General features: G+C 44.0%; 3 protein-coding genes and 1 pseudogene across 3 annotated transcripts; all 4 read left to right on the top strand.

Annotated features, from left to right (window-relative positions):
* The first annotated feature begins 6,419 nt into the window (after window positions 1-6,419).
* FNTA (farnesyltransferase, CAAX box, subunit alpha) lies at window positions 6,420-37,428 on the top strand. The gene is made up of 9 exons (XM_088448277.1): window positions 6,420-6,693; window positions 7,802-7,887; window positions 9,155-9,269; window positions 19,567-19,671; window positions 20,389-20,515; window positions 20,907-21,055; window positions 21,203-21,265; window positions 33,264-33,435; window positions 36,845-37,428. Exons 1-9 carry the CDS (start codon window positions 6,437-6,439, stop codon window positions 36,983-36,985), a joined length of 1,215 nt encoding a protein of 404 aa, XP_088304403.1. The 5' UTR covers window positions 6,420-6,436; the 3' UTR covers window positions 36,986-37,428.
* An 8,496-nt stretch (window positions 37,429-45,924) lies between these two features.
* POMK (protein O-mannose kinase) lies at window positions 45,925-58,664 on the top strand. Its single transcript, XM_088448276.1, has 3 exons — window positions 45,925-46,103; window positions 50,899-51,213; window positions 55,286-58,664. The coding sequence occupies exons 2-3, from the start codon at window positions 50,929-50,931 to the stop codon at window positions 56,057-56,059; spliced, it is 1,059 nt and encodes a 352-aa protein (XP_088304402.1). The 5' UTR covers window positions 45,925-46,103; window positions 50,899-50,928; the 3' UTR covers window positions 56,060-58,664.
* Window positions 58,665-63,140: 4,476 nt separating this feature from the next.
* On the top strand, window positions 63,141-143,856 carry HGSNAT (heparan-alpha-glucosaminide N-acetyltransferase). The gene is made up of 18 exons (XM_088448418.1): window positions 63,141-63,645; window positions 73,096-73,208; window positions 82,665-82,792; window positions 91,926-92,047; window positions 92,345-92,414; window positions 95,557-95,626; window positions 103,745-103,848; window positions 104,205-104,281; window positions 110,368-110,398; window positions 113,121-113,281; window positions 115,554-115,669; window positions 116,798-116,919; window positions 119,641-119,767; window positions 121,778-121,864; window positions 123,093-123,170; window positions 123,536-123,606; window positions 129,664-129,776; window positions 142,673-143,856. Exons 1-18 carry the CDS (start codon window positions 63,528-63,530, stop codon window positions 142,852-142,854), a joined length of 1,890 nt encoding a protein of 629 aa, XP_088304544.1. The 5' UTR covers window positions 63,141-63,527; the 3' UTR covers window positions 142,855-143,856.
* On the top strand, window positions 86,818-88,300 carry LOC148505471 (uncharacterized; annotated as a pseudogene).
* Window positions 143,857-144,179: the final 323 nt, after the last annotated feature.

Raw genomic sequence — 144,179 nt, 5'->3', positions numbered from 1 at the left:
GCAACAATAATCTGCATTCGATCGCCGTTGCAGGGGCGTGCATAAATTAGGCACACAGCTCGAGCACTCAGTGCGTGCGATGAGGTTAGCAATTCCTGAGCGAGGCTCCGATCGTACTCGATGTTACTGATGGTTTTGCAGTCTTGCTAAACACGTAGTGCTGCGATGGCATAGCGATTGCAATGGATTAGCATATCATCGCAGTCAGACTGCGTGCGTAATCACAGCCGCGATCGCAGTTGCGATCTGTAGTGAATCAGGCCCACAGTCTGTAAATCAGGACTGTTGAGAGGTATGGTAAACCCTAGCTTTATATTTTGACTTAAATAAGTCATAACAACATGGCCGTCACTTTTGACGACTTCCATGTTCAGTATTTTTGCTAATAAGGATAGATAGACACACTTTGGCATCCCTCCTAACTCTTCCGATTTCATAAAAAAATTATATCTCTAAGTGGACAAGGGCAGGGTTTGGACACATCAGGCAGAGTTTGGTCGGACATGGGGCTGGGCTTATTATGTCTCGATTTCACATGTCTAAGGGGCTTTTTTTATCATTATATATATATATATATATATATATATATATATATACACATTTGGGCGGTATTATCACATATTGCAATGCGAATGTGGGCGCTAATATCACACCCAGATGCACTGCAATGTGATTACTGATAAATGGATCCCTAAATGATGGTAGGTATGCACCTGGTAAACAGGAACTTAACTGTAGTCAGTGCACGCCAGATAAACCGGACATCATGACTTATCTGTAATGCGGGCCAAACATCTAACACCGATTTCCCGTTCTGCTGATGCCGATCTGATGATCAGCGATACAAACCGCCAATCAGCGGACACCAATGATAGGCAATTTGTCGGCGGATCAGCAAAAAACAACTTACCAAACCCCGACTCACCGATACTGACATTTTCATTTCGGAATTGGGGAATCGAGATTGTCCAACATGTTGGATTTTCACAATCCCCCGACTCAGGCAAAAAGGAGAATTGCCCTGATAGAGGCTAGACATTTTGGCCCCATCATACAAATAGACAATAGATATTTATGGGTATATTTACTAAATAATGAGTCCCCATACCCTTATATGCCAGCCCAAAGGCCTGTCATTTGCCTGAGCCCCTCATGCTGTTTTATATGCCAACCTTAGAGCCCCCCAGTCATGCACCTTTCTACACCTGCCTCAGAACCCTGTTATTCCCCTTTATATGCCAGCCTTACAGCCCCCTCAGTCATGTCCCTTTATATACTAGAATCATAGGCAAATGCAGGGGGGTTTCCAGTTGCCTGGAAACCCTCTTCCCTAGCCCACACCATGATGCCCACAATAGAAATAGCATATAATACTAAAATTGTTTTTTAAAGATCCCCTCAGTGTCACAAATGAAATAATTAGCACCGCCTGTTGAACTTTTAAAATGTGTCAGCCAGTAACATATATACTTGTGCACCAACTAGAAGATCTGGAAAACATGCACTGTTAGATGTGCACTGATATAGACCATCTATAGGGTCACTTATTAATACTGTGTGTATACACTATGCAGTATATAAGGAGACCAATATGTACATATACGTAAATGTCCAGGCCAGTGAAAGGTTCTTTTTCTGCCCACCAAATTCCCAAAACTTGCTCAAATTATCTGTAATGGAGCCCACATCTGAAATAAAAAAATTCAGCTCAGACAAGATGGCCCTACTTCTGTATATAATGGCATGTGATTGCTGGTCCTGTATATGTAAGAATTATTACATACTGTACACTACTGTATAATGTACTTCATATGACGTATATTATAGCTCTTCATAGACTGGCCACACTTGCTTTAAAATCAAGCATTTGTAAACAGCTCTCTAGAAATCCTGCGTTTGCCACCGAGTCCCCCAGTCATGCACAGAGCCGGATTTAGACCTCATGGGGGCTTAGGCAAGATACCAGTTTGGGACCCCCCTCCCTCAAACAATCCATAGCACTTTATTTGCATTCCTGATTTATGCAAAGCATCCCTACCCTAATGCTGACCCTAACTCAACCCTAAGCTCAAACCTGACCCTAACCATAACCGCTAAACCCTACACCATCCCTAATAATCCAACTGATACACCTAATCTGACCCTAATACCCTAACCCAAACTGATACACCAACCCTAATACCTTATCCCTAATACCATACCCTAAGGTTTTACTCCTCATTATCCATTAAATACAACACATAAACCAGAGGACTGCTAAGGATTAGAGGTGGCATCTGCAGTGGGGGTTGTGGTGTGGCCATGCCCAGTATTGTGTGTGACTGTGCTCAGCTCAGTACAATGATGGGGATGAGTCCTCAGCATTACACCCCCCCCTATTTTTAAATGTACACTATAGGATTTATTTTTTTAATGGTAGGTGGGGAGTGGCCAGGACTACATTATAGTATAGCATATTACAAGTATCTAACATGAAAATACCATCATCCTGGATTGATGTACTAATAATATCATGATCATCATAATGTATATTACTATATGCTTGTAATATAAGGCAGTCCTGTCCACCTCCCAGACCCCACCTACTATAAAAAATAAATCCTACATAATCAATCTATATTAGAGTAGTTGAGAATAGCACAGTACTTTACCCTACCTGTCTGGCTGCTGTTCTTCCCTGAGATCTGGATCCTCGGTCACTGTCTCACTCAACCAGACTCTGCCTTGGCCTGTTCCTCTGCTCCTCGCTGGGTGCCACCGATGCGTGCTGCTGGTGGCAAGCTGCAAGCCTGGCAGTCAGTAGCAGAGGCTGCTGTGCTGGGGATGGGCTGGATGGGGCTGGTTGGAGGACCCGGTGACCCTCCTCCTCCCTCTTATGCACAGTCACTCTGTGACAGTGCAGACAGGGGTGCCGCAGTGGGACTCTGGGAGTATAAGCGGGTGCTTGTGAACTCATGAAGTCATGCGATACTCGCATAGTGCACCTCTGGAAGCATTTTGACTGGTCAGATTTCTTGGAGAAAAGGGGCCTGTCTAGGTCCCAGCGAGCCAAAAGGGGCCCATCCACGGGCCCCTTGGGACTTGCAGGGCCCTAGGCGAGTGCCTAGGTTGCCTTGTGGGAAATCCGGGCCTGGTCATGCACCTTTATCTGACAGCCTCAGAGGCAGTCATGCACCTTTATATGCCAGCCCAAACTCACCTCATGTGCCTGAGCCCCCTCATGCTGCTTTATGTGCCAGCCTCAGAGCCCATTCAGTCATGCCCCTTTACATGCCAGCCTCAGTGTATCTCAATCATGCCCCTTTATATGCCTTGACTTACTTACCTTTATCACCGAAGGTTCAGTCCGATCCAAAGTTTGAATGAATAAACGTACTCCTCTCCGCCTGCCTCCATCTGCCATCTACATCACACTGACTGACTTGAGTCATGCCCACAGTCAGAAGGATTACTCAAAGAAAGTGGCCTGCAGGGTGGACTGTTGGTGGAAAAGTAGAGAGGGCAGACCCAGCCATGATGCACTGACCGGTGCCGCGGTCAGTCAGAATTTACGGATACTGCCCTTCCGGGTTGAGCAAGCTTCCAGGCAGAGCTTCTAATTTCTGGACTTTCCACAGGAATCCCGGAAGGGTGGTGACCCTACTGCAATTATACCAGTGAGTCACAGTAAATTTTAAGGGATCACATATAAATATATAAAACAAAAAATGTAAATATAAATAACCATGAGGCACGACGGGACCATAACAGTGTATAAAGGAAAGAGAGGGGCATCAATCTTGTTGGGTATGGGATGTCGGCACTTAGGATCAGAATCCTGACGCCAGCATCGCGACAGGGATAGCATACCGACACCAGTCAGTATATTAACCCTCCCCCTCTCCCCGCTGCCTAAACCTATCCTGTCACCTAGTGCCTAAACCTAACAATCCCCCATTTGTGCCTAACCCTAACCCTTCCTCTAGTGCCTAACCCTAACCCTTCCTCTAGTGCCAAACCCTAACGCCTAACCCCAGTATTTACCGTTAGGATGCCAGCGCCGGGATTCTGACAGGTGTCGGGATTCCGGCGCTGGCATTCTAAGTGCCGGCATCCTGACTGACGGTATTATGACCGCATCCCGTATCAATCTATAAGAGCATTTCTGCAATATTTACATAATTTGGCCAGATATTGGGTCTGATTCTGAGTTGGGAGTAAAGCAAGACAGACCAATCATCTCTGCATCTGTGCACTGCAAACCATGTTGCAATTCCAGGGTGCAAATACATTGCAGTACCTATGTCATCATTGCAAGCGTAATCTCCATGGCTTTCTATGGGTATTTTGAAAATGCCCAATTGTAAATAGCAGTAGCCATTGTAGCTTATTGGCCTCTAATGTCTAATATTATGGTGGAATTCCAAAACCAGCAAAACTGTTAGGTCTAGAAAGAGGTGCTGTACAGGACCTGACGTCACAACCACGTGACCTGCTGCAAAAAGGGGAGGAACAAGGTTAAGAACAGGGCCAAAAGTGGTCGCTCGCCGCGCTTCAGGCCATAGTTGCCAAGTCCGCTTATAACAAGCGGAATTGGGCTTGTTTTTTTTTGCAAGTTGCTTTTTTTTTTTTTTCAAGGTTGCTTGTTTTTGGGCTTATTTTTTTGTGTGCATTGCCGAGGAACCCCTAGAGGTAAGTAATTGTGTGTCTGTGTGTTTTGTACTGGTAGTGACTAAGGGAGGGGGGAAGGTGGAGTCTGGGGAATAGAGGACAGTGGACAGGGCGAAGTTGGAGGGGGCAGGCAAGAAGGAGAGGTAAACTAGATGATAGAAATGAGGCAGGTACATGGGGGCAAGGTAAAATGACTGAGGCTGTTAAAAAGAGGGGATAATGGAAGTAGACAGGTCACAGGAATGAAGGAGGTAAAGAAGAGGGGTGAGATAAATGCGGAGAAGAAGAGTCAGGTAATGAAAAGGTGGGTACACACTAGACGATATGTCACCTGATCCTGCTGATTGAGCTGACATATCGTCCAAATCGGCCAGTGTGTACCCACTATGCGTGACCCCACGCATTCCTGCGGGTCATCCATCGGGGTTGTTCTGTCGGCCTGCATGTATGGCCAACGGAATGACCCAGATGCCGACTCTGGCATAGCGGATGGAGCCGGTGCCCGACATATCGGATATTTGGTCACCACATCGTGCAGTATGTATCGACCGCCCAATATATATTGCGTGGTCGGGCGCCGCATTGCTGGGTACACACCGGCAAGTGTGTACCTAGCTGAATACTGGCAATGGAATGAGGTATGAAAAGAGGGAGGAGGTAAAACTATGGAGGCTGGTGTAGAGGGAGAAAAGCAATATAGGGGCCCATTTATCAAAGGGAATTTGAGGTAAATTCCCTGAAAACACCTGTTTTCGGGGGTTTACCTCAAATATTAAGTATCCCCCAGATGTATGAAGGAGGGACCGCTGCAGGTATCTCCTTTACTTGCTGTGATACCTCCATTGCCGCTGGCAGCCAACTCCCCCATAGGTTTCTATGGGGGATGCGATGCTGCCAAATGTATCAATATTGGGAATGCGGATCCCTCCGCCGGCAATGGGCGTGCAGTCCGCGGGACTGCGCATGCGCAGCAGCCTCCAGGCACATCACAGGAACGGGCTCCTTTCGGAGCCCGTCACCCTGCATGTGCCGGATCATACATTCGGTCGCTATGATCGCATTTTCCAATGCGATCATGGGCGCTACTGCATGCCCTGATCGCATTGCAAAATGCAATCATTAATAAATGGGCCCCATAGGCTGATAAGGCTGTGCATACACTAAAATATTTAGGTTAGAGAAGAGGGGGAATAAAGGAAGTTAAGCAGGTAGAAAGTGAGGAGAAAGAGACACCCCATAAATTGGGCTTTTTTATTGGGCTTTTTAGGATCGGTTTGGGCTAATTTTTTACTTATAGGTTGCTTGTTTTCCATTTCAGAGTTGGCAACTCTGCTTCAGGCAGGGAGGCTCGCTTCGTTCGCCCCAGATTTATATTCTCCCTGTCCCCACGTAGATAGTAACACTGGTAGCTGACCGGCCCTGCCATAGCAGTCTCGTGGTTGTGACTGCCTATGATGTAATAATATATGTTAATTCTTCCCCTGATGTAATATATATTAATTCTGGACACTTGGGTCTGCTCTACAATTTTTCCTATCAAGCTAAATATCTGCGATTTTAACATCTCTCCTCTTATATGGAAAAAAATTAAAATAAAATTTGGCATTCTGTTGTAATGTTGCACTACCTTCTTGCTAAAACATCGATGCCGAATACCCACTCTTATAACACCAGCAAAACAAAATAAGTCTCCGAGAAAATGGATGCCGTCAGAGACGCCAAGGTAAAACACAGTTCGACCTCTGATTGTTTAGCACAGTACACTTGCGCGTATACACTGGAAGCGATGGCATTGGCTGGTCCCGGGCTCAGGCTAATAACGCAGCTTCCTCTTCCAGGGTACTATCTATGCCACTTTCTTCCCGGTAGTTGGGTGAGAATGCAGCAGTCCCCGGGAGAGGCAGATCATGGGGAGATCGCAGGACAGGGGACAGGTGGGGATGCGGTGGTGCTGGACTTGGGCTATGAGGTCCTGGACATAGAAGGAGTTGGAGACTCCGAAATGGACTATGACAGCCTGTGTGATCGTTACATTCTCTACAGGTACCCATTCAATTTACAACCAAGTGCACTAAGTATATACTATTATTACATGGGGGTTATAGTAATATAAGTTTGGTACACACTATAAAATTTGTTACCCAGCCGATGGTACGATGCAATGTAATGAAATATTGCGCACGCGGTACACACTGCACGATCCTGTGTATGGTGGCGCAATGTGTTACATGCCTTATGTAACAGCACTGGGTCGTTCTTCGCCTCATCATCCCATCTGCGGTGCAGCTCAGCAGATAGGATGATGCGATGAACGACGCACTGCACGATCTGTACGATATATTGTATAGTGTGTATGTTACGATTATTTCTGGGCACTGTCCCGCCGTCCCAGCGCAGGCCGCAGTGTCCTGCAGGTGGTCGGTAGTTTAAGGACACTCTGGTACCACCGCAGTGCTGCCCTGCTAAGCAGAGAGAAGCGCTACCTATAAAGCTGAAAGGATGCCGTGCTCATGAGCGTGGCAACCATTTAGGGCAGGAAGGAGACTGGAGGCAGCCCAGCAGCTGGGGTCACCCCAAGCATGATGTAATACGGGAGACATGGCATGCAGTCACGCCCCCAAAATGCATCATACAGGGGGTGTGGCCTAGCGGGAGCGATGCAACGCCTTCTTTTAAGGTGCGCACAAGGGTTTCGACTTTGACATCCCAGATGTTGGGAGATGTGTGTACCCGGTTATAGGGACTTATGTAATAGGGTATGAGCTTGTACCACTGCGGTAATACATGTGAGTGTTGCCGTATTTTTAAAGTGCCAATCATTTTAAACCACCTTGGTTTTGCCTTTTAAAATGCTTGTCGGTTTAAAAATATGGGAACACTCGCATGTATTCCCGTAGCTCACACCCTATTACATAAACCCCATAATCTGTGTTGCTGTAATGTAATGTAACCAGTTCAATTTGATAGTTGTAATGATCAAGCATAGAATGGAAGTTGTGCTTTCTTCTAACACAGTGAGAAACATAATTTTTCTTATTCTGAATTAATTTTACATTGATGGTAGAATTACCTTTGAAAATTAGTGAAATAATGTCACTGATAAAGGTAAGCCGGCTTATTACTCATAATATTACACAACCTATATTCACAGAGATCGAAAAGAATGGGCAGATGTGACCCCTGTACCTCAAGATGATGGCCCAAACCCAGTTGTTCAAATTGTTTATAGTGAAAAATGTAAGTAGCAAAGTTTGTGTAGATAAATATATGGGTATTGTATCCTTTTTGTGTGTATATATAGGTTATGTATCTCATATCATCATTATAAGGATATTTGAAGTGACCGATTAATTCTATGACTACATAAAAGCTTTTATGCAAATCACCAAAATCTGAATTTATGTTTTATAACTTAGGGGTCTATTTACTAAGCAGTGTTAGGAGACAAAGTGATAAGGTGCCAGCCAATCAGCTCCCAACGGTCATCTCAAAGGCTGTGTTTGAAAAATGACAGTTGAGAGCTGATTGGCTGGCACCTTATCACTATCTTATCACTTTTCATTCTCTCCTAACACTGCTTAGTAAATAGACTCCATAATCCTTTTACAGTAGAGGGGTGTGCTACTTCACATAATACACAAGTTTACTTAATGAACGCCATGATCACTGTAGCGCTCACCAATTATAATAACCAGTGGGATCAGTTAAACTTCTCATTACACAATAGCACTCTGTGTGGCGCTGACAGGAGAAATTTGTGGCCCATCTTTCGCAGGCTGTTGCTGCACATGGCCCCATTGGTGGTATAATTGGGAGAGGATAGCTGTGGACAGGTCACTGTGAGACTGTGATATGAGACTGTAGCATATTGTATAGAGATTAATGTAGTATAATGTAATAGGTAGTTTAGTGATGTGCTTTGGGAAGTTTAGGCAACATATGGCTCTCATGTATTCTGGGACTATAAACCCAAGCACCCTTGTCTACGTCTGGTGTAAAATGTGGGTGGTTTTAAAATATTGTCCAGTATTGTTTTGTTTTATTTGTGATTTTGTAGTATAAATAAAATATGAATAAGAAGTATTATTGTCTCTAATTTTTAGGGTGCCACAAGGGTCCTATTTGACCGGTGCTATGGAACCTACAACCATGGAATTCATGGAATCAATGTTATCAATAATAAGTAGTTAGCTCAGTGTTCTGTGACCTCTATAAGGTCAGGAAACTCCTCAGTATCTTATATTAGGTTTTATATAACATATAGGACAGTATAAATGAACCTCTATAATTTGAGCTGTGATATCAGAACTGATAATGTAATATATATATATATAATATTTATATAGCCCAGGAATGAATTTGTTCATGTAATATTATATTGTTTATTGACTATTATTAGATTGTAGCACTTTTATATTTTGTTTACCTGAATTATACGTATGAAAAGTAATGTTGTACTCTGTCACAGTGCAGTCATAATGAGCTGTTTCCATTGTATTTCCAGTCAGAGATGTATATGATTATTTTCGTGCTGTTCTTCAGCGAGACGAGAGGAGTGAAAGAGCTTTTAATCTGACATCTGATGCAATTGAGCTGAATGCTGCAAACTACACAGTGTGGTGAGTAATACAGATTGTTATTTAATGGGATCAACCACTTTTGGACAAACCACTCCTCTTTATTCCCTTACCCAACTCTGTCTTGCAAATGTAAACTTATGTGGGAGTATGGCATCCAATAGTGGGCAACAACTATTAAAGGGACATTAAACATAAAATGTAACTGGCGTCATAAGAGCTATAACATTTCAGCGTGGCCACGGCAGCAATAGTGTAGGACACAGGGACTCTGAGCTCTCCGGCTGATAATCCTGCTTACCCCTCCTGAGACCCCTATATCAACGTTACTACCCTGCTGTCTCTCACATACCTTGCCAGGAACCGGCTGACTTGGTTGGAGCTGTGTGGAGTGAGGACAGTGGCTCTTGAGGGCCTCCATTGCATTCCCTGGGCCTGCCTATCTGTGATTCCAGAGCTGCACCCAGGCCTCTCCTCTCCTGTTGGCTTCTGTATTATGCAGCCTGTCTGTGCCTGACAAGGGGGCTTTGCTGGGAGCTTCTGGTCTGCTTCTCCTGCCTGGCTTGTGTTTAGAGTCAGGGTCAGGGAGGTTATCTCTGAGTCTGATACTGCCGGAGTTCTGCCAGACATCACTATTTCTCCCTGCTCTGTGTGAAGAACTGTCAGCTCTGCAACTGTGGAACTCAGCAACACTTCTTTCCTTGTAAGTGATTTCTAAGTTTGGAGGAATCTCTGCCTGTTGCTGCTGCTGTGTCACTACCTGTGCATTTATATATTATAACTAGTCTCCTACATTATTCTCCTACATTATATTAATACTATGGGGAAAACAGGTCATGCTGCTGCTGCTGCTGCAAAACTGGAACGCTTTGCCCGTTCCTCTACTCCTGTGCCCCCAGTGTGTTGTGATCCCCAGGGTACATCCAAGTCTGTGACCCCACCTCCCCCTGCTGCATCTGGGTCAGATTCATCACCAGAAGTTACGCTGCAACAAGTGCTGGAAGCAGTTACCTCCTGCGAGACTAAATTGGCAGATAAGATTGAGAAAGTTCAATCCGATATATCTTCTCTTCATCAAGGTCTCCAGCAGGTCCGCGAAAGAGTCGGGGAGGCAGAAACACGTCTATCTAATCTGGAAGATTCCCAGACCCCACTACGGGCTCAAGTGGCCTCCCTGACATCCCAAATGTCCGCAATGCAGCATAAAATTTCCGATATGGAGGGCAGACTGCGCCGCAATAACGTGCGGTTCGTTGGTCTCCCGGAAAGAGAGGAGGGGTCTTCACCTGAAACATTCCTTGAGAAGTGGTTGGGGGATACATATGGCAGAGACTCATTTACTAACCAATTTGCTGTGGAGAGAGCGCATCGGATCCCTACCCGTCCCCTGCCGCCTGGCGCTCCACCGCGCACATTTATAGCCAAATTTCTTCATTACCAGGATCGTGATACTGTGCTTCGATTGGCTCGAGTTAAAGGGCCACTGGAACGCAACGTTGTAAAAATTTCTATGTTTCCTGATTTTGCAATGGATGTCCAAAAAGACGGAGCTAAATTCCTTCCAATAAAGCGTCATCTCCGGGATTTAAATCTTCAGTACGCTATGATTTTTCCATCTAAGTTGCGAGTGGTTGCGGATGGAGAGTCAAAATTTTTCTCTACACCACGGGAGGCTGCGGCGTGGCTGGACCGGAGATCTCCTGGGAACAGGCAAATGGCACCGGAATGACTGTACTGATTGCATTTGCTGATTATATTTGTTTATGGCCAGAAATTGCTAGTGTCATTACGACATTAAATAGGCCTTTTTCTGATATTCCAATATTTATATTTCTATAATAATACTTATGTTGTGATATTGGTTGGATATTGTTCTATGTCCCGCTCCCCTTACTGGGTATATATATATATTTTTTTTCCTGGTAGGGTTTTTCTCTTTCTTTTGTTGTTTATGTTGATATTTCGGTCAAAATATGGCCGGAGAGTTCCGTTGCATTGGTGGTTATTTTTATTCCAGTGCCTTTTACGCCTATAAGGATCGAGTAGTTGTATCCTGTGTAGTTTAGTTTAGTTTTGGGTTTAAGTATGCCTAAGTTCGGGTGGGTATACAGGGTGGGGGGTGGTTTTGGATGGGTTGTCCAGTCTTTTTCTTACAAATGTTTTTTTTATTTTTTCTGTACCACACTATTTTTAAGGTAACTTCAATTATGCTTTATAGTTCAATGTATTACAATGGTGAAACTTTTAACATGGAATGTCCGGGGGGTTAATGATCGTTTAAAGCGCTCTTTGGTCTTTAAAATGATTAAGCAATATGGGCCTGATATTTCTTGTCTAATGGAGACGCATTTGGTCGGGAGTAAGGTACTAGCTCTAAAAAGACCATGGGTGGGATGGGCTTATCACTCCTCGCATACTTCATCATCCAGGGGTGTCTCCATTCTTATTAATAAATCTGTCCCTTTTTCTTTTACTGCGGTCCAAACTGACCCTTATGGCAGATATGTGTTTCTGGATTGTGTACTGTATTCTAAGCCCATTTTATTGTTAGCAGTGTACATCCCCCCTCCTTTTTCATATGACGTTTTAAAAAAAGCTGCTGAATTTGTGGCCCGTTCTCCAGATACGCCAGTGCTCTGTTTGGGAGACTTCAATAATATAATGGACCAGTCTATGGATAAGTGGCGTGAGTCTCCAAGTTCTCTTTCTAAAGGTGGTGAGGGCTTTGCTAAGTTTGTAACTGACTTGGGATGGGTTGATGCGTGGCGAGTTAAACATCCTGGAGTACAACAATTCTCCTGTTTTTCCTCCGCGCATCACTCTTTCTCTAGATTGGATTTGGCCCTGGTGTCCCCATCTATTGTACATAATATAACTAACATTGAATATAAAGCCAGAGGAATCTCAGATCACTCCCCACTTCTAGTAGAATTGAATATGTGTAGTCCTAGAGGTCTCCGTTTATGGAAACTACACCCCTCTTGGCTTCTTCAAATGGGTGCAGGTTCAGAGCTGGAAGTTATGTGGGATGGCTATTTCACTGACAATGTGGGATCTGCCTCTGTAGCTAATGTTTGGGACGCCTTCAAGGCCTATTTACGTGGGTCTCTGATCAAAAGGGTAGCAGAATTAAAAACATTTTATAGGGATAAAGAACGTGTTTTGGAGATGGCCTGTAGAAATCTTGAGTTGGATTACTTGGGGGACAGGTTGGAATCTTCACGTTTAAAATGGTTGACTGCACAGACAGAGTGGACTGATCATTTGACAGATAGAATGAACCGTAGACTGTTATTCCGTTCTCATTTATATTATATGCAGGCTGACATAACTGGTAGTTTTTTGGCACACTTGGTTCAAGCTGATCGTCCTTCTGCTGTTGTCTCGGAACTAATTGGGCCTGAGGGTTCTATGGTCACATCTACACAAGATATTGCAGAGGTTTTTAGTTTATTTTATAAAAACTTATATCAAACACAGTTGACTGAGTACGTGAATGCTTTGTCATTATATGTTGCTTCTGCTAGGCTTCCAAAATTGTCATCCGAGGCTAGGGCGTATTTAGATGCCCCGTTGACCCTGGAGGAGGTAGATGCTGCGATTAGTTCCTTTCCCGGTAACAAGGCACCCGGATCTGATGGGATTCCCATAGAGATATATAAAAAACATGCTCGTATCTTTGTTCCAAGACTTTTAGATCTGTTTAATGGGCTCTATGAAGATAATTTGTTCTCTCCATCTATGTCTGAAGCCATAATTGTTGTGCTCCCTAAACCCGGGAAGGACCCTAGATACCCTGATTCCTATAGGCCAATTTCTCTAATTCCCACAGATGCCAAAATTTTGGCTAAGATCCTTTCTGTTCGGCTAAACACTGTTATTACTTCGATTGTTCACCCAGACCAATCAGGATTTATGCCAGGCAAGTCGACGTCGGAGAACATTAGAAGGCTGCACACTCACAGGCCTCCCATGGCGAAGAATCGTCCTCTGTTATTGTGTCATTAGATGCTGCAAAAGCATTTGACTCTGTGGAGTGGCCCTTTCTGTGGGAGGTCATGTCATGTTTTGGGTTCGGGCCGGTGTTCTTGAAATGGGTAAAGCTTATGTATGCGAACCCTACTGCCAGGGTGTCAGTGAATGGGTTTATCTCCCCATCCTTCCCCCTGTCTCGGGGCACAAGACAGGGTTGCCCCTTGTCCCCAGCCCTGTTTGCATTGGCTATTGAGCCGTTAGCCTGTATTATACGTTCTCACCATGATATTATAGGTCTACAATTGGGTAATAGAATGGACAAAGTTTCCTTATATGCAGATGATTTATTACTTTTTTTGTCTGACTATGTAACAGCTATGCCTGTGGTTCTTCAAGTCATAGAACAATTTGGTATTTTTTCTGGTCTTAAGATAAACTGGGACAAATCATCTATCCTTCCTCTTAGGGGGTTGTATCCGACTGTTCCCATTGTCACTCTCCCTCTCTGTTGGGTAAATAAATGTAAATATTTAGGTATCTGGATAACTAATTCCCCAAAGGACTATATAGTATTGAATGTTGAGCCCCTGTTTGTCTACTTAAAGGGCAAACTTCAGTCCTGGCGCCGGCTCCCTCTTACCGTTACTGGTAGAATTAACTTAATAAAGATGGTGGTGCAGCCAAAATTTGTGTACGTTTTGCAGCATTCTCCTGTTTTTATTACAGATACATTGTTTAGGCGTTTGAATAGTCTTCTTTCTTCATTGGTCTGGGTGAATCGTCGACCACGTATTCAATTGGCAGCTCTGACCCGATCTAGGTCTGGGGGAGGTTTGGCTCTTCCAAATTTTAAATTTTATTATTATGCGGCGCAGATGGCACATATACGGTTATGGCTTCAAGATGACTCCCCTAATGCCCTGCACGTTTTGTTGGTTTCTCAGATTTTCCCTAACTTTACACCATTGCAGGCCTTGCTTGCGGGTAGAATTATACAGAAAGGCCCTCCCCTGTTGATGCAAGCTATTAAGATATGGAAATTGGTATCTAGTATTCTACAGTTTACGGGATTAGATCCAGACACTTCTCTATGTAGTTATCGTATATTACCTGAACTGGCCTCTAAACAGCTTGAGGTGACATGGGGTTCTAACGGTGTAACTACATTGGGTCATTTATATGACACTTCAATTCTTAAATCATTTGCACAACTCCAAGAAGCTCATCATCTCCCTCAATCATATTTCTATAGATATTTACAATTACGGCATGCTCTCTCGGCTCAATTTTCAGATGGCCCTCCTCTAATTCAAATATCCCCATTGAAGTCATTCCTTTTATCTTTAGGTCCCCGGAAGACGCTTTCTTACTTATACTCCTATATATTGTCGTCTTATCATAAGGATAGTTTACCACATCTTAGATCAAAGTGGGAGAGAGATATTGGCCTTATAAGTGATGCGGAATGGGATAATGCTCTAGAAGCTCCTCGTATTTCCACAACTTCTATAAGATTTCAACAGATTCAACTGTTTATTTTACACCGTACCTATTTAACTCCTGTTCGTTTGCTGAGATTTGGGGGGAGAGCATTTGACATATGCCCTAAGTGTAAAATTAGTAGCGGTACTTTCTGGCACCTTCTATGGGATTGTCCGGTGGTTAGCACTTTTTGGAATAAGGTTCTGAGAGTTTTGTCCAATACAGGTATTGCTCCCACTTTAGCTACGCCATTGACGTGCTGTTTAGGCTCTATGGACGATGAGGTAGTGGACAGATATCTTAAACAATACATTGTCAATATGTGTACACTAGCTAAGGTATGTGTGGCTCGGTCGTGGATGGCTCCTACAGGACCAGATTATAATGCTTGGCTGTCCTTGGTCCGTACCACTGTTGAACATGAAAAACATGTGTTTATTTGTCGCAAAGCTGAGAAGTATGAACGTATCTGGAGCAGTTGGCTTAAATCCTGTTATGCCCGTGCATTGCCTAATGATTGACCGGTATATTATTGTTAGGATAATTAGGTAGATTATTACTTTGTTGGAGGTAATGTGCTGTGTGATAAGTTGAGAATTTGTTGGGATCTAGTTGATTTTGCCAATTTTTCAGGTGTTATTTTTGACAATATTCCAATATTTGTATAGTGTGGTATTTTTTTTTTTTTTATTTATATATATATATATATATATATATATATATATATATATGTGTATATGTGTTTTATGTGTATATATATTTTGTTCGGTTATTTGTTAATGTATTTCTATAAACCAATAAAAATTTACTCAATTTAAAAAAGAGCTATAGGATTTCAGTTTGACGCCGGATAGAACTAGTAATTTGCTCTATTATGTAAATTAGAAGCACTCAGTTAGCTCCTTAGATTTGCATATCAAACACTGTACTCTGAAATTTATAGGTGTAAAGGGAAGAGAATTGTGTACTGTATCGCACTGGTTGGGGATTTCTGGTATTCCACCTTTAGTATTAACATAAAAAAAGTGGAGGCACCTCTGTCATTTATTTCTGCCATCCCAGCCGCGCAGGTAGTTCTGTATTGCTGCAACTGCTTTGAACCTCTTCCTCAGGAGCCTGTCAACCAAGCACAGAAATCAGTGTTTGTCTCCTCCACACTACACAGTAACAGCTGCAGGACAAAAATCACTTTCCCCAGGTTCCAAGTGCAATGTACAGGTGACAGAGAAACTTGGCTGCAACGCCACTGAATGCAGCACCTTGGTGATAGCAAAGTAATCTGTTTACTACAGGTTATTAAAAAAGTTTTGATTTTAATTAAAACAAAACTTTGTGTGAGTAGCTGGGTGTCTCAGATAAAGAAGTATAGCATCATTAAAATCACAATATTCAATCAGTTCCAGCAAGTTATGGAGCATACACACGGTCAGATGAACGATTGAACGATTTGACCAACGATTTGAACTACGAACGATTTTTGACTGCATTAAAATGACTGAAATCGTCCAAAACTGACTGCAAACACATCAGATGTCAGATATCGTTCTGACCATTATCGTTTATTGTTCAAACATGTCAGACATGTCAGATTTTCCTTCAGATATGAACGATTTTTGACATCGTTATCGTTCAGATCTGAAGAAAAATCTGAACGTGTGTATGCACCATTACAACTTGCACAGCTGCCTAATTTTTAGTGAAATAAGTTTTAAAGATTTTGCTTTTAGTAATTGTTTTCCGCAACTGCATAGGGGCATATCATTAAATCAAATTTCTTTATTCAAAGAATAAAGCTCTTTGTAATAATATTAATCTATTACTGCCATTCTGAGATGGAAATAACAGAACAGGTATTCCGGCAGTACTAGTAAATTTAGGAACCTCCTTTGGAATCCTGCATTTGACACTGGTGTACAATATATAAAATGGTTTGCTAACTATATTATTTATTTGTTGATATTCCTTATATACCTGGAGTTAGGATAACTTGTCCTATCCTTGCAATGAACACTGGAAACTTTTAAGAAATTAACAAAAACATGTTTGTTTGGAAATCACTTGAAATATATGGGGGTGGTTTAGTAAATAAGGTAACTAGACCTCTCATTGGCCGGGATGTACTAACCTTGTGGTGTATATCCTGCCAGTCACCGCAAAATGACTAATCGCATATGTACTAACATATGCGACTAGTATCGCAAAGGACAGCTCTTGCGTTAAGAGCTGCCCTTTGTGAAGCTGCCGACACTCCTATCCCCGGGAGCTTCCTGCTGGTGACCTCTGCAGTAAGTCCCGTAAGTAAGTGCTCCTCCTCCTCCTCCCTGCACCCAGAAGAAGTACAGGAGGAGAAGGAGGCAGGGGACCCAGGAGGAGCCCGCAGGAGGCTGAGGTGAGTGGGGCCGGCAGTGAGAGGTGCTGGGCGACTGCGAGGCAGCGCTAAAGTGTCGGGGAGCGGGATGCTGTAAGAAGCTCATAGGCTTCTATAGGCTAATGCCAGAAAAACCTGGCCTTAGCCTCCGCATCAAAAATCGGGTGGCCAGGGCTTAGTACATATGAAAATGCAGTAAAAACCCAGAAAACTGGGTTTCTACTGCATTCTTCCTTTAGTGCGCAGGTTCTCAAACTCGGTCCTCAGGAACCCAAACAGTGCATGTTTTCCAGGTCTCCTCACAGAATCACAAGTGAAATAATTAGCTCCATCTGTGTATCTTTAAAAATGTGTCAGTGAGTAATGATTACATCGGTACACCTGCTAGGTGACCTGCAAAATGTGACCTGTGTGGGGTCCTGAGGATCGAGTTTGAGAACCACTGCTTTAGTACATCCCGGCCATTGTGTAAACTTAATCAACTCGTACATATGCGTATAATCAATAGTATGGACTTGGTACAGATTATTTTTCCACATAGACATCATACTTGTCTAAGCAGTTGTTCCAAGGGAACACCAAGGCATCTATCCTGGCATAGAAGAAATCAGTGTCAAGTGCCTTAAGTCAGGACATGACTTATTGTTGTACCCCAGTTGCTTAAGAACGATGTTGTGCACAGTACACACTGAGATGTTCAGTTCGTCGGCAATATCACTAACTTGAATGCGTCTGTCCTCCTGAATCAGACCTTCTATGCGGCATAAAGTGTCATCTGTGGTGGACATGCTTGGCCAGCTGGATTGCTGCTCATCTTGAACGTCTGTCCTGCCGTTATCAAAGGCAGTGCACCAAACCTTCCTTGACATTATCACCTTACACCTCGACAAGTTGGCGATGAATTTCAGCTTCTTATGTGCCCTTTAGACGCAGAAATCTGATCACACTACGCACTGCAATGATTGACCATGTTTCCACCAGCCCCACCATCTTACAGCTGATGTTAGGACAGTATGACTGATATGAGGCGCAGTCTAGTGGCTGTGAGGGGATGTGGTGGTCTACCTACTCTGGCCTGGTAGGAAATTAAAATGAAATAGAGAACATTAAACACGAGAGGTCTTACTTATTTAACATCCCTTGTATGTGTAATTTCCCATGTAACTTGTTTCATTTTGTTTTCATTTAAATCCTAGTATTACACACTGTCTTGTGACATGAACATACTGGGGCTGATATTGAATTGGAAGCAAAGCAAGTAACTGTGCACCTGGACAAGCCATGTTGCAATATAAGGGGGGCAAATACATTTATTATTTATGCATACAGGGTAAATACTGGCTGCCTTTGCATGTAGCCCACAAATGCTGGACAGCTTTATCCTTACACTGCTATTTAGATCTGCATTTGAACACGTCTCTCCCAAATCTGAAACTCTGCACATATAAAATCTACAGTGCATCATGTTTTACTAAGGTGCAAACTTGTTTTTTTAAATGGATTAGCAATTGAGGTATAGGAAAGGATGTTAGCAGCGGCCTTGCCCTTAAATAGAGGGACCTAGAATGTCAATAGTGCCTGGCCCTGATGTATTACGAGAGCTGCTTATGGCTTCCTCAGCACCTGAAGCTACAATATGCAAGTTTCTTGTCCTGTCCCTAGGCAGTAATGATGGAGACAGTCTGATGAGACTGAGTGGTCTTGCACAGGAAAGGACGTCCCTTGCAGATGCAGAGTGATGGAGCCAAAGAAGAGTATGGCTAAAGCTGAAATCTGACCATGCACTGCCACAGTGATCTAGAATTGGTGACATACAAGGGAACTCAATTAGCTGCGTTGTTTGCCATGCGGGGAGAAAATCTCTGGGTTTCACTCCTGGAGGTATTCAGTTAATAAGCATTTGCCCCGTGTGGTAAACCATGTGTTACCACGGGCTAGCCCCTATATTCTGCTCAAAGTGCTGGAATCTATGGGTTTCCCCACATGTTAAATGCACAAGTCTGAGCTCCTGAGGCTGCGAGTAAAAATTCACCCTCTGGGGCTCAGTGCACTGAGCTCCTGTAGCTATTTGAATCGAGCAGTGTGTTCAGTTAGCTGTGGGGGAAACTCTGCAACTAATTGAATTCCCCCCATAGTGTACACCCTGATCTGAGGCTGAATAAAACATTGTTTTAATTAGAGCACACCATGGCACTGCATTATCACCAACTTTGAATGCAAAACCTATTACTGTAGATATTGTGTGATGAAATTAACACGTTTGTGGTGCTGTGAAGTATCATTACTGCCAAGGGTTCTGATGGGTTTTATCTTTCCCTTTAGGTATTTTAAAAATATATATAATTGTTGTTCTAGTGCTACACTGATTGCATGTTGTTTTTTACATCATAAACCACTTTAACATTCTATTTACTTACCAATGTTACTCTTTTTTACATGTAAAAGAGGAGCCCTTTTATTTAACATTTTAGTACAGCGGCTGAGTTTAGAGCTTTGATATCATTTGTTTTTCAGGCATTACAGGAGAGTCCTATTGCAGTCTCTAAAGAAAGATCTACGCAAGGAAATGAACTATATTACAGAAATCATTGAGGACCAGCCAAAAAACTACCAAGTCTGGTAAAAGATGTAAATCAAATTGTCATAGTAGTTGTGTAAGTTTTCACTGTTCACTCAAGTCCAGCTTTAGACAAAACTACGCCTGCTGTTATAAACGTTTCACAAAACTTTAGTATAATAGTAAAACTAGATTCTGAGTATTAAACCCAGCAAACCAATATGGAGAAGTTGGACTGCTATGGTCACAAATAGCCATTGTTTAGTATACAAATCAGTCTTCATGAAACTGACTGAATAGATTTTTGGTAGAATTTGCTTGGTAGGAAGTGCTCAATATCTGTAACACCTGGAAAATGTCCAGTGTGTTGTTGAACTATAAGTCCCAGCATATCCTGCCATCCAATACTGAGATTTGCAATTCTGTAACGGCTCGGAGACACAGTTTGCTTACTCTTGTCCTATACCGACAAGTGTATGTAACAGCTAGTCTAGTGCTCAAAGCCAGAGTTCTTATTGGTTAGACTGAGGATGGATTTACTGATTGTAGATGCTGCTGTGTAATCACTTTCGTACAAGCGATTGCAAACTTTATTCTGGTTCTTTATACTTCACCTTGAAGCATAGAGTGGAAGGCCTGGAAGGGAGATTGGAGGGCTTTAGGAGGGTTGTGCCCCTGTGCTCTGTTTATATCTGCCTAAGTTGGCCCACAATATGACTAATTCTCTATAAACCAATGGAGTTGAAAAAATCCACAAATGTTTTTCTTTTACCCATAAGGCACCACAGGAGAGTGCTTGTCGAGCTGCTAAAGGATCCTTCAGAAGAGCTTGAATTTATTGCAGATATCTTAAACCAAGATGCCAAAAACTATCATGCATGGCAGCACAGACAGTGGGTTATTCAGGTATCTTCTCAGTCACCATAGACCAAAATCCTATTTGTTACTCCTGGTATTCTAGAAAAGTTTATTTTAGACCACTTGAAGATCAATAACCTTGAGTTAATGATCAATTAATAGCTTTGTCATTAACCTATCAGAACTGTCAATTACCCCTCCTACAATGTTTTACTTTGTCAGTCTTGTCATGTACCTTACCATCATTTTAAGTTTCTTTCGTTTTATTACATTTTGATTCTACTGCCTCTGTTCCCTCTGTGCTCCCATTTTTTTTTATCTTCTCCACCACAGTGCCCAATACACATCTTTAAGTTTGTTTGCTTTTTGATTATTTTATGGAGTTTTTTATTTGCAGTTTCACTGTACTGCTAATATGGCTGCGTTTAATATTCTGTAGGAGTTCAACTTGTGGGATGGTGAATTGCAGTATGTTGACCTGTTATTAGCAAGAGACCTCCGAAACAACTCTGCTTGGAACCAAAGATACTTTATTATTTCTAATACGTCGGGGTACAGCAATCCTCAAATCCTAGAAAGCGAGGTCCAGTAAGTGAAATTATTCTATCTTGCACATAGCATTTGTGGTACCCCCAAGTTTGTTCCCAAATAGGGGTCCCCCATCTCTACCTTATTATATTAATAATAATCTTAAATTCTTTAACTATTGACCCTTGCTTAACCTCATTCCACCAGATATGCTCTAGAGATGATCAAGGTTGCACCACATAATGAGAGTGCATGGAACTACTTACGTGGGTAAGTCACATTTTTGCTCTTTATACTGGTCTGAATTTTGGACAGTTTTATATATGGAAGAATCAATTTGTCTTTGCAGTCTTTTTCTTTCCTCTTTGCACTCATGTACCTTTTTTTTTTTTTTATAATTTATTTTAAATGGTCAAATAGAATACAATATAAGACAAAGAGGAGAACAAATACAGGGTCACAAGAAACCCAATACAGACCATCTTTTCAACAATGATAGACAAATAAAACTATTCAAAAAAAATGCTTGGTAAGAAAGAGGGGGGGGGGGGGAAGAGGACAGGTGGAAGGGAGAAATGAGGTGGGGGGGGGGGGGGGGACACGACATAGCGTCTTTAAAATTAATATATCTCAGACATTTTCTCCTTCATCCACTAGGGGACACTGGAGTTCAAGACAGTGGGGGTATAGACGGTGGTAGAGCAGAGCCTGGCACTTTAAATAATTCTGAAGTATGACTGGCTACTCCCCCTCTATGCCCCATCAGCCCCAGTTTTTAGAATGTGCCCGAGAGAGCCGGTCACATAGGGCTGAGCTCCAGCCCACACTTAGTATTTTTTCTTTTATTTCAACTTCATTTTAATTTCTAGCTTTCACAAAGCATTGAGGACAGGCTGACAGAGTACTGCGTCTGTCAGCCTGCTACATGGAGGCATCAGGAGACCCGCCACCACTAAAAAAGAGTGCGTGTCGGAGTCCCAGGCACCCTGGCAGTAGCTCAGGGAGGACACGCCACAGCTTAATATAGAGGCTGTGTCCGTGCTTCCGAATGCCTAGCCGCAGCCCTGATGCCAGCAGTGGTAAGTATAGCTCTGTTCCCCTTATGGGGAACGGAGTTTAATCTGCGGCCCCTCTGCCCCCTCCCAGGCTCAGGTGGTATATACTGTAGTATAACCCCTCCTGCAATCCTGTTATAACGCCGCTAGCGTTATTACAAGGGGCGGAGCTACCGCGCATAGAGCGCGGATACATGTACAGGGAGACTGTTCAAACAGTCTGTAAGGTTGCTGCCTAGCAGCGAGCCCTGATATCCCTGCACTGAGCGCTGTCTGACTTAATAGAGCTGACAGCGCTCTGTTTGTCTGCTGCTCTCACGAGAGCCGAATCCTCCCTCTTCTCTATCTCCACGGGGAGGGAGCCTGCTGCGTCCCGCTACTCCCATAAGGGAGTCTACATTGCGCCGCAGCGCGGCTGTTCCCTGCCGCGCTGGCGCTTGAAGAAGCACTGGCGCTGGCTTCTGCAGGGGGGGAGCACAGCCGCCGGAGAGCGAGGCTGTTATTCACAGCGCTCTCGGCTGCTGGTTGCGGCGCCGGAGATTGCACCGGCGCTGGTTACAATTGGCCGCATGGCGGGGCTTAGGGAGCTGCTCAGCGCGGCTGTTCCCTGCCACGCTGGTGCTTGTAGAAGCGCTGGCTTCTGCACACAGCCGCCGGAGAGCGAGGCTGTTATTCACAGCGCTCTCGGCTGCTGGTTGCGGCGCCGGTGCTTGTATGAAGATGCACCAGCGCTGGCTATTACGTTCCCGCTCCCCCACTCGCATTATGCCTGCTATACCAGCCATTGTTTGCGCCCCGCCCGCTTATTGATAAGGGGCGGAGTCTAGTCCATGCTGGCGTGCACAGATGCCGCCATTACCTCCAGCGAGTATTCTAAAACAGCATATGCACCTGCCTTAAAAGGAGCCGGGGCTTATTGCCAGCATCTCCTGCATCCTCACTCTGGAGTTCTGTGGGGGGTGCAACCCTTAACAGGGTTGTGGGTTTTATTCCCAGTACGTCCCTAACTGTTTGGAGTTTGTATGTTCTCCCTGTGCTTGCATATGGCCTCTCCCGTTTTTTTTCTTTACTTTAAACCTACAGCACCTGGTCTTATTAGGTTTAACGGCACAACTGTGGAGTTTGTAATTTAACCTGCAGTCTTTATATAGATTCTGGCTCTGCCTCATCTCCTCTGTTATATTGCACGTCGGCAGTTCCCCTACGGAACTGGGCAGTGTACTGGTTTAATATTATATTTAAAAAAAAAAAGAATGAAGCACAGGGAGGAACATGCCACAGCCTAATATAGAGGTTGTGTCCATGCCACTTTGCCCACCACATATCTATCAGCGCCTACGGCCACACGCCCGATCTCGTCTGATCTTGGACGCTAAGCAGCGCCAGGCCTGGTTAGTACTTGGATGGGAGACCGCCTGGGTATACCAGGTGCGGCAGGCTTATTACATTGAACATCTGGGGCAAATATGCTTGATGTGTAACAGAATAATGCAGTGTGTTTCTTGCATCTATAGCTGCCAGAGATTACTCTGCCTAAATGTGTATAGTATGCATAGTCGGGCCACTGTTCTGGCTGCTGCCAGAAATTACGGTTATTGCATATCTTTAACTCAAGGTTACAAAAAGGGTGCGTCCCATCCTCAGGCTTATGCCTCACATTGGCTCACCTTAAGAATGAGCCGTACTCTTCTCATGCATATATGTGGCTGCACATATGTTAAATCTCAACAGCCTTCGGTGCTTACCTTAGAAGGTATGCATCTGTGCATCTATATGGATTTATATCTTATTTATTCCCTTCGGCAGCACACACAACACGAAGTAGTAACATATGGCCGTTGTGGTGGTTGGCATTGCTGTCTCGCATCACTGAGGTCATCTTTTGATTTCCATCATCTGGAGCCAGAAGGGCACACCTGATAAGGCGAGTACACCGGTAACGGAAGGGTCCCAGGATCGCAATCAGTCTGGGATAGTACGTTGCTAACATTTCCTGCCCCAACGCCGTAGCAGAATGACAGCCACGCGGGGCACATGAGCAGTCTCCCTGCGTGGAGGTAAGCCACATGTATGTATATACTTGTATTTTAAACTAAACCCGGCGTTAAGACCTGGGGCTCAGTTCCTTCCATGGCTCTAACTATTGCCCATGTTATATTTTTCAAATTATATCGTCACCTACTAATCTTGTATGTAGGTACGCGTAGGCATGTGGGGATTTGTGTGTGTGTATATATATATATATAATGTGTGTGTGTGTGTGTGTGTGTGTATGTATATATATATATATACATATATATATATTGCTTCTTATCCTTACCATTAAAGCAGGGGTAGGATATGTTCTTCTCAGTTTTATGTCTGATACCTAGCATATTTAAAGAGGATGCTGCGATGAGAGGCTGGACTCCTGATCCGGTAGTTTGTTCTATAACTCCGCTTACACCATCTCTCCCTAGGGATTGGGTGGTGTGTGTGTGTGTATATGTATATAATTATGGATATGTGTAGGTATGCCTATACTTCCACAATCATTAAGGTACATATTATTCCACGTCTGGAAAGCTGCCAGGGTTTACCAGAAGCTGTCTGTTATATCCATACATATTATATGGTGGCTCTATAGACTAGAGTCATGTTCTGCAGCTTACATAGGATAGTCACAGGCTCCTACGGCATTGCTTCTAGTATGGACTCTATACATGTCCTGGGGCCTTCCTGTATGTCCACACATGTATATAAGGATATGTACTTACACCCACCTCGGGTTATAGTCCTGTTTCCATCAGTCTATATCTACGGCGTCCACTTCGGGGGACCTATTAATTACAACTACACTCTAGGGCGCACTTAGTAACCAACTTGTAAGACACTAGGAATGCAGTGTGTGTATATATAGATATAGCATGCTGATCTCCTATTGCGGGATATATGTGTGTGTGTGTGTGTGTGCGCGCGTATATATGTATATGTATGTAGCGTGCTGATCTCCTGGTGCAGGAGTTTGACAACTGACTTACTATGTCGGTACTAACTCTTCCTTTCAAAGAGTTTGCCTTTTCATGCAGCTATGTTTATGTGTGTGTATGTGTATATATACTGATATATTCCCGTTCCTTGTTTGAATTTTCCTAATAATTGGAGAAATCTGTTTTTGGCCCTGACTGGCGTTATCACTACATATATATATATCTCTTCTTACTTGGGATAATTAACGCATTGTATGTCTATGTACAGGTACCTTTCCCAGTATCGATTCTGGTACTTTATATTATTGTCTTGTCGCATATCTCAATAAAATGGGTATCTGATGGTCCCTTGGGTACATTTCCTATCAGTACATAGAGAATCCAGGATCTATTCCATCCTCATGGCTTATTTAGTTAATTTACATGAGGCCTAGGGCCACCCGCCGATATAGGCAGGGTCTGGCCTGGGTTGTATCAGATTGTGGGCGTAATACACACTTCACCATTATAAGTGTTAATGTAAGGATACACTAGCAGACTGTTTTTGTGGTATGTGTAATCTCTATATGGATACATATCCCTAATGGAACAGGCTCAGGTATAGCGTCCTGTTGTACGGCCTTCTTGTCTCCACTAACAATTTGCTAGTTTCTACAGTATTTTCTTCTGCAGCATCTCCAGACTGAAGTCCGTGCTGTAGAGCATTGATCTTTGCCCACTGAGGCTACTCTCTGTACCTGTCGTGGTGGGTTGCTGTGAGATGAATAAGGTCAGTGACATTCTACATAGCGTCCAGAGGGCTTCTGGTCGCTCACAGGTAAGCGGGCTTACCCCACTAATACCTCGGAAGATGCTTCCTTTTCATGCATCCTGACATAGCTGTTATTCTCTCTTACGCACCCTAGCTGCTGTCCTAGCAGCCTTCAGTTCTTTTAAATCAGTTGGCTGTACACTTTAGAGCTTTCCTGGTGTGTAGGTGCATAGTTGTAACATTGAGATTTGTGACCCTATTCTACTGGAATCTGTTGGGTTTATGGACTGAAGCGCATCTATGGGCTAATGCACATCTTTACTATAAAGTGTGACAGTCTCTATGTTCCATACAGGGGGCCTGGTTTGTTTCCTGTTCAGTATCTGTTGATAAATTCAGCACACTGACAGGTACCTGAATGGTACCTTCATAGTTGTCCTAGTGCTTTAGCCTTGCGGATGGGATACTTCCCTATATTGGTAACTCTCCCTGGGTGGAGGTGGCATCTGCTAAGGGTATCCTGGGTGTTTTCATACTATGTTCAGGCCAGTAGTTGGTACTGATTACACTCTACCATCATGTAGGAAGTTGTCTGCTGTTTGACAGGAGGGGTGGTACTGCCGTCTGACCCACTGGAAGGAATTGTAGTCTCAATCCTCTCGTATCCGCCTCATGCCCAGTGGGATCGCCACTCGTTGACAACTTCTATGGTCTAAACCTTCCACTGGTTACCAACCCTTTAGTAGTTGGACATCGAGAATGGTTCAGGGCGACTGTTAGGTCGTGACTCTTGCCTCCTTGTTTGCTTGGTTAGGAATCTGTGGACGGGTTCAGCTCCGTCTCTGTATATTGGTATCATTATACTTTTATCTATATGATTGATGTCCCGCAGTGCTGGGATTCTGCTGTCTGAGACTGTTGCAGCTTCCTGTAGTTGTCGCTGGTACGGTTTTCTCGAGTTTTGTTCTCATGTTACTGCCATTCTATGGATTCTAGTTGGGGTTTTCTGCTCCCAGCGGTCTTGCTTGGTCTGTTTTTGGCTGAGCTTACGGTGTTCTGATGCTTCTCATCTGCGGCTACTCTCTAGCCGTATTCCATTGAATTTACGCTGTAAGTTGTGGAATGTCTGTGACTGTTCAGCAAGGAGCTCTGATTGTCTCCTGGCTCTACGACATGCCTCCAGTCTTGGGCTGTCCCTGTTTCGGTTGGCCGAAAGGTCGGCAAGTTCTCCGCGCTTCCCACCCGGGAGGTTGGCTTTGGGACGTCCCCACTGTCTTGAACTCCAGTGTCCCCTAGTGGATGAAGGAGAAAACAGGATTTTGGTACTTACCGATAAATCCCTTTCTCCGATTCCACAGGGGACACTGGACGCCCGCCCAGCGCTGCGTTCCTGCCGTTTTGTTGGGTCCTTATCTAGTTGTGTGACTGCATGTGTTCCCTGCAGTGGGTTCCTCTGTTCTCCTTCAGTCGGTATTGTTCCGTTCTGTGGTCTTCTCCTTCTCCTTACCGTCTCCTCTCGGGCTCAGTTCTTAAAACTGGGGCTGATGGGGCATAGAGGGGGAGGAGCCAGTCACACTTCAGAATTATTTAAAGTGCCAGGCTCTGCTCTACCACCGTCTATACCCCCACTGTCTTGAACTCCAGTGTCCCCTGTGGAATCGGAGAAAGGGATTTATCGGTAAGTACCAAAATCCTGTTTTCCGGAGGGTAAACCTCAATCGTTGCCCACGGGTCCATGCACCAAGTGTGCGGAAGGAGAAGGGGGACTGCGCTCAGCGAGCAGCCAGGGAGCCCAAACTTGAGAAAAAGCATGCCCTCGATCATGGAGGTAATAAGTTATCTCCTCCATGGTCGCAATATGCCAAATCTGACTCTTAAGTACAGAGAGGAGTGGGGGAGAGGTCTTTTTTAAATTTAGAGCAATAAGAGACTTTGCTGCTGCTAATATGTGTGCAACTAAGTTTTTGGAAAATTTATCAATATTCGGGGGTGGGTAACACAATAGAAATATCCAAGGATTTTTTGAGATCGGAGCTTCCAGAAGGGAATTTAGTAGATTATGGACAGAGTCCCAGAAGGGAACAATAATTGGACAGGTCCACCAGATATGGACCATAGTACCCCTACAGCCACAGCCCCGCCAACAATCGGGTGAGGAGGATGGGAACATTTTATTAAGTCTCTCAGGAGTATAGTACCATCTGTAATAAATTTTATATGCATTCTCTTTAATTTTGGTTGCAATAGAACTTTTGGCTATCCCCAGTCTCATGTCGTCCCAGGCTTCGGCATCTGGAGGAGAGCCAAGGTCTCGTTCCCAAGCATTTTCGTGAGGGCTAAGAGAGGGAAGGGTAGCGTGCAAGAGAAGAGCATAAATCTGGGAATTTAGACCTTTAGATAAGGTGTAATGTCTACAGAGATTTTCAAAAGGAGTAAGGGCACGGAAGACAAATAGTGGAGGTAATGATCGTAAAAAATGGCAAATTTGAAAAAATTCAAAAGGGTTAAGCGTCTGGGATGGAAGTTTTAGTTGTAACATTGGAAGGGATAACCATTGACCCTGGTCAGAAAAGTCAGTGGGGAATCTAAGGCCTGCATTAATCCACCTTTGGGACCTCAAAGTAGAGGAACCAGGAGGGAACAGGGGGTTATACCAGATAGGAGTTAGAGGAGATACCGGAGAAGAAAGATTCATTTTGTGTGAGTAGAGACCCCAGAGTCTAAGGTCAAATTTAATAGTAGGGAGTAATTTGGATGCGGAAGGTCGGTGTGCGGGTAGTGTGCCCCATAAAGAAGTTAAGTCTGGGAGAGTAATATAGGCAGATTCAATATCCAACCATGAAGTAGAACCTGGAGGAGAGTATGAGGCAACAATATGGGAAAAATGTGGAGGCGCGATAATAAAGTTTAATATTCGGAAGACCTCTCCCACCTCTTACAACCGACCTTTCCAAAATTTTAACCGCAATTCTCGGGGGTCTGTGATTCCAAACAAAACGACTCAGGGCTTTTTGAATATTACTTAGGAAAACAGCGGGAACAGTTACGGGGAGAGTCTGAAAAAGATAAAGCCATTTTGGTATAACATTCATTTTGACAGCTATGATCCTACCCAACCACGAGATAATAAGACGATTCCAGGAATTTAAATCGGCGTGCATTTTAGATAGGAGAGGTGAAAAATTTTCACGATAAAGAGAGTCATAGTGGGAAGTTAAGTATATCCCCAAGTACTTGATCTTTTTGGGTTGCCACTTAAAATTAAAATTAATTTGTAGGTTTTCAGCATCTCATGGGGAAACATGGCCTCTGATTTGGAGTAATTGATTTTATACCCAGAGACAGTGCTATAGAACCGAAGAACAGAAAAAAGGTTGGGGAGAGAGATTGCCGGTTGGGTCAGGGATAAAAGGATGTCGTCTGCAAAAAGAGAGATCTTAGGCTCCAAAGTGCCAACTTGAACCCCCCGAATATCAGGATGGGATCTAATATGGGAGGCCAGCGGTTCAATTATGAGGGCGAACACCAAGGGGGATAAAGGGCAGCCCTGCCTCGTACCGTTGCTAATATTGACTGGGCCTGAGGGAGTGCCATTAATCAGCACCGTAGCAGAGTGGGTAGAGTATAGTGCCAGAAGGCCAGTGAGAAAGTCACCAGACACGCCATAAGCTTCGAGAGCGGCTTTCATAAAATCCCAGGAGATCCTATCAAAAGCTTTTTCAGCATCTAGAGAGAGTAAAATAGTAGGGAATCTCCTGGAATTTGAAATATGAATAAGATCAATAGCGCGTCTGGTGTTATCCCTCGCCTGGCGCCCCGGTATAAAGCCCACTTGATCGTAGTGAATCAGGGAGGAGAGGGAAGGATTTAGGCGATTCGCAAGGATTTTAGCAAATATTTTCAAAACCAAATTAAGGAGGGAGATAGGCCTGTAGCTAGCACAGTTAAGTGGGTCTTTGCCTTCTTTGGGAATCACCACAATTCTGGCTTCCAGCATTTCAGATGGGAAAGGATCGCCCTGAAGAACCTTATTAAAGAGAGTATAAAGATGGGGAACGAGTAAATCTGAAATTTTTTTGTAATATGCCGCCTTAAATCCATCTGGGCCTGGGGATTTTCCATTTTTTTGAGATTTTATAGTATGTTCAATCTCCTCAGCTGATATCTCGGAGTTAAGGAGTCCTATAGCGGTAAAAGATAACTTGGGCAAATTGGAGCTAGCAAGAAAATCAGAAATCAAGTTAGACTGAGATAGAGGAGATGAAGTGGCTGGGGGAGGGAGATTATACAGATCAGAGTATAATCTCTGATCTGTATATTTCTAATGGCCGCAGGATCATAAACCAGTTGGTGGTGAGAGTCACGGATCGAAATAATATTTTTATGAGTCCTAGCAGATCGAAGACGAAATGCAAGAATTTTATCTGCTTTATCCCCTTTCTCATAAAAGGATTGGCGAAGCCATTTAAGATGTTTTGCCACCCGTTTGGAGAGAAGCAAATCCAATTTGGATTTAATCGTTTGGAGTTCCGACAGGATAGTAGGATCAGGAGATAGTTTATGTTGCGAATCTAGAGTTTGAAGTTTTATGGAAAGTTTATTAGTCTGGGTGAGAGATTCTTTTTTATTTTTGGAGGCCATGCTAATCAAATGTTCCCTCAAGACTGCTTTATGTGCCACCCATGGGGTAGATCTGGAGACGTCTGGAGTATCATTTAGAGCAAAATAATCAGAGATTTGTGCCCGTACTCTGGATATTATCTCAGGATTATGTAGTAGGGAGTCATTTAGACGCCATGTCATAGGGCGAGGACGAGAGAGTAATCCCGAAATATCACAGGATATAGGGGAATGATCAGACCAAATAAGCGGGTGGATAAGGGCCAAGTAGAGATTGAGAGCAAGCTCGTGGCTGAGCAGGATCATATCTATACGAGAGTATGAGTTGTGGGGTGAAGAATAAAACGTATAATCACGAGCGGAAGGTTCTTTCACTCTCCAAGAATCACACAGGAGCTGAGACTTCATGAGACGGAGGAGAGACTTAGAATGTTGGGAAGCCGATGAGGAAGAGGCTGAGGCAGCAGGAGCAGAAAGATCCAAAGTGGGGCTTAGAACAGCATTAAAGTCGCCAGCAACAATGAGTTCCCCTTGACGCACTCGAGTAAGAAGAGAGTCCAACTTGGCAAAAAATACATTTTGGTATTGATTGGGGGCATAAATATTTACTAGTGTATATAAAGTATTATTAAGCTTCCCAACCAATACGAGGAAACTGCCTTCTTTATCAACATGGGGCTACACCCCGTTTCTTAGCGTTATGATCACAGGCATGGTAAGTATCTGGATATGGCTTACAGCGTAATTCGGGGTGAGAATTATACAAAAAGTGGGTTTCTTGAAGAAAAAACAGCTCATGTACCTTTTTAAAGGTACTTACCGGTCAATCCAATGAGGTGTGAGTTTGCAAAAGTGAGTATGTTTGATGAAACATACATCATATGAATGTGCGCATCTGAGAAATGTGGGATCCAATTAGAAATGTCAACTCGTGCTATTCGTGTTGAGGGTGCTCCCCCTTTAATTTTTTTCTTTATAACGTGACCTGGCAGAAGTGCATCAAAGTGGGGGAACCATTCTGGATCCCCAAAAAAGGGACAACTGAGATAGCAGGACCATATAGAAGGCTGTTAGTGACCATAAGGAAAGTACTGGAGGTTTTTAAACTGTGTCAAATGGCTGATTTTTACACTTGGTGGAAAAATTATAGTAAGCAAGTTTTTTTTTATTTTTCATCATTTTGGGATACAGAAAAGAAAGTTTGCAAAAAGTTGAAGTAAACACTTTTACTTTGAATCTGCAAATTCTAAAACGCCTTTCCCATCAATACAACACCCCCACGTACCTGTCCCACATCATCAGAGCTTTTTAGAGAAATTGACCTGAAAGCAGACAAGTGTATTGGCCGAATTGTGCTATTTAAACCCTTCACATGCGTGATTATCCTTTTCATCTGCTCAGGGGAAGAGGGTGCACACAAATAAACATGTATTTCATCTGAAAAGTCAATACGGGTTTGGAATTGACTTGTAAATGTAAATTGCAGTGCGAGTTTGCCGTGAGAACAGTTCGCAGAACCCAACTCGCTCCTAATGGGATTGACCCATAAGTGTTAAGCGTTTAATATCCCCCCTAATCGAATACTGTTGAACATAAAAAGAAATAAGATCTGTAAAAGCCCAATATGACACTCTATAAATACAAACCATAAATCACATCGCTGATGATGCTTGTGAATAAATATCTTAAGTCAAAAATATTACATAAAATAATCACTTCTTAAAATAGCTAATATTCATGTAAGTATCACAGACCATTTGCTTATTATAAGAGGGAGACTATCCTTCTGGATATATAAATGTGAATTGTTGTTCATTTATTGCAGCTTAATACCTTGTGAGTGTTCGTACTAGCAATCTGTATAACTGTTGGAAAATACTGCCTGCTTTTGCATGTAGCCCACAAATGCTGGATAGCTGTCCTACCCATGGATTTACCATGATGCAAAGTTACTTGCTTTTTTTATTTTTTTTGCTTTGCTCCGAAATCAGATTAAAGCCACAAAGTGCACTTAGTTATAGAGGAAACACTTGGAAGCATTGTCTGTTGAAAAACATTATTTCGTGCTGGATTTCCATCATCCTAGAGCTTCCATTGACACTAAAATATCGTATAAAATAATGACTTCTTAAAATAACATACATAAACACCACATGCAAATATTATACAGAGCATTTGCTTACAATAAAAATTCAATTAATATAGAATTACTGATCATAAATCCACCATGCAAAAAAATAGCCATTTCCTGAAAGAATTAATTTTATTTTTTTTTTTTGCATTGTGGATTTATGGTCAGTAGTTCTATATTAATTGAATTTTTAATGTAAGCAAATGCTCTGTATAATATTTATATGTGGTGTTTATGTATATTTTAAGAAGTCATTATTTTATTATTATTTTTTTTTTAGGTTAATTTTATATATTTTCAGCTATCGGTGCTGTGACTTTAGGTTGTAATCAGTTTGTTGTCAAAGCCATCAGTGGATTTAAAACTGCAAGAGAAATAAATACTTAATTGGGGTTGTTAGTGTTTTAACATGAATGGGAATTGCACACTGTTATTACGTTGGCGGCTGTTCAGTAAATGCCTTTTGTCTGTGCAGTACCTCAGCTCCCAGTACAGTTTGTGACTGATTTGATTTTGTCAATTAAAGGGTTTGTAGCAGATGTGTGTTTAGCTTAGAATGGAAGAGTATACAGATGTGTGTGCTGAAGCCCTGTGCCATCTCTACATTATGTTAGTGTGTGTTATGCCTTCCCTTACATTTGTATTTGTCTTCTTCTTTTACATAAGTGATTTCCATTGTATCTAATCCACCTGCAATTCATATATAAGCAATACCTTTATACACTCCTTGTTGGTGTTTTAGAATATTACAAGACCGAGGCATGTCTGGTTACCCAAACCTGTTGGAGCAAATCCAGAGTTTGCATCAAACGCACAACTCTCCGTTTCTTGTGGCCTTTTTAGTGGATTTGTATGATGACATGTTAGAGAAGAAGTGTGAAAATGCTGAGGATATCCTGAACCAGGCACTACAGGTTTGTATTCACTTTATTTAGCCATAGATAGATCATTTGATGTTTTGGATCTATTTTTTTCCTAACATTGATCTCCAATTATAAGCAATATTCTAATTATCTTTAAAAAGCTGATCTTCTCCAGGTGTTCTTCAAATGGTAAAGCACAAGGGCCTTTTGCATTTGTGGAGAATTGCTGTTACAGGGATGATATATTCTCCTTAACTATAGAGCAGTTAATCGGACGAGAATACCTGCCAGCCATAATATACTGTATATCGGTGAAAACTGAATATAACCGAAGCGGCTTTAGTCATTTCTATTACATCCAGTTTACACTAACTCTATTAGTAGCAGCAACTGGTGAGACCCATAAAAAAAAAAAAAAAAAAAATCAGGATCTGGATAATCATATAAAACAAAATTAAAATCAAGAAACACATATTGCTTAACATATTAATGAAGTAGTTAAACAATATTTTGTTTAAAGAATAAAGCAAATAATTTATTTCAGTAAGCTTCATTCTCCTAGTCATCCTCTAGATCAATGGCTTTTCCAGTAGTTCTGTCATGGTAGGTTCATGTATATTTGGACACTGACCATTTTATTTTTATGGTTTTATGAAAATATATTCAAGTTACATTTATAAAATGAATATGATTTTAAAGTGCAGACTATCAGCTTTAAAGTGGAGGAATGGTTTAGGAAGTACAGCTGTTTTAATGTGTAACCCCTTTCTTTCAATGGAACAAAAGTAATTGGACAAGTGCCTAAAAAGCTGTTTCATGGACAAGTGTGGGCTATTCCTTCGTTCTTTATTTATCTATTAAGCAGGTAAAAGGTCTGGAGTTGATTCTCAGTGTGGCATGTTGCATTTGGAAGCTGTTGCTGTGAACCCACAACATGTGGTCAAAGGAGCTCTCAATGCAAGTGACACCGGCCATCCTCGGGCTACAAAAACATAAATCCATCAGAGAGATAGCGGGAAACTTATTAGTGGCCAAATCAACAGTTTGGTACATTCTGAGAGAAAAAAGAATGCACTTGTGAGCTCAGCAACACAAAAAGGCCTGGACGTCCACGAAAGACGACAGTGGTGGCCTGGACTTCTATGGAAGAAGTCACAGGATCCTTTCCATGTAAAGAAAATGGAACCACTTCACAAAATCCAGCCCAGTGAAAAGCACTCTCCAGGAGGTAGACCTATCATTATCCAAGTCTACCATAAAGAGAAGGCTTCACGAGAGCAAATACAGAGGATTCACCACAAGGTGCATATCTTTCATAAGCCTCAATAATAGGAGTAGAAAAACACCAAACAGATGCGCTTATACATTGATAAAACCCTATGATATTTAAAGCCGCTGACACTTATGAGGGATCCTGCTTACCCTCAAAATAAGAAAGGCAAAAAACATATGGAGTAGTGTCTGTGCTGATAAATGGCATATAAAAAAAGTTATTTAAATATCCCAAGAGCTGTGTTCTGTGTTAAATACTTTAATTCAATAATGAACCTACTGACTGCAATCAATCATGTTACTATAAAAGCAAACATAAAATGGATACATTGAATACCTCTGAGTAATATACAGATCGAAACAGTTAAAATATCACTGCTAGCACAGATGGAATGACTAGCAGAACTGAGTGCTAGGAAAGACCTGTGATAATTGAAGAACCATAAAATACTTATTGGGTATTCGGAATCGGTATGAATTACCGCTGGACCCCTGGCCGGCGGTTCAAATCCCGACAGCGCCTGCCCGACAGGAGGAAATCCCGATCGTCCCTAGGTAAGTATTCCCTAACCTAATCTACCCCCTAGTCCTCCTTTAGGGTGCCTAGTCCTAACCGCCCCCCCCGTGCCTAAACCTAACCCCCCCTTCCCCACCGCCTCAACCTAAGTCCCCACGGGGGTGCCTAACCCTCCCTCCCCCTAGCCTAACCCTAACCTCCCGGGGGGGGGGGTCTAACCCTAAGTCCCCCCCAGGAGCCCTAACCCTCCACACCCCGCGTCTGTCCGCTGCGGCGCCCGGCATCCGCTCGATCGGGATACCGGGCGCCTGTCTCCCGACGTCGGTCAAATGACAGGCGTCTAGATTTAGACGCCTGTCATTCGTCCCTAGTCGGGATAACAATGTCTGAAAGCCGGCGGTCGGCATTCCGTCTGCCGGCTTCCTGAACATATACCGGGTAGTCATATATAAAATCCAATCTCCTGTAGGAAATCTTTACAAGTTCTCCAGTACGAGTATTAATAATGGTTATATGTACTGTGCCATAAAGTCAAATGCTCGCTAGCATGAGTGCACTAAAGTATGTATGGGCCAACATGTGAGTGGTATTATAAATCCACCTTAGACCTGTCGTGTTCCCAGCTAGGTCTACTCTGTGTCTTAGCAATAGAGGATTTGTAGACCCCTGTGTTTCCTTTTGAACAGCATTCTCTGGACAGATTAAACTAAGACCAACCTGGGCCAGAATGGTGGGAAGAATAAAAAAGTATGGGAATGGCTCATGATCCAAAGCATACCACATCATCTGTAAAGCACGGTGAAGGCAGTATTATGGCATGGCTATACATGGCTTCCAATGGCACTGGGTCACTAGCGTTTATTGATGATGTGACAGAAGCAGCCGTATGAATTCCGAAGTGTATAGGGATATATTGTATGCCAAATTCAGTTGATTGCACGGCGCTTCACAGTACAGATGGACAAGGATCCAAAACATACTGAAAAAGCAAAGAAGTGGAACATTCTGCAATTGGCGAGTAAGTCACCTGATCTCAACCCGATTGAGCATGCATTTCACCTGTTGAAGACAAAGCTAAAGGTAGAAAAACCCAGGCACCAACAACAACTGAAGACATCTGCAGTAGCCTAGCTAAGCATAATAAAGGAGGAAACCCAGCATTTGGTAATGACCATGGGTTCCAGACTTCAGCAGTCATTACTTACAAAGGATTCTCGACAATGTATTAAAAATGAAAATTTTATTTATAATTGTTCATTTGTCCAATTATGTTTGAGCCCCTGAAAATAGGGGACTGTGTATAAAGATGATTGCAATTCCTAAAATGTTTCATATGATATTTTTGTTCAACCCCTTGTATTAAAGCTGAGAATTGCATCTCCATTGATCCATTGTGGTGGCCTACAGAGCCACAATTATGAAAATTGTGTCAGTGTCCAAATATATATACCTAACTGTATATAGCACTAGACAGGTTTAGTTCACTGTCAAATGAACCTTTCCCCATGAATGTATTGGCATCATGGTCACTCCACCTACAGAAACAATGCTCACAACACACGTTATTACTGTACCTTATATAGGCTATAACTAACCAACTATTTTATCTTTTCATAACACCATTGCAGTGTTTATATGAAAATGATTGCGCTCTTCGTTTCTGTTTCTTAGCTCTGTGATATTCTGGCAACGCAGAAAGATACCATTAGGAAAGAATATTGGCAATATATTGGGCGGTCACTGGAGATGAAGTATGGAGGAAAACATTCTGAGAAAGAGGACTCTAATCCTGTAGAAAATAATGAACAATGAGAGTTGCTTGGTTATTTTCATTTATGTATTTAACAAGATTTTTTTTTTTTTTTTTTATACAAGTACAATAAAGTCATTTAATTCTATAAATTCTAACACATAGCTGCCATCTTGCTATGACCCACAGCAGTATTGTTACCAATTAACCAATGGACTCCGTGTTAGCTAAACAAGCATTGTGACAGTAATATGCTGCAGATTAACTACTGCCATGTGTGCTTAGCAATGCATTGTGGGTTCAGCTTCTATTATAAGGATCTTTCTTACAGTTGGGAAAATAGAAGCCAACAGATTAACCACATGTATTTAGTACCTTTTACTATGCGGCAAACTAGTGCATGTCCATAATGAGTACTAAATATAACTTAAGGAACACTCATTTGTCAAAAATAAAACAGACTGATTGTAGACATTTTCTTGCAATAAACTAAAAGCAAAATTAATATTGTGTTTACTTTTATTTGTAAAATAAATGAGAATTGCTGGAGAATGGCCACTTCTGGGTGTGAGGGTTTCTCAATGGAACTGCAGGTTATTCAAAGCTGTATGGAAGTGTGCATAGTGCAAGTGTGCTTTGATAATGATCATCAAAGTAAGCGCGTGGGTAGGGACAGTCCTATTGCAAAGATGCATGCTACTCTGTATATAGGCAAATTTATTTAGTCCCGTGCACGCAAGTTAAGGGTAATTTAACGGCCATTAGTTAATAGACACCCATTTACACCGCACCCAATCAATTGCTGTCTCAGATTCAGACAATGAAGAATATCACCATAAAGTTAACATAAACCGATAAATTAGTCAAAATCTATAAGAACATATGATAAAAAGTTTACAAAAGATCTACTTTGTTTCTAAAAGATGTTAGTATCACAAGTAAAATTAAATATACGTGGTGATTGAGAAAAATTCTTATTTGGAAACCGTTTCTTTAATATGTTAAAAGAAAGAGAGAAACAAACTTTGTGTATTACCCGGTGATGGAAAAGATTATAAAAATAATATAAGTGCAGACACCAGATGATATTGTGGGGTAAAACCTTTACAGCAAACTATTTTTAGAAAACGCAAAGTTGTCTCCAGTGCTTTTAGTCGCCACCTTCTTTCTCAGGGCAGATAGTAGGTGCCATAAAATACAGGCTAGAAAAGAGTTTAGTGCATTACCTATTTAGCATAAAGGGATATCTTCATTTTGCACATAATTAAGAGTAACAAGATTCTGCGATCCATATTGGTGTAAAGCTGGGTACCTTACCAGAAATGGATGTTATTGACAAATACCCTGCAGTGTTGAAACACGTTGGAAGAGGCATCCCATTTGTGACTGTGGGCTACTTACAGTAGTTGCTTTCTGGTCTCTCGAGTCGCAGCGATTGTGCAGTGGAACACCTTTAATCTGTGACTAAATGCATAAGAAATCATTGTCATAGAAACTAGATAATCTGAATAAAACATCTTGGGCTAAATCAGAGTGCACTTTGGACCCTTTCCCAGATGGTCAGTTTATTCTGATCCACTTTTATAAATTCTGCTTGCTATTTTAATTTCTACTCCACAAATATATGTAACCTGGAGGACTTTGATGCCTTTTGGCTCAGTCCAACTTCCCATCTACTGTATTGCATGGTACACTGATTTCTCTGATTTTAACCCAACATACTGTACAAAAATCTCTGATTTATAATTAGGGAACTTCTCCCTTATTCACCAAGACTTTCATATCTGTGCAACTCCTGCCTTCCCATCTCTTTCTTAAACTGGCTAAATTGTTATCCATTCCGTTAAATAAAGTAATTACCGGGTGTGATTCATTACAGATTACGGCTGCAATTACACACGCAGGTCTGGTGTGAAAATATGCTAATGAACGCAATCGCAAAGCCGTCTCATGGCCAGCATAGACGCCCACTCCCGCTATCTCACATCCGTAATACCTTGCAGTCTGCGTATTCATCGGAAACATCGAGTAACATCGGCCCCTCACGCACAATTACTACAGGTCTGACCTTACTCAGAAATTGCTAACCTTTTTGCACACCGTAAGTACTCAAGATGCGTATGCCGTCGCAGTGGCTAATTTATGCATGCCCATGCAATGGTGTTCAAACGGACAGGAACACCTGCATTTCTCCAACCACTCCCCCGTCACCACCCCAAACCATGAAGTCCTGTCCCTTGATCTGTGATGGCTTTGTGGCTGCGAAATGATGAGCGATTGCAATGCTAACGCACACACTGCGGTGCATGCGCGGTACACACCATCGGACGATCTGCGTACGCTGTTGCGATCCGTGATGAATCCGGCCCACGGATCGAATTCAGACAGACCTGACTAGCTTCGTGCTGCCCAGTTCCACTGAAATATCCAAAGGCTCTATACAACTTTGTCACTGAGGCATGTTCATTCTGAAATGAGAATAGTTCCACTGGTGGACACCTGCAAGACATTGAGGCTTTGTGTAATGTGCTTAGTTATGAGCATTCCTCTGAAAGTTTGCTTTGTGGACCACTTTAGAAAATGGCTGTACAGAATATGCTCTAAAGCTACGGTCGTTGTTTAGCCTCAGTTGTTGCAGCCTATTCATTTACACTTGGCCATTGTATATACTCCTTTATTTATGTGTCAATGAGGAACTAGTGATCTTGATTCATAATTCTCCCTCTGGAGATGGTTTCAGGATTGTCAGTATAAACCATTGCAGCTAAGCAGATCTACAGTATGTAGTGTGCAGCCATACAGTACAAGCTGCAATGGTTTACACACAATTACAACTAGCTTCATATAGTTAGAATTATAAGGCTTCCTATGCAGGAGTAAATAGCTTATGTGTTTAGTGTCTAACTGTGGTATATGAGCTTGGGAGTTCAAGTCCTGTGTATGGTATGCTGAGAATTATAGTTTAAGTACAAGGGGGTTTAACTAAAGGTGCACATATCTCCTGTATGTACGGAAAAATAAACAATTTCGTATTTCTCGGGATGCACGCATTCTTGTGATTATAGTAATAATTGATATTGTAGGGACGCAAAGTTATATATACAGTCAGGTGCATAAATATTGGGACATTGACGGAATTTTCATATTTTGGCCTCTATTCACCACAACAATGGCTTTGAAATGAAACAAACAAGATGTGATTTAACTGCAGACTTTCAGATTTAATTTGAGGGTAATTACATCCAAATCAGGTGAACGATGTAGGAATTACAACGGTTTCTATATGTGCCTCCCACTTTTTAAGGGGCCAAAAGTAATGGGACTATCAACTCAAAAGCTATTTCATGGACTGGTGTGGGCTACTCCCTCGTTATTTCATTATCAATTAAGCAGGTAAAAGGTCTGGAGTTGATTCTAGGTGTGACATTTGCATTTGGAATCAGTTGCTGTCGACTCTCAATATGAGATCCAAAGAGCTGTCACTATCAGTGAAGCAAGCCATCATTAGGCTGAAAAATCAAAACAAACCCATCAGAGAGATAGCAAAAACATTAGGTGTGGCCAAATCAACTGTTTGGAACATTCTTAAAAAGAAAGAAAGAACCGGAGAGCTCAGCAACACCAAAAGACCCGGAAGACCACGGAAAACAACTGTGGTGGATGACAGAAGAATTATTTCCCTGGTGAAGAAAAACCCCATCACAACAGTTGGCCAAAAGAACACTCTCCAGGAGGTAGGTATATATGTGTCAAAGTCAACAATCAAGAGAAGACTTCACAAGAGTGAATATAGAGGGTTCACCACAAGATGTAAACCATTGGTGAGCCACAAAAACAAGAAGACCAGATTAGAGTTTGCCAAACAACATCTAAAAAAGCCATTACAGTTCTGGAACAACATCCTATGGACAGATGAGACAAAGATCAACTTGTACCAGAGTGATGGGAAGAGAAGAGTATGGAGAAGGAAAGGAACTGCTCATGATCCAAAACATACCACCTCATCAGCGAAGCATGGTGGTGGTAGTGTCATGGCACGGGCATGTATGACTGCCAATGGAACTGGTTCCATTGTATTTATTGATGATGTGACTGCTGACAAAAGCAGCAGAATGAATTCTGAAGTGTTTCGGGCAATATTATATGCTCATATTCAGTCAAATGCTTCAGAACGCATTGGATGGCGCTTCACAGTGCAGATGGACAATGACCTGAAGCATACTGCAAAAGCAACCAAAGAGTTTTTTAAGGCTAAAAAGTGGAATGATATGCAATGGCCAAGTCAATCCCCTGACCTGAATCCGATTGAGCATGCATTTCACTTGAGAACACAAAACTGAAGGGAAAATGCCCCAAGAACAAGCAGGAACTGAAGACATTTGCAGTAGAGGCCTGGCAGAGCATCACCAGGGATGAAACTCGGCGTTTGGTGATGTCTATGCGTTCCAGGCTTCAGGCTGTAATTGCCTGCAAAGGATTTGCAACAAAGTATTAAAAAGTGAAAGTTAGATTTAGGATAGTTTAGTTTGTCCCATTACTTTTGGCCCCTTAAAAAGTGGGGGGCACATATAGAAACCGTTGTAATTCCTACACCGTTCACCTGATTTGGATGTAATTACCCTCAAATTAAATCTGAAAGTCTGCAGTTAAAGCACATCTTGTTTGTTTCATTTCAAAGCCATTGTGGTGGTGAATAGAGGCCAAAATATGAAAATTCTGTCAATGTCCCAATATTTATGCACCTGACTGTAAATGTCAGCTCCAATCTATTATCCAATCTTGCCCAATATCAAGAAAATGTATACACAACAGTAAAAAATTTTTTGGAAAAAGGGCCTTGACAAAGATTTATTCGAAACGCGTTGGTGAGGGGTATGTACCATTCTGAAACAACTGAATCCTTTAGATCTCTGAAGCATTGGAGGTATATATTATTTTGGTTTATATATTGATCCGGACGATTAGTTTAAACCATTAGCGGTTCCATCATTACCCCCCATGCTTTGAAGAGACTGGGCTTTCTTTGTACTTCAGATTGGGACTTATTATACATATATTTTGGGACATTTACCGAATTTGTTTTATCATCCTGTTTTTATTGGACTTTTTGGAATAAATTACTTACTTTAAACGTGCTATGGAGTTTGAATCAACTCATATATGAATGGAAAAAATACCTGTATAGGAGGAATCCACAAAGTATTTGTGTGAGTATGGTACGCATCCTTTTGGGAAAGATACCTTGAGGTGTTTTTTTCAGCTATGTTTTAATGTGAGTGGGGTACGTCGACCTCTTAAAAGTATCACACATCTTCTGGTGTTCCCGTCGGATTAAATGTGCACGATATAAAGATACTGCTATAGGTTTAAACCTAACTACAATTGTGTAAGTTCTGGTACGTTCTGATTGAATGGTTTCCCTTTAAGCATTTTTTTAAGAGCCCCTCTTTTGTGTGTTACCTGGAACAACCTACACATTGTGTCCTTTTTATCTTTTTGTTTTCATACACTACACTACTGAGGAAAAAAGCATTGAATACATTGAAGACTCTGGTTGAGTGGATAACTGAAAATAATATTTTTGGACTATTAAGTGTGTATGGATATGCACACGTGTAAATGTATAACTATTTCTCTTAATTGCATTCTTGTGATGTCTACATGTTTCATGAAAAAAACTCCCTTATGCAAAATAGCACCTAATTGGCTTGAACAATAAAAAAAAACAGAAGTTCAGCGATATAGGTTTACAAATATAGAGCAGCTTGATGTTGAAAGCAATATCTCTATTGCTCCATATGTAATAGAAATCAGATGTTGCATTTGATTTGATTCAATAGACTATTTTAAATAAAATAAATTGTATGGACAAATATGATGGTACCCTTAACCTTATATTTTGTTGCACAACCTTTAGAGGCAATAACTGAGTGAATGCAGTTATTGCCTCTGTAGCTCTAAATGTGACTTCTGCACCCGTCAGCGGGTAGTTTGGCCTACTCTTCCTAAGCAAACTGCTCCAGCTCTTCCCAAAGATGTTAGCTAGGATTCAGATCAGGACTCATAGAAGGCAACTTCTGAATAGTCCAATGTTTTGTTCTTATCTATTTGTGGGAGCTATTAGCTGTATGTTTTGGGTCATTATCCTGTTAGAGACCTGCAACTGAGACAGAGCTGTGTGACACTGGGCAGTATGTTTCACTCCAGAATTCTTGAGATTACATTGTGACCTGCACAGTTTCAAGGCACCTGTGCTAGTGGCAGCCACAAAACAGAACCAAGTCTCCATGTTTCACAGTAATTGGTAGATTTACTAAAGTTACTAAAACTAAAAAGTGGTGATGTTGCCTTAGAAACCAACCAGATTTCTCTATTGCATTCTAGAAAATGATAGACAGAATCTGATTGGTTGCTATGGACATCACCACCACTTGTCTGTTTTTGAAGTATAGTATATTAACATTGATAATGTATGGTGTTGTCCGGGGGGGGTAAGCCCCCTTCGAGAGCATCTTTCCGTATTGTACTTTGTACCTATGTTCCCCTATACACTTATGTTGGGACAACTTCAAGGGTAATGTGGTTACCTGGCCTTTCAGTCAGCCCTTGTGATCGAGTCTGCTCCACCCTTTAGGGCGTCCTCACTATTGACTTGGTGGTCCTAGTACATGCAAGGATCAGGAACCCACAAGCCTATGGGGTTCTCCTGCAGACTCTATCACAAGGCTACCTGCACATCACAGAAAGCACAGAGGCCTGCTGGTCCTGTGACTTACCAGTAAGACTGAGCAGTGTGGATGCAGAAACTTTTCTTATTACCATAGACGCACAGCCGTCTAATTTATCCCTAATGCTGCAGCCACTGAGAGCCTGTGTTTCCACTTTCAAGCAACCTTTGGAAACGGGCATTGTGAGGAGAGACCACCAGGCAGGAAGAAGTGGCCCACAAGAGAGTAGGAAGGACTGTAGAACTAGTCTGCACAGCCCCTGCACTACACACAGGAGGAGTAATGTTCTTTCCTTCATCCAACAGTGGTCGCCCACCTGGTTATGCACCAGCCTCTCTTCCGTTCTTCCATCCTATCCCCCAAAAGGATACTAACTGCAGGCAAATAAGAAAATCTATTTGCCGTCCTTCTTGCGGGTTGCTACATTGACTGGTGCACCTCTGTAATGTTTGGGAGGGGTAAACTCTCCCCCTTCCCCTCATCGTTCCGATGCCCCTTGCATATGCACACTGTGATTTGTGTATATACAGTATGTTCAGTGCAAGCGAGGATCAGTGTATATACTGTCACATTTTGGATTTATATCAAACTCAAAATCCCTGAACATTTCTTGTCAAAAACACACAATTCATTATAAAAATACCGCTCATAATATGTACTTAAAACACTGGAGTATATAGATAAGATTGTAAAATTAACATATAAGCTAGCTAATCTCATTTCAATGTGTTCTTTGTTTTTGAGTGACGAATGAATGCTGCATGCACTGTTCATGATTCACAAGGTGATTTTTGGGTCCCTCCTCTTGGTTAGGTGGTAATGATTACATCATCATGGTAAAATTGTGCTGGAGGCTGCCAAGATTTTTCTCTTCCCATCAGGGGCAGAACTATGGGAGACAATAGAGGCGCCTGCTGCCTGGCTTCAGCACTGAAGGTGCACCTCCTCCATTGCCCCCAATACATTCACCCCACTTAGGGTTGTAGTGTACCGTTACGGCTGCCCAATACATGGCACCTCTTCCTGGCAACTGAGAAGCCACCATGCACTAGTGGAGAGCTCTGTGTCAGACCATCAGCTGCTGCCTCCGTCTATAACCTGTCCCTACTCATTGGTGTTGCTGCTTCTCAGCAGCTTCTTTGTCAGTGTAACAAGTCCAGCGCCCCCATCACCCACAACTCTCTGTCTCACTCCTCCATGCAGTGTCAGCTGCTGTGATTGAGGGGCACCAAAGAAGAACTTGCTTCCGGGTGTCTGGGATGAACTTATGCCACTGCTTCCCAGTGTATGTGCTGCCAAGCTTAGCTGAAGCACGATATCGATGGTCTTTTACCATAGACTGAAAACCATCAAGTGGACAGGACCCGCGTCCGCCGTGCATGCATGCAGAAGGAAAAATTAAACCATTGGGATACTGCCATATATTGTAAAAAAACAATTGATGCTCAATGGTCAACACTAGGTGGCGGTCATTGGACATCCTTAATTAGGACGAGGAACATTTGCCCAAAAAGTGGGTATGGAGGTCTTGGAGAGAGGTCGTACCCTCAAGGAATGTCCCGTTTTCATCACTCTGGGGGTGTACCCAGCACTCCTTGAGCGACTGAGCTGTCCACAGGCTTTCCCTCACACACTGTTTAGGGGCCGTGTGCATATGCACAAAATCTATTCAGTGTTCTTCCGCCTTCCTGCGGGTGGGACAGCGGGACAGTTTCCGAATATACATAAATATATACACACACGCATAAACATGGTGCCTGCGCTGTGTTCCTGGAGACATGTTTACTGTGCATGCGCAGGACGCCAAAGAGGTAAGCATAATAGTTATATGGTTGCAGGGTGTGCGGTCTGGGGCCCGTGTAAACCACACACCCTGCATCCATTATAGATACACCAATCACTTGATCTAATAATCAGAATGTCACCAAATTTTATATCAATCTATATCTAATACATGATGGTATTGTTCTTGGTGACGTTCTCCTTGGTAGCATCTAGGGCTTTCAGCACTCCAGTTAGTTACCCCTGTTGCCTGAGCGTGCCGACCTAACTTGTGTTGATCAGACCCTAGTGGGGATGTGGCTGAAGGTGCTGGCTGGGTAATTGGCAGCGATTTGCCCTGAGAGGGACGTGTCGCCGGGTTCCTTAGGTGCGCCAGTGCCTGCTCTACCTGTATACACTGTTATTTCCTGTGTGTGAAACTCATCTGCGTTCCAAGACAGAAAACATTCATAACTGCCTGGGCATCAGCCACCAGCAGGTGGCGCTGCCTATGGAGCCGCACACAGACGGCAATGTTATACCCAGCAGGAGCACAGGAAGCACATTGTGAATAAGGGGATCATCATCATAATTATGGCAGCAGGCACATCAGATAACAGTTCTGGTAACACTGGCGGATAATAAGCACTGATTATGGTTGCACAGTGCCTGTGATCGTCGTGAGGTGGATGTAAGTAACCTCTGCAACATGGTCAGGCTGCTCCCTGCAATAAGGTTATATTCTGTATAATAAAGGAGGGGGTGGTCGCTTATTTAGTATGGTTATTATGACCGGAGACACTGAATGCTGTATTTGGAAGTTTTCCTCCAACATGTGCTGTATGTAGCAGTGTATTGCAGCTACAGGATAGCTAGGTGCCCATTCTACTAGTTAAGAAATTAATAACGCTTATTTCAGATATACAATCTAACTCCACACGCCAGCATCTGTCTGCCAATCCTAAGGACGGTGCTAGAAATCCTATCACAGCTCAAATGAACTACTAAAAATGTGTTTAAAAACAATTGAAAGAAATACAACAAAGGAGGAGGCACCTGATGTACTAATTATAATAATACCAGCCAACTAATGGTGGGTACACACTGGGCGATATTACTGAGCGACTGCACGATTACGACATCGTAATCGTGCATTTTTATGTCGGAAACGACCAGCGATGCGCACTCCTGCTGGTCGTTTCCGACATTGTCCATCGCCTGAACATGCAGCACAATCTGACGATAACGACAGATTGGCATGTTCAGGAATGATGGACTGTGCCTGCACTGAACGACTGATCGTTCAGTGCAGACACTACAGGGGATCAGGAACGACGGTACGATTACGATGGCCTGATTCAGAGATGGATGCATATCACACAGCGGGTTGCGTCTTTATACACAGGGACTTTGTGATAATATGCTAAATAGACGCTTCCTGCTGGCTTCTCAGATTTGCTGCTGAACACTGGACATCTGAGTAACTCTTTGGTTACTCACAATGGCCGGGAAATTCATGCTGCCTAAGTCAGTGAAGCTGCGTCCAAGGACGCAGCCACTAGCTTCAGCACGCCCAGAAAACGGGGACGACATGCCCCCGTTTTCTGGTGTGCTGTCTGTTGCCGTCCCTAAACGTCAGCAGCATGTCAATCATTCTGTGGCGTTTGGGGCACTGGGAGCGACATCTCAGCCCCAGACCTGCCCACATGCAGTGCAGCTTCTGAAAGCATTGCAGATATACTTACAGATAAGGTTTGCGAACATCTCTGAATTAGAGTAATTCAGAATTGTACACTAATTGTATTGCTGCTGCATCTTTGGACACAACAGCAATGTTAAAATATGCTAATACTGCAGGAGGCGTCTTATGTAAATAGACTCCTTCCTGCATGCTTCTGTGATCCGCTGCTGCGTCCGAAAACACAGCCATGGGATCATCTGTAAAAACATTGGTCAACTGAGTAACCCTTAGGATATGCAGGATGGCCGGTGTTTTTGCTCTTTAGGTGCCAGTGAAGCCGCAGCCAGAGGCTTTCGGCACGCCTTGGAAACAGGGCCGGCCTTCCCACCCCCGTTTTCAAGAACGTCCTGCGACGACGCCCCCTCCCTGAAATGGCCGTAGCAATTCAATCATGAGGATGGTCACAGTCAGTCATCGGCACATGCGCAATAGAGATATAGAGATACTGTGCACACGCCGATCACTGAACATCAGATTTGTGCGCAAGCCATCGGGTTTGCGCACAAGTCTGAATCAGGCCCTAAAGCTGGGTACACACTATACGAAATATTGTTCCAATGCAGATCAGAACAATATATTGTAGGGATTGTGTAGTGTTTACGACTTATTGCCTGTGCATGATGGTCGTTCATCACATCGTCCCATTTGCTGTGCTGTACAGCAGATGGAACTACGTGGTGAACGACCTGGTGCTGTTACATGCAGCTTGTAACGATAAATTGCGCCATCGTACACCGGATCGTGCAGTGTGTACGGCGCACACAATGTATCGTTACATCGGATTGCAACATCAGCTGGGTCACACATCATATAGTGTGTACACAGCTATAGTAAATCTTCTGAACATCCTTGTGCTTAGTGAGGTGACCCTTCTCGGTTCTACCATGTCATTAGCCACTATCGTCACACGTTTTGATATATATACAGTCAGGTGCATAAATATTGGGACATTGACAGAATTTTCATATTTTGGCCTCTATTCACCACCACAATGGCTTTGAAATGAAACAAACAAGATGTGCTTTAACTGCAGACTTTCAGATTTAATTTGAGGGTAATTACATCCAAATCAGATGAACGGTGTAGGAATTACAACGGTTTCAATATGTGCCTCCCACTTTTTAAGGGGCCAAAAGTAATGGGACTATCAACTCAAAAGCTATTTCATGGACAGGTGTGGGCTATTCCCTCGTTATTTCATTATCAATTAAGCAGGTAAAAGGTCTGGAGTTGATTCTAGGTGTGACATTTGCATTTGGAATCAGTTGCTGTCGACTCTCAATATGAGATCCAAAGAGCTGTCACTATCAGTGAAGCAAGCCATCATTAGGCTGAAAAATCAAAATAAACCCATCAGAGAGATAGCAAAAACATTAGGTGTGACCAAATCAACTGTTTGGAACATTCTTAAAAAGAAAGAACGCACCGGAGAGCTCAGCAACACCAGAAGACCACAGAAAACAAATGTGGTGGATGACAGAAGAATTATTTCCCTGGTGAAGAAAAACCCCTTCACAACAGTTGGCCAAATCAAGAACACTCTCCAGGAGGTACATGTATATGTGTCAAAGTCAACAATCAAGAGAAGACTTCACAAGAGTGAATATAGAGGGTTCACCACAAGATGTAAACCATTGGTGAGCCACAAAAACAGGAAGACCTGATTAGAGTTTGCCAAACAACATCTAAAAAAGCCATTACAGTTCTGGAAAAACATCCTATGGACAGATGAGACAAAGATCAACTTGTACCAGAGTGATGGGAAGAGAAGAGTATGGAGAAGGAAAGGAACTGCTCATGATCCAAAACATACCACCTCATCAGTGAAGCATGGCGGTGGTATGGCATGGGCATGTATGGCTGCCAATGGAACTGGTTCCCTTGTATTTATTGATGATGTGACTACTGACAAAAGCAGGAGAATTAATTCTGAAGTGTTTTGGGCAATATTATATGCTCACATTCAGTCAACTGCTTCAAAACTCATTGGACAGCTCTTCACAGTGCAGATGGACAATGACCTGAAGCATACTGGAAAAGCAACCAAAGAGTTTTTTAAGGCTAAAAAGTGGAATGTGTTGCAATGGCCAAGTCAATCCCCTGACCTGAATCCGATTGAGCATGCATTTCACTTGATGACAAAACTGAAGGGAAAATGCCCCAAGAAAAAGCAGGAACTGAAGACATTTGCAGTAGAGGCCTGGCAGAGCATCACCAGGCATGAAACCCAACGTCTGGTGATGTCTATGTGTTCAAGACTTCAGGCTGTAATTGCCTGCAAAGGATTTCCAACAAAGTATTAAAAAGTGAAAGTTAGATTTAGGATTGTTTAGTTTGTCCCATTACTTTTGGCCCTTTAAAAAGTGGGAGGCACATATAGAAACCATTGTAATTCCTACACCGTTCACCTTATTTGGATGTAATTACCCTCAAATTAAATCTGAAAGTCTGCAGTTAAAGCACATCTTGTTTGTTTCATTTCAAAGCCATTGTGGTGGTGAATAGAGGCCAAAATATGAAAGTTCTGTCAATGTCCCAATATTTATGCACCTGACTGTATATGAAAGAAAGAGAGAGAGTGAGAAAAAGCACCTTATAGTGTAGTAAATTGGGGCATAAATGGCACACTCTGAATAGATAATGCGTACTGTATTAACCCAAGTAAATGAGTATTGGGTTTTTTATGTATATTCCTTTTCTTGTTCCACAAGGAGGATTCCTTTCATACTCCAATGCACATCACAGTTACTCCAGAACCATATAGAAAAGCAAAAGGAGGGGTACTCTCATAGTATAGTAGTTTTTGAAAAAATTTAATCACAAAATAATACATGCACATACAAATGAATAATTACATTTATAAAATAGATATTGGGCTTATCTGGTAATCGCTGGTCATAGAACAACGGGGTACACCCTGGTCCTCAATGCGTTTCATCCTTTATATAATGTCTGGACTTCGTCAGGAGGATATATATAAAATCATGTAGCTGTCTTATATACCTATGAGGGTAATTACAGGATCTCCATACACGACATTTCTGGTAATCCCCGCCATTTTTCATGCCACTACGCATGCGTGGGGTTCACTATTGACCCGCGAGAGTGCCGGCATCTATAATCCGGCGCCATCTTGTGTTTCCTCGCTTATGCGCAATAGCGCTATGCGCGGACATTTCTGCCATGTTGTGTCTGTATAGATAGATGATGCGGGAGGTATGACACAAGGCTGATCATCCACTTTCATGCCATGATACACACATAACATGTGCAATGGGGTGGTGGGATGTTAGTCATTTTATTGCCCAGATAATGTGGAAGCCTTATTCTGATAAGCCCTGGTCCTAGACCGTGACCTCCAGACTTGCACCCTCCTTACCCCTGGCAGCTCCCATAGACCTCTTTTGTATTTCTTATCAACTTTGTAAGAAACATTGAAATTTATGCACTTTTGAGTAAGTGTGTGTTTGTACATGTCCATTTACTTACATTGTTTGGACTGTGATATTCAGAGCACATTCAATAAGTGTGCTTAATATTCAGCTCTTGCGTTTAAAAGGCAAATTTGCCCAAAACAAAAATATATTTACTAACATGCAGAAGCTTGTGTATTTGTCAGTGTTACTGGTAGCATTGTAATTCAAGACATTTTTAATGGTAAATGACTCGTTTGAGACCTAGAACTGCATACCCAGCTACATATTTGCTCTTACTGTATGTGTATATATTATTTTTGTTTTCCTAGCATGTTACAGAACTTCCCAGACAGGGCAGAATGGAGAAAAGACTGCAAGTTGGTAGAAGGACTGGCAGCTGGAATTGCCTTATTCTGCTTATAATCCTGCTGCTTTTCACAGTGGTGTTCATTAACTTACTGCTCTATGTTTATCTGGAACACATCTATGTGTCCACTAGTTACAGTCCTGCAGATCCCAGTGCTTGCCCTCAAGGGTACTTCAAGATTGGAACCATGAAAAACTGCTCTGCTTGGCTATCTTGTGAGGCCATCAAAAGGGAGGTCCGCAAATTGAAGCTAGTGGGTGAGGGAGCAGTAAAAAAGGTAATTATTGTACTATTTTAACAACCTACATACTAACCTATGTTAGTATCAACCTACTGTATACATTTGATACTAGCATTGCTATGGAGCTTCCATTTTGTGATGTAAGAATCTGTCATAATGGGGGAGATGTATGAAGCCCAGAAGCAGTATCAGCGCACGTTAAGTGCCGCTATCATACATCTACCCCCCTGTGCGCTAGCTGAGCTGGTGGCCAGAATCCATGTGTTAAGTGGAATTAAATCCCAAATTGAATTTGCACTATGTTTCTCCCTCCCAATCCACTTATGAGGCTACTACTGTACCAGCTTTCTGTGCCGCCAGTAGATAGCTATAATCTGGTGATTGATGGGGTCTAGGTAAAATTCCCACTAGAATAGGTACATGTAGGACTTCCTAAATAGGAGGCACTGGGTCTCATTCAGACCCGCTCGCAAGCGGGTCGATGTTACCCCAATGCGCATGCGCACGACGGAGGGAGCTCCGTCGTGCGCATGCGCGAGACCCGGACAGCGACAGCCAAGCTGTCGCTCCGGGTCTCGCACCAAAGGGGGCGTGCTATCGATGGTGACTGACAGCATGCCCCCTTTGGTGGGCGTGCCGGGGGTGTGGCTGCCAGACGGAGGCGTTCCCATGGGAACGCCTACCGTCTGGGTTCGGCCCCACTGACATCACTAGTGATGTCAGTGGGAGTGATTTTGGCTCTGATAGAGCCAAAATCACTCCAGGGCTTGAGGCCACGAGACCCTACCGCAGGGTCTCGTCGCAAGCCCAATGGTCGCGATGGTCTTGACCATCGCGACTATCATCATGGACGCTCGCATAAGCTGTGGGTGGTAACCCACAGCTATGCGAGTGTCCAAAAGGCCGCTCCACATTTAAATAGGACGGCCCTGATTCAGAGCGAGCGCTCTGATCAGAGCGTCCGGCTCTGAATCAGGGCCACTGTCCATAAATAAACATCCTCTTTAACCACTTAACTGACAATTACAAATTCGAGATTTTTAAAAATGTTTATTTATTTTTTTATTTTATTACTTAATTGGCCTAAACATTGTTTTAAATGTGTTTTAAATGTTTTAGTATTTTTTTTTAGTGGATTTCTAACATCACACTGTGGGCATATCTATCAGATCATAGATTATTTTATAATTATTACCCAATCTCAAGCTCAGTGGCCATAGATCAGTATATTTATATTATATAAAATCTACTTCCCTAACCCCAGTATCCCTCCCCCCTTTCCCGTCCCCTATATACGGAGTGTGTATCAACTTGTAGCCCACTCTGCAGATCAGCAATTATATAGTGCATATCGGACAGGAACTTCAGTTCCCCTCCAAGTACTTTCAGTATTGTGCCCAGACAGAAATGCAAGGCATTCTGGGGCACACAAAGGGCACGTAATGTCCACAGTCATAGACTGCCAATGTCACAGACAATTCTCTGTGCTGGGAGAGTGGAAAACAAGATTACACCTACGGCGGACCCGGGAGACAGAGTAAAGCCTGCCTCTGGTCGCATCCCATGTGAGGACGCCAAGCATGTGGTTAAACAGTATCCCCGATATATAAGGCTGTAAGGCATGTGTCTAATAGCTCCGCCCCCTCACAGCTCTCACTGGCAGCTGCCTGCTAAACACAGCTTCACTCCTAGCCCTGTCCAGTGCTGTACCCCGAGTCTTGCCACTATGTGGAGCCAGCAAGCTCCTCTCACCTACTGGCGGGGAATGGGACTGAGATGAGAGATTGGAGGGAAAGACTGGAGGAGGTGGGAGAAATGCCTGTCATGGAGCTTCCCTGCAAGCACTCAGAGGGAGGTGGGGACAGAGATCAGATAGCAGGATATGGGGCAGGGGAGAGGGGGTGCCGCCTGGAAAAACCAAATGCACATATTGAGTATTATTTTACAGTACATTAGAAAAACCTATTTTCCTCTTTTCCTAAGAGATCTGTACACTAGATTAGAACTTTTGTTTTTGTAGCATATTACAAAGATTATTCATCCAAATATATTTCACATTTGTTCATACACTGCATTTGAACAATACTTACATTAAGTCTTGACAAACCCCAAGCACCATGGTGCCTTACAATTGGACCGTAACAAGTAACGTCTGGGTAGCTGTGTTCTGTGTGAATCGCGTTTGAGTTGCTCCATATGTTACAGTATACTCTGTGGAGAAGGCTCAGTAATGAGCTCTCTGATTGGATGGCCAATACCGTTTACTAATTGACCACTTGAATTGTGTTGGCATGGGCCAGCATTCAGGAGCACTAAAACTTGCTCAGTGTAAAATTGTTCCCAAATCAGCTCCACTCTGAAAGGCTCAGTGGTGGCGTGGTGGCATGGAAGCATTCAGAGGGGAACCCAATATTATCAGTTCCTCTCTAAGTAAATAGGTAGGAGCAATCCAATGGTGAGTGGCTGGGAGGTGTTAAATATGGCGGGGATAATAACGAACTATGATGGCGGGACTTAATAATATGATGGAGGGCAGTAATGATAGAGGGTTGGGGTTAATGATGACAGAGGATGAGGGTTAATTGGTTCTGAGAGCGGAAATCTAAGATTATGGTAGAGGTAGATGGGGATAGAGAAGTGATTTGAGGTGTACTGAAGGGATTTCATGTTTGTAATAAGCATATGGTTTACTGTTTATTAGCAAATACCATATAAATATGTTGTAAAATCACCTTGTTGAGCTTTCTGGTACCCCTTTTCCACTGACTTGAAAATATGGGGTTATTGCATATGAACGCGCAACAATCCTGGATTTCTGTCATTTGTAAATGTCTTCAGCTGGGTCCAGTGACCCGGGTATACCTAGCAGGGTTTTTCCCGGGAAGGACCTGGGTGAGCTGTAGTGGAAACGGGTGACCCGGGTCGGACAACCCAGGTCCCTTTTGTGCACGGGGAGAGCCGCATTTTGGTGCAAGGAGATGTCTTGTGCCCACTGAACGGCAGGCGCAGCAGTGGAAAAGGGCTCTGATCCGGTTTGGAACTGTGTTCCAAATCCTGGGTCAGACCTGGGACTTTGTTGGAAAAGCGGTATACCTTGTCCAAGCTTGCACTTAAGCTGGGTACACACCTTATGACGGTGCCATGTAACGATACATAGTGCCCAGAGTACACACTGTGCAATTTACCTTACAACTGTGAGATGTATCATTACATGCTGCATGTAACTACACCGCGTCATTCATTGAATCGCCCCATTGGACATGCAGCACATCCAGTGGGACGTTTCAGTGAACGATGGTTGGGAATGACTGACACTATATGATGTGAACAATATATATTGCTCCAATCCTTGTCGAGGTGATATATCAGACAATATATCGCATGGTGTGTACCCAGCTAAGAATCTCTATATTTGAATTGTAGCACACAGGTAGATTAAACCTGCAGGATATTTTTTCATTATTTTCAAATTTGTGTGGCTTGTAAAGCTTTAGGCTGACTTTTGGATTGTAAAACCATAAAATTTACCTCAGACAACTTTTAAACTGGTTGCAATACACAAAGCAACAGCTCCTCCCCCATGCTCCATCTTGTCATAGAGCCATGAGTCTGCTGTGTGACAAGATGAAGTCTTTCCTTTCTCTAATTAAAAACCTGAAACAAAATAAGTATACCAAAACAATTTAATTTGGTAATAAAACTGTTTTAATATATTTCAAAGAAAACTACCAATCATGTATTACAGGAATCATACAACCCCAATATAACCATGAGAAGTCGTCACAGAATTTCATGGCCTTTATAAAAGCATGGTAGCAGGATGTATTACTATTCCTTTAAAGTGGTATTAGAACTGAAAAGTTTAGTACCAATTTACAGGAATACTAATAATGCACCCAACACTCCAAAAGTCTGAACGGTCTTTGTACTTTAGCTGGTTTAGTTATGATCTAGCACTGTCCTCTTCCTATTGTGCACCTCTAGCCAGCAGGATCTAGGCTTTACGGCAGTCACTGCTGATATTAACCCTGCGTATTAACAAATAACAACATAGTTATATATTTTGTGCACTTTTACTATAAAATGATCTGCGCTGTTTGACTTCTAGGTATTCCTAGCCGAGTGGAAAGAGATGAAAGTGGCCCTGTCTCAGCTCACCGTACCAGCTCTACAGGATGACTTTGTTCATGGCTTGCGGATGCTACAATCCTTACAGAGCAGACATGTAGTTACCCTTGTGGGTTATTGCGAGGAGGATAACAGCATCCTAACGGAGTATCATCCTCTGGGCTCTTTGAAAAACTTGGATAAAACATTTAACCTCCCTAAATACCAATACTTAAATACTTGGGAAAATCGCCTTGGTCTTGCAATAGACTATGTGAGTATTATCAGTTATCTGCACAATAGCCCCCTTGGAGTGCTGGTTATGTGTGACTCCAATGATCTGGACAAGGTACTATCGCAATACCTTCTAACCAGCGACTTCCACGTAGTTGCCAATGATTTGGATGCGTTGCCTTTGGTGGACAGAGAGAAAGGTATTTTGATCAAATGTGGCCCAAGAGAAATTGCTGGGACTTTTGTTGCTCCTGAACAGTTGTGGCCCCATGGGCCAAATATAGAGTTTAGTGATGATCTCATGCCTCCATATGACGAGAAGATTGACATCTGGAAGATCCCTGCAGTAACTGATTATCTTTTGGGTCACGTGGAGGGGAGTGATATCGTCCGGTTCCACTTGTTTGACATCCACGCAGAGTGTGGGAATAGAAACCCGGCAGAGAGACCATCCGCTCAGACCATCCTGGACATATACAGGAGAGTTCTCACTTTGCTGATGAAGGAGATGGGTTTATCCAATACTAGAGAGATGCTATGAAATGACTGTGCACATAGTATACATGAAATCTGGCTATGTCACTCTTGTATACCAGTGTTGCTTCAATGCTGTGTCTCATCTACATACTGTCACATTATGCGGACATCCAGTCACCAATTATCTTGAAATAAGATTTCGCTTTTAGTGGGCATGTACAAGCCAATGAGATAAAGTGGTTTGACGGTGTAAAACACTGGTTGTTACATACAGATTCTTATACTTTATGTTTAGCACTAAATTAGAACAGATGAAGAGGAGAGAAGTATGGGCAAGGGGCAGTCATAGGACTATTCGGGAAAGGAGTGTGACACTTTTTCATCACACTTTTTCAATCAGGCTTGGCAAGAATGTAAAGATTAGTGTCCACAATATGGCAGCTGTGCACTTTCCCAAAGCGGGTTCTAAGCCACACGGTCACTGTGCAACGGGTATAGGTAAGTGCAGTCTGCAGCTATTTGCAGAAGTCTTCACATCTGGTGTAGTCTGATTGTCATTTTGTATCTATTACATCAAGTCCCCCAAAATGTTTTTATTTTTTTGTAAATAAAACAAACTGAACATATATATTTGGGATTTCTGAGTGGAGATTTAGCTGAGTCATTTTTAGTAATTATAAAATCATGGGATAATTGTGACGTTTTGACTTTCCTCTTAAATAACAACCCCTTTATATTGATCAAAAACAATGTGAAATATACAGGAAAACAATGTACGTTCAAAAATAAATATAATTGATAAACAGCAAAACTATACACAGTCTTGTCACAAAGGTATAACAAAAAAATGAAAGGGGTTGAGTATTGCCAGCTAGCATACTGCCCTGGAAAAACCTAAAGCTGATCAATGCGTCTATTAACAGTAATAAAAAAAAAAAAAAAACACCTTTTGTACTAAAAGATGCATGTAAATATTTTATGTGAAATACAATGAAACATCTGTATAAAGGAGAAAAAAAAAAGCATAGTTTTAATGGAATTGATGGTGTTACACAGGTTCTTTTTCAAAAATAGTAACGCTCAAGCGTTTTTATCAGTATTATTATATTGCAACTGGAATAGTGCAGTGGCTTTATAGCTCACAGCTAGTAATTAGTTCTGAAAATGGTATGTGTCGTGCTCCAGATAATATATTTCAATTGTAGAGCGGGTTAAGTAAAGTTCTCAGTACAATGACAACATGTCTAGTGCTTGATATTTTATGTCTTTGTTCTGTTTGTAACTTTTTTTATTATATCCCATTCTAGGCTCTGGCATTTACAGCTTTGGTACAAAACAGCTTTGACTGCAATAACTTCCTTGAGCTATTTGGATATTTGAAAACACAAATTAACATATGCTCTTTATGTTTTAATGCTATTTTATTTATTATTTTTTTGTCTTTTTATGCTTTGGTGTGAAAAGAAGCCCAGAGCACTTCCAAGTTCAATGCAAGGAGAATGAAGGGAAATACAGTGCTATTACTTTGACATTGAATTATATGGCTTCTGCCTCTAACGCTGTAAAATTCAATGTAATAAGTGCAAGCTGTCAATAGTAAATCTAATAACTGTAGTGTGCATGGGAGAGCCACCAGAGTCAAGCCATCCTTTCACTCTACTACTGCACCTGAAGTAAAAGAACAAAATAAGTTGTTAATTGGTAAACAAGTTAAAAAAAAAATTGTCTAAAGGTAGTACCTATGTCAGTGTCACCAGCTGCAAAATGTCGACGTCACTGTAATGTTGACATTTCCAAGAAGTGTTAGTTACCGTTAGGATGACAAGAAATACAGAATGTCGACATAAGTGTTGACGTGCTGACTGTCAACATTAAGAACATGTCGACATTGTGAATGTCTGACAAATATACCGAACCCTGGAGATCTAGCTAGTTTTTGCTGTCTTTTATTCATCCATTTTTTTCTTTCTAAAATAAAATTATACTCTAGTTCCAAAATAGTCATTACTGTAATGAAAAGAAAAAAAAAATAGTATAATATTTGTTTGTGCAGAGGTGGACAAAATACATCCCACCCACCTGTAGTAACCAGCCTGCCTCCTCCGTCCCCCCCACATCCTGCATTTGGCCCAATCCCGGCTACTGTACATCAAATTTCCATGTCTCATGTTTACCTGCCTAAACTGCAACTACACCGATACTGAGTCATCTGTATATATAGCAAGGAGGTTACAAGGATAACTGGCTACATACTTTACCACAGCTCACAGTCTTCTCTTTGTGATTGGTTCCCGGCTGATCAACCCCTCCTGACAGAGACCCTCCCTCGTATGTGGTTATTGCTGGTGGGGCCTAGAGTTTGGATTGAGGTTGATTAAAGAGAGCTGACTGAGCAGGTGACCTCATGAGGCGTTGTGCTGGGAAGGGGATACGGATGATGGCTGGCACTGGAAGGTAAGGCTTACCCCTGTGTCTGCTCAGTGCATCTTATGTCTGTGCTGTAGCATGGAGTCTCATTCCTGCATAAACAGTCCTGGTGCAGGAGTGTACAGCAGAGCTCTCCATGTACACTACATGTCATGGATACTGTGTACACTATCTATGGTCATTTGCACTATTTGCCCAAGAATGAACACCAATAAATAATACATAAAACAGCAAAATGTGTGTTTGTATATGTATATACAGTAATCTTTTAACAAATGCAAAAAAAACCTAAGGGGTCCATTCAAATAGACGTGACTCAGTCGCGCCTGCGATTAAGTACGACGACATGCCGCAGTTATGAGACCGCTGGACTCGTAGATTTTTATGTAGGGCAGCGTACAAAAATCCTCAAGTCTGGTTCAAGCTCGGGCCTTGAGGGTGGTGAGTTCAGGGCCATTGGTAGCATTTCCATGCCGTTACAACGGCAACTCTCATCTAATTGAATTGACCCCTCAATATTTTACAGAAGTGTTGTAAATTTATATGGAAACTACACAAATAAGTCTTAGAATAAATACCGTTACAATTTTATTGATAGGTACTGCAAATTCAAAATATTGCCCACCTGTGTTGTAGAGTAAGCTAACAAAACCATGTAATTGCCTGTGAAACTGACTTATCACAATTAAATAAAAGCCCTTTAGGTATGAGCTGGGTAAGAGCATACTGTCACAACAATGATTCACCACTGCACTACCCATTTTGAACATAAGCCAGAGGTTCCTAATTTCGGTCTTCAAGGCACCCTAACTGTCTAGGTTTTAGATTTATCCGTGGTTGAGTATAGATGGTTAAATCAAAAGACTGAGGTACTAATTTCATCATCTGTGCCTAAACATGGTTATACTTAAAACCTGGACCGTTAGAGGTTCCTAAACTCGTTCCTCAAGGCACCCTAACATAAGCACTGAATTACCCATATAGTGTCTAATGAATGCTTATATTTTCTAGCTGCCATCTGATAATGCACTAAACCAGAGGTTCCCAAACTCTGTCCTCAAGACACCCTAACGATCCAGGTTTTAAGGATATCCATGGTTGAGCACAAATGGTTAACTTAATGTTTTGATTTAACCATCTGTGCTCAACCATGGATATCCTTAAAACCTGGATTGTTAGGGTGTCTTGAGGACAGAGTTTGGGAACCTCTGACTCTAAACCAGAGGTTCCAAAACTGTTCTCAAGGCACCCTAACAGTCCAGGTTTTAAGGATATCCATGCTTGACCACAGGTGACTTAATTAGTACCTCAGTCAATTTGATTTAACCACCTGTGTTCAACCATGGCTATCTTTAAAACCTCAACTGTTGGAGTGCATTGAGGACCGTGTTTGGGAACATCTGCTCTAAACTATAAACTAAGGGAATAGGAAAAGGAAACTCTTGAGCACTGGTGCGAACACTAGAATATAAGGAAATGTAGATGGTCCACATGTGAAAAAATAGGCCCATATGAGTATGAAAAGATTGCTCTGTTGAGGTGCACCCATGATTGTAAAAACGAGTAATATAAAGAACAAAGGAAATTACACTCTCTTTTTAGGGACACTTAAACTTAAAGTTTATTGATATGTAATAAAAATGCAATATAGTCAATAAAATCTAAAAAAAACCCATCTAAGTAGACAACACATAATGGTACAAATAAAGCAGTTTAATGGTCATAAATGGCAACAATATAGATGTAAAATTATATATGATCAATGATTAATCCAAAACAATAATTGTGATACAATGATCACCAAGCTAAGGCGATACATATCTTTAATCTATACATACATACCAGTGGTTCCTAAACTTTTTTGAATCATGGCGCTCTAGAGCATCAGCATTTTTTCCACGGCACCCCTGGGGCAAAAGTTTCTTAATGAGAAATTCAGCAAAACTTAAATGAAGTAAATTGTGCTTATATATATATATGTCACCTTTAGGTTCAGTCACGTGGTGGGTGACAGGGCTCAGCTTTTTTTTGTCCACATATTTTTTGATTGGCAGAAGCCAGCACTGGTTTTGCCTATCACACTGACTAAAAATAATTTTATTTGTACTGGACTTCCAACCCAAGGCACCCCTGCAAGTGCCCTGAGGCACCCAGTTTAGGAACCACCGATATATGGGATAATCTCCCAAATGATTTGTTCCAACATACACTGAAGCAAATACCTTTTGCTTGAATAACAAGTCATACGGCAATATCTCAAAACATTGGGGAATATAACAGATCTATTAGTCAATGGTATCTGAAATAGAATAAATCACCACAACGGAGTGGTACTACAGATGGCATCTAATTGTTAGCAATAGCAAAACCAAAATGTGGGACCCTAGTCTAATATCTTGTCAGTCACTCAACTGGGGATATAGGGTCTCATTCAGACCCGCTCGCGAGCACTGGATGCTCGCGAGCGGGTCGATGGTACCCAAATGCGCATGCGCACGACGGAGGGAGCTCCGTCGTGCGCATGCGCGAGACCCGGATAGCGACAGCCAAGCTGTCGCTCCGGGTCTCGCACCAAAGGGGGCGTGCTGTCGATGGTGAGTGACAGCACACGCCCTTTGGTGGGCATGCCGGGGGTGTGCCCATGGGAATGCCTACCGTCTGGGTCCGGCCCCACTGACATCACTGGTGATGTCAGTGGGAGTGATTTTGGCTCTGATAGAGCCAAAATTACTCCAGGGCTTGCGGCAGCGAGACCCTACCGCAGGGTCTCGTCGCAAGCCCGATGGTCGCGATGGTCTTTACCATCGCAACCATCATCATGGACGCTCGCATAAGCTGTGGGTGGTAACCCACAGCTATGCGAGCGTCCAAAAGGCCGCTCCAAATTTAACTAGGACGGTCCTGATTCAGAGCGAGCGCTCTGTTCAGAGTGTCCGGCTCTGAATCAGGGCCTCAGTCAGGATGCCGGCGGATGGGATGCCTGGAGTCAATATACCAACGACGCCATCCTGAAGGGATCAAGATACTGTCGGCATCCCGATGGTTAGTTTGTGGGTTAGGCTGGGGATGGGGGGGTTAGGTTTAGGGACCTCCCTAGGTTGGCTAGGGTTAAGCGGCGGGGTGTGGGGGTTAGGTTTAGACACCACCGTGGGCTTACTGGCCCTTGTCGGGATCCTGAACATCGGGATGCTGCTGTCTGCCTTCTGACCGCCGGTCAATCGTATATATTCCCTCAAATGGTACCAAAGTATACATATGATGTGATACACACATTGTAAGAGACAGTTACAGTGCATCCGGAAAGTATTCACGGCAGAAGATCATTAAACCCTGTAGTACTGTTCTACATGTAACCTTGGTTTGTAACCTTGTCATCTCAGCTACTGCAACCAGGCCTCCATTAAAAGGTAGACTAGTAATTTACCTACTTGTGTTTATTGTAATGCTTTGTAACTGCATTATTACATTGTCCTGTAACAATTATTGCATTATTGGTGTAGATGCATTGGTGGGGAGCATAGGAGTAGCATGGTGATACGGAGTGCACTACATCCAGCCTGTATTCCTGTTGGCTGGGTGCTGATTTATGTATGAGTAGTCAGGTTGGTGAGTGTGGTACACGCTAAAGAAAGAAGTCAGTATAGTGAAACCGTGTGGGTGGCTGTTTTTTGGTGTTTATTTGCAGGTACCAAGATCGGGAACATTCGTCCGTTGCCCAAATCCTTGTTGATCAAGTCAAATGGCAAGTGGGTCATATGTACCTGACCACCCTCTGTGGGTTCCAAGTGTAAAATTTGTTGACCGAGGCTAGTTAACCCCTGCATAACTACAGCTTCTTTTTCAAAATGACAAAATCTGGGGCCTGTGCCCGCTTTACCGCCCAAATCCTTGTTGGTCAAGACAAATGGGTCCGATGTACCTAACCACCCTCTGTGGGTTTCATGTGTAAAATGTGTTGACTGCCGCTAGTTAACCCTTGTATAACTACAGCTTCTTATTCAAAATGACAGAACCTGGTACCTGTGCCCACTTTACTGCCCTATATATGCCAAAATCCTTGTTGGTCAAGGCAAATGGCAAGTGGATCATATGTATCTGACCACCCTCTGTGGGTTCCAAGTGTAAAATTTGTTGACTGAGGCTAGTTAACTGTTGCACAACTACAGCTTCTGATTCAAAATGACTAAAATCTGGTGCCTGTGCCTGCTTTACTGCCCTATTCATGCCAAATCCTTATTAGGCCAGGAAAAATACAATTGAAATTTATGTAATGGACACAATTCTTTGTTTACATAGTATTAGTATTAACTTAGTGATCTAACATTATATAAATATTTGAATATAACATTTTCTGAATAAGAAGTGAATAAGAGGCTGGAAAATGAATAAGTGAATAAGAAGCCAACTTCAGTCTCGTTATTTTTTTCGAGTATACTATTGTATAACGAGCAAAGAAATTGTATTTCTGTGTATTTCCAGTTATCATTTACACAGAAAGTGGGCACAGAGAAGCTAAACCCTGTGCACGGCGCTGTACTCCGGTATACCCAGTACTACTAAGTACATTCTGTGCCTCCACAGGCCGTGCTCTCAGGCTGATTGGTCGCTGTGGCACCCTCCCCTGCTCTGTTCGCTGCCTCACTGGCTGCCAGGCCGGCTACACGGGCGGTGTCCTTGCTGCAGCAGCTCATCATGTGACTAGTGAGGGAGAGGCGGGGGCCGGAGCTGTCACCCAACCCATACAGTATATACGGCGCTGGTGCACTGGAAAGGATCAGAAGTATTACACCTGAGAGCGCTGGTGGTAGCATTATATATATAGTATAGCATTAGACATAGTGACTATATACACATGGGGGAACGACGGTAAGGGACACTGAAATACACAGGAAAGTGAGCCTTTAACATGTGTGTACATGCAGCGTAAGGCGGAGAGTCACCCATGTAAAACATAGGGGGCGGGGACCTGCTGCTGATACTACTCCGAGCAAACCCTGGAAAACAGGGAGGAAGTAAGGAAACGGAGGAGGAGGAAGAGGTGGAAAAAGCTCAAAGGCAGCGGCGAGGAGGAGGAGGAAAGCAGCAGCCCCGGAGACGGACGAAGGATGAGGCTGGTTCGGCCCCCCGGCACCTCTGCCCCCTGCCTGCTCTCTGTGTCCGCCCTGAGCTTCATCCTGCTGCTGGCGGGATGCACAAGTTCCTCCATCAGCCAGCAGGCGGAGAGTAAGTGTCATACAGGGACTGGGGGTCTCCCACCATGGCCGTTACCCATCACCCAGACTGGTACCCTGCTCCTTACCTGTCACCCAGAGAATGGCATCCTCCCTCTTACCCCCAGACACTGCCAACCTGTCCCTTACATGTCACACAGACTGGCGTCGTGCCCCTTACCCATCTCCCAGACTGGCACCCTGCCCTTTACCTATCACCCAGACTGGCACCCTGCCCCTTACCTGTCCCCCAGAGACTGGCACCCTTCTGCTTTCCCCCAGAGACTGCCACCCTGTCCCTTACCTGTCACTCAGACTGGTGTCGTGCCCCTTACCTGTCACACAGACTGGCATCTTGTCCCTTACCCATTACCAAGAGACTGGCATGTGTCCCTTACATGTCACCTGAGACTGTGACCATCCCGTCACCCACAGGTTTACTCCCTACTCCTTAACCATCACCCAGAGACAGTCACACTGCTCCTTATCCATCACCAGTGTCTCCTTGCCCCTTTAATAATACCCAGAGATTGGCACTCTGTCTTTACCCATCCCCCAGAGAGTGTCACCTTGCACCTTACCCATAACCCAGTCTCTGGCACCCTGCCCCTTACCTGTCACCCAGAGACTGGCACACTGCATCATCATTACCAGCTCATAATGAAATGGACAATGCCCAGCCTGTCAGCTATCATACAGGGTGTTTCACTCGCTATTGGCCCCAAAGATTTTCCTATAACTTTTAAAATAATTGACGTAATTTAGTGAAATGTGACACAGACATACCTTTGTCTATGAGAAACATGAGGACGTCATAGCAAGTGTGGAAAGTGTTTGCCAATAGCATCCAGGCCAGCTGTTCACCTCCCTAGTCAGCAGTGCAAAATTCATATAAGGGAGCCAAACCAGCTGCCAGTGAGGATATAACCAGTGAGGATGGCAGTTGGTGCGGTTTCCCTATTTGAATTTTGGACTGTGCTGCAGCCCCACCTCTGAAGCCGTCACTGCTAGTGAGTAGCTATTTCTGCTTAAGACAGTGGTGTTGTGTACTGTGGCGTCCACATTCAGTGTGTCTGTGTGTTACGTGCCGATAGGAACCTGTACACGGCTGAACAATGCGTATTTATTGTCCAGACTACTGGAAAACAGAGTCGATAAAAGCATGCTAAAGGCAATTTATTGAATATATTTATGTTTGAATTATTATACACATCAGTTACTTAAAAAATTATAAGAAAAACTTTGGGGCCAATAGCGAGTGAAACACCCTGTATTATTTCGCTATACCCTGCTGTTAGCGTCTTCATCATTTGTTGGGTCAGTCAGTGTATAGACCAGCTCCCATCTGTATAAGGTGTTGTCACTGATTGCTGGCATTAGCACCTATTTAAACAGATCAATTGGGGGTATATTTACTAAAGTGAGAGTTTTTAGAAGTTGAGATATTGCCCATAGCTATCAAGCAGATTCTACTTAACCGTTTACTAGAACCTTCTAGAAGATAATAGTTAGAATCTGATTGGTTGCTATGGGCAACATCTCCACTTCTAAAAACTCTCCCTTTAGTAAATTTACCCCTAATGCTGGGTACACATGAAACGATCATCAGCGATAACGATATCGCTGAACGATCTCCCTTTAAAAATCCTGGAGTGATGGATGAATGATATTGTTCATCCACACACCCAAAAACCATCAACGATTGCAGATCCCTATGGAGAGATAACGATATCATCCAGGTTGGCCTGCATGCATGGACGATGGTCAATATCGTTATCGTCCTGCGGGAGCACACATCGTTGGTCGTTCATTGCATACACACGGAAGGATATGAACGCTATATTGTTGAACGATATCATTATCGTTCATATCGTTGAAATATATCGTTTCGAGTGTACGCACCTTTAGACTGGAAGCAGTGAATGGAATTTATCACTACTAAGAAACCAATGTACAGCGTGCATGAAGCAGCAGCATTATTCTAATCTAAATAAAAGTTGAAATGTTGGAGAAAGAGAGATCAATATGTGTAATTATCACGTGTACATATTATTATTATTGTTATTATTATTTTTTTAAGAAAGATGCCTGACCCCTTTTCCTGGCAGGCTGTGTTATGTCCATATGTGTGGTGGAACCTCAACCTGGTCTGTTTGTTTGTATGTATTAGTGTTACTGTTAATATCACATTATCTATCCTTTTTACATTAAATATTTACTTGTGAAAGTTAGTACAATGCAGGAAGTAACTATTGTCTTCAAAAAAAGCTGTCTTAAGTTACTTTAAACAAATGATAGAGAAACTAGATATTATGGGGCCCATACATCTGGCATCTATTGGGGCAATTCCCCGTTCTGACGATGCCTGGGGCGAGGGTTCTGCAAAATCCAACGTGCTGGACCATCTCAATTAGCCGATTCTGACCATAAAATGATCGGAATTGGCAAGTCGGGGATTGTTAAAGTAGTATTTTGCCGATCATCATAGTCGGTGGATTGGATCAGCTTCAGCAGAATGGGGAATCTCCGATTAGATAATGTCTGTGGAAACATTGTATAACAAGTTGTTGTCAGAAGCTGTTATTTAAATGACATTTTCTCAGAAAGTGAAATGACTATTCCCTTCTCTGTGGCCATTGGTGGGAAGAGAGAAGCAGTAAGCATACAACAGTGATGGCAATATTTATAAAGCTGTATAAGTGTGGTCGCTATTTAGTAGCAACATTAAGCAATGTAATATATAGGACGAGAGCCACACTTCTGCATCCATGTATAAATCCCACCGAGACATTGGCTTTTAAACAATAAATTCCTATGAGATTTATAAATGATGATAATAAAAGTATTGAATGAAGAAAGGATTGGAGATCAAATATCAACAATCTTTGGGTGGTGTTTAAGTAAAATAAAAGTGTAGAATATTACCTGTGTTGGGGTGAGCCTTGTGATCAGGTGGGTCCCCTAATTTCTGCCATCAGTAGGTGAGGTTATCCTCATTCCTGCAAGCACTATGGGCCTGATTCAGACCCACTCGCAAGCGGCTGTCTGCTCGCAAGTGGGTCGATGTTGTGCGCATGATCCAGACGCGACGAGCGAAGGAAAGTCCTTCGCTCGTTGTGTCTGATCAAAGGGGGCGTGCTGTCGATGTTGATTGACAGCACGCCCCCTTTGGTGGGCGTGCCGGGGGCGTGCCTCCCTGACGGGGGCGTTCCCAAGGGAACGCCTACCGTCAGAAGCCGGCCCACTGACATCACTAGTGATGTCAGTGGGAGTGATTTTGGCTCTGATAGAGCCAAAATCACTCCGGGCCTTGCTGTTGAAAAACTCAACCGCAGGCTCCGGCTCGCAGTTTCGATAGTCGCGATGGTCACGACCATCGCGGCCATCAAACTGCACGCTCGTATAGGCTGTGGGTGGTGACCCACAGCAATACAAGCGTCCAGGAGGACGCTCCAGAATTATGGAGGGCGGCCCTCATTCAGAGCGTGCGCTCTGCTCAGAGCGTACGGCTCTGAATGAGGGCCTATGTATGTTGTCAATGAAAAAACTGCCTCTATGGTATAGGATACACTGAATAGTCCCATGGGTCAGCCACCTTATTGCTACTAAAGCAGCTTGTTGTCAAAAACATGGTTCTAGCAGGTATGAGGATGTCGGGGAACTTGCTGGATGAATTATGGCAACATAGGTAAGTAATATTTTACATTGACTTTTCAGTTAAATTATGCTAAAATAAGTTTTGGGTAGAGGTTTATAATCCTTTAAGATGTATGCTGTTCGTTTCATGTAGAAGTGCATATGCCACCACAATTTTCCCGCATCATTTTGGCAAGAGCCAGCCATCACTGTTGCTGTGTGGATATGGACATTGTTAAATGTCGACTGGCAACACGTCAGCATGTGAAATTTCGAAATTGTCAGAATGTCATTACTGTGGACCCTGCTCCTTGTGCTATCACTAACCTATATTTTCCTTTGTTTATTTTGTGCAATAGTAAAACATTAATTTTGCCCCATCTGCTCGCTTTTTGATCCCACTCTTCTCCCCAATTAACAATTATCTGATAAGAAAGTAATCTACTTCTGCCCGTGTTTGAGGAGGAAGGAGGGGTAGAGTAGATAGAGGTGAGCAGAAGTTTTTAGCAATACATGAGAGTATTCTATATGCAAAACCAACAGAGTATTACAGGGGCTCTTCAAATAAGTTTACTAACTATTGGATGTAGCAGTCACTGTTACATATTGTGCAGAAAGCTTTTTTGTATGACTATGGGAGAGATGTACTAAGCTGATTAACTGCCAGACACTCAGCTCCTAACAGTCATGTTACAGGCTGTGTTTGACAGTTAGGAGCTGATTGTCTGGTAGTTTATCACTCCAATTATCACTTTCAAGAGCTAAGCACATCTGCCCCTAGGTCCCTGAAAGCTGCATTACCACTTACTGTATGAATTATCTGGATCTTCCCTTTCTCAGAACTCCCAGGATCCTGTATTTCACACTGTGGAGTGGGAAAGTTAGTGTGAGGATCAGACAGAATAGCATCACAGACATTGCAGCCTCTGATTTGTTACTATCTGTAGTAATTTAAAAGGACATATTTTTAAACTAATTTTGGGTGAAAATGGACGTTTCTGGGGGATATCCGCAAAAAGCCTCCCCTGGATGTATTATGGGGATTCTGCAGCAGATATTGGATGACTGTGCATTCTGGAGCTTGGACCAGGTTAGCTAACGTCATCTTAAGATGGTGTTAGCCATTGTAGCCTATAGACTACATATTGCAGATTTTATAGCCACTCGTGAATGCATGTCTGATAACCACGCATGTGCAGTAGGTAGCCGGGGTTCCCCATGTTCAAAGTAATGTGATCTGACACTTTATATCGCAGGGACGGGATCCTGTCAGAGCGCCTGTCCCAGAATGTGATCATAATACATCCGGACGGTACAGAATTTATTATTGCAGCAAATAGAGGTGATGATAAGTTGTAGTCATCGGATCTAGGACCCGATAATAAATGGACCCCTAAAGCAGCAAACCTAAAAGTTCTTACAGTTAGGTAGTAGTGTAGCTTTAAATTACTACAGATGTGTCCAAATACATCTATCCTTCGTGTGCTACAAGTCACGCCACACATAACGTGGGAGCTCCGTGTGACACAATAGCGCAGAGTATCTTTTCGTGCAACTTTTCACCTTCAAATGCATCTTATTCACATAGCGATGTGAATATTTAGCACAAGCAGCTTCTGCTGATTAAAATGATATGCAGCCTATGTTCTGTGTGCAACTGTGGGTGTATCTGCATGCTAAACACTACGTTACAGTGTTACAGACGCTGGCACTGTAATGTAGCGTTACACCCGCAGTTGCACACAGAACATTGGCATGCTGCATATAGAAGCTGCATGTGGCAACTATTCGCATCGCTATGCAAATGAAGACGCATTTGAAGGTAAAAAGTCACATAATAATACGCTCAGCACTACAGAGTCACGCCACGTCATGGCGCCACTGGAAGGGCTGTTTATCGCGCAAGGAGGCTAGATGTATATGGACACATCTGTAAATAGAGTACTTGTAAATTAAGCCCATTAAACCCATAATTTTAGCCTTTTATGTAAATAGAAATGGAAATTGAGTTTCCCCTGTTTTAACCCCATTGAAAGCAAGAGAGTTTAATAAAATGATCGCCTACTTCAAAACTGATATACGTTACATTACTGAGCAGCAACTTGAGGGGTAAAACCTGCAATTCATGATGCAATGTGTTCTTCTAAATCATATTGGAACAGAGATAATATTTTTCTAAAGCTCAACTGGATGTTGTATGTTCTGGATAACAATGTACAGCAGATCTATATTGTTATACTGAAAACGCATAGTATACTAGCTGAATAACTGAAGTTCTGTTTGTTTTTGGGGTTTTTTGCCTTTTTTAGTTTTTTCTTTTTACTTCTCTATTTCAAGAAAAAATTAAAACCATTGACTGGATTAGGCAAGTAATATAGATTGCATAGTTTTACTGTTCCTGTAACATGCTTAATTAATATTTAGTTTTTTACTGAAAGGAATAGTGTGTGATTATCTTTTTGAATTTTTTTTTACATTTTTTTGTTTTAACCTCAATGAATAATAAGTTTTACTTTTAGTAGTTCTTTCTTCCCACCACGCTATGCTTTGTGTAGATGATTGGTATTGTGTCTGCTTATGTCAGATCCAATTCCCCGACAATGCTGTGCTTTCTATAGTTGAAATATAGTGACTTTACACTTATGATTTTCTTAGGTCTGGAAGTTTTGACATACAGGAGCTGATGCAGTGTTGAACACCTGTATGCTGAGCGCATCTGGCATGATTCTGCACTGTGTATGCTCGGAGTGCGCACAAGTACAGGCGATGCAGAATTGCAGAGCCGTAACTAGACTTTTTAGTGCCCTGTGCCAGAAAGCATTGGCACCTCACCTATTTTTTAAATAGGGAAATAAAGCACTCGAAAAAGGACCATGGCCTCGTGGGGAAGGGCTAGTGAAGAGATAGGAGGCCAGGAGATGCTGGGGATAAAATAAGAGGAAGCTACAAGTGAGAATGATAATAAACAGAATATTTAATAAACAGAAAATTGACAGGCCCAAACAGCACCCCTTGTCCTGTGGCGCACTACCCTAGTTACGGCCCTGCAGAATTGCAAATTTTTCAGTTGCATCCACACTTATCACTGAAGAGGTGTAACTGACCTATACCGAGGCTTAATCATGTAGGCAAAGCTTAGTGATGGCATGTTGACGAAACTGCAAGATAAGCAGAATTGGATGAAGGTCACAGTATACCTATTTAAAGTTGTATTTTTGCCCATAGTACAGTGCATGCATACCTACTCTCCTGGAGACTCCCAATTTTGCGGGCTTCCCAAAGAGTATATGGCCTTCCTAGTGAAGTGGGCAGGATGGGGAGCATAGTGTCAGGAATTGCGGTGCGTGGAGAAAGGGCAGAGCCAATATAATGCAATTCTATGATCACATGATTTTTGCCCCACCTCGTCTTCTCAGATGCGCAATTCACAACATTTTTGTCACTGGAGGCTGGGTCTAATGAAACATATAGTCCTAGCCCAGCCCACCCAGAGAGGAGATTTACAAAGAAGGAGTTAGAGAGCCTGTGTTTGTTGTGGACCCGGGGTGGTAACAGGAGTAGACACCGGATCAGGTTTAAAGTACTGAAAGGTGGGTTGTTTAATGTGAAGGTTGGTAGACATGAACAATTAGATAAACTAAAGTCCAGTAATAAACTAATATATGTGGCAGGAGGGAACTGTAGTGAGTGGAAATAAACGAATGTCCAGATCAGTGACAGAGATGAATAAAGTGAAGGTCTGGTGGAAGGTGCAGGTCTGATCTCCAGTGGAGTGCAAGGCAGAGCGGTGCAGGCTATGCAGGGAGGCGGAGACCGACAAGGAGCTAGGGCTAGCACCGGAGCACAAGTCTAAGGTACAGGAGCGCAGAGAACTCTCTCTCTCAGCTGACGCTGTGAACACGTTGCACTGGCAGGGTGCTCCAAATACCCTTAAGTACCCAGTAACGGAACGTGATAGGCCAGAGAGAGCAGGTGACCCACAGCAGGTGACCCACAGACAATTGGCCTGCTATGTCACATGGCCAAAGACAACATGGTGGCGCCCATACAGCCGTGACGCGGAGACACCACTAGACTTACCCTTGCCAGGATGGCCCAACGCTGGCAGACCTCTGCGTACATGCAATGCCAGTCTCCACACGCCAACTCCCCCGCCAGAAGGACCGCACCACAGTGCCCTCACTGTTAAGGACATCAAACCTCCACGCCGCGAAACCCTGGTTGTGACAGCAGGCAAGTATGCTACAGTTTAGGGCAAGTGCACACTGATGATGACGACTAGTAGCAAACCAGACTTAAGGTGCCCATACACTGTGCGATAAAGCAGCCGATCCGACGGATCAATACGATTTAGCTGCTCTATCGTACCGTGTATGGGCCTAATATCTGACAGAGCGCGTGCACCCGTGGGATCATACATCGCACCCCCAGATCTTGCTGCTGGTTCTGGGGTTGCAATGTGCGATCCCATGCAGCGCTATGTGTGTGGGGGGAGCCGGCATATCGGGCGGTCAGCTACCTGATCGCACCGTGTGTGGGGACCGCCCGATATGTTGGATGTCCGATCCCCCATTACGTTGCATATCGCACCGTGTATGGCCAGCTCTACTCATAGGGCGGCAGTTGTATCACAAGATGCGCACAACTCTTATATGCATCGTTTGCTTCACACAGCTTAGCAGGAACATACAGGGGCGTAGAGAGCCCTGCCGGGCCCAGGTGAAGAGGGGCTGTGGCCTAATCGCGAGCGGCGTAGCGACGCCCCCTTGAGAAAAAAAACCCCAAAACACTTTTGCAGCGCAGCTGCTTGCTTGGGAGGGTGCTAAACCAGAGGGGGGTGTGATCGCTCCCCCCCAGAGGACATAGGAGACTGCTGTGGCTGCTGCTCAGCATCCATGAACAGTCTCCCACTGCAGCTCAGCATACGCTGTGTGCTGGGCTGCTTTTGAGGAAGGGAGGGGAGGGGGTAGCACCAGACCAGGGCCCCTCAGGAAGCCTGGGTAAATAGTACCCGCTCCCCCCTCTCGGCGCCCCTGGGAACATACACCTATTATACTCTGCATCAGCCCCAAAGTGTACATCTATTTCTTAATTCCTGGCAAACGACAAGGAAGCTTTATATGAAAATGTTTTGTCACAATTTCTAAAATCCTATTTTGTGATTTGTTAATGGGCATCAGGTCCTCCTCAGAAAGCCATGCATGTCACATACTTTCTTTCTTTTCTGAAGTGCAGATTGACATTATGACATGGAAATACACTAATGCAGTGGTTCACAAACTTTCTTGGATCACTGTGCCCCGGAGTATCAGCATTGCACCCCTAGGCCAAAAGTTGTTTTTTTTTGAGAAATTTATAACAAAGGATTAAATAAATTGTGCTTACCCATCATCCTTAAGTACAGTTATGTGGTGCGCTTCTGCTTGTCCACATATTTTATGATTGGCAGCCGCTAGCTCTGGTTTTCCTATCACATTGGACCCCCAACTCGTGGCACCCCTGCAAATGGCTTGCGGGCACACAGTTTGGGAACCACTGCACTAATGTGAAGTGTTGTGCACATATTCTGCAGGTTACTTGTATTGATCTTACATTGTAGGATGCCATGAAGGTTATATTATGTACTTACTGAACAAGACATAATACAGTATGAATCTGATATGTATTATGTATATGTAACATTGAAATTATTGATAATCAAGCACATGAATTACATACTGCCATTGTCATACTGTTTTGGATCTGTCACAAAATATATGAACAATAATCTGTATGCAAAATTACAGGATAAGTATCTCTAAATATTAATTTATTTTTCTTAATGAAGGTATTGCAAGAAGACCAGCCCTTCTAAAAATGGACCAAGCTATTCTACTAATTAACAATGAATTACACAATGAGAAGCTTACCATTTATTGGAGCTCTGACCAGTGCTACCAGGTATAGTCTGTTTTAAACTATTTCACCCATTATTTTAAAATACATAAAAGGAAAACTCTGGATGGGGACAGCATATCCCATGGTATGGTCCAAGGTGGATGGTGTTATTATAAAATTGCATCCTGTTCAAATTAGTCTTGTTTTATGTTATATCCTAATACAGCACTATTTTGGATATCATAGATGTAACTAGACAGCTTGGTACCCTGGGCGAAAAAGAAAAACTCCTTCCATATATTTTTTTCTCAACTATTGCAATCCCCCTAAACTTGAGAGTTCTTTAGAACTTTATTTTTTGTTTAACTCCTGCGCTTCTATGGCTGCTTCTCATCTGATTCTAGGATGAGATCAGGACGTCTCAATCCCCACTGAGTGTCCCTAGTGCAGCACCAACCGAGCACAGGAGGAGGGAAGCCAGGGACAGCTGGGTGTTTTACTTGCTTATTATCCATTGTAGCGAGCACCCTGGCAGTTCACTACAGGCTGGCACAGTGGCAAGAGCATCTTGGGTATCATTACACCCTTGACAATGGCCTCAATCTCACCACCTGCACTACGGCTCTGACTGACTAGGTGGTTTGTTGTAGAAATCCATTTTAGAGTTCACTGGCTTAAACCCATCACCTGACTTGCATTTTTAACATAAAACTTTAAAACACATTTGCCTATTAAATCGGAATCGGTATGTATCGAAATCCCGACACCGGCAGATGAAGATCCTGACTAAGGTAACTACGTACCGTTGTGTACATGTCCCCTAAGGGTTAACACAGTAATGTTGTGCCATGTTTTTCCCATTCATGTTAATGAGCTGTGCACTATATGCTCTATTGACATGAATGAAACTCTCTAGCATAGTTAAATTCATGGGTGTATATGTAATGGGTGCAGAGTGGGCCCACACCGCACATACTGCTTCCACTCAAAATATTTACATCTCCGTCGGTGGCGCAGGTTTCTCCAGGAACATGGTGCAAGAACCATGTTTCTGGGGGGCTGTGCAGCAGACATCAATGGAAACAAGCTACTGAAATCACTGGGAAAATGGCGTTGGCATCAATTTTTGCCGGAGATTGGCGCAAGCGCAGTAGACTTTGGCAAGTGTCAGAGTTTACTGCGAAAATCAGCTGCTGCTCATGGGCCCTCCCCTCTATTGACTCTGTCCTGGTTACATTTTATTTACAAAGCACTGACCTACAGTACCACACAGTGCTGTAAACTGAGGGAATACACATTACATATAAAAACATGTAACAGAAGGAGGAATGTCCCTGTCCAAATGAGCTTACAATCAGGTGTAAATATATTTTAATACATAAAAGTAACAGAATAATTGGGTTTGTGCTGCTTGTTTTTGTACATTAAGTACAGAGGGCCTGATTCAGACCCGGTCGCAAGCGCTGAGTGCTCGCAACTGGGTCGATGGTGGCCCAGAGCGCATGACAGAGCCGGCTCCATCGTGCGCATACGCGAGACCCGGATAGCGACGGGCAATCCGTCGCTCCGGTTCTCGCACCAAAGGGGACGTGCTGTCGATGTTGAGTGACAGCACGCCCCCTTTGGTGGGCGGACAGGGGGGGTGGTTGCCCGATGGAGGCGTTCTCATGAGAACGCCTACCGTCTGGGGGCGGCCCCACTGACATCACAAGTGATGTCAGTGGGAGAGCTTTCGGCTCTGTTTGAGCCGAAAGCTCACTGGGGCTTGCGGCCACGAGACCCTACCACAAGGGTCTCGTCGCAAGCCCGATGGTCGCGATGGTCTTGACCATCGCAACCATCATCCAGGCCGCTCGCATTAGCTGTGGGTGGCAACCCACAGCAATGTGAGCGGCCAGGAGGCCGCTCCATGAAATTAAAAAAATAAAAAAGACTCCCTGATTCAGAGCGAGCGCTCTGTCAGAGCATCTGGCTCTGAATCAGGGCCAGAGTTTGTTCAATTCCCTTCAGTGGGGATTCCACACGTAGCCAGTCAGCTATTGCAATGACTGGGAAAAGCTCTGTGCCACTTTCATTTTGGGTATTTGCAAATGCATGTGACTACATCCAGTGCAAATCATCTGTAGGACTACCACATGAAAAGCATAATCTATTCCTAAGCAGTTTACATATTTATTTAATTTTTCAAACATGTTCAGTGCCAGTGAGTAATGACTTTTCAATGCGCTAAAATACATGTAACCTATGTTTCTACTTCAGGGTCCATAGGGGGTCCACAGGGTTGACCTTGGGGATATAGCTGGATCAGGATCCATGGGCACCACACAGTTAAGCTTTTAGCTCCCAGGATGCACTTGGGTCCTCCTCTATACCCCGCCCCCGAGCCACAGGCACCTCAGTGTAAGCTGATGCCCGGCCGGACTCGGTCACCGCGCAGGGGGGCTGCAGGAGCAGCCCCCAGAAGCTTTTTATTTTCTAATAGATTTTATTTATTTTAGTTTCTCTTTTTACTACAGACGGCAGCGAAGGGCTGTCTGTACAGACGCCCACGCTGCCGCTCTGATCCCCGACTGGCGCCGCGACGCCAGTACTGATCTGGGGATCGCGGCGGGAGGACTAGCCGGACTCTGTCTACCTCCCAGGACTGCTGCCGGAGTCGCCGGGGATTCAGGTAAGCCGCGCGTCGCTGGCTAGCAGCGGCGCGCGGAATACCTTAAATGCAGTCCTTTAGCCTCCGGTCCTGGGGACAGACCGGAGGCTGCTGGCAGTGGCGGCGGGCCCCCCCATAACCCGTGGGACCACTAGACCACCAGGGATAACCGGTCTCTGGCGGCCATTTTTTTCTACATGTGGCAGCGCAGATCCCTCAGGGAGCACGCGGACCGGTCCCCCTGTGTACCTCTCCCCTGTTAGGACGGCGTACACAGCACTATAGCCCTCCCAGACACTGAATCTGGGCGGTTGAGTGTAGTGTAAAGGTGCAGTGAGTATATCTTCCTGCATGGTATGTGACTTTTGCTAGTGCTGCTGTCTGTATTTTTCTCTTATTACTGTCAGCTTATATCTATCTCTTTCCTTCTTCCTTAGCCCTACAGGTGTGGAGGAGGGGCTTTTCTACTAACCTCACATATATAAATCAAGTATTTGTGAGGTCTGTCACATACAGTTGTGTGCTACACAGTGCCATATTCAGGACTGTTGTTCAGCACACAGGGAAGTGCAGTTCTTTTTTCCTCTATTGCCATATATATTTTGTCTGTACATTATATTTGGTTATGTCTGAGGGTGAAGTTGAGCACTCCGGGACTCCAGTGTTGTTTTCCTGCAGGCGCTGCTCTGCGGGATCACATAGGGAAGAGGCATCTCTGGATGGCCTTTATGAGCGGTGTCAGTTGACTCCTGGTCAATCCAGACCCCCTATGACACAGGAGCCACCATGGGCTATGTTTTCACAGGTGCTGGTGTCTCTGGCGGACCGCCTTGCGGCTCCGTCTGCTGTCCCTACGAGGACTCTGTCCCAGCCTACCATTTCCCATTACCAGTGTACCCCGCAATTATTGCAGAGTTCCATTGGGTCACAGACTGTGGACCCTTATTCAGGATTGCCTATCTATTTTCAGGCCTCTCCTGCTACACAACAGTCTGTGGTGCCTTTCCAGACCAATGTGGCAGCTCCTCCACCATGGGTGGACGTGCTCTCCAGTTCAGTCCAGAGTCTGGCAGCTGCATCTTCGACTTTTCAGTCGATGCTGCACAATGACAGGGCTGCAGGGGCGTCTAAGCGTGCACATAAGTTGCATGCGGCGCAGATTTCGGACACTGAGGGGTCCTCAGATGAGGGTGATGTCCAGGACGACTCCGATTCGTACACCTCGGCTCAGGAGTTGGAATCTCGGTCGTCTATTAATGTACGAGCTCTGGTTAGGGCGGTGCGTGCCATTCTCCTAATAGAGGATGAGGCACCTGATCCTAAGTAGAAATTCCCTAGTTTAAAAAAAAAAAAAAAAACTAAGGTGACTTCGGCGGTATTCCCCCTATCTGATCAATTAACGGATCATATGGCGGTGGCTTGGCAGACACCCAGTAAGAGATTTGTGCCTCAAAAGAGGTTGGCTTCCAATTATCCATTCCCGGAGGCGCATTGTAGGAAGTGGGTAGCTCCACCGGCGGTGGATTCCCATGTCACACGCCTTATTAAGAGTGCTACGCTGCCAATACCGTCAGTTTCCTCGTTAAAGGATCCCACGGACAGAAAGGTTGAGGCTTGCCTTAAGTCTATTTATTCCCTCTCGGGAGCAATTGCTCGCCCGTCCAGGGCCATTTCCTGGTGGCTAAGGCCATTAGGGTTGGGCCAATGCCTTAGGGGACACTTTTCCTGAGGATACTCAGGAAGTCCAGAGGGCATTACTAGGACAGATGAGTGATGCGGCTTCTTATATTAGAGAAGCTTCCTTGGACGCTAGTCTGCTAACCTCTAGGGTGTCGGCTGCGGCTGTGCATGCCCGCCGCTCCTTATGGCTGAGGTCCTGGAGAGCAGACGCTGATTCAAACAAGGGCCTGGAGGCCTTACCTTTTAATGGGGAATTACTTTTTGGTCGAGACTTGGATAGGATCGTGGATAGACTGGCTAGGTCCAAGAAACAAGCTTAGAGTGCCAGGCGTCCCTCTTCCAAACAGGAAGATAAGCCTTCCGCCTGATGGGACGGGCCTCCCTCTGGGGGATCCCAGAGGGGAGGCCGACTTCTTCATTTCGCCCAGAGCTGGTTCAATACCACCACCGATGCCTGGGTGCGAGAAGTGGTCTCCCAGGGGTACGCCCTGTCTTGTCGGCGCAGACCGCCTCACTAGTTTTTTCTGCACGAGTCCTTCTCAGGACATAGCCAAGGCTATGCTGATCAGGGAAGCTATAGACTCCTTGCTGACTGCAGGGGTCATTGTACCTGTTCCACAATCTCAGCATGGGATGGGGTACTATTCTGCTGTTTCTGGTACAGAAACCCAATGGCTCCCATCGACCCGTTCTAAATTTAAAGTCTTTGAACAGGTTTCTCAGGATTCCCAGGTTCAGAATGGAAACCTTGTGTTCCATAATTCTGGCTATGGAACCAGGGGATTACATGGTCTCCCTGGATATCCAGGACGCTTACCTCCATGTGCCGATAGCAACGTCACATCAGAGGTGTCTGCGGTTCGCTCTGTTGCACCGTCACTACCAGTTCCGGGCTCTCCACAGCGCCGAGGGTGTTCACCAAGGTGATGGCAGTTATGGCTGCCCACCTTCGGAACCAGGGGGTACGGTTGTTAGCGTATCTGGACGACCTCCTATTGCTGGCAAGCTCTCCGGAGGTTCTGCTGCAACATCTCCAACTGACGGTGGCTTGTCTGCAGATGCACGGGTGGTTAATAAATTGGAGGAAGTCATCCCTGATCCCATCTCAGCAGAGGGTCCATCTGGGGGCCCTCCTAGACTCTCATCAGCAGCGGATCTTTCTAACTCTAGAAAAGGTATCTTCCCTACAGTTGCGGATACGCAGTTGCCTGGATTGTGCCAGTCTTTCGGTACACTCGGCAATGAGAGTGCTGGGTTCCAGGGTGTCGGCATTCGACATGGTGGAATTTGCCCAGTTTCACTCCAGGCCTCTGCAGAGGCTGATTCTAGCAAACTGGAATGGGTTGCCTCACCGGATCCGGTCACAGACCCTGGTGCTATCTCCGGATGTACGACAGTCCCTGAATTGGTGGCTTTAAACAGCTCACCTTCTCGAGGTTCGCCCCTTTTGGATCCCGGACTGGGTTCGGCTCACGACAGATGCCAGTCTTCGGGGTTGGGGGGCGGTGACAGGCTCCTTGTCACTTCAGGGTCGTTGGACAGCGGAGGAAGCGGCTCTCCCCATTAATGTTCTGGAACTAAGAGCCGTGTACAGGGCTCTGCAGTCGGCCGGCACCACTCTTCACGGAAGGGCGGTGCAAGTGCAGTCAGACAACGCCACCACGGTGGCGTACATCAATCACCAGGGAGGAACTCGCAGCCGGGCTGCGATGGCAGAAGTGTCTCACATCCTAACCTGGGCGGAGTGCCACTTTCCAGCGATCTCTGCAGTCTTCATTCCCGGAATCCTCAATTGGGAGGCAGACTTCCTCAGCTGTTACGACGTGCATCCAGGGGAATGGTCGCTTCATCCAGTGGTATTCCAACTACTCATGGACAAGTAGGGACTGCCGGAGATGGACTTGATGGCCTCTCGTCACAGTCACAAGTTGCCCGTGTACAGGTCAAGGACAAGGGACGACGGCGCCAGTCTGGTGGACGCTCTGTAGGTCAGATGGACGTTTCAGCTGGCATATCTGTTTCCTCCGATATCCCTTCTGCCTTGGGTCCTGCGCAAGTTCTATCAGGACGGAGGCACTCTGGTACTGGTGGCCCCAGCGTGGCCAAGACGTCCGTGGTACTCCAACCTACAGAGTCTGTCCATCGATGTTCCGTACCTTCCTCCTCAGCGGCAGGACTTGTTGTCTCAGGGGCCCTACCTTTACCCGGATCTGGGTCGTCTGTCTTTGACGGCGTGGCTCTTGAGACGGCCGTCTTAAGGTCCCGGGGCTTTTCTAGTTCCGTTATTTCCACCATGCTGAGGGCACGCAAGCCTGCTTCTGCAAGGATTTACCATAGAGTGTGGCACACGTACTTTCAGTGGTGTGAGTCCAGAAACTTATGATCCTCAGGTATTCAGAGTTTCAAGGATTCTGGCTTTTCTTCAGTCGGGTTTGGACTTAGGTTTACGCCTTTCCTCTCTGAAGGTGCACGTGTCTGCTTTATCGGTTTGGTACCAACGTAGAATTGCTATGTTACCGGACGTACAGACTTTTTTTCCGGGGTGTTCTCAGGATTCTCCTGGCTATTGCTTCAGCAAGGAGGGTTTCCGAGTTGGGGGCACTTTCATGTAGTCCCCCCTTCTTAATTATTTTCTCCAGGACAGAGCAGTGCTTCACACTCGTCCTGAGTGTTTACCTAAGGTTGTCTCTACGTTCCATATCAATCAGGAACTGGTGGTCCCAGCCTTTCAGTCCCCTGATCTTACAGCAGGGGAGACTTCGTTGGACATTGTCCGTGCTCTCAGAGTTTATGTTGATCGGACTGCTTCTGTTCGAAAGTCCGACTCCTTGTTTGTACTCTTTGGTTTTCATAAGAGGGGTTGGCCTGCCAACAACCAGACTTTGCCACGTTGGTTTTGCTGGTTATTAGGGAGGCTTAGATACGAGAGCATTTACCTGTTCCAGCCTCTGTTAAGGCTCATTCCACTCGTTCTGTGGGCCCTTCTTGGGCTGCTAAACGTGGTGCCTCAGCTGTTCAGCTGTGTAAGGCAGCCACTTGGTCTTCGGTTCAAACGTTTCTAAGATTTTATGCGTTTGACACCTTTGCCTCTCAGGATGCATCCTTCGGGCGCAGGATTCTCCTTTCTGCACAGGAGCGTCCCCGCCCTTAGTTGAACTGCTTTGGGACATCCCCAAGGTCAACCCTGTGGACCCCCTATGGACCCTGAAGTAGAAAACAAGAGATATGGTAAGAACTTACCTTTGTTATCTCTGTTTCTACGAAGTCCATAGGGTCCACAGGGCGCCCGCCCTGACGCACCTGGCTTCTAATGGGCTGTGTTGCTGGTCACCGGTATTTCCGTCTCCTTTTTCTGTGAGTATGGTTTCTTGTGTGTTCCAGTCTTCCTTCTCTCTGTTCCATATTCTCCTCCGGCCTAGGCTGCTTACCAACTGAGGTGCCTGTGGCTCGGGGGCGGGGTATAGAGGAGGACCCAAGTGCATCCTGGGAGCTAAAAGCTTAACTGTGTGGTGCCCATGGATCCTGATCCAGCTATATCCCCAAGGTCAACCCTGTGGACCCTATGGACTTCGTAGAAACAGAGATAACAAAGGTAAGTTCTTACCATATCTCTTGTTATTATATTAAATATCTAAATTGTATATACAGCTGAGAATTAGGTAGGTAAGAGCTCATCCTAATGGCTGATGTTGGTGTGCACCAATTATATTACTATATGTAAGCTTATATATGTAAATATAATTTTGTATAGGCTTTATTAACATTAGGTGACAAGATGATGATAATAAATAATATTTGGGAGCTACCTGAGATTTTTTCATTTGAAAATTTGGACATTATTATCTAACCCAGTTTTTCTTTTGGTATTTGGAGTCAGGTGTTTATACACCTTTATTGGGGCACTCACGCAGGGTCAGTCAACCTATCAGACCATTTTCTTCAAAATTTGTATTTTGGAAATAATACTTTTTTATTCGTTTATATTTGTTCATAAGGAACTAACAATAATTACCCATTTTTAAGTCATATTTATTGTAATATAGCCCACTGAGGAGATGTCCATGACATGTATCATGCAGTTGTTGTGGTAAGTTGGCATACCCAGGTGCTCTTCACCCACCCTGTCCCCTTTTTTGTGGGTCTCCTTTATTCAAAGGGGCACAGCCATTTTCCCAGGCTCATTACTGATTTATTACAGGAGATTTTTGGGAGTTCCGGGTCCCTGGAGTTGTAGCATCGTCGTCGTGAGCAGCTTTTCTGGTCCTACCTTGACTCCACTCCCACAAACTAGACTGGGCATTTAGACCTGTTTGTAAGTTGCAGTAGCTTGTAATAAGATCTGAATGCTCAGTCTATCCATCAGCTTAGGTCAGTCTACTTATATGCAATTTATGACTGCATCCCCTTTATTTATTTGATCACATTTTGATAATAGATGATGGTTAATGTTCAAATTATGTGTTCATTCTCCAAAAACATTAAAGGGAATAAAAACATTAATATAATTCCTCCACTCATAAATTACCTATGTAGCCAACAAATATTAATATGATGAAACTGTTGTTGTTTGTCAATAAATGGGCTTGGTATAGAATGTTTACCATTGCAATGTCAACAGTGGCTATGTAGACATCAGAAAGGTGATATCTGGTTCCGGACATAGTTAAATTGCTAGTTACAGCGGATATTATAGCTTTATAAATGCTCCTAAAATGGCATGTTTGGATTTCTAATGTCCACACGGTTAAGATCCTGTAAGTAGCATTTTATCAATGCCGAGTGATGGCTTTCTGGTGTCTACAGAGTCGTTGACGACATTGTAACTGTAGCTATCCGGACTGCATCCCCTAGCATATGCACACCCCTGTGCTAGGTACGCATAGCTAAGCATAAAACTTATGAGAATAGTTTCTCTTCCATGAAACAAAAGGACAGATGCTTATCGAAGACACCGTAACAAGCCATACCATAGGCTTCCACCTAGGTTTTTTGGATAAGTAGTCCAGCCTAGATTGTGTTTATGCATTTTTGTTTCAGGCTGTTATGACCTCATCACTGTCCTTCCAGGACAATTGACAAATATTTCAATACTGTACTTAACCATGCTTATTGTGTATAACAAATATTTTTAAAAAATACTGTTTGTGATTCTTCTGACTACTTGATTTTCTTTCTCTATTTTTTGACAGTGCCTGTATCAAACTTTAGATATAACAGACCCAACAAAAGAGAGAGCTAGTGATATAGCTGTAGTAGATACTAGACACCCCATAACCCTACAAATTAATGACACCTTGGGGAAGAGAGAGCTCTGCCGGTAAGTTCTAAATAGAAGATTTTCCATTGATCTTTTTGCTTTGTTTGTGCAAGTATTGTTGGTTTTATCTCCACTCTCCAAATGTTATGATTCACAATGCCCTCTATCACCTACGTAGAAAAAATCGCCCGCAGCTTTAACCACAGTAAATTGATCTATTAAACATTTATTCAGCTTTCAAATACTAGAATGTAAACTTTTTGGGCAGCTTATATAAAAGGCAAACTAAATTGCAACGCCCAAATTCTAAAAAGGAAATGTAAGACATTAAATAATAGACTGTGATAATAATCCCAGTTTCTATTTCGTCTGGGCTGGGGGACATAGGACCATGGGTTGTAGGTGGGAAAGCGTGGATTTGGCACTAACACTGAAAGCTATTACTCCTCCCCTCTGCAACCCCTGACTTCAGTGTAAGTTTAGTGCCTGTGGAGAGAGTCACCTTTTTTCAGGGCTGCTCTGCAGCCCTGCTTTAGCTTAGGGATTTTCCTTTATTTGTAATGTTATCTTTATTTTTTACTATAGGTACTGTGCGCTGCTCATAGCAGCACACAGCTGGATTGTAAAGCAGCGGTGAGAGCCGCATCTAAGGGGGGATGGCGCTGAGCACTCCCCCTATTCCACACACTCCGGTTTCTGAAGACACCGTCTGGGCCCGGGGATAGCGCGCTGCTGTTACCTGGTAACAGGCAGTCAGCGTGGTCCTGGATGGCGTGCGCCATCTTGACGGGTTTCTTGTCGGCGGCTCCTTTGGGGAGAGCGCCGACTATAGACCGACCGCAGGTGAGACCTACAGCAACACCACACTGGACATGCTGTTCTTGGAAGCTATGCAGTGTTGGGCCTGGTTAGAACTTGGATGGGAAACCACCTGGGAATACCAGGTGCTGTAGGTAAATGCGGGTCAGTCCAAGTGCTTTCCCCACTGAGAGGGGTAACACTTGAAGGAAGGAGCAGTGAGGCTCGCTTCAGTATGACGGGGGGAGGAGCCATGGCTGCTGGTATTTTTTACATGTGCCCAGTGTCAGGCTAAATTGCTGTGTGGACAACTGGATGCATGGGCTTTGTATATGGACTGTCAGCTGGGGCCCACGTGTGCGCAGTCAGCTGGGGGAGCCAGTCCGCTTACGGAGGAGCCGGCATGTGCTCAGGCTATGAGCCGTTCACTCTCTGACTTGGTGACGTTGCTCCGCCGTAGCGCGAAATTAGACCGAGCAGCGCCAGTGCCTGTTTTGCCCTCACCCTCTGCTGTTGCAGGGGGTGGTTACCAGGGTCCTGATCCTCCTGGGGTCCGTACCATGGAGCGCTCGGCGGTAGGGGTCGAGAAAGTACCGGCCTTTATGGAACGCTTCTTTGAGGAGTCTAAACTACGCACTATGCATAAGCATCCTCCTCCATCCAGTGTCTTGTTGGAGTCAGATCCCGAGGGGGAGGAAGAAGAGGAAGAGGGGGAACTCCAAGAGGAGGTTCTGCCCGACGAGGAAGGTTCAGACTCTGTGTTAAGTCAGGGCGTAGAGGACTTTATTATGGCAGTATGACAGTCTTTGGACTGTCTGTACCTTGACGCCTCAGCTAGGGCTTAAGGGCCGTTTAAGCGGAGGCGTAAGAGGGTCGTTTGTTTCCCAGTGTCTCAGGATCTTTCAGATCTGGTAGAGGAAGCCTGGAAGGCTTAAGGGATACAAGAGGCTGCAAACTTAAGGGAGACAAGGGGCATTGTCTCCCGAGGTTATGTGATCGACCTAAGGGGGCAGCCGCCACAACGTTTCTTCGCTACAGCATTACCCAGGGAGCCCAGATAAAAAGTATGCTACTTCTCGTAAGTTTGCAGCCCTTAATCCCTTTCCACAGGAGCAGGTCGCTAAGTGGGAGCTGCCTCCAAGAGTGAATGCGGCTGTGGCTCGTTTAGCAAAGCACACGGCTCTGCTGGTCCAAGGGGCGACTTCCTTTAAGGATCCACTGGACAAAAAATTGGAGGGATGCCTTAGGAGTATTTTTATGGGCGCCGGAGTGATTATTCGCCCATTTTTGGCATCTGCATGGGTCTCGAGCCATGGAGAAGTGGGCTGACATATTAGTGGCAGGCCTTGCCGGTGACTCATCCAGAGAGGACTTGCTTGTACTGGCGGAACAGATACGTGCTGCTGCAGACTGTGTGCGAGGCCGCACAAAATGGAGAGCAGACTTCCTCTAGAGTCTCAGCCACGGCAGTCGCGGCAGTCTGGGCACTCTGGCTTTGCGCCTGGGAGGCGGACGCCGCATCTAAACGCGCTTTAGAGTCTCTGCCTTTTTGTGGAGGCATCCTGTTCGGCTCTGAGCTTGATACTATTATATCCCAGGCGAGAGGTGGAAAGAGCACTTTTCTGCCTGTGGCGCCCCAGAACCTAAGGGCTCACGTTTCCGAGTCTACCGTTCTTCCTTTCGAGGAGGGGGAACGATTAGAGGTCAGGGGGCCCGAGGATGCTCTTTTTCCCAGTAGGGGTTCTGCCCCCCCGGGGTAGATTCTCCAGCACAGTAAGGCGCCTGGGTGCTAGGGCATCTGAGAAGCCGAGTACCTGACAGGATCTTAGTCCATCCAGTCTCAGGGAAGGTAGGGGGCAGTCTCCTTCTTTTCTGAGACTGGTTGGTATCTTCGGGAGTAGATGCCTGGGTAAGGGGTATTGTCTCCCGAGGTTATGTGATCGACCTAAGGGGGCAGCCGCCACAACGTTTCTTCGCTACAGCATTACCCAGGGAGCCAGAGAAGAGACGGGCCTTAAACCAGGCTATCCGTTCCCTCTGTGCAGAAGGGGTTATAGTTTCTGTTCCACAGTCTCAACATGAACGGGGGTTTTACTCCAACTTGTTCCTAGTCCAGAAACCCATTGGCCGATTTTGAATCTACTAGCCTTGAATGCCAGCCTGTGGGTGGATCGGTTTTGTATGGAGTTGCTCCGATCAATGATCCAGGGTATGTCAGCAAACGAGTTTCTGGCATCTATCGACATCAGAGATGCATATCTCCACATACCGATTTGGGCGGGGCATCAGTCTCTACTCAGGTTCACGGTCGAAAGAGCCCATTACCAATTCTAGGCTCTGCCGTTTGGTTTGGCTACAGCTCCGCAGGTCTTCACAAAGATCATGGCAGCAATGGCAAGCTTACTGCATTCCAAGGGAATAACGGTGATTCCCTATTTGGACGATTTGCTAGTAAAGGCGGATTCCGCTGCCCAACTTCAGCTCCACCTGGATCACACAGTGCAGGTGTTACAGCATCATGGGTGGATACTGAATCTCGAGAAGAGTCACCTCAGGCCTTGCCAACGTCTGACGTTTTGGGGGTGATCGTCAATACAGCACTGGAAAGTGTTTTCTTGCCCGATGCCAATGCCCGGGCCCTTCAGGACTTAGGGCCTGATTCAGACCCGGACGCTATTTGCGGCCGCTCGCTGGCTAAAAGGGGCCGGCTATTTAAATCATGTGCTCGCACTGCGTCGTGTAAAGCCGCACTATGTGCTCGCACCTGTATAAAGACGCCCCTTTGCCACTCGCAACACACGTCATCTCCGGCAGTTGTAGGATTAATCTGGAACATCGAGAGCCATCGGAGCTGCTTGGAGCGCTTGTGGTAGCCTTTTCCCACCACAACATTGCGAGCAGTTCAGGCTAAAATACAACCCAGTGACGTGTGTAATGACGCTACTTAGCTAATTATGCACACACATTAAACGCCGTTCTGACGGTTGGGCACGCTTGCGTTCGCACATACACACCCCTGTTTACAAGCACCTTCCCCTGTTGCCACCCACAAATGGCACTGTCACTCAAAATAGCAGCCCGACTGCGGGCTACGGGTGAGCACTTTCCAATCGCAATGACTGGTTCGCGCAAGCACATTGCGACTCATACGCATGCGCAGATTGCGAAAATTCGCTCAATGCGTGCAAACGCAGCATAGCGTCCGGGCCTGAATAAGACCCTTAGTCAGGGAAGTGATGTCTGACCCTCGGCCATCCGTTTGGCTGTGCATGAGGTTACTAGGCACGATGGTCTCTACCTTCGAGACCATCCATTCACTGATTCTCCAGTGGGAGATTCTTTGGAATTGGACGGGCCGCTCAGACCACCTTTCTTCTCAGTTGCTGGTTTTGTCAGACAGCACTTGTCAGTCACTTCGCTGGTGGCTTATTACCGATCACCTTCTCCAGGGTCGGTCCCTGGTGACTCCCAACTTGATTATTGTCACCACAGACGCATGTCTCAGAGGTTGGGGAGCGGTGACGGAGAACCTCTGTCTCCAGGTGACCTGGTCGTCATCAGAGATAGGTTTCCCAATAAATATGCTGGAGCTCCGGGCCATTTATTGGGCACTGTGTGAGGCTCAGGCCCTCCTGACGGGCTGACCAGTGAGGATCCAATCAGACAATGCCACGGCAATGGCACATGTAAACCAACAGGGCGGAACCAAAAGCACACTTGCCATGGCAGAGGCAAGTCTCATTCTCTCTTGGGCGGAGACGTTCCTCCCGGCAATTTCAGCAGTCTTCATACCGGGAGTGGAGAATTGGGAGGCAGACTACCTCAGCAGGACTACGTTCCTGCCAGGGGAGTGGTCTCTCCACCTGGAGGTTTTCCAGCAGCTGGTCCAGAGTTGGGGGCTGCCGCAGGTGGACCTGATGGCGTCTCACTACAATTGAAAGGTCCCTCGATTTTGTGCAAGGTCCAGAGATCCTTTGGCATTTGCAGTGGATGCCATGACAGTTCCCTGGAACTTCGGTCTGGCCTACATTTTTGCTACAATTCCCATGTTACCAAGAGTACTCAGTCGAGTCAGGGAGCAGCAGGTTTCAGTTATCCTAGTGGCTCCAAACTGGCCGCGCCGGTCGTGGTTCGCCACGGTTCTCAGGCTAGCCGCAGGGCCGGGTTGGAATCTGCCTCTGCGTCCAGATCTTCTGCTACAGGGGCCATTCTGTGAAGAGGGCCTACCTCAGTTGGGTTTAATGGCCTGGTAGTTGAGACCGGGCTCTTGAAGGCCAGGAGTTTTTCCCCTTCAGTCATCAGGACCATGCTCCGGGCGCGGAAGCGGGTTTCCGCGCAGAACTACCACAGGGTTTGGAAAACCTATATTGTGTGGTGTGAGCAGCGGGGAGTACATACTGCCCAGTTCCGCCTGTCAAGGTTTTTAGCATTTTTGCAGGGCGGTCTGGAGGCCGGCTTGCGGCTTCAATCTTTGAAGGTACAGATTTCGGCTCTCTCCATTTACTTTCAGCAGCATGTGGCTCTCCTCCCAGAGGTGCAGACTTTTTTTTACAGGGGGTCTTGCGAATACAGCCTCCGGTTCAACCACCAGTAGCGCCATGGGATTTGCCCCTGGTTCTGTCGGGTCTTAAGCAGGCTCCGTTTGAACCTTTGGAATCCGTGGACCTTCGGTTCGTAACGTGGAAAGTGTTTTTTCTTATGTCCATTGCCTCGGCTCAGCTGGTCTCTGAGTTTGGGGGCCTGCAAACCACCTTTTCTTGTTTTCCATGACGATAGGGCTGTGCCCAGGACAGTTCCTTCTTTTCAACCGAAAGTGGTTTCATCTTTCCACTTAAACCAGGAGATTATTTTTCCTGTTTTCTCATCTTCAGAGTCCTCAGGGGACCAGGATGATCTATTACTGTTGGATGTTGTTCGGGCCCTACGCATCTATTTAGACAGAACTTCGATCTTACGTAAGACGGACTCTCTATTGGTTCTCTACGACGCCCTCAAACGGGGCTGGCCAGCCACAAAGCAGACCATTGCAAAATGGCTCCGCTTAGTGATTTCAAGGGCTTACTCAGAGGCGGGGCGCCCGGCACCAGCTAGGGTGTTGGCTCATTCCACTAGGGCCGTGGCGGCCTCCTGGGCGGCGCGTCACGGGGCCTCGGCTGAACAGGTTTGTCACGCAGCTACCTGGTCCTCTGTCCACACGTTTGTGCAGTTCTACAGGTTTCATGTTTCTGCCTCCGTGGACGCCCATTTTGGGTGTACAGGTCTCCGGTCGGGCAATCTGAGCATTCCCTCCCATGGGGGCGGCTTTTGAACATCCCATGGTCCAGTGTCCCCCAGCCCAAACGAAAGAGAAAATAGGATTTTTGGGTACTTACCGTTGAATACTTTTCTCTGAGTCAGGCTGGGGGACACTGCGTTCCCTCCCTCACTCTCAGCGGTATTGAGTGTGAGTTATGATTTTCCGTCAATTTCATTTTTATTTTTCGGAGTGACAATGTCACTGAGTATTGCTTCTCCTTACCAGGCACTTTTGAAGTTGTACTGAAGTCAGAGGTTGCAGAGGGGAGGAGTTATAGATTTCAGTGTTCGTGCCAAAACCACGCCTTCCCACCTACAACCCATGGTCCAGTGTCCCCCAGTCTGACTCAGAGAAAAGGATTCAACGGTAAGTAACCAAAAATGTACAATATCTTGCTTTATGACCTTCTTTGAGGTGGATTCAATTAGCAGCGAAAAACCGAGGTTGGCGAAAAGCGCAATTTTTTGCCTCATTCGCGTATTTCCAGGCAAAGTTTTTGTCTGCTTACTCAATGCGCGCACCCGCTTTTCGCCCTATTCAATTGTAAAACAGGCGAAAACGCATATGGGCGAATGCAGCGAATAGCGGAACCAGCTAAAAAGTTAGTTTTTTTATGGGGAAATCAGTCTGTACCCCCAATAAAGCCTAACTCACCCGGGGAATAATAATAGAAGTGTATTTTTAGCCATAATAAAAGTAATTAGGGATCTTATTTTGAGTCAAAGGGCTGTTATATGCATATTTGCACAAGTGTGGAAAAATTGTATTAAGCAATGTCTTATGAAAATAGTTGCTGTAGTAAAATTGGGGGTACATGTAAATGGATTCTATTATATTTTGGGGTTTGTAAAGTGCAGAATAACAAAATGATAAAAATACACCTGTTGCAGCCTCCTGCACCCCAAAATACCTATCCCAGTACTTTAGCCCAATTTTCAAACACTTTTTGCATGTGCACCCCAAAAATTACTTGGCTTTTTTTAGTGAGTATTTAGAATTTTTTGTAATTTTTTTTTGCTTTATTTGTCATTAGGGGGGGATCCAAATGGTTCTGAACCAATCCCCCCCATTTGTACCCCAAAATGTGGATTTTGCACTTCTTTTCTCCTGCCTTTTTGCTGGAGAAGCTTTTTTGCCTGTTTTTGCCGGAATCTGTATGAAATACAACCGGCCGCATGGCCGGCTGTTCGAATCCCAGCAGCGCCTGGCCGACCAAAGCAGAGTTCCCGGCAGCGGAAGCCCGACAGCGCTGGAAATCCCAATCGTCGATAGGTAAGTACTGACTAACCTAACCTAACACCCTAACCCTCCTTAGGGGTGCCTAACCCTAACCTCCCCCCCAAGTGCCTAACCCTAACCCCCCCTTCCCCGCAACCTAAACCTAAGTCCCCCGGGGGGGTGCCTCAGCCTAAGCTGGGCACCTGTCTCCCGGCGTCGGGGAAATCTAGACGCCCGGCATTTCACCCTCGGGAAGCAGCCGGCTTCCCGATTGTGTACCGTTTTTGCCTATGGAGTTTTCGTCTAGGCGAAAACGTCCTGAAATCGAATACGGCGATACCTTGAAAACAGGAAAAAAACGCGGCTTTTCGCCTCTAATTGAATAATTGCTTAAGATCATAAGAGCCTGATATGCCAGAACTGTGGGAACTTCATCACCCCCAATATTTGTAAGACCAAGCCACTAACCATATCTTTGCTGTTTTTTTTCAATGTTACTGGGGAATGGGGGGACATAGGTATCCCTAGTTTTTAATAGATGACTCTATGCTGACTGCAATGGTCTCTTGCTGTGGGGGCGAGACTGTAGAAATGCTAGAATTTGTTTCAAAGTATTCTCAACCGGTTTTGTCAAATCACCAAAAGTGTGCAATATATTCTCTAACTTTAGATGGACAAAGTAATTTGAATGTTGTCCTTTTTAAATGTCTTCTCAGGGAGATCTGGAGGGGACGTCAAGGTCAGAGTGGGTCGTGCAGGAAGCATTGTGTTGTGAATATCATCATTTCATTCCTGCTCCCTCCTGTACAGTGCCACAATTTGCAGGGGTGGGCAGGGCCACATTGATGCAATTCAACACGATGCCAGCCTCGGACACCCCACTTCACTGGGGAATTGGGCAGGATCCAAAAAGCTGATCTACTCTCCCCAGCATTAAGTCTCCTGGCCATATCAGCAGAGTAGTTAACTATAATGATATAGCTTAACTTGCTCCTTTTTTTTTTTTTTTTCATGTGTTCTCTCCATGCACACTAAAAAACTCGAACACTAAATGTTTGATTTTTAAATGGAAAAATGTTAGCTATATAAAATGTAGCCATTTAAGCTCAAACTGGCAATTTTTTTTAGTTTATTACAATGTCCTTTGATTTAATTCTAAGCTGTGAACTTCAAACCACAGCAATCTAAACAACAAACAAACTTAAGGCCTCCACACCGGTATGAAGTTGGGATGTTGACTGTGAAATCCCGACAAGGGACTAATGATAGGCATCAAAATACCGATGCTTATCATTATTCCTACGCCGGGAGGAGCCCGATGCCCAGCATACCGAATGAAGATAGGCCGGGCGGCGGGTGCAGACAGCCGCGGGGTCGGGGGAGGGTTATGTTTAGGGCTCACGGGGAGGGTTAGGGTAGGGGAAGGGGGGTTAGCGTTAGCCCCCCCCCCCCCGGGAGTCTTAGGTTTAGAGTGCGGGGTAGGGGTGCCTAACGCTAGGTTTAGGCACTTACAGGGGGGGTTAGGGTTAGGCACTAGGGGGGAGGTTAGGGTTAGGTGCCCCTAAAGGAGGGTTGGGGGGGAGAGGGTTAGCAATAGTTAGAATACTTACCATCTGGATTTTCGGGGCTGCCGGTCTTCCGCTGTCTGGATTTTAACCGTCGGACATAGGTCCAGCGGTCATTCATACCGATCCCTTCACACCAAACAGCACAAATTGAATAACACAAATTTGAGCATCTCTAGCAGACAGGGAAGAGTTGCACATGGGGCCCGGGGCTTATAGATGTCTCTATTTTCAGCTTTTTTTGTTTTTAAGAGAAATAACAGTACATATATTGTTTTAAAACAGTCCTGCTAATTATCTGTTTCTTTTTTAATAGGAAACATTACAGATTTAGAGAATTTGGAAATTACTCCTTGTGGGTAAAGGCCAACCATTCTAATACCAAAAATGTACTGTGTGAAATAATTATCAATCAAAACCCTGGCTACACCAACCTCCGTAAGTTCTAGATCTACTTTGTTATGCTGCTCATAAGAGGGATAGAGGGTAGTACAATAACCATCATATATAAATGAACAATAATGGGTGTGGTATATTTTGCCAACATTACAGAATGTTGATATTCACATAATGTCAACAGACAGAGTAAAAGTGAATGATAAATCAATGTCGGCATTCTAAGCCTAAGCCTAACCCCAAAATGGTGTGTCAACATTGTGAATGTAAAAAAAAACTGCATACTGCGATAATAATTAGATCATTTCAATTCTCTTTTGTGTTTCTCTTTTCCCATAGCCATCATCATAGCCTTTTTTATATATGTAGCAGTTTTTATTGTTCTGTCCCTGGGATCATTTTTGTTAAGGTAAGCTTCAAATACACAATGCAATTTAACATTTTCCTCAAAAGTGATGTATTTTCCTTTTATTAATTCACCAGGCCAGTACTGCAGCGCCGATCCCAACTGGCCTGGATGTTTGTATTGGCGCACCCCACAACCTGTTCTTGATTACATGGTTTTTTAGCTACTAGGGAGAGAGGAGCAAGCTTTGTTTTATTGGGCCTGTTCCCAAAGAAAACCTTTGCATCAACATTGAACAGTGTTTAGTTGATTTTTATCATCTTAAGTTAGTAAAAAAAAAATTAAGTTAGTTTTCAGTTAGAGTAATTGCGCAAAACTAACTTAGGTTACAATTCAGGAATAAGAAGTTATGATTTATGATCATTTTGTCCTAAACATTGGCCAATACAGATATGTAATCCAGTATGTTACCAAGTATAAGCCTGTTCTTGAAGAAAAGCAATGCTTAGATTTTGGTATAATTTCTGGCAAAGCCAACTGAAATGTCATCCATCCATCCATCATCCCTCCCTCCCATATTCCATTGCGCTTTACAATTGTGAACGAGACGGTAAAAAAAAAACAACAAACATGACTAGGTAATAATAGTAGAATAGGGACTATTGGGAGGTATGCTTTAAACAAAGTCTGTAAAAGACTATTAGTTTCACAGTATGTGGCATATTTATAAAAGTAATTCTGTCCTTAAAATATGCTGAAACTATATATTAGAAAGTACATTTAAGGTATTCTTAATATCTCCTGCTTTCAATCCACCACCCCTAGCAGAAACTATAACCTTTGTTTCTATGGGGTACAGTATTTAACAAAATCCAGGAAGTGCAGCTTTTCAGCTGGCATTAGCCTCTTCAATGGGGCAGTCTTGCCAGAGAAGGATCTTGCGATCCCGCTCCTGTGGGCTAGAGGAGATCCTGATACGCATCACGTCTTCACATTGCACATGTGTATGCACAGTAGCATGGCCATGTCTAAAACCTACAAGTCAAGTGATCATATATCCCCGTCTCCCAGCAATTTAAATGAGTAAATTCCCCCAATAAAAGTATCCTTAGTGCCGCGATAATGATTTTAGGGGGATTGCTACATTATTTAATAAATCTCCCCCTATGGGCTGTATTCAATTGTCGGTGAAAAGCCGTTTTCGGCGAAAAAGTTTCGCCGGTGACGTTATTTCACCAGGCGAGAACTTATCCCCCGTATTCAATTCCAATTCCGCCTTGTAACCAGCAGAAAAGATTCGCCTCTGAATGGAGGCTGAAAAAAGTACAGAATTGGGGATTTGGGGTGCAAAGTTGCGGGAACACACCTGCAGCCATGGGACAGTCCCCCAAAGGTAAACTACGTCAAAAAAAGTTAAAAAAATTCTTTAGATAACCCCAAAAAATTACTTTCGTTTTGAGGGCGAAACTTAAAAACTAGCTAAATAGACTCCAGGGGGTCCCGCAAGTATGCCCCAGGTGGTTTTTTTTGTTCGCAGGTGTTTGTTGAAGGTGCGTTTTTTAAAGTTTTTTAATACATAACTTTAGTGATTTTTAACCATGCTTGCACCCATTTTTATGTAGCTCAAATTTGCTGGGATTACTTATTTTTGCACAAAAAACTGCTAAATGCTATTCATCACCACTTGTGCAAAGATGCTAAATAGCAGCTGTTGAGAGCATTTAAGCACCCCAAATACCTTCAGCAGGGCTTTTCAGGAGTATCCATAGTGATTCCCCATGTCAGTGCATCTTTTGGGGGTGTCTGCCTGATTTCCCCAAATCTGACAGCACTTTGCGCCTGTTTGAGTTTTGCCGAGACACGTTTTTGCGTTCTTTGGAATTGAATAGGGCGAAAAGTGGTCGCGCTCACGGAAAGTGTTTTCTCCAAAAACACGCGATGTAGGTGGAAAGTCCGGCAGGCGAAATGTCCGGGACTTTACGTCGGCAATTGAATATGCCCCTATGTCTGAAGGCTTTCATTCCTAATATGGTGCACACAAAACATATCTAACCTTCCTACTCTTGTAGGTATTGATGCTAAGTTTTCAAGTAAATGTATTAAAAATGTAGATAGATTCTGGTTTATTAAGTAGTCCCATGTTTAAGTGGGAATTGTTATTATTATATGCATGTAAAAGACACACATCCTGTCATTTTACATTATTATATAGCTACAAAGGACAGTGCTCTTTTCTGGACTTTTTAGATTTCTTTGAGTTGGTTTTTTCTGTCCCAGCACTTACATTTTGCAATCATTACAGTCAGGATACAACAATTATTTCACATCAAGCATGCAACAATTAAGCCTATAAAACAGGAACAATTGTTTTTTGTTTTTTTATGTAAAGTGGTCAGCATTTTCGCTTCCTGTAATGTTGCTTTAATGGTGGCAGCTGTGACTGGTTACAAATGCGTAGAACATATGAAAACAAACATAATTTCTTGTAACTCCTGGCATGTCTAAATACATAAGTAGCATGCTAAAACAATCTGTTTAACCATACTGTCCAACATTTTGTAGTCAAGTGAGGGCCCGTTGCCTTGTGGTGAAGGGGTTTGGCCTTGTGGCATGCCCCCATTTCCTTCACTCTAGGGGTTGAAGCTGGCACTCCCAGAGATTGGGCTGCCCCTATGCTCTCTTACTCTGTAGATGCCGTGCGGGTGGGACAGCGCGACAATCCCTGAAAAGCAGGACTGGTTTGCCCCAAAGCGAGACAGTTGGGACTGGGAGGTATGGTTAAACATTGCTGAAGATTTCCTGTCAGTCACATACATTCCAAGATTTTCATTACAACCAGCCAATTAGTTTGCTGGTTGGAAAGATGATCTCTAGGTGTACAGCCGGCTTTACTCTTCATCAGCCATGTTATCTACTTGTGCAGTTTACCATTACAGAGAGTGGAGACATCCCTTTTGTGGACTGAGCTAATATACATGAAGTGCTGTTGGGACTAATGCCTCATTGATATGTCTCTGTGATTTTCATGGTTTCTTGGTGGGCTGCAGTCTTAGAAATATTGGACCAGCCTTCAGTGTGGGCTCTTAGCGCAAATTTAGTGTATTGATGGTATTATTGTCTTAATTTTTGTTTTGATCCATTATACAACATGTCTTCTCCGTAAATCAACTATGTGTTTGCAATTTTTTGTATTTTATCTGTTCAGACTGAGCAGTGTCCAGAACTGGCTGTGCAAACGAATGAATCCGGTTGAAACTGATCGTCTCATTAATTCTGTAAGTTAGTAACTAAACTTTTGCCATTGTCACTGTCTATTCCTAATGTTCCAAAGACTATAACTCTGGCCTCATTTTCTAGACTGCATTAGGGCAATGTCAGAATCTGGATCATACTTGCCAACTCTCCCTCATTGTCAGGGACACTCCCTGAAATAGCAGCAATCTCCCTGTCTCCCTGAAGAGTCTACCAATCTCCCTCATTTCACCTTTCCCCCATTATGACACTGTTATATAAAAGAAAAAACAGAGATATATACATTCAAATGGGATCATTAGTATAATATCCCTGCATTTGGTTATAAGGCACAATGATCCCAATGGTTACATGTATTTTCTGAGCAGTATCAGTGTGTTTTCATCAACAAGTAGATCTTACTAACTGCTTTGGGGCTCATTTACATGTGTATGTAAATCAATTTTATGACACGCCCCTCAGATGTAGCAGTACACGCCCACTTTACCGCCACACTCATAGCTGCTGCCTTCACAATCTCCCTGAAATGCTTTTTCAAAAGTAGGCAAGTGTGATCTGGATGCTCTAAGTAACAGCGCATTAGTACAGAATTTGCCATGGCCCTGATTTAGAGCCGGACGCTCTGACAGAGCGCTCGCTCTGAATCAGGGTCATCCTTCTTGATTTTTAGAGCGGCCTCCTGGCCGCTCGTATAGCTGTGGGTGACCGCCCACAGCTACAGCGAGCGGCCAGGAAGATGGTCGCGATGGTCAAGACCATCGCGACCATCGGGCTTGCGACGAGACCCTTGTGGTAGGGTCTCGTTGCCGCAAGCCCTGGAGTGCTTTCGGCTCAGACGGTAGGCGTTCCCATGGGAACACCTCTGTCTGGGCAGCCACACCCCCCACGGTACACCCACCAAAGGGGGCGTGCTGTCACTCAACATCGACAGCACGCCCCCTTTGGTATGAGACCCGGAGCGACGGATTGCACGTCGCTATCCGGGTCTCGCGCATGCGAATGACTGGGCCGGCTCCGTCGTGCCCATGCGCACTGGGCCACCATCGACCCGCTTGCGAGCGCTCAGCGCTCGCGAGCAGGTCTGAATCTGGCCCCATATTCTTATTGAGCCACTTCCGATTTGAAAACTTTCAGATGTTTAGAAAGAGTTGAGCTATAGTGTAAAATATTCCTCTGAAGAGTTAAATTTTTGTTCATTATTTAGTAGATGTGTAAGGAGATTAAATCTATTGTTGATAAGAACACTTACAGACATCATGAATATACTTTGTAGTATAAGGCAGACTATCAGTTGCATTGAGACTACTTTTCACATAATGGCAATTTGGGTCTGAGGAACAACTTTTATGTTGCATATAATGCTGTTTTTTTTAAAATAAATTCTTTATTTTCAAAAAAGCAAATATTACATCAATGCAATAGGTACACTATGTAGACAAAAGTGATTGGACACTGACGGCAAATAGATCAATGAGATTTTATTGACGTCAGTACTTTGTAGGTCCACACGTGCAGTGATTATTGCAGACACTCTTCTTGACAAACTGTTCACTAGTTCCTGGACAACAGCAGGTGGTATGTTTTGCCATTCCGCGTTAAGTACAGTGACCAACTGAAGAAGGTCGAGTCTGTATAGAATGCACCCGTCGCTCCAATTCGTCCCAGAGTGCCTCGATGGGATTAAGATCCGGACTCTGTGCTGGCCAGTCCATCCGGGTTACCGAATTTTCTGTATACCAATCCAGCGTCACCATGGAAACATGACAGGTGGCATAGTCGTCCAGATAAAAACATTTGTTTCCATAGAACTGCAAGTGCATGGGCCTCCTTACAAAGTGTTCTTGTGGAAACTGCCACTTTAGTAGCCATTTGGAACTCGTGTGCAATGGTATGTATTTCGCTTGCGCGGGGGTGTCCAATCTCTTTTGTCTATTTATTGTATTAAAAAGCATTGTGATTCCTCACAATCAAAACATTAGAACAAAATTGCATGTATATTGTACATTTAAGTGAAAAATAAAATAAAAGCGAGTAGGAAAAGAATAGAAAGTGGAGGAAGGGGAGGTTGATGGGGGAAGGTTATATACAATGTAGGTAATCAGCAGGTGGAACCAGGCACGTGTGTCTGCCAGAGAGATATAGGAAATTATGGGCCTGATTCAGAGCCGGTCGCTATTTGCGCTCGCTCGTCCAGAAAATAGAGGTGGCTATTCAAATGAACCGTTCGCTGTTTGCGGTCTGTTCACGCCTCTAGGTCTGAACGAGCGAACAAAACTTGCGGTCTTTTTTTGGGAAACTACGCCCCCTGGCCGCTCGCATCCTACGTCATGTCCGCTATTTATTAGATTAATCGAGTACATCGAACAGGGTATGAGCTGCTCGCTATTCTTGTGGTTGGTGTTTGCTATCACAATTTTGCGAGCAGTTCTGGCTATAAAATAACCCAGTGACGTGGTCAATGACGCTGCTGTTTTAATTATGCACACCCATAAAACGCCCGTTTTGACCTTTAAGCACGCCTGCGATCGGATCTCCACTCCCCGTTTTCAAGCACCTTCCCCTGTTACCACCCACATACGCCTCATCCTGTCACTCAAATTATCAGGCATTCGCTATTTTGCGAGCACATGAATTTCGGCCGCACTGACTGACTGGTTCGCGCATGCGTATAACGATCCGTACGCATGCGCAGTTGGGCAAACATCGCTCGGAGCGAACGAGCTGCCGCTTACGAGTGGCTCTGAATCAGGCCCTATCATCACTCAGAGATACCCACTTCAGCCATAAACTCAGTGTATTTATTGGATGTAGATTGGAAGATATTGTTTAAGACCGTGTAGAAGTCAAGACGCTGGCACCAATACCACTGCTCTGACTGCTTTATTGAAAACCATGAGTAGTGATTTTTTTTATAGCTGTTAATAGGGATTTCTGAGTAGGACAATAACCAAAATTCAGGGCCTGATGGAACAGAGGCACCCAAAAAGTCTGAAACACAAGGTATGATCTTCAGCAAATATGGCGCTAGAGTGCGTTCCCACCACATGTGAAGAATTTATGCAGAGTAGTTGGCAACAGTACCACCAGGTCAGCACCTTGTGATGGGTCTTCAGAACCTCCATACTGAAGGAGCAAATGTTGATGACTTGGAAATCTTTCTCCCAGTTAACCTGCACATCTCTAGGTGTGATATCACTATCCCACAATTCAGTAAAATGGGGGGCCGAAGGGAACAGACTGCTCAGCAGAATTGTATTCATTTTTTTTATAAATACTCAAGTTCGTTTTGAGTAGGAGCAATTTAGTGAGAGCACATATATTCTAAAGGTGTCAGTTTCCTAGCGAGTGTTAGAAGACAGCCTAAGAAAAATGGTGAATCCGTTGACAGACCCAACAATCTTTACCAGTAAGGGAGGTATTCACGCAGAATTCAGAGAGACTCTTAAACCTACTGTAAAACCTGAAATGAAATGACGTCCCATTTAACGTCAGGCTGGGGGCGACCCCAGCACTACGTCAGTAGCAGGGCTGCCCACAGCTCTCTCCATGCACTGATGGGATGCCACGAGCATGCGCGTGGCATCCATTCCTCTTCTCCGGGGCCGGCACCGCTGCACAGCTGCGGCGGTGGAGGTGCCCAACCTCCCGACTACCGGCAGGACACTTCGGCCCATGGATGGAACAGCGGGGCATTGCCCGAAAAATGTGTGCTAGCAAGATAGGTGGTTGGGAGGGGTGCGCCCTGTATGGGGTGGTGCCCCTGTTCGACAGCACTGGTCGAGCCTGCCTCAATCCTGCCCTGATTTACAGACTACGTTGCACACAGATATACAATGGATGGGTAATGCAAGCGATTTTGGAGCACCAAGGAAGAGGATAATGCTTCCAGTCTCCCCCACTGCTTTTCCTCATGATATTGGGTCCAATCCAAGACCTGATTCAGAATAATGGCCTGATAATATATTGAGATCATGGGCAACTGCTTTCCACCCTGGCGTTTCTGGCCAGACTACCGCATGCCTGAAGCTGAGAATCCTATTTCCACCTACAGAATTGCTGATAAGGTTGTGAGCCTCCGTCAAAAAATGGGTAGGGGGTTACACTGGAATAGTCTTTAGCAGATACAAAATACAGGAAATAACATTCATTTTAATAATGATATGGCCCGTCCATGAAAAACGTTTCAAAGACCACTGATCCAATTTGTTACAAAGTAAGGGAACATGGTTTAGGAGGAATAGTTGGCTGATATGTCTGGACAGAAGAATACTTAAGTAATATATGAAGGATGCCATGTAAAAGGAAAATAAGTACATAGGGCAGATACTATCTCTTCTGAAGTAGTGACATTCAGGGCAGTGGACTTAGCATTATTAATTTAATTGAAATTAGACAAGTGACCAAATTGCTTGAATTTTTATATCCGATTAGGAAGTGATGTAATGGGATTAGTTACCACAGCCAATAAGTCGCCTGCAAATATTGCAAGACGGTAGTTATTGAGCTGACCCGCAATCCAGTGATATTCGAATTTGCTCTTATTGCCCTCGCCAGGGCCTCCATACAGAGGAAGAAGACCAGTGGCGAGAGTGGACATCCCTGTCACGGCCATTAGTGATATGTATCTTATAAGACAAGATCCCATTTACCCTGACCTTTGTTGAAGGGGCCCAGTAAAGGGCGAGTGGCTTAAGGAGGAAGTTATTACTCAAACACCTCAGTACCTCCGTCATTAAACTTTAGTCCACACGGTCAAAACCCTTTCTGGCATCAGTAGATTGGAGTACGGGAGTTTTAGCTTGCTTGGCATGGTGCATTAGGTCGATGCTCTTTGTAGTGTGATCTTTACCCCTTGGACAAAACTAAATCGTACTTAATGAATGAGATCCGGAAGAAGTGGCTGGAGATGTGTCCACATACATCTAGCCTCTATGCACGTTAAACAGTCCTTCCAGTCGTGCAATGCTGTGGTGTGACTCGGTAGCGCCAAACGTTATTCTGTGCAACCTTTTACCTTCAGGGGCTGTGACACTCTAACGTAGCACTTCGCATGCAGATACACACAGAACATAGGCATTCTGCATATCATTTTAATCAGCAGAAGCTGCTTGTGCATTTTTTTGTGAACAAAGTTGTACGCCACTCACACATTGTGTAGTGCAACTTGAAGCGCACAGAGGATAGATATATGTGGGCACATCTGTATAGAGCTATAGGTCGATAGCTGGTACAAAGGGATGGGTCCTCTGCAGTAGCATTGGAAGAAGCTTATCCTGAAAAGACCTATAATAGAAAATTGTAAAGTTCTGAGTTCTAGCTCCGTGAAAGGAGAGTCCAAGGCCTGTGTCACTGCCTTGGTGAGAAATACTTGAAAATCCTATAGCATCCTAATTTCCTATTCACAATCTGCCAAATCTTGGGTTAAGCGAGTCGTGGCCAGGTTGTAGAGCTGAGAATAAAAGGCCTGAAAGGTGTCCGCTAGCCCTCTATCAATAAACCGAATATTACTGGTAGGATCCCAGATGCTATATATATATGTTAAAGATCTCTGGGCCCTAAGGGCTCTCTCTAGCATATTACTGGGTTTTATTACCCCCATTGTAAATACTTATGGCGGCATTGTTGGAACGCCCTCTTAACCCCATCATTCAAGAGTTTATTCAATTTGGTCCTAGCATGCTGGAGCTCCAGTAGGATATCTGATGCAAGGATGCATTTATGTGTAAGCTCTAGTGTCTGCATTCAATTCTCTGCTTCTTAAGGAATGTACCAAGCTGGGTACATTTACATTTGCAAGTTTCCCATACCGTGATGGGGATATATCACCTGTGTCATTATGAGAGATATAATCATCAATAGACTCCTCCAAATGAGCTTTAACAGTACATATCCCAAAGAATGGTCAGTTGAATTGTTAGTGGCAAGATGGAGGATGACGTAAGTGCAACATGGTCCAAACCTGTAAACTGCTCAATAAAGGTGTAAACAAATAGGTTTAGATGAGAATGGTTTACAAAAAATTAGTCAATGCGGGAATAAGATTTATGGAGGGGGGAAAAAAAATATGTAATCCCTCTCTGCTGGGTGTAGGAGCCTCCAGGTATCTCCTAACTGAAAGTCTTGTAGAATCATCTTAAACTTCTTCACCTCTTTGAGGGAGGGCCTAGGCACCGCTGAGGAAGTATCTAGAGCCCAAGTAAAGTTGCCCCCCAATCACAAGAATCCCTACCAATTGTACTCCAGGAATTTCTGCAAGAAATTGGATTGACCATGGTTGGGCATATACAGGTTTATAAAGGAGAATCTTTGATTAGCAATCGTTGTCTTGACCAATAAGCGCTTATTATCACCTATAGACCCTTCCAGTACATCATAACCATTTTGAAATCGGAGAGACCGAGTCTGCACCCAAAGGTTAATTAAGGGCCACATTCAATTAGAGGCGAAAAGTATCGGGGATGACGTCATTTCGCCAGGCTAAAACTTATCCCCGCATTCAATTCCAAAGGCTTTTCGTGTACGCGAAAAGTCAATGCAATGTAATTGGCGGAAAATTTTCGCCTATGAATACCAGGCGGAAAAAAGTGCAGAATTGCGGTTTTGGGGTGCAAACTTCGGGAAACCCCCCTGCACCCTTGGGACGGTCCACCAAAGATAAACTGTGTTAAAAAAAAAAAAAGACTTTAGAACACCCCCAAAAAGTACTTTACTTTAATTTTGGGGGCAAAAAAGTGCAAAGTTGAGGGACAAACTTAAAAAATAGCGAAATAGACATCTAGGGGGTCCCCAAGTATGGGGCAGGTGTTTTTTGTTTTGCAGGTGCTTGCAGCAGATGTATTTTCTTATGTGATTTCAAACTTCACTTTAGCAACTTAAAAATATGCTAGCACCCATTTTCAAGTACCCCAAATTTGCTGGGAGTAGTTATTTTCTCAAAAAAATACTGCTTAATGTTATTCTTCACCACTTGTGTTAATGCGCTAATTGGCACCAATTGTCACTACTTAAGTACTCCAAATACCTTCATTAGGGCTAATCGGGGGCATCTATAGTGATCCCCAATGTTAGTGCATCTTTTGGGGGGTGTCAGGCTGAGTCCCCCATTTTGACAGGACTTTTCGCCTGTTTCAGTTTTGCCGGTCGCCGTTTTCGCATCCTTTCTAATTGAATACGGGAGCTTGCCCTATACTTTTCCGCATGCAAAACACGCGATGTAGGCGAAAAGTACGGCATGCGAAAAAGTATTGCGTGTGCGAAACTAATTGAATACTGTCCTAAATATCTGAGTGAGCATGTACTAAATACATGGTTCCGAACAGTTTCCTGTTTTCCAACAATTGTAAATCCTGCTGGATATCTTGTCTAGAGGGAAGGGACCGCAGGTGGTGTAGGATTTCACTCATCCGAGCCCCCAACCTGAGGAATCTGAGAATGGGGTGACGAACGGGACTCTGGTACAATGGCCATCAAAGCTTCTTGTAAGCTTGTGCTTTGTTTATAAATGCAGTGGCCCACACAATGTGCACCTTATGTTTAAAGTATAGGCCAACATCCAATCTTCACCACCACAGGGAAAAAAGAAACTTCAGCCTCCCCAGAAATGTTCCCCAGGTAATCAGTGGTTGGTTCTTGGAACTAACCGAAATATCTTGTTCCATAACAGAAAATCTAATTTCTGCATGTACTGTATGTCTTAACGTGAGGCACATTACTGCACCAGGTCCATGCTTTGCATGGAACTCTCTTAGTTCATATATCTCCTCCAATGACAGGCACTAAATTTAGCAGAACTGTGTTTTCCAACAACTCGACATGCTAATCTTATACGTATCTGTATAAACAGCAGCAATTGCTAAAAATAGGTGCATGGCAAAATAGTGGAATTTTACTACTTTTGTAAATCACTTTTAAATGGGCTTTAGCATGGTGGTAAGATCGTCACATGAGTTGTCACATGACAGCCTCTTTGGCTACACACTATTGCAGAGCCTCTCAGAATGGTATTTGTGTTGGGGTTTTCCTTCCATCTAAGTTCAAGTGCGCAGATTTTCCAATGTTTCATGTGTGTGCCAGAAAAATGATCCACTTAGTGACACAACTTCCCACCTTTCACTTATATGTTTCTTTTTTTTTTTTTAAAGGAACTGGGATCACCAAGCAGGGCTGATCTCAGCAGCCAGGATGCACACCAGGTTACATGGAATAATGCTCCCCAAAGACTCCGCTCACTTGACACATTCAGAGGGTAACTGTCAACTTGATTTTTCAGAAAGTTTTGTTCTGTTCCACCAGAACCTCGTGGAAAAGAGAGACTGCTTTTTAATAACTTTTTTCACGCGACACAACTAAAGGTTTAATTTGGGTAGTGGATGCAACTTCTTTTTGAACCGCTGCCTGTATAAAAGTGATTTTTAAAATCAATTATTTGAATGACACATTCACATTTCCTTCTCTGCCTTTTTGACTTGATACAAATGGAATCTTTAGGGAATCTGCTGTAACATATTGTGAGTTATACAGTCCATTTCCACAAACTTAAATTGTTTTTGTTTTAAAATTGAAAAGTCATGATCCTTGTTTGTTTTTCACTTACGGGTTTAGGCTTGCTCTTATAATCATGGTGTTTGTCAATTACGGTGGAGGAGGTTATTGGTTCTTCAAACATCAAAGCTGGAATGGTAAATATCAGCATTTCTCAGTTCTATTTATCATCATATGGTAAACACTGTTTTATGAGAATTTAGTTTACCATAAATTTCCCCTCCATGCTTCCACACTCATCAGTGAAATATACATAATAATAAACATTTTCTGTAATAATGTTGAAAAATAACTAACCATGCACATCTGTCTCTGCCCCAGTGGAGCTCAGTCTGAATTCACTACCACATAAACACATTGACATAAGTGTTTTTTTTGGAGTGTGGAAGGAAACCCAAACACCTGGTTTCTTCCTTCAAACATGGGAAAAGCACAAACGCCACACAGATGGTATGTTGGTTGAGTAGAGCCTTCTAAATCATATAAAAACTCTCTAGTTTCTGAGGCATGTGACAATTAACTTTTAGCAGTTTTGTCGCCTGAAACCATCAGTTACCTGAATAGCCTCTACCCAGAGCATTGTACAGCAGGTAAAGAATGAAACTATGAACATTAGCCATCCAAAGGATCCTGGCTGCTAGGACAGGAGGCACATAGAGAAGACAGCACAATGATTGGATAGCCCTATATTATGTATAATAAAGTGCAAAACTGACTTCCAAGAAGGCCTGATTTACCCACCCAACTTGCTCTTAAACCTGTAACTTGCTGCTGCCGTCGCATGGCACAGTGTGACAACTCTCACCCTCTGACACCACTTCTCCTGCTGCTCTCTCCTCTGGGTGACTCACCTTTTCCCACACCCCACGACATGGGGGTCGCTATGGTGGTGGTGTTGGGGTCCTTCTTTCCCCTGGTTACTTATACCAACCCATTCCCTTTGAACCATCCCTTACATTCTCTACATTTGAAGTCCATGCTATACGCCTCTTCCACCCAGCACACCTCAGAGTAGTTGTCATTTACCGTCCCCCTGGCCCTCACTCCAAGTTCCTTGACAACTTTGCTTCCTGGCTCCCTCACTATCTCTCCTCAGACCTTCCCTTCATTATCCTCGGTGACTTCAATATTCCAATTGATATCCCCACAGAATCCTCTGCCTCAACTCCTCACCCTCACATCTTCACTTGGTCTCTCCCAATGGACCTCCTCACCCTCCCATGTGAGTGGCCATTTGCTTGATCTGCTCTTCACACACCGATGTGATATTTCTGATCACTCCAATTCCCCATTCCCACTTTCTGACCATCACCTTTTCTCTTTTAACCTGTCCCTCTCTCCTTCCCCTCCTCTACCTCCAAAAGCCACCATCACTAAGCGTAACATTGACGCTATCGACACAGTTTCCTTTTCTTCCCTGCTTGACTCCCTTCTCTCCCCTATCCTCTTTCTCTCCTGCCCTGATCAAGCCACTTCCCTGTGCAACGCCTCCCTTACTTCTGCTCTGGACTCTGTTGCTCCGGCGCTCACTACTCACATTTTGCAGATCTACTCCTCAACCCTGGCATTCCAAATGCACCAGATACCTGCATAAGTGTTCACGAACCGCCAAGCGACAGTGGAGAAGATCACGCTCTAAGGCAGATTTTCTCCATTTCAAATTTATGCTCTCATCCTATAGTGCTGCTCTCTCCCTCTCTAAACAGTCATATTTCAAGATCCTCAGTTCTCTAATCCCCAGCGTCTCTTCACCACTTTCAACTCCCTCCTTTGCCCACCCCCTCCTCGTCTGCCCTCTTTGCTCTCTGCCCTTGACTTTGCTACCTACTTTACATCTAAAATTTATTCCATATGTCAGGACATCATATCCAACCAGTCCCCCAGCTCTCCACCTCCTCCTTTCCCAGATCAACCCTCCCCATCACTTTACCAACTCTAACATCCTTCTCCCCTGTATCTGGAGAGGAAGTCATGGCCCTCATCTTGTCCTCCCCCCCCCTTCCACCTCCCCCTTGATCCTATCCCCTCCCACCTCCTCCGCTTCCTCTCTCTTTCTGCCTTATCCCATTTTGCCCACCTCATTAACCTCTCCCTCTAATCAGACACTGTTCCTTCTGCATTTAAGTATGCCCTTGTCTCCCCTATTCGTAAAACACCTACCCTTAATCCTAACCTTCTTTCTAACTACCGACCCATCTCTCTCCTCCCTTTGCCTCCAAACTCTTTGAGCGGATTGTCTTCAACCGCCTTACCGCTTTTCTTTCCTCCCACTCCCTCTTTGACCCTTTTCAGTCTGGCTTCCGTTCTCTCCACTCCACTGAAACTGCCCTCACGAAAGTCAGCAACAACCTCCTTGCTGCCAAATCCAAAGGCCACTACTCTCTTCTCATTCTCCTTGATCTCTCTGCTGCTTTTGACACTATGGACCATCCTCTACTGCTGCATATCCTTCACTCCCTTGGTCTATGTGACACTGCCCTCTCCTGGCTGTTGTCCTCCCTCTCTGACCAATCTTTCTCAGTTTACTCTATGACTCCTCTCCCCCCCCAGCCTCTCTTACAGTAGGTGTTCCCCAAGGTTTTGTTCTTGGACCTCTCCTATTCTCCCTCTATACTTCCTCTCTAGGTGAACTCATCAGCTCTTTTGATCTCCATTATCATACCTATGCTGATACTCAAATCTACCTTTCCTCCCCTTATATTTCCCCCTCTCTTCTGACTCGTATCTCCAACTGTTTCTCTGCTATCGCTACCTGGATGTCCCGGCAATTTCTTAAACTTAATATGTCTAAGACAGAGCTGATCGTCTTCCCACCCTCCCACATAACCTCACTTCCCACTATTTCTTTATCAATTGATGGAATAACTATCTCATCTAGTCCCAAGGTGTGCTGTCTTGGAGTTATCCTGGACTCATCCCTCTCCTTCAAACCACATATCCAGAACCTTTCACAATCCTGTAGTTTCCATCTCAAAAATATTTCTAAGATCAGACACCATCTCACCCAGGATGCTACTAAAACCTCCATACACTCACTGGTCATCTCCAGATTGGACTACTGTAACGTCCTCCTATCTGGCCCCTTCTTTCTCCTCTCCAGTCTATCCTTAATGCTGCTGCATGGCTTATCTTCCTCTCCAAACGCTCTACATCTGCCTCCCCTCTCCTACAAGTCCTCCACTGGCCCCCCTTCCCTTTTAGAACCCAATTTTAAGGTTTTCACGTTCGCTTACAAAAGCCCCCACCCAATCTTCTCCCATATACATCTCTGATCTCATCTCCCTTCACTCTCCTCTCCGCCATCTTCGTTCAACTAGTGCCCGCCACCTTTCATGCCAGCTGATTACTTCCTCCCACTCCCGCCTCCAAGATTTTGCCCGCACTGCTCCCCACCTCTGGAACTCTCCCCCACTCCCCATCAGACTCTCCACCTCTTTGCAATCCTTCAAACGGGCTCTGAAGACCCACTACTTCATCAAGGCCTTCCAGCTATCATTCTAACCCTGCTACATGCTCCTTCCTCCCCATCTACCCCATCCTGGTCAAACCGTTTTGTCTTCCCCTCCCCTTTTAGAATGTAAGCTCTTACGCGCAAGGCCCTCTACCCTCTTGTGCTTCTCCCTACTTTAGTTTCATCTACTTTTTACTCACCACTAGGGCACCTAACACTTGGTTGCTTATGCTCTGTTGCTTATCTGGGGTGTTATGGTCGCTAATGTAGCAATATATATTATCCATGTCTTGGTCCTGTATTGTACTGTTCTGTAAGTCGCTTGTCTACAACTTGTTTATGTACTTTGTAAGGGGCTGCGGAACACTTATTGCGCCATATAAATAAATGATGATAATAATAATAATGGTATGGGGTAACATTTCTTGTAACATAAAATATAGCTATTATACTCTGCAGAATTGACTTCAGTATCTAAACAGGTGGTATGTGTAATGGACCTCTCCGCGTATACACATTTTATGGGGGATTCTTATCTGCAAAGTTCTGTTGACAACTCTGTTTTTCATGTGCTGTGCAACTCCTTATCAATCCCTAACCATTTGCTCCCATTCTTTCTCTATCTTTACTTAATGTGATATAAATATGTGTGTTCACAATTGCAGTGATTATTAGTTAAACCCTGAACATGTAGACTTCAGTTGCCCTATAGAGTAAATACAGACTGTTTAACACTGCCCTGAACTTTATTCAGCGGAAGGTGAATGTTGCTTGATTACTTGTTAAAAAGGTGTCAACTGACCTCCTATACAGAAACAGGGCTGGTTTAGTAGTTCTTGAGCAGCCCATGCATACAGGCTGTTGCATTTCTGCTCAGTCAGGTACTTGGTCTAAATGCCTTTAGCATTATAATTGGAGGTGATTGGAGAGACTATTTAGACCAGTGGTCAGGGAACAGGGGTAAATTACCCCACATGGGGTAAAAATTAAATTCCTGGGGGTAATGGATGGACAGCCGGGCATGCACATGAATCATTCTATAATATAGAATGATTCACACGCATGCCCGGCTGTGCCGCAGGGAGGCTGTAAGCCGGACACCCACTGAGATGTTAATACCAGCGGGCGCCCAGCTCCTTCCCTCCAGCTTCTGCCTCTCTCCATGCGCACTATGGGAGAGACGTCATGACGTCTCTCCCATAGTTCCGATGAGCAGCCGGGCGGACAAGACGGCGGCGGATGCAGTAGCGGGGATTAAGGTGTTTTTTTGGGGGGGGTTTATTTTGTACAATTGGCACTACAGGGGCATTATATGGGGACACTACTACAGGGGCACTGTATGGGGGCACTACTACAGGGGCATTATATGGGGCACTACTACAGGGGCATTATATGGGGACACTACTACAGGGGCATAACTATGGGGGCACTACTATATGATTTCCTTCCTTTCAAATCAAGGTGGTAATGTTGGAGTATCTAAGTAGATTTTGGGGTAAAAGGTAAAAAAGTTCCCTGACCCCTGATCTAGACTAGTTGGCAAGCTGCCTGCAGCTATTAACTAGTTGTTGATTTCTGGTGAACACTGCTGTGGGCCAAACACTATGGGTTAAATGTGAAACCACCTGCAACCTATTGATCACTATTTAATAAGCAGGTTTTGGTAAATACTACACCGGACAAAGGCCCTCATTCAGAGCCGCTCGCTAGCGGCAGTACGCTCGTTCCGAGCGATGTTCGCACATCTGCGCATGCGTACGGTTTTTAGTCCAGTCCAGTCAGTGCGGCCGAAAATCGTTTGTACGCTATATAGCGAGTGCCTGCTATTTTGAGTGACAGAATGAGGCGTAAGTGGGTGGTAACGGGAAGGTGCTTGAAAACGGGGGAGTGGAATTCGAACGCAGGCGTGCTTAAAGGTCAAAACGGGCGTTTTAAGGGAGTGCATAATTAATACAGCAGCGTCATTGACCACGTCACTTGGTTTTTTTTAACTCAGAACTGCTCGCAAAATAGCGGTTGAAAAAACCAACCACAAGAATAGCGAGCAGTTCATACGCTGTACGATGTACTCGATTAATCTAATAAATAGCGGACATGACGTATGGTGCGAGCGGCCAAGGGGCGTTTTTATAAAATAAACGAGCGTATGTTTTGTTCGCTCGTTCAGACTTAGAGGTGTGAACAGACTGCAATGTGCGAACGGATCATTTGCATAGCCACCCCTTGTTTTTGAACGAACGACCGCAAATAGCGAACGGCTCTGAATGAGGGCCAAAGAGTAATAGGTGAATATTTAAACCTACCCAATAAGTATGTACCAATAATTAGATCAGGAAATCTGTTCTTTTCTGTCAATACATTCTCCAGGGAGAAATGATAAGCTGCACTGAAGTTGGCAAGAAGCCAAAGTGTTGATGATTAGTCCTAGCTATTGTGTATATATAGCTATTGTGTATAATGCATTGAGACATTTTCAGCAGCCTTGAGGTCATTTTTCTGTTATGCTGCCTTATAACCATGTAACCTTTATGAGCTGTCCTTGAGCTATTGCAACCTTTTTGTATCCATTATAATAGATACCATTGCCTTTGTAATGTCAGTATGAGATTATATACTACTTGTAAATTACAATTTTTGTGTGTTGTTTTTTTTTTTTTTAATGAAAATCCCTATGCTTCAGTAGTAATATATGCATTTTGAAATGAAAAGATATAAAATATACAGGTACTACCCATTACTTGTTTGAATTAACATTTATATTTTTAATTGCAGGTCTAACACTAGCAGATCTTGTTTTTCCTTGGTAAGCACTGCTTTTCCAGCCTGTTTTTTATTTAATTAGCTTCATTTACATCAATTGTCTACATTATGATATCTCAATTATACTGCTTTTCCAACGACCCCCCGTTGCAGCCCGGGACACGGACAACTGGTTTCAAGCCGTGTCACAACGTCTTGAACCTCGTGTACACTGCAGGCTGGACCCAGGATATTGCCGGGGCTTACCTCTGCTGGCACTGGGAATTGCTGCTCTCCCTATGCTGTGATCGGAACCTGGATTGGATGACCCGGCATACACGTTTCCATGGAGCCTTACCCGGGTCTTACACATGTAAAACCCTGCTCCAGACCCGGGAAGGAATGCCGACCCGGGATTTATTTCCTAGGAGCCATTTCTATTGCGCTGTGACCCAGATTGACTTCGCAATAACTCGGGTTTTAGCGGCAGTGGGAAAGGGGTATTAGTTGTGCACATGGCGCATAAGAAGTACAAATGCTATGTATACAACACCATTTGCTACATATGTACATCTTTGTTACAGTCCATAATGGTCCATTCCCACCACTGCTATTCACACTTTATACCCAAATGTGTCTCCACACACACAGTACACCAGTGCACAAAAATGCTAATGCTAAATGACCAAATTACCAATAATAATAATAATAATTTGGCAAATTTCCAAATTAGGAATGTGCCTTTTTCATAAAGATCACCATGGTATATTTGGTGCTTAGTGTCACAAAATTGATTTCAAGTCTATTGATGTGTAAATAACTAAGTATTTACATATATTTGATTCAAGATATGGTGATGCCATCCCCTTCTCTCCATCCCTCACTTCTCCCTTTATTTCCTTGCTCCCCCCTCTCCATTCCACTTTTTTTATATTTATTTGTTTATTTATATACTTTATGTAGATTGTGCAGGGGCGCTGACAGCCTGCGGGCCCGGGTGAGAAGGGGAGGCCTATCCACGCCCCCTGCACAGGGGGGGGGGGTCCTCAGCCCGGGACAAATCTTGGAGGGGGCGCGATCAGTGTGATCGCTCCCCCCCACAGGCATAGATAGTTTCCCACTGCAGCCCAGCACATAGCAGCGTGTTGTGGGCTGCTGTGAGGGAGGTGGGTAGCCGGGCTCCTCCAGCAGGCACGGCCCCGGGTAATTAGAACCCGCTCCCCACCCCCCCCCTCTCGGCGCTCCTGACATTGTGGCCAAAATTATTTTATTATTTATTTTTTTACAAAAAGGTCAAATAAAAATATTAATTACATTAGAAGTTTCTCTAAGGTTATTAATTTGTTGGTAACTTTTCTTGCATTTTATCTTGTACAGCGACATAGTTTCCCCTATCTGCAATATTCAGAACTAAACTTTTTTTTTTTTTTTTGTCACCGAATCCTTCTCCCCATGCCTTGAATAGCATACTGACTAATGCCACATTTACACTGGCCAAATAACCCGGGTTATTGCCGTGTCAACCTGGGTCGCGGCTCAGTGTAAACAAGTCCCAGAAAAATAACCCAGGTCAAGTGACCCGGCAATCCAATCCAGGTAGCGAGCAGGATTGGACCCGGGTTACGGGACAATGTAAACGGGTGACTTGAGTTATTGCGACCCGGGTCCCATTTGCAACATAGGAACAGCTGGCTCACCAGTGCTTGGAAATGATGTCATGTCCAAGCGGCGGCAGAAAAGTTGACACTGCACCCGTGTGCAGTGTCAACGTCCCGACCCGGGAGTAACCTGGGTCGGAGCTGCAATGTGAACGGGGTCTATCCAGGGTTAGAACCTTTGTTCCAAATCGTGGATCAGGCCCAGGATTTTAGTATTAAAAGGAGTATAAATTTGGTGGCATTTCATCTATTCGTTACTGCTTCAGACAGTTCTAAATAGGGAAACTTTGATTATGGCCACATTGTATATTATGAAAACATAAGATTATGGCTGTGTGATATTATTTGCTTCTTAACTTGTTAATTGGTCATTATCATTGTTTTTTACTTTTAATATTTATGTATTTGTTTTAATCGCAAAGTTCATATTCAAAATGTATATATTTTTATTACACTTTAATAACATTTATATTGTGTTAATTGCTATTGTGTATTACTTTTGTATTTATGATTATCATACAAAATGTTTACAGTGGTTAAACGTTTAACTGTGGGTAAAAGTTAACTACTTCAGTATGAGAAGCAACTCATTTTAGTCAAATGCAGCTGCTACCAGCGGCAACTCCTACAGTCTTTTTGCAGGGGTACTGCAGTGTGCACAAAGCAACAAGCTGGATTCTAGGTACTGCCTCAGCCCCCAAAAGCCAGATAGGGCTGCTGTAATAGCAGGTGAGTGGCTTCACATTAGAAGAAAACACCTCCACCTGGGACTGCCTATCCAGTGGATGTGAAGCCACTGCCATTGCAGTCACTGGGGATGCAGCCCTTAGGTAAAATCCTACCTGCTATGATATTAGAAGCATTTGAGGGAGTTCATTATGTTGACCACAAACAACAAGGTGACTTGTAATAGCCTTTTTATTTTACTAGATGGTAGGAATAGAGCTACTTCACAGTTTGTGACTTTTATAGCAGTACTCTGCCTGCACCGTAGTGATTTAATGTGATTCTTGAACTTCTCATTGACTTAATATATAAAGGGCTATATTATGAACGAAGGACATGGCTACATAAGACAACACTGCATTATTGTAAATTCCAAACTGAACTGGTTTGATGACATTGTAGGTTTGTGTTCATCATGGGCACCTCCATCCATCTGTCTTTGACGTCAATGCTGCGTAGAGGAAACTCCCGGTGGAAACTGTTTTGGAAAATCCTTTGGAGGAGCATTCAACTTTTCCTTATCGGGTTATTTGTGATAAATGAAAATTACTGCCGCGGCCCATGTGAGTGACTTTTTTTTCCCACTAAAGCAGTTACTTTACTAACATCAGAAAAGAAGGCTGTGGAGAGAAATGTTATATTGGCAAGTATTCATTACTTTTTCAAAGGCACACTGGCTGTAGGACAGGAGGAACAATAGGGTATCCAACAATAGGGTTGATAGATACTCCAGATTCATGCCACACAATAGGGCAACCATATTTTGGATTATTAATTTGGAAGTCTTAAGTTTCAGAACGTACTGCAGCCATGTGTCACTAGACATGTGACCCTGAGAGCCATGCACTTCCTGATCTAGTAACAGAACTACATGGAGAGGTCATCTGAGAGGGACTACCTGCAGGGATTGGCTGTCGCAAGTTAGGATGTTTAACTACTAAAGAGAGTCTAAAGTGCAGTGAAAAATTGTTGGTAGGGTAAAGTTAAAAAAATAGCTTATACTATGGCAATATTGAGTGAGAGCACATAAGGTTTATGTTGTATGTAATCATTAGGTAAAATATGTGTTATTTGATATGCAGTTCCTAGTGCGACAATCAAAATGTCGACTTTCAAGGGACAGAGTTAAGTCAAAGTCATAATGCCGACATGCCAATAATGCGATTTTTTTTTTTTTAGTATTTTAACAAAGGGCCTGATTCATTATGGATCGCTATTGCGATCGGAGCTGTGATTACGCACACGTCTGCTGCGATAATATGCTAATGACTGCAATGGCCAAGCTAGTATAAAGACGCCCAAAGCCAGCATAGAGACACCCACTGTCACTTTCGCACATCCATAGCACCTTGCAATCCTGCGTATACATCGGTACCATCTAGTAACATTGGCCTCTCGTGCGCAATTACAACAGGTCTGACCTTACTCAGGAATTTCTAACCTAGTCGCACGCAGTGAGTACACAAGCTGCGTATGCCATCGCAGTGGCTAATTTATGCACGCCCAAATAACAGCGTTCAAATGGACAGGCACGTCTGCTTTTCTCTGACCACTCCCCTTCACCACCCCCAAACGCTGACCTGATGTCACTCACTGTGCGATGGCTCTGTACCTGCGTAGGTGATCGCAGAGCGATCGCAATGCTGTCACGCACACGCAGTGCATGCGCAGTGCGCACCATCAACCGGTCTGCGTACGCAGTTGCAATTGCGATCCATGATGAATCAAGCCAGGGGTCGTCATTACAACTCCATAGGTGATGCTTTACCATTATGTTTGAAGTTATAAAGAAGACATTGACATGGCCGGTTTCAATTAGCAATGGTTCTTACTGCAGGCTTGTAACTCTAGGTTTATCACTTGGAGCTATTCAATTACAAACCCATTTGCTCACTCGGTAAGCCCACAGCTAACGCGTATTAACCCATTGATTGTTGATTAAATGCTCTGAGCTGTGGGTTAACACGCTTGCGGTGGTAAAGGAAGAAACTGCTTCTTACTATGGCATACTATTTGCAGGAGGGTGTGAACAGAAATCTGCGGTAAGTGCAACCTGCGGGCTGAATACAAACCCGCAGTAAGCTCCGCAGGTAATTGAATCTGGCCCACTAAAATGCTTTTTAATTGCTATATTAACATGTCGGCATTACGGCTTTGACTAGACACTGTTCCCATTGATGTTTTAATTGTTGAACACTCATACCCAACCCCACCGTTTACATCACATTTATACAGTTAACTACAAACACATTTACATGTCTGAATGCATCTCTAGTATTCACTATATACATACATTGTGCGTGGAGTTAAATTACATACTTTACAAGAAGCTATATAATAACAAATATAATGTAATACACAATGCTAAACCTCAGTGTTACTCCATGCACAAAGTATGTAAGGTACATAGTGAATGTTAGATTTAATGCATTGGGATGTATAAATATGCTTGTAGCGATCTATATAAATGTGATGTTACTTGTGTACTGTACATAGCATTGTGTATATGGGTAAATAATGTATAATCTGCTTTGGGCCCTATTGTACCTAAAAATGAACAAACCATAACACATCTCAAAGATAAAAAGCAAGAGCAATTTTTTAGAACTATTTTCATTATATTAACGTTTATTAACTTTTACTTATAAAGTGCCTACTCCATTACATATTCTGTTGTGCTTTACATTTATTACATATGATGGTCTATAATAATTTTTTGCTAAATAGGAAATGATGATTCATAATTGAACATAACCAAGAAAATCAGTAATTTGTATTGGGCATACAGAACATGTATGTATGTGTTTATATATTTCATTTTTTATTGTGTGTAAGTGTCATGGAGTGATATACGAATTATGGGCGTTCTTCAGCGGCTTAGCATAACCTACCTGGTGGTTTCAGTTTTGGAGTTATTATTTGCAAAACCCTTGGCAGAGCCTATATCCCAGGTGAGTAAATGTCCACCTGTATTTTGTTACTGTGCAGTTATTGTTGCAGATAGATTGAGCAGGTAAACTTAATGACATCCTGGGGTGCTTCCATGTGAGTTGGCTCTCAATTTAGAACCAAATAATTATATATAGTCCAAAGTTTGACTATTATAATGTAGTGTAGGACCACCAGAGCAGAGACGCCTTGCAATGGCTGGTGTCTTATCGTGTAATTTGAAATGTGTGCAACTCCGTCCTCCTGCATTTTATTATGTTCAGTGGCAGCTCCTACCATTATGAAGGAGGGGAGCTGTCTGTCTGGGTGGCCGTTCAGGTGCAGTTGTGCAAAAAAAATGTGCATGTGCACAGAATCCGGCTTCTCGGGACAGCTTTAGTTGCAGTCTCTGGAAGCCAGATAGGGCTGATGTTATAGTAGGGCAATGGCCTCCCATTGGAAGCTCTTTCTCTGCTAACTGTAACTCCTCCCCCTAGGACTGCCTGTCTGGCTGTGATTAGCAGGGAGCGCTTCCAATGGGAGGCCACTGCTAGGCAGTCCCTGCCTTACTGGTTTGCAGCCCCTAGGTATAATCTGCCCCTGATTATGTAGGATGCATGCATCTATTTCTGGCTCAGTGCAGATTGCTCAGGAAATTTGTGTTGTGTTTTTTCTTGTCTAGATTAACCCCTCCCTTACACATATCTGTGATGGGCCAACGAGTTGTTCATGAGCAACTACTATTCTGTGTATAACTTTTAATTACTAATAAAAACTTTACAAGTAGTTTTGATAATAGATACTACCTTTAATCATTGCATTATTAGCGCTAACAACTTTACATTTCATTATGAATAATTGTGCTCTCATACGGTGCTTCCTGCTCCTATAATTGCACTAGGTAACGCGTGAATCCCCTCTTTGTTCCTTTTACATTTGCAAGTAGTGTAAATGCTGGGTTCATGTTTCATTACTACAGATATGTTCTATGAATGCTGCAGACATTGTGACACCACTGTATATGAAGCTTCTAGTTGCAGGCAAGGTCTTTTCTATTAGCACCCAAGGATAAACCATCTTCATCCTTTATAATATTAGTAAATCTATGTTGAAGTGATCTGCTGCTTAAAAATGCAATTTCTGTTTTCTAGAACCGCACGTATTTCCTCCTACAAGACGTGGTGTTGTTCTGGCCTCAGTGGCTGATTATACTGGTATTAGAAACAGGATGGCTGTGTCTGACTCTCTTGCTACCCGTTGATGGATGCCCCACGTAAGTTAGTAAGATAAAACAAGTTTAAATTTAAGCAAGCAAAGCATGTAAAATGTACTGCATGTAAATGTACCTTGGAAATGAATCAAAACACAAACCTAAAGCCACCCACCCCAGTAGAGTAACACCATTTTAGGGCTTAAGAGTAATTTATGGCTTAGTTTGGGTAACTAAGGTATTGACATTTTTAATGCTGGTGAAATGCATGTCATATACACATGTATTTGTTTCTAGTAGTTTGAGATTCTGCCTAATCCACATTCATCCATCGGAATGGGATTGAAAAACTGGCGCGGTGGTGCCTAAACCTAATCAACCCCCGCCCCCCCCCCCACCCCCCCCTTCCCGTATCCTTAACCTAACCCTCCTGGGGGGGTGCCTGACCCTAAGCTCCCCCCCGGTGGCACCTAGGTTCCCCCGGGGGTGCCTGAGCATAACCCCCCCCCCCCTTTCCCATGGCTAACTTTTAAAACACCCTGGACTTAACTCGTACGGGTAGCTTCTGTCAGGATTCCGGCATCGGGATTAAGATAGGCGTCTGTATTTCAACGCCTATCTTAAGTCCCGTGTCAGACTTGAACTGTCGGAATTTAGACTGGCGGCATCTCGTTCGGCGGTCTAATAACTACATCCCCATCCATCATACTGCCAAATTGTGAAGCATGATTCACTACTCCAGAGAACGTGTTTCCACTGCATCAAAGCCCAATGGCGGTGTGCTTTATTCCACTTCAGCAAATGTTTGGAGTCTTAAATTCATGGCCATGGAAGACCCATTCCACAAAGCTTCCAATGAAAAAAATATTGTGCTGTAGTTGCTTTCAGAGTCAGTTTAGTAAGTGCTGCAAACAGATGATTTTTACAAGTTTCCAAAATTGAGGCGTAAAAATCGTACTCTGCGATCGTGCTCGGACAACTTTACAGTTGAATAGTTGTTGCTGTTGCTCCTTGATGTTTAACCTTCACAATAACAGCACTTGCAGTTTACATGGGCAGTGTAAATTATTATTAACAACGCCAAAAAATTTACAATTAAGTATCATACAGCTTGATAAAAAAAGGTACATTTTAATAAACTTTCAAAAATAATACACAATAAAATGACATCAGTAAAAAAATGTGTTCTTTGTCCTGTTGGCTTGTTTTATCAAGGCATTCCACTCATTAGTTGTTAATTTCCTAGTGCCGTTAATTATCATTTACACTGTTTACCTGAGCCTTTGGCTAGGAGTTTAACACCCTCCCTAACAGCTGCTTCTACTCAGCGCCTTTATTGGGTTTTTCATTTTGCAGCTGTCAGGGGCAGCCCTATCAGGGCAGAAATTTGTTGGAAAGGTGGCATGATATGACCCTGCCACATTGAATGTCACTGGGCTCTTCACTGTGACCCATTCTTCTGTAAATGTTTGACTATGGAGAAAGCATGGCTTGGTTTTATGCACCTGTTGGCAATTGGTATGGCAAAAATGGCCAACCATACTAATTAGGAGTGTACTTTTGGCCAAGAGATACAGTATGTAAGTGCATAGATACATCAAATTCAATAAATAAAAGACGTGATTCAGTTATCAGTGAGGTACTGTTGGAACGGAATCGGTATGAGATGCCGGCAGCTAAATAGCTGCCGGTTCAAATACCGACAGGGACAGTCCGAATGCTAACCCCCCCCCCTTCCCGCACCCTAAACCTAACCCTCCCTGTAGCCTAACCCTCCTTGGTGGGTGTCTAACCCTAGGTCCCCCCCGGGGTTGCCTAATCCAACCGTCCTCATCCACGGCTGAGCACGCATACTTACCGCCGTCCGGATGTTCGGACTTCAGATGGTCGGGATGCCGACGCCGGTAACCTGACGTCCATAGGGCTAACGACGCCGGCATTATACCGGGCAGCGGGATTCCGGCATCGGTATTTCGACTGACGACATCCCGTCCGCCAGCATATCAACTGCCTCCGGCCGGAACTATTGCGCTAATATAACACACATTTTCTAGAGAGGAAAACAACTTTGCTAAACTAGCCACAGAATAGATCATTGTAATGCCAGTTTGTGTGGCAGGTCCTCCCAGAGAGATATTACCACACCCAATATTTTGCATAACGAAGCCACCATAAAAATTTGCATAGTATGTGTTTTCCTTGGGGTGAGTATAAAGGGGTGGAGAGTAAATTGTCTATTGCAGGGGTTCCCACAACTCTGTCCTCAAGGTATCCTAACAATGCAGGTTTTGAGGATATTCATTAAATTAACTGAGGTACTAATTAAGCCAGCTGTGCTCAAACATGGATTTCCTGAAAACCTGGACCGTTGGGGTGCCTTGAGGACCACTCTTGGGAACCACTGGGCTATTGATAAGAGCTTTTCTAAGCTCAATTTATTAACTGGTTAACGCTGAATAAATCGGAGCTTTGGGAGCCCTGGATTGGTAAATGACAGTGCAACTAAAAGCTTTAATCCTGTGAAAAGTGGCAATACATTCTAAATAAAATGGACTTGCTGCAGGGGGTCCAGTGATGCTGTGAAACCCAGTACACACATCTCATTAATGCTTTTATCAATAATCCATTTTGAAGAAAAAAAATCCTAAATACTGAGAAACCTTAGGGGTTCTTCTATGTTAATGTTCCAATTAGCTGAACAGTAAAATTTTAATTATTTTCAATTGATTCCATTTCTGATGTCTCATATTGGATCTTCTATTTTTTTTTTCCTGTTTCTTCCAGGGGTTACCTGGGATCTGGGGGTATTGGAGATTTTGGCAAATATCCAAACTGTACAGGAGGAGCAGCTCGTTACATTGACTACTTAGTTCTTGGTGAAAGGCACGTTTATCAACATCCATCATCTAACGTGAGTGCAAGGTTAATGATTATGCAGCACCCGTCTCCTAGATGTATCCTTAAAGTTTCCAGATTTCAGGAGACTGGGGTCAACTTGCTCACACTATGCTGGACAGTTGTTATGCTCACTAGTTCCCAGCAATCTCATTTGTGATCATCTTGTACTATCCTACAAAGAACTGTGAGCCATCTAGTGAGCATGGCAACAGCTTGGCACAGGCCTGCCAGAAATCTGGTTTCAGAGGCTATTCATTGGCACCAGGGATCTGTATAGGGGGCTCTGTATCGCAATGCCTCATATGTACGAGGAGAGGTCTGCCCTTTCCTGTAAGATAGGCTGCACATTGAATACAGATCAGTTGAGGCTGTGCAGAATTTGTCATAGCACTTTTCAAAATGCATATTGGATCTCATTGTCTGTTTAAAACCATGACCATGTTGGACAACATGATATGCAAATTATTCCCTAAATTCTCCAAGACTTAACTGTGTTCCTGATTGTGGCATCTGAAATATTTTGCCAGCATAGTTAAAATAGTCCCATGGTATTGAAGAAACTGTACCCAAATGTTTTGAAACAAAAAATAAATAAAAGTCAACCCCTCTTCTATAAACTGACAGAGCCATGGGTTTAGTGACACATGAATGTATACACCCAGCAATGTAAATTTGATCACAAAGCTGGCTGTCTGGCTAAGTTTATGTGAATGTATTTATTTATAACTGGGGCACCTTGAGGAGGAGTCTATTGCCAAACCTGTTCTCACTGAGCATTTAGGTTTCAATGTTTTTTGATCATCAAAAAGCTAGACATTAGACAAAATGGCACAATTGCTAATCGGACCCGACATAACCACCATATTGCTCTTGTTAGGATGTGGTTATCAGGGCCTTAATGTATGTGCAAAATAATAAAGTTCTTACAATAATAATATGAATGTAAACACATGAATTTTTTCATGTGTGTGTTTTTAGCCAGCCAGTTGAGGGCTATGCACAGGAGGGGGCCTATATTGCTACACAAGGCACAGGGACTCCATGATGGCAGGACAACTGTCTCCTCAACGTACAGCACAGTATGTAGAGTGGGTTCTGGAATTCTCAACTGAGTGTGGCCGCACCATAGGCTTGACCTAAATGCTATAGATCTCTTGGCTGCCTTGCAGAGGCACACTTTATCTCTTACACAAACAGATATAACTATATATAGTATATACTGTAGTATAAAACAAACTTTGTCACATCTTTCTATTTAACCAAATAGCAACTACTGGTTAAGCTTCAACTAGTGATGCCTCAGCTTGCTCTGTTTAAAGGAGCCCACACACACAGCGATCTGCACACAATCAGCCGATGTGTACGATTTCCCTTGAAACTCTCCCCGGCAGCTCTGCACACGATTTGGTATCCAATCTTCATACGATCTCTCCTGCATCCAGACTTTCACAGTGCATCGCCTCCTAGATAGTCAGATCTGCCCTACTGCATGGCAGATCTGACGATGCGATGTACGACCAGCGGGGACGTGCATCACATCGTGATCGTGAGTGGGGACTCACGATTTACTCAGGATTTGGCCATATTTTACACGATCTGTCGTTCCAATGTGTCGGAATAGCCAGATCGGGTAAAATATAGCTATGTGTGTTGGCAGCATAAGAACACCTGCCTTTATCATAGTTTACTTATGCAGTAAGGCATTTTATTATTTTGGACATACCTTTTTATAAGACGCTGGTTGTATTTAGACTTAGCGGTTTTATTGTCAGTGCTACTATTTTTCCCCTAAAAAGTGTCCCTTTCTGTTTCTCTATCCAATCCCTTCATCAATGTCCCTGATCTGTGGCCTAATACACATTTTTTATTTTTCCTACTTGCTGTTTACGCGCTAACGACTTATGTGTCAAGTTTGTCTTCTGTTAATTGAGCACCTATCCTCGCACATTATTGTTGTTACCTCCTCTTAATTTCTCCATAATGTAAATTGTTTGACCCGTACAAGTATGCTTTTTATATGCAGGTTATTTATAAGACCACAGTGCCTTATGATCCCGAAGGCCTATTAGGAACTATCAGTTCCATTGTGATGGCGTTTCTTGGACTCCAGGTAAAATTAACACTTTTTAAATATCATTCTGCTCTCCTGTTATGTACTGCATTTTATCTGGTGGATACGTAATCTTAATTGGGAATATTTCTAAGATTCTAAGAGGGGAAAAAAACATTTGTCATAAAGACCAGTTTATACTCTGTATACACTGTAATATAAACGATATCCTGTAAATAAAACGTTGAAAATGAAATAATGATATAGGGACAGTGAAATCATACAGATCTTTACTGTGTAACATACAATCCTGATATATGTGTCTTCATGGTGGATAGTTGCTTAGCTTGCCTTGTGGCTAATGGAACAACATCAGACTTCAATGGAATAGGATCCGAGTGGAAGGTTAGCAGGAAAATGGTCCACCCTTTATACATTTTTCATAGGGCCCTCCCAAGTGTGTGATTTATGCAGTTTAGAAGATGAACATCCACAGGACCACATCTCCCGGTATTTACTACTGTAATTGCCAGTTCAAATTGAGATGTAATCTGCACTGCCAGAAACTGCTATCTGCTTGATGTAGTCTCAGCACTATGTTTTTCACATATGCTATTATAAGAGCCACAATGTATTCCAGTCTAACTGGTTTTAGGTAGAATCTAAACCTTCTACTTTTTTATAAGATACACCTTAATATGAAGTCTCATTATAGAAAGGTTTATGTATAATATTATTTGGTATGCTTGGGTTTTCAACTCAAGCACCCCCAACAGCAGGGCTGCAACTAGGGGGATAGGGGGGGGAACGTACACCGGATTTGAGGGGGCACCTAGGACGGTCGGTGACAAGGCCAGACTGGCCGCCGAGGGGGGCCCGGGTGGCAGCAGGCGTGGATTTGGAGCCGCACGCCCGCACCAGCAGGCAGCCGCCTGCAGCTCTTGAGAGATACCGACGCTGTTATTTGAATCTGGCACCGGTTGGGAGCCAATCAGAGCTCGCAGACCGGCAGCCAGTCAGCAGCGGCTGCCGTGCCGTTGCCGTTCTCTCAAGGGCTGTGGGTGGCTGCCAGCCGGTGTGGGTGCCGGTGTCTATATTACTGGAAATCATTGAGTAGTTATTGCTTTATTGTTATTATTTTCCTCTGTTTATAAAGCGCCAATTTCTTTCTGACTTACTAGATAATGGGTTTCTATAGGACTTCTATTCTGTGCAGTGATTAGTGCTGGGATGATGGCAGCAGTCCATTCATTCCGCCGTATATATAAACTATGCTTTTATTCTGCAGGCTGGCAAAATACTTGTGTTTTACAAGAATCAGCACAAACAGGTGATAGTGAGGTTCTTCACGTGGAGTCTTGTCATGGTATGTCATTTGATGTATGTATGTATGTGTGTGTATATATGATATATATATATATATATATATATATATATATATATATATATATAATTTAAATAAACCTGTAAATGTGTCCAATTGCTATCATGAGGTTATCAAACATTTAGCAATTGTATTGAATGTGCTGCATAAGATAGTTTTATTAATTTAATAAAACTATAGTAGCAACTCACAACATTCTGTGTAAAATATAAAGGAGATAAAAATCATAATCTCCTGCATTTTACTATACTGTGTTATCTTTGAATATCAGTTTATGGTGATCAAACCTAGTTTTTTTTTTTTTTTTCTTAATTTTTTTTAACTAGAATTTATTTCTTGTGTTCCAGGGTGTAATTTCAGCAATTCTGACTAAATGCTCAACAAATGAAGGTTTTATTCCAGTGAACAAAAATCTGTGGTAAGCAGGAAAAACACTTAATTCCTTACTGGCATCGCTCCTACTCTTCTGTTCACCGTATTACTTCACCAGATCACAGTAACCTGAGCAGAGGCTTCTACATCTGTATAGTTAGAACATATTTAGACAAATATCCATTTACTTGTGATCCAGACACTATATTAGCATGTAAGGAAATGAACATAGATACGATTAGATGTTGACCGCATCTACCATCATTTTGGAATCCATCCCATTCAGATTTCATGAGATGTAGATCATGGGCCGTGGTTTCAGATTTCATGAGATGTAGATCATGGGCCGTGGTTTCTTTGTACCATACTTGCCTACATCTTCAAAAGCATTTCAGGGATATTGTGAAAGAAATGCCTATGCACAGGTTGCTGAAGAGGGCGTGCACTGCTCTGTCTGAGGGACTTGACATAAAATTGACCTGCATCCAACTGTAAATGAGCCCCAATGCAGTTACTTAGTTTGGTGTGTATGTATGTATGTGTATATATATAAAATATAATATATATATATATAATTTTTTTTCTATTCAGTTCTGCACCAATCAGCCATAACATTGAAACCGCTGTCGGTGAAGTGAATGACTCTAAAGTTTCATTATTGTCCAAGTTACATGGGGGTATGATACAAAGGTGATAGGAGGCTGTGCTTTGCACCAAGTGTTTGTAAGTTTTGCAAGTCACGAAACCATTAGCATGAGATGTTTTACCACAGGCCAGCATTAAAAATGCGCTGCAATTTACTATTATTTAGCATCTTAAATGACCCCCTCAAACTCTCCCTTCTACAAGGTTCATGCACTTTGTCCACACTCCCCTGTAATGAAGCACTTATGCCGTGTAATGCACATGCTATGTAATGGAGCACACATCTCCTCAAGTAAATCAGCACACTTCCTTGGGCACAAGTCATCTGTAATTCACCACATGCCCTTGGGCTCAAAGCCACTCATATAGTAATCGGTGTGCTGGAATGAGGCAGCCATTTTCTTGCAAAGGACCAGATTAAGGTTTGTCGGGGTCCCTACCAATAAAATTGTCAATTAGATATCCTGGCTTTGGTATTTAAAAGTAGGCTGTATAAATACTCCCAGCACCACAAATGTGTTAAACACAATGTAGTCGCCCCAGTTCACATTATGCCACCCAGAACCCCAGTTCACATCTGCCACAGTGTCCCCTATACTGGTGATGTAGCTGTGTGGTGGCCCCAGCCGAACTGTTGCTAATGTGGCTCTGAGCATACATACATACGTCTTGTATGTATGTATGTATCTGTATGTATGTATGTCTACTGTCTACCATGTTTCCTCCATGGTAGACAGTGATGGCCTCATCACTGTGTTGCACCTGCCTGGCCTGGCCTAAGGGAGATTACTAGACTGCAAGATCAACGCTATTTCAGAGTCAGCAAGTATGGTTTGTGCATATGTACATGTGGAGATTTGCAGCCAATTCTATATACAAAGGCATAATTGTCAGGGCCGTCTTAACAGCAGAGTAGGCCCTGGGCAAAGCAATGCACTGCCCTCCCCCGATGGTGTGCATGGCTGCTGCTCCCCCCTGACTGTGTGCATGGCTGCTGCTAGCTCCCCCGCCGACTCGCTTCAGGGTTCTGTTTGTTTCACCTTACCTGCGGGCTGCAGCCATCTTGAGCCGGGACGGAGGAAATATGTCACCCGGCCGGACAGCTCTCAAAGCCCCATGGGAACTGCCTGGGAGGTGCTGCACACTGCAGCTCCCCCTAGATTCAACCAGAGCCATCTCTCTGGATGTGAGGCGGCGTCTGCAAGCTACCGTGGAAGGGGGTAACAGCCCAGGCCCCTAGAATCGTGGCCAGGAAGCCCATACGAAGAGACGGCCGTGGTAATTGGCCGCCCAGATTGCAGAAGGTATGAGCACCCTAAAGCTAGGTACACACCTAACAGATATATCTGCAGATCAAGTGAGCTGCAGATATATCTGCAGATTATGGTTGTTCATGCACACTGACCAACCATCATCTGGCTGCTCGGGGGGCGTGTCGCGCCCCCCTCCCCGCGGCCTATGCAGCAAGTGTACGGGCGGTCGTCTGCAGATATATTGGGCATCGGCTGTGCAGCATATCCGACGCTATATGTCTGTGAACCATGTAGTTCGCAGACATCGCTGATGCACACTGGCCGACACACACAAGATTGATCAATTGATCGGCCAATATATCTGCCAGTGTGTACCCAGCATAAACGTAGAAATCGCTGCACAGTATAACCCTGTATTTATTGTAACTATAACTCTGCCTCTGTGCAAAATGTACCACTGCACTCGTATGCATCCCCCCTGAACTTTCATCCAGTATCCAAGATTACAATGCAACTTTGAAATTAAAAACACAGGCGGAACAAAGTTGATCCATATTCTGGATTATGGATATATTGACATCCATATTTGTCTATGTCTATAAATAGACCACATCTAATAAACAGAATTTTTATTTATATATATATATATATATATATATATATATATAAGTATGTATGGCCTGGTTGGAGGGGGGAGGGGGAATACCCGTATAGAGAGTAGGCAATATTTGATAATATGAACTGAAAATATAAAAAGTCACAACTATTAGGTAAGGGGATATCCTTTATAACTGGTATAAATTAATTGATTAAAAAATCAACCATCTATTCAGATCACGTGCAAATTTATACTTGAATCCGGGTTTGAAGAAATAACAGCTAAGGTCTTAAAAAATAAAGTGGCAATTAATCAAATCCAGTAAGTATAGTGTCTTAATACAACAGTCCCGTTCTTAAATATACTGGAGTGCCAATTCATACAATCCATTAATCACAGTGTTATCCAGATATGTGACCAAACTAACAATAGCTGTACATATCCTTCTGAAGTTCAATCACTTTGCAGGGTGTTCCTATGCATGATAAATCCACAATCCATGTGAGTAATCCAAATGTGACTGAGAACCAGACCTACTTCTATCACAGTGAGCAGACTGCCAGCCCCACAGTGAGCAGACTGCCATCCCTGGAGTGTCTTACAGTCTGTCCCCAGGTGTGGTGGAGTGGTGAGGTAAGTGTCAGGCTAGCACTCACTATACCGTGGTGTTATGCCAGTTGTATGGCGGCCCTTGGCTCGGGGGGATTCTAGCAGTGTATCTGTCTTCCAACAGACAGCCCAGGCAGCGGCTACGCTGCTAGCACTGCGCTGACTGTTAGGTGCCGGATACTATCAGCGGTCCCCCGTATAGCGCACGGCCGTCCTTCCCTTCACTCGCGGCTTGAATTGTTGGTAAAGCCGCTCTTTGATCCTCTTCTCGTGTCTTCTGGAGCTGAGTGCGCCGGTGTCTGTCGGATGTCTGTGTTTAAGCCTTGTGTGCCAACACTTTTCAGCCAGCAGCAGTGGCCTTTTTAAAGGATGCCCATTAGTTTTCTTATTCCCATATAAATACTGGTTTCAGTACTGGTTTATTACTTCATTGGTTCAGATTCTGAGCTCTTGTCAATCAGATTAGTATTGTCCTTCCTATAGGGTATTATACGTAGATACAAAAAGTAGGACTCCATACATGAGACTAAAAATATCTCTTATGTTAAGTGAAAACAGTGAAAGGAAAAAAACACACTCAGAGGAGCCCTAAACATAGATTTAACATTAAAGGATTCATTGTTAATTAACCCATATTACTCCATCACTAACCCTATTAATTCTGTGTGTATTGGTCATTTATTTATAAGATCTGAACTAGGAATCGGATTGTCTGTACTACGAAATTTATAGCCATAATTGATTCTTTGCGCAGACTCACATCAAAACTACTTTAGCGTAAAACTTATGTATCCAATAAACATATACCGCTTGCATTTATCAATAACTCGATAACTTAAATCTATTATCCATATTTGTATGTGTAGACCTATGATTAGATTAGGTTGATCAGGTTATATAATTAGTAATCTCGTATGTTTTATATGTTGGTCACAATCAAATATCCATTTATTTATCCGAACTTGTATATATTACGTGAAAATTTTTCCAAATAATCTATCCTCCTGTATTAATATTGTTCATTATGTCCCTATTGGTGAACACCTGCCTTAAACTTAGCCCCTTGTGTTATGAGTGTTTAATGTAGGAGGTAGTTGGTATTATAGTCCCAACAACGGCCGTATGTATTCATAATCAGTTCTTGATATGTAAATAAGGGGATGGATATAAAGAGAGTAGTGAATAGGGACTAAGGGAAAGGAAGCGGTTTGGTTACGCGACAATAGTTCTTTGAAGTTCCGCCATACAAATGGGTAACTTTACTGAAAAGGAACAACATAACATAAGAGAAATTGGATACAGATCCGGCGCAACGATTTAATGATCAACTAGCAATCATTTTGGATGAGGGATTCGAGAAGAACACCCTAACTAAACAAGAGAGATTTCATTTTCAATAAACACCCCATCATTCCAGTATTCTATTTCTTACCTAAACTGCACAAAGATCCACAAAACCCCCAGGTAGACCTATCGTTTCCGGGATAGATTCTATCAGTTCCAACTTATCCCAGATACACTGCCAGAATCCCCCCGAGCCACGAGTGAAAGTACCGCCACACAACTGGCATAACACAACGGTATAGTGAGCACTAGCCTGACACCTCACCACTCCGCCACACCTGGGGACAGACTGTAAGCCACTGCAGGGCTGGCAGTCTGCTCACTGTGATAGAAGTAGGTCTAGTTCTCAGTCACATTTGGATTACTCACATGGATTGTGGATTTATCATGCATAGGAACACCCAGCCAAGTGATTGAACTTCAGAAGGATATATACAGCTATTGTTAGTTTGGATCACATTGATTGTATGAATTTGCACTCCAGGATATTTAAGAACGGGACTGCTGTATTAAGATACTATGGGGAATATTTACTAAAGCGCGGGTTTTTAGAAGTGGAGATGTTGCCCATAGCAACCAATCAGATTCTAGCTATTATCTTCTAGTAGGTGCTAAATAAATCTGATTGGTTGCTATGGGCAAAATTTCCACTTCTAAAAACCCGCACTTTAGTACATATACCCGTATATTTACTGGATTTGATGAATTGCCACTCTATTTTTTTAAGACCTGGACTGATATTTCTTCAAACCCGGATTCAAGTATGAATTTGCACGTGATCTGAATATATGGTTGATTTTTTACATTTGTTTCATCAATTCTCTAATTTATACCAGTTATAAAGGATATCCCTTTACCTAATAATTGTGACTTTTTTTTATATTTTCAGTCCATATTTTAAAGTATCGCCTACTCTCTATACGGTATTTCCCCTCCCCCATCCACCCAGGCTATATATATATATATATATATATATATATATATATATATATATATATATATATATATATATAATATATATAATGATGATTCTGTTTGTTAGATGTGGTCTATTTATAGACATAGACAAACAAATATTGATCTAAATATATCCATACTAGCTTGTTGTTATTATTATATTTACCTTGCCACGGAAGTATTGCTGATACATAGGTGAGCGCTAGTTATAATCGAGTTGATATAGAAATGCACAACCTGGGGGGGTGGTGACCTCCCTAACAATAAGCAGCTCCCAATTAACTCTAAATCTATCCAGACAAGGAACTGAACAGTGCGCTTAATTCTCTTATTATTATTACATTTTATTTACAGGGCGCCACAAGTGGTCCGCAGCGCCGTACATACAGTAAAGGGTACACAGAACATCACATTACAATACAGTAACCGAAATATAAACAGAACACAAGTAACAGTTAGCAACACAATTCTCCATACACAATACAGCTGGGAAGGTGAAGGCCGTGCTAGAGAAGAAGGCTGTGAGACAGTGGGGATGAGGACCCTGCTCATAGGAGCTTACAATCTCTTATATTCTGGATTAGAAACCATGCAGTTTGTTTTAGCATAATCTTAAAGAGTGCACATTGCATTTACCTATATCTGCATATGTATCTGTATAAAGATTTCTATTTATGCTCACTCTTCATATACACAGGTCCATCTCCTATGTGACGACACTCAGCTGTTTTGCTTTCTTCCTGCTTCTCCTCATATATTTTCTGGTGGATGTTAAAAGGGTTTGGATGGGTGCTCCATTTTTTTACCCAGGTAAGAGGATTACGTGCAGTGGATGTGGCTTTTGTTTCAGCTGAAACCCTGGACACGACGGTGCATTTAAAAAAAAATAATGACAATTGATATAAAAGTCTAAATTAGGGAACAATAGTTGCAATTAATGGAGCATTAACAGTTATTAATGGCAATTGCATTTATGATGTGCTTTTCTTCCAGTAGGAACTCCAAGCACTTTTTGTTTGCACAATAAAAACACTTGAAATTATAAAAAATAAACACAATGTAAGAGAATACAAGAAAGACAGTTATACATTCATATTGGTAAGCTCGGCCCCAATTAAGTATTGTAGAATTTAGGTACTCTCGGTAGTAAGTAAGTAGGAGGTCAGGTCATCAGAAACTGCTTTACTGTAAGTACAGAGGACCCTTGTTATGTAGGGCTTTGCATGTCAATGAGCCAATCTTGGAAAAGATTCACCATCTTACAGGCAGATAGTGAAGGTAATGGAGTACAAGTGTTATGAGGGAAGAAGAGGGCTGGTTAGTTAACGGATGCTGAATCTTGTACCAGCTGCAAACAGTGTAAATTTTTATTTTTTTTTCCATTAGGGCTCAGAGTGCATTGCAATAGTCCACAGGTTCTCAAACTCCTCAAACAGTGCATGTTTTCCAGGTCTCCGCACAGAATCACAAGCAGAGGCGTCACTAGGGTTGGTGTCACCCGGTGCTAGAACTCATGGTGACACCCCACCCCCCCTCCACCAAAAAAAATAAAAAATCTGTATATCAGAAAAAAAACGCACACAAGCCTGGCTCAAATTTTCATTGGGTGCTGAACTCGCATAAGGATTCAATAGACATCTAAAGTGCATACAGTCAAATAAATACATATATAATTATAAATGAGCAATAGTTCTAAAAGATACATATTGCAACAATACATTGTCTAATGCATATCTAAAACACAATCGCAGGAAAGTTATAACACGTAATAATTATCTATATATCAGGAAGGATAATTAAATTATACTGTAAACATCACCAAAGCAAGAGATGCATTATATCCCCTTATAGCCAATCACATGTAATACAACGTGCTATCAATAGTTCATATTATCATATGGTATAAAACCACGGTTTCCCCAGACAGCCTGCCCCCCTTCTGTATCCAGCCAACCCCCACTTCTGTGTCCCCAGACAGCCTGCTTCCCCTTGTGTCCCCAGCCAGCCTGCTTCCCCTTGTGTCCCCAGCCAGCCTGCTTCCCCTTGTGTCCCCAGCCAGCATGCCCCCCTTCGGTGTCCCCAGCCAGCATGCCCCCCTTTGGTGTCCGCAGCCAGCATGCCCCCCTTCGGTGTCCCCAGAAAGCATGCCCCCCTTCGGTGTCCCCAGAAAATATGCTCCCTTCACAGCCTGCCCCCCCTTCTGTGTACCCAGAAAGCATGTTTCTCTTCTGTGTCCCCAGACAGCATGCCCCCTTCTGTGTCCCCAGACACCACCCACTTCTGTGTCCTCAGACAGCATGCCCTCCCCTTCTGTGTCCCCAGACAGCATGCCCCCCTTGTATCCCCAGACAGCACCCACTTCTGTGTCCGCAGACAGCATACCCCCTTATGTGTCCCCAGAAAGCATGTCCCCCATAGCCTGCCCCCTCTTCTGTCCCCAGAAAGCATGTTCCTTTTCTTTGTCCCCAGACACCATGCCCCCTACTGTGTCCCCAGACAGCAATACCCCACCTTCTTTGACCCCAGACAGCATGCTCCCCTTCTTTGTACCCAGACAGTAATACCCCTCCTTCTGTGTCCCCAGACAGCATGCCCCCCTCTGTGTCCCCAAACACCAATACCCCACCTTCTTTGTCCCCAGACAGCATGCCCCCCCCTTCTTTGTCCCCAGGCAGTGTATGCTCCCCCCCCCTCTGTGTCCCCTGACGGCAATACCCAACCTTCTGTGTCCCCAGACAGCATGCCCCCCCTTCTGTGTCCCCAGACAGCATGCCCCCCCTTCTGTGTCCCCAGACAGCATGCACCCCCCTTCTGTGTCCCCAGACAGCATGCACCCCCCTTCTTTGTCCCCAGACAGCATGCACCCCTCTCTGTGTCCCCTGACAGCCTGTCTCCCTTTTGGGTCCAGCCCAGCCCTCTCATACTTACCTTCTGGTTATGGTGCACCATAACCAGAAGGTAAGTATGAGAGGGCTGGGCTGGACCCAAAAGGGAGACAGGCTGTCAGGGGACACAGAGAGGGGTGCATGCAGCGGCAGGCGGGGGAGTGTGAAGGCAGCGGGCTCCTCTATTCCAGCAGCGGCAGGCGGGGGAGTGTGAAGGCAGCGGGCTCCTCTATTCCAGCAGCGGCAGGCGGGGGAGTGTGAAGGCAGCGGGCTCCTCTATTCCAGCAGCGGCAGGCGGGGGAGTGTGAAGGCAGCGGGCTCCTCTATTCCAGCAGCGGCAGGCGGGGGAGTGGGAGTGTGAAGGCAGCGGGCTCCTCTATTCCAGCAGCGGCAGGCGGGGGAGTGTGAAGGCAGCGGGCTCCTCTATTCCAGCAGCGGCAGGCGGGGGAGTGTGAAGGCAGCGGGCTCCTCTATTCCAGCAGCAGGCGGGGGAGTGTGAAGGCAGCAGGCTCCTCTGTTCTAGCAGCGACGGCGCAGTGACACCATGAAGTCACGCACCGCGCGCTTTCTTTAAAAAATAACAAACTTTGAAGCACGGTGACGGCGGCAGGGGCAGGTGGTGGCCGGAGAAGTGGGTGGATCAGGAAAAATAGTTCACTATGAGTATGTGGCTGCAGAGAGAATGTGGTGGCAAGGGTGTGCGGGCATAAGCATTCTGCTTTTGGTGTCACCCCCTTGGAGGGTGACACAAGGTGCGGCCCGCACCCCCCTTGTGACGCCACTGATCACAAGTGGAATAATTGGCTGCACATGTGGATTTTTGAAAATGTGAAAGTTAATGAATACACCTGTGCACCTTGAAAACGTGACCTGTGTGGGGTCCTGAGGCAGAGTTTGAGAACTATTGCAGTAGTCATAACATAGGGGCACAAATGCATGTATAAGTATACGAACATCCTCTTAAGTAAATCGAACACTTAATTCTGGGTATAGTCCTCAAATGAAGATTTGACACCTAAGTGACGAGCCACAATAAAAATAAAAATACAACGCCAAGATTCCTCACATGATCATGGTTTGGGCTTAAGCCCAGTTGGCTGGCCCAGCTGCATTCTCCGGTCATAAGAATCTGTTTTATCAAAATTTTACTTCAGCCAACTTGCAGGCAATTAAAATGGAATAAACATTCTAGGTTTTGCAAATTGAATATTAATGCTTTTTTTTTTTTTATCCTGATGTCAAAAACTTGGATTAAAAAATATGCATCCAGTCTCTGAGCAGCATATGTGGCCAAACAGGAAAAAGTGTCAAACCAAATTTATTTTAAAGGCAAATTTATTGGAGTTTTATTACTTCCTCTGGCATTGCAATGGATTAATTAAATCCCTGATCTAAAATACTATGCTGATGGTGTAGTCAAGTGTCCTAGAGTTCTTAACTTCCATCAGGACACTCGGCGTTTACCAGGACTGACTAAATTTATGCAGGATTATCATTCAAATATGCTTAATTTTAATACTGAGAATAATTACATTGTTTGCAGTTCCGTGTTTGCTATTACATAGTATGTTTATTGGTTATTTCCACTAGTCAGCTGTATCAGTTGGCTTAAAAACATGGGTTAGAAGATATATGGTGCCAAATATACAAAAGCGGATTTTGTATAAAATGGTCAGGACCCGGGGACAGGGCCGGATTAAGGGGGGGCGACAGGGGCGGTAATCCAAGGGCCCCCCACACAGGGTCGATGTGACCCTGCAGAGAACAGGTGTACAGCGCCACCTGTTCCCAGGTGGAGGCTCAGCAGCCACTGCTGTTCTACTGTATGCAGCAGCACAGTCAGTGCTGTTGCATCAGCTTTCTAGGGGGGAGAGAGGCTGGCTTCATACTAGTGTATGCAGGGGGGAGGGGTTTCTGAGTACCTAGAAACCCCCCATGACACACCGATCCCCTTCTTCTCTGGCTGAATTGGGAGCGGAGCCAATTCAGCAAGCCCCACCCCCATATTCTCGGGGCCTTATGAACCGGCCACTTTTGCAACCTATACCTGCAGCAGCCGATGCATCGTGTGTGTGTGTGTGTGTATATGTTTCTGTGTATATGTGTTAAGGTGCCTACACACATAGCGATGTGCTCACAATCCGACATCGTGCACGATTTGCCTTGAAAACTCTCCTCGGCAGCTCTGCACACGATTTGGTGTTTGCAGTGTCCAATCTTCAAACGATCTATCGTGCATCCAGACTTTTCTCCAGTGCATTGGATGCGTCGGAATCGGCCAGATCGTGTAAAATATCACTGTGTAGGCACCATTAGTGTGTATGTGTTAATGTATATATATGTGTTAGTGTGTGTATACTGTTCCTGTGTGAGTATGAGATAGATATATCTATCTAGCTATCTATCTATGTACAGTGGAAAAAAGAGCACTCACCAGTCTTCTTCATACAAAAGATAAAATTGGTGGTAGTTTATTCACTCACATACTGACAATAAAGAGCATGTCGACGACCACAACAAATGCATTGAATTATATGTGCATATGAGTATAGCTTTAATCTGTTAATGTAGGTGTGACGTGCGGGGGTGCTTTGGGTATTTAAGAATCATTTAATTGAACTGTTACTGGTTGGCTCTCACTGGAGAAATTGTGGTTTCTGGGTCTTGACAAAGGGTCATGTGGGCCCCGAAACGTCGACATGCTCTTTATTGTCAGTATTTGAGTGAATAAACTACCAATTTTATCTTTTGTATGAAGAAGACTGGTGAGTGCTCAATCCGTGGCCTGCGGACTACAGGTGGCCAGTGGAGCTGTTCCCGGGGCCCCCCACAGCAGCCGGCATTACAATAAGTCACACTGACTTATTATGCTGTATGCTGCGGCCAGAACTCTGTCGGTGATTGACAGTCCAGGCACGGCTGGAGGGGGAGGAGGGACCACTCTTTTCTCCACCCATCTTTTCAACTCCTCCCCCCAGAGTGACGCAGCCTTACTGGAGTCCGTGCCCGGCTGGAAGGGGAGAAGGGGCTGCACTCTCCCCTCTCCACCTTATGTTTCCTGGCTTCCTCCCCTCTCTGAAAGGTTGTGCTTGGGTGCCGGGGATCTGACGGCTTGATCTCGTGACTGTCCCCGGCATTACGTCCAACGAGGAGCCACCATCCACGTGCTGCACTTAAGTTCTGGGCCCAGATAAAAAATACTGTATATTAGTCATTGTGTCACCCTCCCCGTCACCCACTGCTTTCATCCTCTCCCTATTGTCACCCTTACCCTGTCATCCACTGTTTTCACCCTCTCCTGGCATCTCCCTTTCCCTGCTACCCAGTGCTGTTACCCTCTCCCTGTTGTCATCGTCTCTATCACCCATTGCTGTCATTCTCACCGTCACCCACTGATGTCATCCTCTCCCTGTCATCACCCTCTCCTTGTCATCAACCTCTCCCTGTAGTCACCCTCTCCCTGTCACCAAGTGCTGTCATCCTCTCTCTGAATATTATAAGGGAACAGTCGTACCCTTATATTAAGGCTGACTCGAAAAAAAAAATGAATTCTAAATAGAGAATTCTGGAGGGGAGAAGGGGCTACACCTCAAAAAATATTGGAGGTACCGAGCTGAAATATGGCATGGACGGGTAGAACTGTCTCTCATTGCTGCATGCCAAATTTCAGGGCAAAAAAATTAAAAAAGGAGGATTTGGGACTAATCTAAAGTTCCAACTGTCAGTTTTTTCTGGGAAGTCATAACTCAGGGTAGAGGGCGAATTTAGACTTGGATTGTTTTATTAGGTAACTCTTGTTCCAGGGTATGGCCTTATGGGATTTAGATAAGTACAGTTTTTAAACTATTACCTCACAAATGTCCCTTTATATAGATAAGGGAGCTTTAACTTGTTGCGCAGCCTCAGTAGGTGCCTTCAGCAGGTGTACTCACTGGCTTTACTTGGGTGCACCAAGATGGCTGTCCTTTGCAGGCGGTATCGGCGGTGGGACCCGGGGGAAAGAATCGACCTGTAGCTGCAGCCGGGGGGGGGGGATGGCGGCGTTAGCAGCGGTGCTGAGGGCTGCGGGCCCCGACGGCGGCAGACAGATGCAGAATGCACGGATCAGGGAGATCCATGATGCCTGCATCTGTGTGTGGTAAAAATAAACAAAGCTGCACGGATGGGATCAGTGAGATCCGTCTGTGCTGCTGTGTATAAAAGAAAAAATGACAGTTAATGAAACCCCCTCCCTAAATGAACAACCAGCACCACGCTTTGTACGCTAAATACAGGGGACAAACAACATAGTATTAAGCACAGCCAGCACTGGGCTCTGAGCTGGTTCTGGAAATACAGGGGGTGAAAATGCGTAGGGTCCCCCTGTATTATCCAGACCCAGCACTGGACTATTTCTAGCAGGGGGGCCAAAGCCCTTTCATTGGGTCCCCCAGCCGAAGCATCAACCCTGACCGCTAGTTAGCCCAGGCTGGGGAGCTGGGACCTCCCCAATAAATGGGTCCCCCTCTCCAGGGCACCCCAGGCCTAGGCTGATAGCCTGGGACTATCCCCAGCACCCCTGGAGCGGTGGGTGCTGGTTGTTCTTTTTTTGGGGGGTGGGGCCACGCCATTTTATTTTCATTTTACACCTGTTTAATTTTATAGGTATAGATGCGTGCATCTCTGTCTTGATGCTTGCAGTGCGGATCTCCGATCCATGCCTACAAGCATCGTATGTGGATCCGAATTACATATCGTTCAGGCGTAAACACTGAACACTGCCGCTGGATCGTGTATGAGATTGGAAGAACTTGCCTGCTGTAGGCAAGATGTGAAGATGCAATGTACGACCCGCGGGACGCGCATTGTGATCATAAGTGGACACTCACGATTTGGACATATTTGTGCCTATGCATCGGAATCGGGTGAATTGTGTAAAATATTGTCTAGTGTGTATGCACCTTAAGGACAGTACTATAGAAATCCCAGTACTAAGTGCTCATTGGCTGAGAGAGGCGAGCCTTTAGTCAACGCAAACGAAACGGTCCCACCATTCACTTCAGGCCGCCGCATGCCAATTACTCAATTACGGCTCGCGACGTCATCGCCCCATCCCCTCAGCTGGCTTATATAAGCCAGTGCGAAGCAGTGGCATAGAAATCCGTCGGCCCGGAGGGAGCTTGGAAGAGCCCCCGAAGAAAGATGATGCCTGGAAGTACTGGGGCGGTGGTAGCCCTGTAAAAGAGCTTAAAGGCTGCTGTCCCCCAGGTGAAGGTGCAGCTAAATAAATTACTTTCAAAAAATTTAAGTAGTGTGTTTATTTTAATATTTCTTTTGCTGTGGAACTACAGGTACCAGTGGGCCCATAATGCCCCGCATGCTGGTACTTGTGGTTCTCCAAGTAAGGCTTGCTAGGACCTGTAGTTCCACAGCAAAAGACAATATTTTTAACTCTTTCATTTGCACCACATATTACACAATCAACCCAGGGGTGCCGGGGATAGCCCCGGGCTATCAGCCTAGGCTTGGGGTGCCATGGAAAGGGGGACCCCTTTATTGGGGGGTTCCCCAGGGATCCCTGGCCTGGGCTGACTAGTGGTCAGGTGTAATGCTTTGACTGGGGGACCCAGTGAAGGGGCTGCCTTGGCTGTGGCATTAACCCCCCGCTAGAAAGGGTCCAGTGCTGGTTATGGTAAATACAGGGGAACCCTGCGCATTATTTTTCCGCTGTATTTCCAGAACCAGGACCAGCTCAGAACCCAGTGCTGGTTGCGCTAAATAAAGGGGACTCCTACGTCGTTTGTCCCCTGTATTTTGGCAACCATGACTGGCTCTGATTAGCCTGGTGCTGGTTGTGCTTAATACAGGGGACCCTTACTTTGTTTGCCCCCTGTATTTAGCAAAACCAGCACTGGGGCTCCAAAGGCTGCGGGGGCACGTAATTTTTTTTTTTATATATTACACACATTCATTTTTTAACAGATGCATGGATAGATCTCACTGATACGTTTATGCATCTGTGTCTTATTGATTTTATTTTCTCAGGTGCATGCCCAGTCCCTCTGTCGCCGCTGATACTCCTGTGCACAGCTCCATTGCTGCCCCTGCTCCGCACCCCCGCTGCAGCCCGCCTCTCCCTCTGCACCCCCAAAACACCTCCTCCTTACGGTTTCACATGTCCTTTTAAGGATTCTTAGACATGATCACAAAATCTACTGAATTTCTGACACTCAAACTTAAAAAAGCAATGAAATTCCGATCATTAAAGCTGACTCCTTAATGGACGTGTTCCTTGCACAATACAGATATGGTATGCTATCATCACACCCTGTGGTTAACTGCAGATTCAGCACTCTTAGAGATTGCTGTCACCCACAAAATGGTGGAGCTGCTAATTCACAGAATTGTGTGGTCATTAGAATACACACATGCAGTCTCGGAATTTCATTGCTTTTTTTTTAAGTTTGAGTGGCACAAATTTCAGTAGGTTTTGTGAAATTTCAGATCATGTGTAAGCCTTAATGGGACATGTGAAACCGTAAGGTTTTTTTCGTCTATGGAATGTATCAATTGTAGCTTAGCAACTAGGGTGGTCCTGCTGTATAAGGGCACTATAACACTTCATACATTTTCATGTGGGGACCTGTGTGTGTGTGTTTTGTTTTTTTTCCTGCAAAGCTCTGTTTTATTTTTACATGGGGCTGTTTTTTTTGTCATGCAAAGCTTATACGTTTTATTATTTTCATGAGGGGGCCTATATGTTTGATTTTTTTCATGTTGTGGCCTGTGTTTGTGTTTATTATTTATATTAATGTGGGGCCCCCCACAGAGGGGGTTAATGTGTGTGTTTGTTTTCCCCTTTTGGGGCAATTGTATATTATTACTAAGGATTCTGTATGGTCTGATGCAGGAGAAGGTCCATGTGGGATGACACCTGGAGTTACTGCACTCTGTTACACCAACCCCACTGAGTATATTAATAAATTATTACCATATGTAGTTCTTTTAATCTCCAGATTCCCTTTTGTAATTGTGACATTATTACATGTACATAATTGTTTGAGGATGAGTCTAAATACCGCAGTATAGCTTAGTGGCCCTCAGATTTTGTTAAATTTTTTAATGTGGCCCACACGGTCTTAAAGGTTGAAGACCCCTGCTTTAGAGCAAATGGTGTTTTTACAAACCACAAATTAATTTATTTTGTGCAGGAAAATACTGTATGCAGTAAGTTTAATATGTGAATAGACACAGTATCTACAGTGCATCCGAAAAGTATTCACCACGCTTCACTTTCTTCTTCGGGGTCCATGGGGTCCATAGCCAATACGTTGGGTATAAATCCCGGTCACCAAACAGTTAATACAAACTAGCTCTCTGCTCCCAGGATGCATCGGGTCCCTCCTTATATACCCCACCCCCTGCCTCAGGCAGCCAGTTCTTCCTGTTTGGTGTGTACACCACATAGACAGTGGGACTGCAGGAGCAGTCCCGCAGACGAGTACAACAAAAAAAAAAAAAGAGAGCGTTTTACTCTCCATCTAGGCGGGTGGTTTGAGCTGTCCTGGAAGCAGCCTCGCGTCTGATTGGAGAAGCACCGGCCACCCGCTACAACTACCTCCTCTGGCGCCGCACCGCTAGCCTTGGCAGGTCCATGGCTAGGACTTTGGCAGGGGCTCTCATGTCCTGGACCGCATCCGGATCAAAGGGATGGCAGGTAAGCGGGTGGTCGCGGCGGCCGCTGATGCCGGGCCCACATGGTGGTCCGGCCTCCGGCGGTGAGACTGGCCGGAGGTCAGCTGCAGTCAGGGACAGAACAGCCTGTCGCCTACACTAGACCGCCGGGATGTGATGTTTCTGACAAGCCGGGGCTTGTGGTGGCGGCGGCAACCATGTCAGTTTACCGTGCAGGTCCAAGCAGCATAGGGGAGGTCCGCTTCCCCGGCGGCCCCTCCCCCAATCCACACGCTAGTCCAGTCTTCTGGCACAGCGGGGTGGGTTGCTCCTCCCAGCCTCCATATAGGGCAGCCAGCGTGTATGTCAGTTGCTCTCTGAACGCTGCTCCTTCAGGATGCTGGGCAGTTTCCCTGTATACCTTTCCTACTGCTGGTTCAGGTTTTTACAGGGTTCCAACAAAAAATTGCTCTGAGACCAGATATAAGGGCCTTTTTTTCAGGGGGTGTTGAGGATTCAGCCTCCCTTCGTTCCCCCGGTTGTTCCGTGGATTTGACTCTAGTTCTGGGGGTTCTACAGGCTACTCCGTTCGAGCCTTTAAATTCAATAGACATCATGTGGCTAACAGCGAAGACAGTATTTCTTCTTGCTATAGCATCTGTACGCAGAGTGTCGGATTTAGCTGCACTTTCCTTCCGTGAGCCGTTCTTAGTGTTTCATCAAGATAGAGCAGTACTACGTACTAGGGAGAGTTACCTTCTGAAAGTAGTGTCTAAATTTCATATTAATGAAGAAATAGTAGTTCCAGCGTTTCAGGGCACTAGTCTCTCGACAGGAGAGGCTTCCCTGGATGTGGTCCGTGCATTGAGAATTTATGTGAAACGCACTAGCAAATGGAGGAAGTCTGATTCACTCTTTGTTTAATGGCTGGCCAGCCACGCTTATGACAACCATAATGCACAGACAATGGCCAGGTGGATTCGCAAAGCAATTTCATTGGCTTATACACAGGCTGGCATGCGGGTGCCGGATTCAGTAACGGCACATTCTACTAGGGCAGTAGGTCCGTCGTGGGCAGCCCGTCGGGTTACTTCTGCTGAGCAATTATGCAGGGCAGCCACATGGTCATCCATCCATACCTTTGTCCAATTTTATGCCTTTGACACCTTTACCTCTCAGGATGCCTCCTTCGGGCGTAGGATTCTCCTCTCTTCCGAGAGTCAGGAGCGTCCCCGCTCGTAGGGTTAGTGCTTTGGGATATCCCCAATGTATTGGCTATGGACCCCGAAGAAAATAAGAGTTATGGTATGACATACCTTTTTGTTAACTCTCTTTCTTCGAGGTCCATGGGGTCCACAGGACACCCACCCAGACGCACCTGTAGTTCCAGGGGGGCTGGTTCCGGAAAATGTCTTCTCTTGAGGGTCTGGACTCATGAGTATGGGTTTCTTCTTTCTTACCCTGTTTCGTCTCTGCCTGCTTGAGCTTGGTAACTAACTGGCTGCCTGAGGCAGGGGGTGGGGTATATGAGGAGGGACCCGGTGCATCCTGGGAGCAGAGAGCTCGTTTGTATTAACTGTTTGGTGACCGGGATTTATACCCAACGTATTGGCTGTGGACCCCATGGACCGCGAAGAAAAAGAGTTATGGTATGACATACCTTTGTTATTTCACATGTACATAAGTACACAGCCATTGCCCTGAAGCTTAAAATTGAGCTCAGGTGCATCCTGTTTCCACTGAACATCCTTGAGATGTTCCTACAGCTTAATTTGAGTCCACCTGTGGTAAATTCAGTTGATTGGACATGATTTTGAAAGGCATACACCTGTCTACATAAGGTCCCACACTTGACAGTGCATGTCAGAGCACAAACCAAGCATGAAGTCCAAGGAATTGTGTGTAGACCTTTGAGACAGGATTGTCTCCAGGCACAAATCTGGGGAAGTGTACAGAAAAATATCTGCTGCTTTGAAAGTTCCAATGAGCACAGTGGCCTCCATCATCTGTAAATGGAAGAAGTTCGGAACCACCAGGACTCTTCCTAGAGTTGGCCGGCCGTCTAAACTGAGCGATCGGGGGAGAAGGGCCGTAGTCAGGGAGGTGACCAAGAACCCGATGGTCACTTTGTCAGAGGTACAGCATTCCTCTGTGGAGGAAAACCTTCCAAAAGGACAACCATCTCTGCAGCAATCCACCAATCAGGCCTGTATGGTAGAGTGGCCAGACAGAAGCCACTCCTTAGTAAAAAGCACATGGAAGCCCTCCTGGAGTTTGCCAAAATGCACCTGAAGGACTCTCAGACCATGAGAGACAAAGATTGAACTCTTTAGCGTGAATGCCAGGCGTTATGTTTGGAGCAAACCAGGCACCGCTCATCACCAGGCCAATACCATCCCTGCAGTGAAGCATCATGCTGTGGGGCTGTTTTTCAGCGGCAGGAACTGGGAGACTAGTCAGGATAGAGGGACAGATGAATGCAGCAATGTACAGAGACATCCTGGATGAAAACCTGCTCGAGAGCGCTCTTGACCTCAGACTGGGGCGACGGTTCATCTTTCAGCAGGGCAACGACCCTAACTACACAGCCAAGATATCAAAGGAGTGGCTTCAGGACAACTCTGGGAATGTCCTTGAGTGGCCCAGCCAGAGCTCAGACTTGAATCCAATTGAACATCTCTGGAGAGATCTGAAAATGGCTGTGCACCATCGCTTCCCATCCAACCTGATGGAGCTTGAGAGGTGCTGCAAAGAGGTATAGGCGAAACTGCCCAAAGATAGGTGTGCCAAGCTTCATATTCAAAAGACTTGAGGCTGTAATTGCTCAATACTTTGATGCACCTTTGGCAGCAAAGGTTGTGAATACTTATGCACATGTGATTTATTATTTATTTCAATTAAATTTGCAAAAATCTCAAAAAAAACTTTTTACACGTTGTCATTATGGGGCATTGTGTGTAGAATTTTGAGGACAAAAATGAATTTATTCCATTCTGTAATAAGGCTGTAAACATAACAAAATGTGGAAAAAGTGAAACGTTGTGAATACTTTCCGGATGCACTGTATGTGCTTATCTACCTTTTATTCTCTTGTATAGGTTTATTACATTTCACACTAAACCTTTAGTATATCTGCTCACCTTATGCCTCCTTTTGTATTGATTTTAGGAATGAACTCTATTCTGGTTTACGTTGGCCATGAAGTATTTGAAAATTATTTCCCTTTTAAGTGGAAGATGCAGGACAGTCAGTCACATGCAGAGCACCTTACCCAGAACCTTCTTGCTACTTCGATCTGGGTGCTGATTGCCTACGTCCTGTACAGGAAGCGGATATTCTGGAAGATTTGAATTTGCATCTAGTATTAACATTTTACATAACAGTAACCAAAGGAGGTGCCATTCAGAAGTTGCCATTCCTCTGGAATGTCTAATGCCGTGTATCCACAAGGCGATTAAAATGAACGATAACTATGTCGTTATTGTTCAGTCGCTCATTAATCTGTCACAAATCGGGTATAAAACTGTCAAACGACCAGCGATGCGCACTCCCGCTGGTTGTTTTTTACATCAATCATCGCCTGAACATACAGGTCAATCTGCCAATAACGACAGATTGGGCATGTTCGGGGATGAGGGAGGGTTTCTGCACTGAACGACATATCGTTCAGTGTAGGCACTGCACATTATGAAGAACGACAGTACGATTACAATGTTGTAATCGTACTGTCGTTCCTGTATTTGCTAGTGGATCCGCACCTTAAGAGTGTAATATCTGGACCAGATAGTGAAAGTCTACATGTAATTACAGTTTTTTTTTAACATGTTTTCTTTGTGTTCTATTGCATACATCACAGATAGAAGAAGGAAAAGGGAAAGTTACTTTTAATTTTTTTTAATATACTTGTCTTTCTAGCCTCAGCAGTTCCATGTATGTACCTATAAAAGAGTGCAAACACTAAAATGCAGCAACATAACTTATTGTCCACATAAGTTTCTCTGTCTTTCAAAAACACTGCATGTCAAATACAAACTCATTTAACAAGCGATCTACTAATTGTTTTACTTGCATTGGGGTGATCATTGGTGGTCATTTTATTCACTTTGTCTTGCTCAACAATCTCAAGGTTAATAAAAGGCAGGAAATGAAGATGTATATATTTTTTTACTACTGTGGAATTTTATTTTTATCCTGTTTTAAAGTAGTCTATTAGGGTCATGTTATGTGTAATAACTCATAAATAAATGTTTGATGTAAAGTTGATTAAACAGAAGTTTGAACTGTGTAATGTTTTATCATAATGTGTAATTCTTTTAAACATGCTGGTAAAGTTCTGATAAGGAAATTGCATTACTATGAGTGGGGTTATTTTATTATTTAATTTTTTTTTTTCATCTGAGGCCCTCTAGATATTCTGCCTGCACTAAAATTCAAACATTCCATTATCTAACACTCTCAAAATATAAGCCATCTGTATAAAACACAAACCAGTATACCAATACAGGGCATGCCGGCGCTGGAATCCCGACACCTGTCAGAAACCCAGCTCCAACATGCCAAAGGTAAGTAGCGTGGTTGGGGGGAGGATTAGGCACTAGAGGGGGAGGATAGGGTTTGGATACCTACCAACAGGTATCTGTGTCCTAACATTGTTGGGATGGCGTACCCATTGCAC

Source organism: Taudactylus pleione, unplaced genomic scaffold (genome assembly GCF_031769625.1).
Source record: "Taudactylus pleione unplaced genomic scaffold, aTauple2 ptg000454l, whole genome shotgun sequence".
Taxonomy (NCBI): domain Eukaryota; kingdom Metazoa; phylum Chordata; class Amphibia; order Anura; family Myobatrachidae; genus Taudactylus; species Taudactylus pleione.
This window is presented reverse-complemented; position numbering and strand designations above follow the sequence as displayed.

Coding starts and splice junctions, on each gene's coding strand:
- FNTA (XM_088448277.1), top strand. CDS start 6,437: ATGGCATTGGCTGGTCCCGGGCTCAGGCTAATAACGCAGCTTCCTCTT. Junction 7,888..9,154: donor AATTGTTTATAGTGAAAAAT/GTAAGTAGCAAA, acceptor TTGTATTTCCAG/TCAGAGATGTATATGATTAT. Junction 33,436..36,844: donor TCCTGAACCAGGCACTACAG/GTTTGTATTCAC, acceptor TCTGTTTCTTAG/CTCTGTGATATTCTGGCAAC.
- POMK (XM_088448276.1), top strand. CDS start 50,929: ATGGAGAAAAGACTGCAAGTTGGTAGAAGGACTGGCAGCTGGAATTGC. Junction 51,214..55,285: donor GTGAGGGAGCAGTAAAAAAG/GTAATTATTGTA, acceptor TTTGACTTCTAG/GTATTCCTAGCCGAGTGGAA.
- HGSNAT (XM_088448418.1), top strand. CDS start 63,528: ATGAGGCTGGTTCGGCCCCCCGGCACCTCTGCCCCCTGCCTGCTCTCT. Junction 113,282..115,553: donor AAATTACTGCCGCGGCCCAT/GTGAGTGACTTT, acceptor ATTGTGTGTAAG/TGTCATGGAGTGATATACGA. Junction 129,777..142,672: donor TGCTCCATTTTTTTACCCAG/GTAAGAGGATTA, acceptor TATTGATTTTAG/GAATGAACTCTATTCTGGTT.